Source organism: Prinia subflava, chromosome 15 (genome assembly GCF_021018805.1).
Source record: "Prinia subflava isolate CZ2003 ecotype Zambia chromosome 15, Cam_Psub_1.2, whole genome shotgun sequence".
Classification (NCBI taxonomy): domain Eukaryota; kingdom Metazoa; phylum Chordata; class Aves; order Passeriformes; family Cisticolidae; genus Prinia; species Prinia subflava.
The window spans coordinates 8,559,721-8,703,899 of NC_086261.1; the positions used below are offsets into that span (position 1 = coordinate 8,559,721).

General features: G+C 39.8%; 3 protein-coding genes and 1 long non-coding RNA gene across 8 annotated transcripts; 1 reads left to right on the forward strand and 3 right to left on the reverse strand.

Annotated features, from left to right (window-relative positions):
- The first annotated feature begins 1,787 nt into the window (after window positions 1-1,787).
- On the forward strand, window positions 1,788-35,385 carry IL16 (interleukin 16). Of its 4 annotated transcripts, none has more exons than XM_063412125.1 (21): window positions 1,788-1,840; window positions 5,914-6,319; window positions 13,907-14,038; window positions 14,704-14,836; window positions 16,406-16,499; window positions 17,048-17,175; window positions 19,355-19,465; window positions 19,855-19,969; window positions 20,167-20,240; window positions 20,331-20,547; window positions 21,594-21,711; window positions 22,878-23,010; window positions 23,731-23,818; window positions 24,549-25,024; window positions 26,461-26,602; window positions 27,860-28,943; window positions 29,458-29,641; window positions 29,837-29,938; window positions 30,626-30,878; window positions 31,768-31,893; window positions 32,142-35,385. In XM_063412125.1, the coding sequence occupies exons 2-21, from the start codon at window positions 6,024-6,026 to the stop codon at window positions 32,333-32,335; spliced, it is 4,200 nt and encodes a 1,399-aa protein (XP_063268195.1). In that variant the 5' UTR covers window positions 1,788-1,840; window positions 5,914-6,023; the 3' UTR covers window positions 32,336-35,385. The 4 variants fall into 4 exon arrangements, with proteins under 4 accessions (XP_063268195.1, XP_063268192.1, XP_063268193.1 ...); XM_063412122.1 differs by having other exon boundaries at window positions 1,791-1,840; window positions 13,902-14,038; XM_063412123.1 differs by having other exon boundaries at window positions 1,791-1,840; window positions 13,902-14,038; window positions 20,334-20,547.
- STARD5 (StAR related lipid transfer domain containing 5) lies at window positions 34,438-39,376 on the reverse strand. Its single transcript, XM_063412129.1, has 6 exons — window positions 39,220-39,376; window positions 38,917-38,966; window positions 38,682-38,814; window positions 37,532-37,649; window positions 36,425-36,518; window positions 34,438-35,900 (listed from the first exon to the last, which is right to left on the reverse strand). The coding sequence occupies exons 1-6, from the start codon at window positions 39,307-39,309 to the stop codon at window positions 35,753-35,755; spliced, it is 633 nt and encodes a 210-aa protein (XP_063268199.1). The 5' UTR covers window positions 39,310-39,376; the 3' UTR covers window positions 34,438-35,752.
- TMC3 (transmembrane channel like 3) lies at window positions 38,727-61,660 on the reverse strand. Of its 2 annotated transcripts, XM_063412128.1 has the most exons (24): window positions 60,911-61,660; window positions 59,473-59,616; window positions 58,099-58,174; window positions 55,493-55,574; window positions 55,056-55,162; window positions 54,010-54,108; window positions 53,775-53,917; window positions 52,181-52,328; window positions 50,867-50,910; window positions 50,563-50,710; window positions 49,685-49,794; window positions 49,453-49,531; window positions 48,711-48,944; window positions 47,013-47,141; window positions 46,292-46,359; window positions 45,923-46,051; window positions 44,968-45,078; window positions 44,473-44,598; window positions 43,061-43,139; window positions 42,821-42,863; window positions 41,919-42,216; window positions 39,393-41,209; window positions 38,917-38,966; window positions 38,727-38,814 (listed from the first exon to the last, which is right to left on the reverse strand). In XM_063412128.1, the coding sequence occupies exons 1-22, from the start codon at window positions 61,018-61,020 to the stop codon at window positions 40,369-40,371; spliced, it is 3,348 nt and encodes a 1,115-aa protein (XP_063268198.1). In that variant the 5' UTR covers window positions 61,021-61,660; the 3' UTR covers window positions 38,727-38,814; window positions 38,917-38,966; window positions 39,393-40,368. The 2 variants fall into 2 exon arrangements, with proteins under 2 accessions (XP_063268198.1, XP_063268196.1); XM_063412126.1 differs by having other exon boundaries at window positions 38,808-38,966.
- A 39,242-nt stretch (window positions 61,661-100,902) lies between these two features.
- LOC134558765 (uncharacterized) lies at window positions 100,903-110,712 on the reverse strand. Its single transcript, XR_010082403.1, has 3 exons — window positions 110,608-110,712; window positions 110,331-110,497; window positions 100,903-100,979 (listed from the first exon to the last, which is right to left on the reverse strand). It is a non-coding gene; the product is annotated as an uncharacterized LOC134558765 (long non-coding RNA).
- Between the last annotated feature and the right edge of the window lie 33,467 nt (window positions 110,713-144,179).

The window sequence follows — 144,179 nt, forward strand, 5'->3', positions numbered from 1 at the left end:
CAAAACTCCCAGTGGCTTGGGGACTACATTATTCAGCCCATAGTCAGGAAATGCAAAAGCATGTGACAATGGGAAGAAATAAAGCAACCCTTCCAGTGCTTTTGAGCTTCCAGCTCAATCAGCTTGGATCAGACGGTTGAGATTTTGTGTGAATGAGTTCTCTATTGCTAAACAAAAACATGTGTGTGTTGTAGTGAAAGACAGTAAAGTGGTAAACAGTCTGTGGCTTTGCTTCCTTGTTGATGTTTCTTTTTTACAGTACTAGCACTACATATAAAACCCAATTTTTTGTACAAGGCCACTGTCCTCTCTCTTCAAATACAGTGACAAACTCTTTCCCAAAATACAAAGTTAGCTTCCCATTTCTCCTCCTTTCCAGGAAAGCCACCTCATAACTGTTGATCACTACTCTGTGCCAAGACTTGGTTCTTCTGAGAGTTGGGTAATGTCCCATGTCATTTGTTAACCAGTGAGTCAGGTAGGAACTGTGTCCTTTAGAGATGGTTTCCTTTGGTGAATTAATATCCTAAAAACTTAGATGTTAGGAAAATAATGTCAAATTTTCTTGATAAATGTTTAAAATACAGAATGCCCACAATTACATTATCAAGGACAATTTTCCAGGATTCCTGTAGACGCTGCATAGAGCAGAGATTTCATCTTCCCTTTTTCTCCCAGTATGGGAATCATTCTCATGAGGCAGATGTTTGTCTTTACAGTCCATGTTCTACCTAGGACCCATAGGATCACTAAACATGAGCCCCTATCCGTGCAATATTTTAAACTTCTATAATTCCTCTCCCTCTTTTGCAAGGTTAGTGACCAAGCAGTAAAACCAGAACCTTTGACACACAGAACACAGAGGACAGCAGGTACCTAAGCACTGTCATGTTGACCATTTCCATGACCAGACAGGACCAGGTTTACACTTATATTTTTCTGAAAAGCATGACATTTATGGTTTGTGACAACACTCTAAAGAGCCTTGACTACTTCAATAAACTAGCATTAACTGTTTCAGATACAATGTTTTCTTTTATGAATTTTTTTCAAATTAAAAAACACCCTATGAATCTTATCACACAAATTCATTGAGAGCAAGCAGGTTTCTCCAGGAAGATTGTTATCTCTCTGTCTGAGCACAACTGAGGATCAACAGATGGGGACTGACATGATCTGTGTGATAAACAACAATTTTATGAGTCCTTAATCAGATGGGATCACAAAGTTACAGACTAGCCCATAAAGGGGAAAGTATTTAAGAACAGGTATGTTAAAGAGATTGTGTTCATGCTGAACGATACGGGGGTCTGGCATTCAAAAGTGGCACCTATTCTGTTTAGCTTCTGGAGCAGAATTTGTCTATGAAACTCATACTAGCTTGATGTTAAAATATACCTGAAAAATACAAGAAACATGCTTGCCATCTCAGCCTCCAACAGAAGACCTTCACTGGATCACCACAGGCTCTGCTGTTGCCTCAACTCCCCTCAGGAGGCTTTAACATGCCTGAATCCCATCAATCCTTGGGCCAGAGGGCAACGGGTGAAAACAAATGACACCAACTCCTTAAATGGTCCTGCCATCTCTGGGTAGCTGGGAGCCCACTGGAAAGAGTTTCCCCAATAATGCATCCCATTGCTTTTGTTTATCTAGCCTTGCTGACATTTTCTGCAATTAGGAAACAATAGCTCCGTTCCAATGTACTGAGCAGAATTACTGAAACTGAGTCACGTGGCACCAGGAGAGTGTGTTTTCAATTATTCACTCTGTCTTTTTTTGCCAGGCCTATGAAGAGGAACAGCCTTCTGCAGGAATCAGGTTTGTCTGCCTTGCTGTTGTAAGTTCCTCCTTTTGAATTTTTATTTTACCATTAGGGGTTTTTTTAATTATTGTTTTTTAATGCAACTCTCTGAGAGTTTCTTATTATTTATTAGAAAACTTCCAAATCTTTAGCTCTTCCTACTGTGGGGAAACCCTAGCCATCTGCAATAATTCAGTGCTAATAGTACTGCTCAGTAATGAATGTAAGTAAGATCACAAGATCTAGATTAAATTAGGATGCAAGATCTAGATTAAAAGAGGATGCTGCTAGCACTTGGTAATGTAAAACTCATCTTGCTCTTGCTAGTAAAGCCCTGTCTTTCCTATTGCCTGGTTAACAGCAGAGCATTCGCATTCAATCTGGGAGCTACACCAAATTATTTGTATCTTGTAAATGCTCGGTTTAATATCCAACCAAAAATTTGAACCAAATGGCCACAGCTCAGATCATGCATTTTGTTTGTAAAAGACAGACTGAGATTGGGCTTTTAGGATTTAAAGCTGGAAAAATAAAGCTTGGGGGGAAAAAAATGAAACAGAAGGAACATTTGGTTTGCATTACAAACCACAGACAGCTTCCATCAGGCAAACTGGAGGTATAAGAATGGCTAAAGAAAATGTCAAGCAGTGAGTGCACTGGAGAAAAAGATGAATGGTTTGGAGAATTGACTTTGAAGTAACTGTCCATGCCATCAATATCTTGAATTAAATTTGGTGGAAGATGGCAATGAATCATAAAGCTTCTCTGGCACTTGTGATATTGTATGCTGTGTAAAATAACATTTCGGGATATTTTTATTGGAAAACTCATAGATTATGTTTTTGGTACCTCCTATATTTCTGTCATTTATGCAACCCTGAATCAGCAGCTCTGGAAAAAATGTTACCTCAGTTAGGACTTGTGATCTAATACTCGAAGCAAGAGAAAGTATTTAACTGGAACTCTTCAGGTGTAGTGGGTTTATTTTCATGTCAGCCCCTGTCTCGCTGTGAGATTAGGTAAGTCATTCAGGGTTAAACTTGGTCTTTGAGTGGATGGAGCTCTCATGGGAGCAGGGGAGGAGGAAACAGCTGATGGAGCAGGGCAGAGTTCTCTCTGCATAAGATAAAATTCCTCAGGAGCATTACAAGGGAATGGGAAAGCAGAATGCACTTAGACCCGTGTTTCCTTCACTGTTTCAGCAGTTGCTTCTATGTGTCCCTGCACCCCAGATTTTTAGCAGGGCCAGAGAGGCACCTCTTGGACATTTAATACTGATGGCAGTTCTCCCTTAAGCTCAACAGCTTCAGGCAGAGCAAGAAAGGACTTCATTCTAGCATGCCAGTCTCCAGAGAGCTGCATTCTGACCATTAAGCTATCAAGTCCCCTGCGTATCCAAATGCTTAATAGCTTTTTAAAATTCTTCCTCTTTGAGAAAAGTAAGAGTGTGTTTAATGTTTGTGCAAAATTGAAATACTTGAATCAAAAGTGTTCTTTCTTTTCGTTTCCCCACATAGGCAGACAGATTTAGGTTTGAATGTGCATCTTGGGTACATTTGTGATGGTGTTACCAGTGTCTAATGGCAATTGCCAGTATCACAGAAGGAGCAGTGATCCCCATGGCAGATTTTCGAGTGATGTACATTCCATTCACCTCCAGCTCTGGTGCTTCCTACCCAAGTGCTGAGAGTAGAGACTTGCAGAAATTCCCTTCACCCCAGCCATCCTTTCTTTTTCAACTCCACATTCTGGTCTAAAGGGCCAGATTGCATTTTTACCTTCATTTAGACATACAGGAAACACAACATCATAGGCTTTAACAAGATTAATTTCCTGATACAATGGAGATGCTAACAGGGATTTCCAAGTTCAAAAATTTAGTTCATTCATATGATGGTAGACTAAAACTTTAGGCTTATCAAAACACTTAATAGTGCCTTTTTTAAAAGTAACAAACAAGATCTCCAAACCTTACATTCGTGTGCTCTGTGTCACAGGAAGAGAGGGTGGCTGTGCCTCTGGGCAGTTCTCAACACACCAAACTTGTCATTCATTACAGAGGCTACTCTGAAAAAAAGAGAAAAGTAGAATGTTCAGTGAATTGAAGGGAATGGAGAGTATGCAAGTCCAGTTTGACCCTGAAAGCTTCCCTCATGCCAATATCAGCGAGGCTGGGAGCCCAGTGACTGCCATTCCTCTGTTCCAAAACAGAGGGGTCAGACTCCCACAGGAGCAGAGAGGATCCCAAAGACACAGAGAGAGAGGCAGAAAACACACCAGCTTTGGGGATCTTGACATATTCGAGATGCTTTCTACCTTTGCCCTGAAATAGCATCTTGCTAGGAAATCTCAGGAGTTCCAGTGATCAGGTATGAGTTTCTGAAGTGTTAGGGATTTTGTTTTTGAAAAAGATTTGTAAGGGAGCAGAGCAATTATAGGACTGGTGTGATAGAAAATAAGTAATGATGGAAAGCTGTAGAAGCATTACCTATCAAAAACACCAGAAAAGACTGCACAAATAAACCTCCTTCTCCCTGGGACATCTCCACTGCACCTGAAAATTGTTTTGTTTTTACAAATTCAAGCAAATGCAGAATCATGCTGAACTGTGGATTTCTCCAGCAATGCCATATAGTTCCTTTAGGCAGCTGCTCAGTGGCATAGTGTTTATCATCTGCTTTTGTTTTTCCTCTTTAACTGTATAAGAAAAAAAAATCAAGAAAAACAATCCTGCAGCTTTATTACAATGCTGACTTGTATTTATTATCCAAATCTGGCTTGGTCTGAGTTGGTAGTCCTGTGTTTATTGTCGTGGCTGTAAGGAGCCTTTAGGAAATCTGCCTTCTTCCCTTCTGTATCATCAGTGGAACTTCAGGTACAAAGTGCATATACATCTACCTAATTTTGCATAGAAACAGGGGAAAAATAAACCCCCAAACCAAACACAACAACCCAGTTTAGAGCACAATGGACAAACTTTTTTTCTCAATAGGATGTCTGAGAAGTGCTTTTCAAATTACACTGATTTTCAGTTTTGTGTGTAACACCTACAATATCTTTGATTTATGCACATACTTCAGTTTCAACTGGTATTTTCTCTAGAATGGCAACATTGGTATCAGTTAGGTTCTGTGAGGAGAATAGAAAAGTTTGTGTAGTAAATATGATGATAAAACTTAGGTGAGAGAGTCAAAGTAATTAATTTAGATGTCCTCTTGTTGAATTTTCAGCACGGACACATACCTACCAAAGCATTTCCAGAAAGCTTTTTCTGAGAGAGTTGTAACAGCTCCCCTTTGTTATTTTAAAATGCTCATTACATTACTCATTATACAAAAGCTCCAAATTTTGCTATATTTTGATTTTATATATTTTTTCCAATTTATCTTCATTTTATATGCTGAATCATGTGCTGAAACAAACTATTTCTGTAATAGGACACTTTTTGATTGATGTACTGGAGCTGTATTCCTTTATAGAATTCAATCCCTAATCAGATATTCACATCTTAAGTGCTTCACTGGATCGCTCCGTTACTCTTAAATGCACAGTCTTAAGTGAGTTCTGGTTTGCAAAGGTGGAAGTTTTATGGCAGCCTGACATTCCTTACTCTCTCAAGGCTAAGATCTACTTTTGCTAAACCACTTACAACTCGGATGTGCCAGGCAGAGAACTTAGAGTTGACAATTTGATTAATCTTCTTTGAATTATAGTGGTTTCATGAATCAAACTTCAGAAGGAGCTTCTTTCCAAATATTATTAGGAGGATAGAATAATGCTTTTAAAGTATCTTCCTTTTCAATTTGGGATTTCAACATGCAAATTCAGCAGATGCCCAAAGCAAGCAGACAATGGCAGCATCACAAACATTTATTAAAGCACTCCACTCTGCTTGGGTAACATGGCAAGAGAATGAAAAGGTGAAGGAGGATCTAGGAGAGCTCTGCACAGAAGCAGAATTAGCAAGTCATGAGATATCACGTGGCTGTTCTCAGACTGAAAGGCTCTGTTGATTCGATTTATTCATTAGGGTTTTCCAGTAGCGTGGGTTATTAAGTAGGAGAAAGTGGGGTATATTACAACTTACTTTTATGTTTCCTTTCCTGGAGGACATTTAGCACCACAGAAGCAGAGAAAATTATTGAAAGTATCATGCCACATAAATGGGAGAATGATAGGAAAAAGAGCAGCAGCTCTCTGAAGATGGATCAAAAGAACAATGCTGGGAACAGGAAGTCAAGAAAGTTTCGCTCCATTTCGAGATCGCTTATACTCTGCAATTCCAAAACCAGTGATGATGGGTCAAGTCCCGATGAGAAATGCCCTGATTCCTTGGAGATCTCTACCAGCTGGGGTCAAGAGGATTTTGACTGTTGTCCCAGAACACAGCTGCCATACACATCAGAGGCAGAGGACAGCCCACCTGATCCTCCACGTGTGGTCACCAGCATTCTCCAGTCCAAAGCGGCAGCAAATGAGAACTGCAACAACACGAGAAGAAAGTTCCTCATCAAGGTAAGCAGCTCATGCTGTGTATTGTAATGTTTCCCACTGCAGTAGTTCCTAAATGGATTAATCAATATTTCTCAGGAATTTAGGGTTCTACTTGGCTTTTCAGAGCCTATGAGCCTGCTGTGTTCCTGCTCTGCATAAAAGGCACGAAAACCCCTGGTTTCCCTGCTGTGCTGTTGCACTCTGCTGATGCACAATCTGCTGAAATCAGTGCCTCTAGGCCACTATCAGTGTGCAGACAAGTACAGCTGGCGTGCTCTATCTGCAAGAGACCCTTCAGGTCAAAATATAAACCTGTCACTGCCACAAAGTGCACTTTAGTGTGATACTGTGATATCTCACAAGCCATGCGAGCATGAATTATATTAATACTGTGTCAGACACAGCAGAGTCAGTAGACAGATGCTCTTTCCCTCTGATTCAGGAAGGTAATGATGGCTCTAAAACCACCAGAGATGTCACATTTCCAAGAGATGTGAAAAGTCTAAGAATGTCATATTACAATTATTCTTTATTCAGCTATGTGAACCCTAACAACCTCAACAATTTTTCAGTCTGAGCAATGTATTTTAAATGGCTTTAGAAAGTTCTTTCAGTAGGATAGTGTAATTTTTCACCTTTCTCTCTACCTGTTGCTGTGAAGTGTAAAAGGGACCTCACTGCAAGGGTCATCCTGGCACCTCCTTTATTACATGCCCTTTATCTGTGCAAATATGTGCTTATGTGAAAGATTCTTTCACCTAAATAGTTTCCTTGTATATTCTATTTTATTTTATATGAAATAAAATTTTAAAAAAATGGCTAAAATTAGATATCTATGTCTAAACAGTGGCACAAGTGCAACTGAAAATCAGAATCTCCCCTCAGCCCTCTTAATGTCCACAGCATGCCTAGCATTGCAAAGGCTGCAGCAGGATGCATGCGAGGTGTTTCCACCCTTGGCCAAGTCCCAGCAGGAAGACAGAACCAAACCAACTTGCTATTGCATTCTGACAGAAAACAAGACCCAAGACCCCAAACTCACTCAGTCCCCTGCAAAACCATACCAACCCCTGCTTTTTGGAAACAGTCCATATGCACCCTGCTGATGTCTCTGTGAGGGAAGAAGGAGCTGGCCTCTGTGCACTCCTCCTCCATCTTCTCTCTTCCAAAGTTGAAGCACTTAGGTGTGTGTCATCTGCCACAGTCTATTTCCTTGCACATCTCCTAAGTGTGCAGGGCTCCAATAACTGCTGTAATCCGTATCCATATGCAACTACTCAATATGTTATTGCAGACTGTAAGTTTAGATTGTTTGCTTTTATAGCTGGCAATAGGGATCTGGGGAACAGAGTAAGTCCCACGATGCCTCTGGACATGTAAAATAGAACTGCTAAGGATATAAATCCACTCTTAGGCTGAAGCATCAGTGTCACTAAGAACATGTGTCGGATGCTGACATAAATTAGTCAGCAGCTCAGTCCCTCACAGCAGCATTTGGGTTGCTTAGTGCTGCTGTAGACTATGAGTACAATGAAATTCCCACTCCAGAGTTCTCAAAGCAATCTAAACCTCTTCAAATGCTACTTGCTAATCTTCCAGACCTTTCCGAGTCATGGATCAATGACTGATTCTAAAGTTGTATCTTGGCTTGCTAAGTAGGATAAACAGAGGTAACAGCCACACCAACCCTGTCCTGTGCTGCTGCTGCTGAGGCTTTTCCCCTAGAGTATGAAAGCAGTGATCTCCACCTTCTATGGAACAAGCCTGTCAGAACAATCTTCCTGTACCACATCTTACAAAGCTTAAGCTTTCTCTCCTTAAGAAGTCAAACAAGCATTTTTTCATGTCCCAGTGTAATTCTTTCTCCATCTAAATGTGACACTTCAGAAATTCATGATGTGTGACTCAAAGCTGAAGAATCCTTGTCTTTGTTCAAGAAAATTGATTCCATTCTTTCTGTGGTGTTCTTGAGGATATTCCACTATTATTCTGCTTCAAGCACCTCCAGCCCTAAGTGTGACTCTGAAGGTGTTAATAACTCCCACAGAACCGAACAACTTAATATTGCTGTCACAAGGAAGGAGAGAAGAATGCTTAAAAGTGCTGCATGATTTAATGATCCCTGTGCATTTCTTCTCCAGAGTAAGGGGGAACCTGTATCATCAGTATTCAAAATGGAAATTTCTTTTTTTCTGTTGAAAACCCTAAGTGCCTCTCTGAGCCATACTCTACTGACTGCATGGGATTCACCATAAGCAATAAACCATTAGTAAATCAGTGTTTCAGGACTAAAAACCAGAAGTGGTTTTTTTCCTTCTCTAATATTCTGTAAGCAATGAGAGCACATGAACAGTCTTTTAATTCATTTGGCTTCTGTTACCTACTATTCACTTGCAGTGACTGCTGCTTGCTGTGTCTAGAGTCCCAGGGTTACCCTGGCATCATTTGCTCACACATTTTCTGAGATGAGGTGTGCTTGGTCTGGTATGGTGGACTGCCAGCTGGTCTATGTATAAACAAGCAGATCTCCTTTACAGTTTGCTTCACACCAAGACAGCAATCTTCACATGGCCTGAAAGAAAAGAAACTAATGAAATGGTAAGCAATATCTATACCATGAGCACAGACACAGCAAACACTGGGGAAGATGTCTTTGCCTGCTCAGACTGAAATCACTCCAGCTGCTGAAGAACTGGGCAGGAATAGATGATAACTCCTTCAGAGAACAGCAGGCTCTGCTGAGTGTGAGGCTGCTGCAATTCTACTAATCCAAGAAGCATTCCATTATGCTTTCCCAAAACCCCAAAACCCTGGGAAGCACTGAGAGCTACCAGTGGGGCTGGTAGCAGGGCTCACATAGATCTAGAATAAACTAGAATAGAAAAGGGCTGACTTCTGATGAAATAAACATGGGAGCTAAGCTGAACTGACTGCATGGCTCTACTTGGTTCTAGAAACTTCTGCACCTTTCTTCCTTTGGTCCCTGACCCTCTGCTTGAAGGAGAGAAAAGGCAAAAGGTAATTTTTCTCCTTTGGTCATCAGCAGAATATAATTTTATTAACTAGTCTTGATGCAAACACCAGTTAGCTGGCCCTTTGGTACCAGGACAAGTGCTATGGCAACAGACTGTAATGTCTCAAACACAAGCCTACAGGCAGGATGGAAAACCAAGGCCAAGAGAGGAGACTGCATTTATTTAGATATTTATGTGTTCTCCACAGTTTTCATACTTCTCTCTTTCTGTCTTCCTAGCCTTCTTGCTTTTGCTGCACATCACCCAGGTCATCCTCAGAACAAGCTGGGAAAGGGGCTGTTCCATTAACACAGAGTGTGCTGCAAAATGCAGGCCAGCAAAGGCTCCCAGAAAAACACACCAAAGGGCAGATGATGGGTGGAAAGGTCCTTCTGTAACATCTGACGTGCTGAATTGTCAATCTAGGGCAAAGCTTGGTCTCATGCCCTGCTCCTCGCATCATCCTTGCTTTCCAGCTTCTGCCATTTTACTGGTTTCAAAGGGAATATGCTGCTGAATTACATCTACTATAAATATTTTTAAAAGACCAAGGCATTGGGCTAGGGTATGTCAGAGCCAGCAGACTGAGTTTATGCCAGAGAGACTCTGGCCCTTTCTCTGTTAGAACTGATGCAGAAAAGAAATTGCTCCTTGAAGAAAATCCCCAAAGATCATATCCTCTTGGAAATCCCTGCCATTGCACAGTCATAAGACCAGAAAAGCTAAATATTTTAATACATTATTGTACAGTTAGATATATTTCTTTTGCTTTTATTTTTTTCCTTTTTTTTTTTTAAACCAGCAGTCAATTAGCTCATTGTCATGCCCTTGGTTAGCTGAGTCCAAGACCTTACTTGAACTAGCCTTGTATAACATTTCAATTCAGACAATCTAACTACTGTGTCTTACTTCAAGAGTGCACAAAAGTTTTTCAGTTTTCTACAGATGCCATGGTTACTCTTATTTCTAAACAACATCTGGAATTAGATGTTTTGAGATGAGACTCTGGGCTAGAAATGTCCAATTGAAAGCACGAAGGAAAAAGGAATCTTTTAAATGACAGATAAAAAACATCGTCAGAAGCTTTGCATTTTGGATGACAAAAAAAAAAAGAACAGGAAGTGAGAGTTGGTCTGGATGTACAAATTGCTTTTCCAGAACTAAACACGAGAAAAGTTAATCTATTCTCACCTTTGGAAAATTCAAGAAGGCTCTTAAACTTCTTTAATTTTTATCTTTCAGCCAAGCAGACTCAGTTTAAATATAAATTTTGCTGTCAGTGAAACTTACAATGCAGATGAGTTTCCCCAGAGTTTTGAAGTGCTGGGAGACAAAGCAGAGAGTTTATTCACTGGCAGCAAATATATATTTAACTATGTGTTCTAATAATGAAGAGACAAGATTGACCTGGGATCCACCTGCCTCCACATCAAACCTGACAACTTTCTTTTAGCAAATTTTCAGTACTCACTGTATTCAGACCTATAAATCACCTTTCAAAACAAACAGGGCACTTTTAAAAAGAAAAGAATGCAAAAATAAATACTGTCTTTACTCTTGGAACCACCAGCAGTATTTCTGTGTATAAAATAATCACAGAGACAGGAAAAAAATATTAAAGAACTAAACCCAAAGCAAATTGACAGTGGGCACAAGAATTGGTCAAACGTTTATTTTTCTGAAGAACAGCTTTTGTTAATTTTCTGTCATGTTGCAATAACTTGGATATGAATATAATGATCTATATCCAGGATCCAAAAAATACAGATGTTGACAACATACAGATATTTGCCACATGTCCATAGACCAAAAAAAACTTTGGTTTTTTTTTAAAGTAATTCACCTAAATGAATTGCAGCAATGATTGAGACACAGAGCTAATTTGAAATGTAGCCCAACTGGGTAAGATGACTACATATCTAAACAAAAATTGTTCCCAAGTTTTTTCTGGAGTGTACAAGGGATTTAACCTCTACTTTTCTAGTGACTAAGTGCATGCAACTTACTGTTCTTGGAAAAATCTTCCTACCAGTTTGGATTAGATGACATTTCACATGGATGTCCCAATACAACCCAGAATTTCCAACCTGGCATGTGTCCCATTGTACAAAATACAATCCCTTCCCCAAAGGACATACATGGTGCTGCAATGAAAAACCTCAGAGCCAAACCCTCTGCTCTCTGTGATGTCCTGTCAAACTGGGCAGAGACACATCATTTTTGGACAATTAATTCTGCAAATATTTATAAACACTGCAGCTATATACTGTGAACAAGCTATAGCAAAGGTGTGACTCAGCTTTTAACTGAGATAAGTTGAGGACAGTCTGAAAAGGCCTATGAAAATCAATAAGAAAATGAAGCGTGGAGGACAGCTGTGCAAAGCTGTGTGTGTGTCTGACAGGTGTCTGTGAGAAGATGCATAAATCTTTCAGGGAGCATTTCACAAGAGTAGCAACTCTTAAGAAGAGAAGTTAGCATGTCCAAATTAGAATTCTGACTACAGGAAAGAGAAAGGAAATGACTTTTTTAAACACTGAGTTTTTAATACCATTATTCTTTCACAACAAACCCAATCCACAAGCAGCTGACATCTCAGAAATGTTCAGCCAAATGGCAGAATAATTTCCTACCTTTAATATCTATCTTGCATTTCTCGTATTTTACAAAAAGCACATCACTTTATTGAAAACCCTGTGAGTTTTAATGGATGTTCCATGTAGGCAGAATCTGACCTGAAATGTCACCATCATACCCAAAATAAAGGACAGTGCAAACAAATAAAAAAGAGAACTCACATCTTTTGCTACTCAAGATCTCAAATTTTAAGGCATCAGAATGTTAATCTTTATTTTGTTACCATGCTGAAATCTTCAAAGAACTGCCATAAGATTAAAAAAAAAAAAAAAAGAACATAATGTAATCCTGATTTCAAGTAAGTATTTCCCAAGATATTTATCTTGGGTGAAAAGTAAATATAAAAGCTCCAAAACTAATATTAGAGTTCAAGCCAACTGGTTTAAGATACAATTCTGTCCATGCTTATATCCTTACCAATATATTACTCACTAGAAGAATTCTTCATGAGCAAAAAAAGGCTTCATAAAGTTCAGACACTCCTCATTAAAGGCAGACAATCTGGAATGTAAGCAAACCCACAGAGTTAACGAGTCAGTCAATACAAGTAGAGCCCTTATCCATTACCTACTGAATTGAGCCTGCAGTGAGCCCAGGGCCCCAAGTTAAATATTTCATTCATTCACAGCCTTAGATTTACTCTGGCAGGTTTCAGAATGGGAGCCAGGCTTCGGCAGTCAGCCTGAAAGATAATGACCTTTATTGACATTGCTGTAAATTTGCATTTTGTGTTTGCTGTCAGTCAGGTATGATGTGATCCCTATTGATTTGTGGTGAAGGAGCACAATGATTCTCATCCTGGACTGGATGAACTCTGCCTAGGGCAGAAATGAAGCCCTGCTGATGGTGAAACTGGCTACAGAGCTTTCCTTGTGCTCTCTGAGGACTGCACATTACTGGAAATAATTTATGCCACTTTGACCAGGGGCCCTGGAAGCAACAGACAGTTGACCACTGTTATGTTTTGTGGCCTGTCCTAACATATGAAATTTGCCTCCCCTTCAGAAATCTATACCTCAGTCATACAAATCTCTTGGGAACAAGCCTGGATCCAGGATACACTGAGAGCCCTCTTCACTTTGTGGAGTATGGAGAGGCTGGCGAGGGCAGAGGAGGTGGGTTCAGTTGGGAGCAGAATGAGTGAATACTTGAATCAGGAGAAATACTAAGCAAATGGAAAAGAAATTGTGTGCTAACTTTCCAGCTTTCCTTGTCTGTTAGGTGTTCATATTTGTGCCACAGGAGTGTATTTCCTAGACAAATGTGTTGTGCTTCATGTGCTTAGTTGCTCCATTCTTTGCTTTCCATATATGTCTCAAGGCACTACTTCTCCTTCTGAATGGCCCTGTGTTAATGATTCATAGCTGCATTAAAGATATGCTTACAATTAGTCCTCCAGATGCAATGCAGACTACAGCAACTTCAACCAGTCTGGAGTGGACAAAGAATTTTCCACTGCTGCAGACCTCTCTGGTCCCCTGCCCCCACTTAACAAGTCAGCAGCAGGGGTGGAGCTTCTAGTGTTTTGTATACACTTATTTTACTTATTTTCCATACAGACCTCTTCTGTTTTCCAGAGCACTTAATTTTCTGGCATGTGTTTATTTTCCTCCCCGTCTTTTCTTACAATAGTTAGCATAGGCAAAGTTTACCCAGTTACTATGAAAAGTCTGTTATCTGTTCTCTTTCCCTCATGCAAAGGGACACTGTATTGTAATTCTTTCCTCTTGTAGCCAGAAGCCACTGAAGTCCCAAGGAAAATAACTTCTGTAAAACACTAACTCTGTAATACTATTGGGTTTTTTTCTCAAATGGACAGTGTTAAAGGCTCCTGTTCTCCTGGGAGGCAACCTGGTCCTAAGCCTTTCTTAAAAAGGCTCAGAATAAATGTAAGTAACTTTAAACAGCTTTGGTACATTTTCACTCATGCAAACTTTCATCTTCTGGATTAGGACAGCTGCATCTGCAGGCTGTGTTCAAAATCAGGGAACAGCAGCTCAGGAATCAAGCCCTCTAGGACTCCGAGGTGTGCGTCTTTCTGGAAAGGGTTAACAGGCAGCCACATTCCTGCTGAAGGCCCAGCAAACAGGTACAGTACACGTGGAGTTAGCAAGTTATTACAGAGACATTTGCTTGCACGGATTTTGCACAACCAGCTTTTTGTGACAAGCTCTGCTTTGAAGCTCAGTTCCACAGAAAAGAAGCGATGTCTGGGAATCACTCTTTACATTGCTTCTAGTCAGAGACACAGGTCAAGATTCTAGAAAAATAAAACTGCAACCGCTCAGGAGTCTAATGCTGCTCAAATACACCAAGAAATAAAGCCTGGAAGAACGAGGGAGTGTACAAACCATCAGTTTTCCAATGGTGATGCCTTGTTAAGGGGCAGTGTAGGGTGGCATCAGTCCCACAAGGCCACTGCGAGCAACTGGCAATAGGAACCAAGGTTCCTGGCAGGGAGTAAATGTAGGTTTTGATCAAATTTTGAGAGCAAGACGGTGAGAAGGGAGGAATATCTTGCCTGAATGTTAGCTGTGTGATCACCAGGCTGCCAGTGATCACCAGGACTAAGCAGAAGACAGCAGGAACAGGAAAAAAATTCCTAGCAGGGAATGGAGTGTATCACACATCCAGGCACCTCATGGCAGCCCAGGTCAAGGCAAAGGGAAAACATCAGTGAGACAGTGAGACATGGAACAGGGCCATATTATTCTGGGTGAAATAATATGCAAATGTTTCTTTTTTTCCTTTAAGGGATAGCTGCCTGAGCCCAAGGGATGAACTGTTAACACTAAATGTACAATCACTGAAAGACCTGTCTGGAAAGGAGGCTGAGTCTCTCATTCCCCCAACGACACAGCTGCTGAACCTCATGATGGCTCACAAAGTAAGCATGAGCAACTGTGGGGTGATTGGACACTGACTTTAGAGAGGAGGGGAATTTGTTCATCAGATGTTTGAAGAACATGGTTTTGCCTTTCCTGACAAAACCCAAAACCTCTTGTGGTCAGACTCTGGTGACTTTCAGCATAGCTTTTTCCCAGATAAATAGAGGCTATGGGGAGGCCAAGGCCCTGGGAAACTCTAGCAAGGGCTGTTCAAACCCTTCTTTTAGAAACACACAGCTTGCCAATGTTAATTTTCCATTTAGAAGTTGAAGAAAGGCAGAAATGGATTTAAGGGAAGATCCATGAATCCCAGGGAAGCCAGAGAGCAGTCCCTGTAACGAAGTAGTTCTGTGGATCTAGGATCTATGGTTAATGGCAAAGACTTTTCAAGCTAGCTAGCTGGGTAAGAGAAACACTGCAAAATAATTTTCAAAATTCATCTTTAAGGATCTAATCTGTATCTCTTATTCTGAAGAGTTCCCTAAGGGAATGAGACTGGAAAGCCCTAGCAGGATTTTGCTACTTGGCAATACCCCCACCTGCTGTCCAAGAGGAAAATTAGCATTCCTTAGGTCTCGTATCTCCAAACAGAACTCCTGAAATCAGGATTTTGAAACAAAGTGTTTGTCTTGGTTGGCTCCAGCTAGATTAGAACATACAGATCATACTCTGACTCTGCTCTTGTGGCTGTCTCAGCTTCTGCAGAATATCACTGAGGAAAAATTTGGCATTTTGTTTTGTTTATATCAATTTCCATACAGTGTCTGTATTTAGTAATGTCCTTCCTTTAACTGAGATTCCCTCAGGATCAAAATAATTGTGTCAGAACGGAACAGGATCAGAATCAGGGTGTGCAGGAACCATCCAGAAATTATTCCTAACATCAACTGTTATTCAGATGTGATCATGTATTTATTTTCCAACAGTTCTTTCTGCATTTAGAAAGCTGCATGTTGTACCTACAAGTTTTTAAATGCCAGAATTAGGGGCCATATTTTCAAAAGCAATGGGAGATTACAACTAGAGGGTCCTGATTTTTTTGAAAACTCTAAAACTGAGTCCTCAGAAGTCTTTAAATGCTCAGAGTGTTTTTTGACTAAAAAACATCCCCCTGAATCAGAAGTTAGACACCTATCCACCACTGCATAAATGAGCTTAAGAATTTTCCTCTTGAATTTAACACCTACCTAAGGTGCTTGAGTACCTGAAAAGTATGAGCTATCTCTAGAAATTAGATAAGCATGGCTATATCTCACCCATCCATCAAACTATTAATCTGTCTGGACTAACTGAGGATGTCCAATTAATTTTCTGTTCATTTTGTCTGAGGACCTGAATCTATTTCTATTTTGTAACTTCGTTATAATAATTTTTAGAGAAAACTTTTCAGCTTCATTCCTCTTTATCCTCCTATTTATTCTAAATAATTTTTTTTGCTCCATTTTTTTTTTTAAATTCAGACCGCAATCTATGGAAGCAAAATTAGAAGAAATTTGTTTTTTAAGAATAGATCACTTTGGAAATTTCTTGCGTAGCAATACGTTTTGTTTGTTGGGTTTTTGCTTTAGGAAATACCAACATGTAAGGAAAGGCCTTTGGAAATACAGAATGGTTTTCTGCACGGTAAGGCTGCATGCCAGCGGACTCGCAGTAACTCCACCAGTAAGTTGAAGAGCAATAATCTATTTTCTTGTAATACTCAGGGAGTGCAGATCACAGGCCCCCATTGTGTGGTGGTACTATGGTGCTAAAAAAAAATGTTGTCCAAATTTATTCTGGAGTCCTTAGCTAAGAATTGCTGATGTATATAATCACCATATAATCACCAGCTTCGGTATTCACAGCATCCTGCAGCCAGGTTGGGTGCATAAGGTTTGCATTTTATGGTCTGGGGGTTTTGTTTGTTTTTGTTTTTTGTTTGGTTTGGTTTTTTTTTTTTTGGGGGGGGGGTTGTTCGTTTGTTTTTTGTGGTGTTGTTTGTATATTTGTTTGTTATGGTGTACTCTAAATAGGCCAATACTTTTTTGGTAGGGAATGCTTGCTTTTTACTATATTTAACATTAATGGCTATCCCCAAAGTGACAACTGAAAACGTCGACCCCCTCACAAAGAGATTTACAAAGGGCAGAACACTTGTAAGTTCATTTAGCTAAGCTGCCTGTCCGGAGGTGTGCAGCCCCCGTGAGGTGACCGCCCTCTCTCCCCGGCAGGTGTGAGCCCGCCCTGGGCCGGGGCCGCGCCGGGCCCGGCGCCCCTCAGGGCCCGGCCGCCGCCCGCCCTCCAGGCCAGCCGGAAATCGCTGTCGCAGCAGCTGGACTGCCCTGCAGGGAGAGCCCCGGTGAGTGCTGCGGGGACACCCACAAACACACGGCGCTGTGCCCAGCGGGGCTCTCGGCATCACCGCTGTCCTGCCAGGACCCATCCGCCCTGCAGGCCGGGCCGGGGGTTGCGGGCACTCTGCCTCCTCTGCTTTCTGCCCCAGCATCTCCCCTGTGAGGGCGGGAAAGGCTCCTTGCCAGCAAACTCCCATTTCTCCAGGTTCTCCCGTTGCCCAGCAGGTTCTACGCTGTGTCTGAATTCCCAAGGGTGCTTTACACCACACGCCAGTGCCACCAGTCTCCCCAGCCATGGCCACAAGCGGGTGCGGACTCAGCGTGGCCCCCACCGAAAGAGACAGGTTTAAATACCCTGTTAAAGGAGCCTGGCTCCTGTGCTCTCCAGATGGACGCCAAGTGATGCATCAGGGCTGGGGTATTTATGGCCAAAGGTCCTCAGGCTCAGACCTGGAGGAGGAGATGGAGGCAAAGTGTGGGGAGACAGTACTAAAGGCAATCTTGCCTCTGATATATTGTAACTGTGTTAATTACCCAAGAGTGGGAACAGCCTTGCCCTCCCAGCTATGGATGTGATAAAAGAGTGATTTGCTGGTTGCAGCCGGTTGGAGTCTGCTGGCTGTGCTGTGAGGAGGAGGGGACAGGATTGTGTGAGGGACAGACAGGGTGAGACATTGTACAAGGGACAGACAGGGTTAGGTAGCTGTGCTAGGGACAGGAAGGAACCAGCTGGAACTGCTGAAGGAAGAGAGAAGAAAGAGCCAGAGCTGTGTGGAGTTGCCCATGGGAGGCTACATAGAGAAGGTATGAAAGACATTCAGATAACAAGGAGCTGATGCTTGAAGCCTTCTGAAATTTTACCAAAGCACTCTGAGTGTTGTGGCTGTCTCTACTACCACAGCAAAGCTCCTCACGCTCAGCTCCCACCTCCCTCCCTGCTGTTCCCTGCCTTTTCCTGGCCTATCACTCACCCAGAAGGACCCAAGGCTTTAACAGGAATTGGGAGGCTGCAAACCAGAGCACAAACCCCAACCAAACCTCACCCAAGCACACAGACACATCCTCAGGGGTTCACTGGGCTTCCTTCTCATCAAAGCTCCTGCATGGCAAGTGCTGCCTGTTTGAAGAGGCTCCTTGGCAGCATCCTGGCTTTGGGTATTGCTACCCACCACAAACAGAATTATAAAATACAGACAGAAAAAAAAAATACACGTCCTCACACAGAAGCAAAAGAAATTTGAAAATTTTCCATTTCAGGTTCAGAAGACCCATACTAGAATAAAGTCACCCTGGTCTGACAGATGAATGCTTATTGGAGAGTGTGCTTTTGGTGTTGCACACCTCTTTACCTCTTAATCCCATTCCCAGTCCCATGTTGAATAGATAATCTTGTTCTCATGTCAAAATTGAGACTCTCGCATATGCAGAAGCCAAAATTTTGGCTGATTTTCCACTTTTTGACACCTGTTAGTTTCACTTTGCTGCATTAAAAAAAAATCGAACTCTGTGTAATGAGTACAATTAACTCTGAGCCTGCTGAACTTCATGCACAGTTAGCTTTGGGTAATGACTTCTGTCAGTGCTTAAATTATCTTGTAATATGCAATTTCATGTTGAAATAGGAGGTTTTCATCAAACATTTCACTAAATATTTCATTAAAAGTTCATTAAAATGGGGCAAATCTCAAGAGGCTGAATTTAGGAAATCCAGCACAAATTCATATTTTGGGGGGAATGCTGAAAAGATATTTGGTAGGTGCCACTATAAAGTTTTTAGTCACAAGATGAAGGAAAGATTTTGAATGTCTTGATTCTAGTTCAGTTCTTGAAGGCAAAAATGATAATACTTGTTTATGTCCCATTATGACCACATATGGGGTTTTGGCATGAGAACTCAAGCCAGAGCACAGATATATTTTTCTACACCCCTGCATCACTTTAAGGACCAACATCCTATTTGTTCTCCAATTTAGTCCCTACAGGACTAATTCAGTCAGCAGCAATTTTCTGAATAACAAATGGCTTATGAAAATTAGAAATATTTTTTTAAGAAAAGAATTTTTAGTACCATCAGTTATATGGAAGAAAATTTCAAATCAACAAGTTGCTGCAATGTATGTTCAAGAATTTCTGCTTATGCATAAAGGAAAACTGTGGGTTTTGTTGTTTTTTTAATGTTCACAGGCAATTTCCAGGCCATCTAGATCCCTAAGTACAGCACAACTAGTGCACACATCCTGTGGCTCACAGGCTTCAGTAATTTCAAACATTGTATTGATGAAAGGACAAGGGAAGGTAAGACTGGCTCTGTTGATTTACCTTGAGTTTTACTTTGTCTCACAAATGTGATCTGCAAAGTGCAGAGAAGTGACTGCAGGTATTAACATTGCTAATTTTGGGCTGCCATTCATATCCAAGGAAAAATTTAAAAAAAAAAATTAGACACATTCCTATGTGCATATAATAGTGAATTAATTGATTGGAACAAACAAAAAGCAAAACATGAGGGGATTTTACTGAAATTCCCATTTACTTTTACTACAGGAATGGGATTGACTGTTTTTCCATGTATTATATTGCTCCACTAACAATACTGCCCATATAGGTAATGCAGAAGGAACTGCAAATGAACTATTATGAGAATTGAACATGGGTTCTCACACGCTTTTTTTTCCATAAATTAGGGTTTGGGCTTCAGTATTGTTGGTGGTAAAGACAGCATTTATGGACCAATAGGCATCTATGTCAAAACCATCTTCCCTGGTGGAGCTGCTGCTGCTGATGGAAGGCTACAAGAAGGTGAAAATACCTCTTCTCTCCCTTTTGCCACTTCCCAAAACATGACACTGTAGGACAGATTGAAGCTGAAATGAGCCATAAGTGTCTTTTACACCTGCGTCCATTTTTGCATTTACAAGAGTCCTTTTGAGTATGTTATCATGTAATTAATTGCACAATACAGTAATAGCAATATAATTTTTTCTCTTTCAAAACAGGTGATGAAATCCTGGAACTGAATGGAGAATCCATGCATGGATTAACACATTATGATGCTTTACAGAAATTCAAGGTTATGAACTCCCCTTCCAGAACAACCTCTGTTTTTAGACACAATGTGCATGTAAGCTCAACCCATCCACTCATTGTCTGATCTTTCTAGCAGGCCAAAAAGGGTCTCCTGACACTCACAGTCAGGACAAGCTTCAGCACACCTCATTCTGCTTCCAGCTGTCAGTCACCCCTCTTGTGCCAGTCACTGAGCTCCAGTACATGCATAACCAAGGAAAACAGCTCTTTCAGCTCAGAAAACGCAGCATTCTCATTAAATCCTTCAAAGCCCAATGACAGGGTCATAATGGAAGTTACCCTGAACAAAGGTGAGTGTTGACATTAACTGAGCACTGACTGACAAACAACTGTTCATTTGCTCTCTGAATGTCTTTCCTCACTAACCTGATTCTTTTCCTGAGTTAAGTTTTTTTAATACACTAAATTAGATTTTGGTGCCTGTCAGTGCTAACAAGTATCTATCAACAGCAGGATTTTGAACACCATCTGTCCTCAAGAGCCAATCATTGAGGTTTTTTTCTTTCAAGCATTAGAGTCACATTCATGTCCTTCACATGAAAAAGTAAAGCTCTTGTCAACAAATGCCTCTTATTAAACAGACTGTGCAACTCTTACCCATAATTATGCAAACAGCTAATTTCACTCTTGAAAAGGCTTAAAACCAAATAAAATAAGTATCTAGATCTTCTTGTAGTTCTTTCACCTGCTCTCCAACTGTCGTCACCTTCTATTTATAAACAACCACTGGCACAATGAAATAAACTTTTAAATATGGGAACATCAGAGTAACAAACAAAGCAAAGCCTCTGTGAGGTACCAGTAATTTACCAAAAAGACAGCATGGGATCTGACATCAGTGACTGTCCAGAGCAAAGAGGGTAAACTCAAAGAAGTCTTAAGCTGTATTATATAAAACAGAGGGAGGACTGAAATTATATAGCTAATAGTAGCCATATATCCTTAATTTTAGCTTGCTTTTCCTCTTAATTTTAGCTTGTTTTTCCTCTTAATTTTAGCTCCTTGATTTTTTTCTATTCTGTCTCCTTGTAAAGGCATTTGAATTCTTCTGTAATGATAGATATATTTCAAAATAAACCTGCATTCCATTGTGTCTAACACTTTAATCATGAGAGAGACAAAAGCCCTCATAACAGTCCCATAGCAAAACAATAGAAAGGTATAGGAAAATGCAGTGGAAGGAGCAACAAATATTAAATGTGCAACATTCATGAACATGAGAGTTTGGTTCTGATTTGTGCAGAAAAAAGAATCTAATTAATTTTTTAAAAGGTTCTTCAATGGTTTGCATTGAGTGTTTCTTATGTCTTTTTTTAATTATTACTGATTGTTTCAGAGCCAGGTGTTGGCCTTGGAATTGGGTTATGTAGCATCCCTTACTTCCAGTGTATTTCAGGGATCTTCATTCACACCCTCTCGCCAGGCTCGGTGGCACATATGGATGGGAGACTCAGGTAGGATGAGAAAGGCTGGCTGTCTTATGCCACAAGTTTCTCATTGATCTTTTCTATGGGTTTATTTTTGACCTATTTGGGCAGGAAGAAATATTGATTTCTGGGCATTTGGGGTTTAAAACACATGTGCTGTTCTCAGGGTTGTAGCATGTGTCTTCAGGATATGTGGGATTTCCAGAAATATGGCAAGCCAGTGAAATCACTGCCTCTTGCCCAAGCTGAGCTGACTTTAAAGGTCTTAGACAAGGTTGTAGCATTGCTACTGGAGGTGATTTCCAAAGGAGAAAGTATTTGGAAAAACCCAGACATACGGCATAACTTGGCTTGTTTGAGCACTAGATTTTTCTCTGATACAAGCTCCTCAAATTCTATCACTTCTTGCCCAATAGAAAAACAGATTTGCTCTTGTGATCTTTAGTGAAAGTAGAGAAATTCACTTTCAGAGATTTTTGACCAGCTAGTAGTGTTGAACGTATTGAGAAGTGAACAGAACACAGCAGTTTCAGTAAGTCTTTTTGATTTAAGATTAGGTGTTCTGTAATCCTCCTCTCTAATACTTTAGCTGAAAGAACTATAGTCTTAAATTATTTGAATATTTGCATGATACAAATCAGTGCCTTCAGTCAGGCTCCTAAGTGTGAGAACTAGAGCAGAGCAAGGCAATTTCAGTTTCCATGTGAGCCAAATTTGTGTTTCATCTAGAAATCCAGTTCAACAGATTTTGATAGTTTGTCATTAGAATTTTTCTTTTAACAAGTTATTCATATTTGTAGCAGAAACATAACATCCTTTCTGACCTTAAAAAGCACTAACATAATATAAAGATATGAAAAGTGTTAACTGGGAAGGAAGGAAGTTGTAGGTGGAAGCAGCAGGGGAGCTGCAGAGAGCAGAAAGAACACCAAGTGTGCACAGCTGAACATGCAGAAAGCTCAGAGTTTGCATGCAACATCAAAAACCCTTGATGGCACATCAAAACCCCTTGACATCCAACTCATTCCCATTCCATTTTCTCTAGCAGGACAGAAAGACAGATTTAATCTGTAATCAAATTAGAGGTCCATCTTATGAATTTGCTTTTTGTCTGTTTTCACATGGGTGAGACAAAGTCAGGAGAAAATCTCTTTTGTTTACTCCTCTCTTTTTTTTTTTAAATATCTGTCTAGGTGTGGAGATGAAATTCTTGAAATTAACGAAACTTCAGTACAAAATACAACACTTAATGAAGTTTATGCTGTGCTCAGCCATTGTGATCCTGGTGCAGTACAAATCATTATTAGCAGGCACCCTGAACCACAGGTAACACAGTCTGTATTCTTTCTGACTTTCAATACTGAAAACTAAGGGGGAGCAAGTACTGATCTAACACAGGTGGAAAAATGTTGACTACAAAGATGCTGATCTCTTTATGATCATCACTGCACACAAAAAAATCTGAGATATGCACTCAAGTAGAATCATTTAAGATTTGAAGGTCTCTGGTGACAGTTTTACATGAGGTTCTATGCAATGAATAAGAAAACCACAGAAATAACATTTAAAGAGTAACACAAAACATAGTTCTTATCTAAGAAAGAATTGACAATAATAAGTAAATAATTTGAAAGAGGGAACATACCTCCCCAAAAAGAAATAAATGTTTATACACTCATCTTTCAGTAATTAAAATTTAGGTCTTCTCCTGCCAGTATTTATAATTAAATTAATATTGAAGTACAATGTTTTACTCTTGCAAGGTTTTTCTACAAAATGCTTCCTAACACCAAATACTGTATAAATTATTATCAATTTTAAATTGTTACATAAACTATGCTGTGTTGAATTACCTTATACTGGTAAGTCCAGGACTCCACTTCTAGTGAAATCTGCAAAAGAATCTTTGAAAGGTCCAATTTTACCTAAACAGCCACTAAAAACAGCACATCCATAGATATATTTCATATATACTGGGATATATACAAATATAATGGTATGCAATTAACTCACCTCATGAGAGTGAAATGACATGATATTTCCTAGGTGTCTGAGCAACAGCTAAAAGAAGCTGTTGCACAAGCTATGGAAAGCAACAGATTTGGAAAGGAGAGACATCAATGGAGTACTGAAGGTAAGGGAATAAATGCATTCACTGACACATGGTAATTTTGACTTAAAAGATATCAAGGATGAGTACATGCTGTATCAGAATCCTTGAAAACAGTCAAGTAACCCAGAATAGAAAGAAAAAAAAAGAGGAGGAAACATCACAGGACAACCCTCCTAACTTGTCTCCAATGATAAGTTACCAGAGTGATGAGAACAGACCAAGTCTGTCTGATTAACAACAAAAAAAAATTTTATGGAAACTTCCTGTCACAGTTGCTCATCCTCTCCACAAATTCTGCTTACAGCTTTTCAAACACCTGTCTGTAGGTGACAGGACTATGACAGCAAGGAACTGCACAATGAGGGTGATGTCCTAGGGGTAAACCTTGTTAATCCCTTCTTTGTGAGGAAAGGATATGCAGTCATGGCTGGAGCTATTTGTCCAGCTCAGGTATGACATCCTCTCCCAGTATTGTATTGAATGATACTCCTTTGAGTGTGTTCTCAAGGACCAATAGGTAACAGTCATCTTCAGTAAAACTATAGTGCTGACATACCTATATAAAGGGAAAATGTTATTTGGGTGTTCAGGAGCTTGGCTGTTGACTCTTGACCCCACAAACCTTCAATGCATAAACCATACCTTTGCATCTGCCGAGGATGAGATGTAGCTGCAGATCTCATCAGCTGAATCTCAGCAGCGAGCACTTTGCATGTACTGAAGAGACATTTTGAACGTGTTCCTGGTGCAGGTGCTAAGAGGCTGGAAGCGAGCTGGCACGGGAGGCACCCCTGTGAGAGGCACATGGACAGGAGCGCGGGCTGCTGCAGCCGCAGGGCGCAGCGCCTCATGACCCGCTCCAGCAGCGACAGCAGCTACAACCCCCGGGCCTCGTGTGCCGCTGCTGCTGGGCACCAGCTCACGGACTTGACAGCAAGAGTACACAGTGTAGATGTACCAATCACCCAGCAACCTGGGCTGCTCTACTCATTCTCTGCCAATAATTCAGGGAGAAATTCCCCTCCGACCTGTAATGAAGGCGGTCGAGCCTTGCAAAACACTAAGAAGTCATCAGAGATCCTTGTTAGAAAACCTAAATCATCAAAGCCCAAACCTCCACCGAGGAAATACTTCAAGCAGGACTGCACATGTGATGATCAGGGTAATGCAGGCAGAAAAGAAAAGCTTGTATCAGAAGTGGCTGCATCGCCTTCTGCAGGTGTTCAGGTAAAGTAAAATTTACAGCATTTTTCTTGTGTCTGCATATTTGTGAGTCAGGGGAAGGAGGAAGGCAAAGTGGCTTTGCATGGCGGCAGGAGGAAGGGTAGGAAAGAAAGAGAAAATGTATATACCTGTGAGAATTGGGGGAAGATGAAGCTCTTCTGTTTTGAAAATAAGATGTGTATCTTAGTGAAGCCAGTTTAGTACAAAAGGTTATGTTAAAAGTAATGTCAAAAGGCAGAGAATTGTCTGAAGAAAGTCTTCCATACAGAGGTATCTGTGTTAAAATCCCAGTGAGAGCAGCTGCAAGAATGAATCTGAGTCCCTGCCCCTCCTCGTGAGCATGTGCCACTGCTGGTATCAAGCACAATCTGGTTCCAGGGTTATGCCCTAGGCTGGGACTGGAGGGGTTACACAGCCTCTGATGCCAGCTTGGAGTGGCTGACCTCAATTAACTGTGTCAGAGTTATATCATTTATGAAGTGGTCAAGAAACAATAATTTCTTCATTTCAGTAGTGGATTTTTAATGGAAGAAAGCACTAACATGTACAGCAGGGAATCTTGGGCTCAGATACACTTCTTGAGACCAGAAGGTATTAAATAAATCCATTAAAATTGTGCTGCACATATATTTGTTGATGAGCTATAGTATTTGAGAGCAGTGTACATTTGTACATTACTTAATTTCAGTTCCCTCTCTTATCTAAGACAACAGAGTTTCACTTTTGCATGAGCGTGAAGGATTGTGAGAGCTGCATGTTGAAACGAAATTGTGGTTTGTTTAAAACTGAAACCCCTTTTCCCCGGGTTTAGTAATAGGCCAGTAGAAATGAACTGTTCTCAATGCAATGCGAAGGGAAAAGAACCCAACTAACCCACAACCCCTCCCCAAACAGTTCCCAAGCTGCAAAGATCAATACAAAATGATATAGAACAAGCTGAAGTCCACATATAATGTTAATATCCAAGAAAATTTTAGTTAAGCATCTTAGGTAAGGTCCCTTTTACCATCCCATAAGTAGAAACTGCTGCTAGAAAATCAACTTTCAGAAGTAAAATTAGGGGAATAAGTTCTTGTTGAACTTATCACTCCCTGCAACTTCTTATTATTCATACCTAGTCATTCTAAATGACAATGAGAAAAAACTAAATCTTAAGGTCAATAAAATCCATGAAAAATCAAAGTCAGTTCAGGAAGACAACCTCCTCCATTAAGACAGTCTGTATATCTGTATATACCCAAGAGAGAAAGTTTCTTGTCAGAATGTATTTCATTACGAGAAGGTTTTATTAGTGCTTTGAAATTTTTTCAACCTTCATTTTTATATGGGGTTTCTAGTTTTTTTCAGATTCGTGTATTTTTCAGACTTTTTTTCAGATTCATATATAGTGTGGTTTGCATAATTGCATTCTGACACACTTCTCTTTCCTGTTTGTTCAGCAGGAAGTTGGAGAACCAATGCTAGGGGGACATCAAACTGATGTAACCCACGGTGTCTTCACCACTTCTCCTACAGCACATGATAAGGAGCACACAGCCGCTGCTCCAGAGGGCAGAGACCAAGAAAGAAAAGAAAAATTCGGTATGTTTAATTCTATGAACTCTTTTTTCCCCAGCTGAATGTATCGTACTTAGTTTGGATTCCAAAATGGGTACTGAGCTGACTTCACTTTCTCTTTAAATGTCGTCTTCAAACCATACCAGTAAATTTTGGGGTGAACAGATGAAATTTCAAATTATTGATTAATATCTGTAAAGAAAGGGAAAGTAGATAAAAGTCAGCATAAGAGATAATTTATTGTAATTTTTTAAAATTATTGATTAATCTTTGAAAAAAGAGAAATTAGATAAAAAGTAGCATAAGTGATAATTTATTGTAAAAAACGTTAATAAACAGGTACAATAATGCTGTATTGCTTCAGATGAAGCTGCTTAGTTATACTGAATATCTGTTATTAAAGCTTAGTTTTAGCATTTCTAAAGGATATTTTTATGCACAATTTCAAGGCTCTAGTGTTGCAATGGTACAAACCACAGATAAGTTACTTTTTTGCTGTGCTAGTTAGAATTAAGGAAAATTAGTGTTAACAGAGGAAGACAATCTCAAGAGGTCTCTTACAACATAAAGGTTTATATAATTCTGTAAGTTATGGCTCAGATTATTAAAAAAAGTAAAAATGTTGTCTTAAAAAAACCCTTCACACCGAAGCAGAAAACAGTGTGCAGCTGCACAAACAGAAGTTTACTGCTGTTCAGCTCCACCATGTCTAATATTAAAATGCTTAATTCCTCTGTGAAGTAAAAAATATTCCCATATTAGAATCAAGTTTGTACTTATCAGAAAAATCAGCTGGAAATACCTGAGGAAATTTAGGGAAGCATAAATATCGAAGATCTTTCTATTGTCTTTGTACTCTTTTTAGAGTAGGATATACTTACAATGTAGAAAATAAAAAATGTTTTTGAAAAGAATTTACTGAAACACCATCTTTTTCTCTCAGCTGTAAACAACATTGCAATTTTAACTTTCTCTTTTAGTTGTTATAGCCTGCATCAAGATTTCAGCACCCCAGAATTTCAGTATTTGTAAACCCTTTAAAAAAGTAATCTCATATTTAAGTGTGCAAGAGCCTTATTTTTCATTTAATTTCAGTGTCTGGATTCAGAACTTATAGAACAAGAGTTATGAATTTTTAGAAAGTTTAAACTTTTTAGAAACTTAAGAAAATCTATCAGAGGCTTGAATGAAATTCAAGCTCAATGAATTAATAATGATGCAGCGAGAAGGGATGGAGAAGCAGATGGATGGTTGTTTATAATCAATGTCTTTTTGTTACAGGGACTCCACTTTCATCAATACAAAGGCCTGTACTTAAAAGACAAGCACGGGTAGATTATAGTCTTGATACAACAGAAGACCCCTGGGTTAAAATTTCTGACTGCATAAAAAGCTTATTTAATCCTACCATGAGTGGAAACAATGTCCAGTTAGATTTGCAACCTGGCATAGACAAAAAAAAAGAGAATCAAAATCGAAGCAGCTCAGAGACAGTTCTGAAGAAATCGGAATCAGAATTAGTCAGTTCCAAAGTGCTAAAATCAGATGAAAATGACAGTGTGAAAAAGGGTCCTCCTGTGGCACCTAAGCCCACCTGGTTCCGCCAAAGTCTGAAAGGATTGAGGAAAGCAAATTCAGATCTAAAACCACAGGAAGATCAAAGTTCTCCCAACCATGACAGTATTTCCAGCAAAAAACTGCAATCGAGCCTATCACGTGTGTCTCCTGGAGGATCATCAATAAAACAAAGAATAAGCTCATTTGAATCCTTGAGTGCTCCACAGTCACCTGAAAAAACCCCCCGAAGGTTGAGCCTGAAACCATCAGTGCAGAAAGAACCTTCTCCTGCTGCAGCAGGGGCAGAGGCAGCTCCAGTCTGTTCAAACCAGCCCATCCTCCAACATCGTGAAAACAGCCACCAACAGCCAACCGTGCCCGTGGCCACACAGAGCCTGGACAGATCTTCCTCTCACAGGGAGGGCACTGCAGCCAGCTCAGAGAAAAGCAGCAAGGGCAGCACTGAAAATTCATCAAGTCTCTTAACTCCAGGAGCCGTTGCAAACTCCCATCTTGTGTCAGTAGCAAAAGCACACAGCCTAAGGTCACGCAGCTTCCCTCTTACTGCCGCCCAGGCTTGTGAGATAATGAAGCCGTGTGATGAGAAGTGTAGCAAAATCTATTCCATCAGCAGCCAGGTGTCATCTGCTTTAATGAAATCATTGCTTTGCCTTCCTCAGTCCCCAGCATCTTCTGGAAACAATGCATGGGAAACTCTGGACACAGTGTCTCAGTCCTCCACGGAGGATGGGGCTTCCAACTCGCCTCCGAGTGAGAATCATCACCTGGACACTGGGTTTTCTCTAAAGTAAGACACCATATTTAAAACTCAAATTTACAGATCAGCACTGGTGAGGAGCTGCACTGATTCACTGACAGACTAAAGTTCTAAGGTAGCAGCACACAGAAGTAAAGCACGGACTAAGTTAAGAACTTTTTAGAGCATGAAGGTTAAATGATTCATGACTGTTAATTTTGTTTTTAATTTGTATTATATACATATATGCATATTTCAAATATCCTCCTATTTAAGGAGCATTATTTCTCTCTCCATGATAAAGCAGATTTAAGTGTCAGTGTCTTTGCCTGAGGCAATGAGATTATTCTTTTATGCAATGGATTCTGCTTCCTTTAAGTTAGCACGATTAATTTCCATTTCCCTGTGAAATGGAAATATTAATTTTTAATAGTTGTCGGAGGTACTACCTGAATTACATGCTAATAAGATGAAAAGATGGCTGCTCCAAAATTGCCTTCTGCTTTAGTGGATATGTTCTCTCATAGCTCAATGTTTCTTTTTTGCTCTTGTCACAATGGGACAGCCTCTCAGAGCTGAGAGAATACACAGTGAGCCTGGCAGACAAGGGGAAGGAGGAAGACAAAGAGCAACAGGGCCCACCTCAAGCATCCGGTGTGCTGGGGCAGTCAGTCATCTCTCTGCTTTCCCCTGAGGAGCTAGCAAAGCTCATAGAGGAAGTCAAAGCCCTAGATGAAGAAACTTTAAAGGTAAACCTGCCTCTTTTTTTTTTTTTTTTTGTGCATGATTGTCAGAAAGCTTTAGAGTAAATGCGTCTGGTTAATCTTTGCAACTTAGTACTATGCTTATGCCTCTAAGTCTCATTATAAAATACACACCAGACTTTCCAATCATTGTGACATATCTTTTGGGAAGTTCTTGACTTTATTCCTTTCTCTGCCTAGGAATTTGATGATATTCATGTCACAGTTTTGCATAAAGAAGAAGATACTGGGCTTGGATTCAGCCTGGCAGGGGGCATTGATTTAGAAAACAAAGTGGTAACAGTAAGTAGCATCTTTAAAAAATACTCCCAAATCAACGTTCTATTTAAAAATACATACCTTACTGGTTTCTACTGCAGTTTTTGGCTTTTAGATAATCAAAGCAGGTAGCTGTATTGACAGGGTTGGAAGGACCATAGTGGGTGAAACCAGGTTCTTCTGCACAGAGCTGCCTCTCCAGGTGTCTGGCAGCAGGGTCCTGCTTCTTTGGGCATATCCTCCCCAACTGCTCTGCAGGCTGAGGCAGAACACACAGCCCTCGCAGGAAATAACCAACATCTCACCCATGTGCTTATAGAAGACCATGCAGGGTGGTCTGCAGGAATGGGGTGGGTGAAAACACGACAGGGGTCTGCAAGTTAGAAAGGAGTCTCACACATCCTTCCTCTCAAGAGCACAGCACAAGAGGGGCAGAAGTAGAATATGCAAGGTACAAAGCAGGCAGCATGGCTTTAGCCATCTCATACCAGGGCCAAACTGCTCCCCTGGCTGCTTGCAGAGGGATGGGCACAGGAAAAATTCTCCATGCAAATTCATTCAGTCCTCCATCCTGAAACGTGATAGAAGCAACTTGTTCCTGGCAAAGGATGAAAAATGCACATAGTGTAAAGTGTTAACTAAGGCATTTAGTGACTTGTCCTTTTTTCCTTTTCCCCTGTGTGTGTGTGTGGTGATTGGGCTCTTCAATAGGTTCACAAAGTATTTCCCAACGGACTGGCCTGTCAGGAAGGAACCATTCAGAAAGGAGATGAAGTGCTCTCCATTAATGGGAAGTGTCTGAAGGGTGTGACTCACAGTGACGCCTCAGCAATCCTGCGGCAGGCACGGCAACCCAGACAAGCCGTTGTTGTCACCAGAAGATCCAAAGATGGAGAAAAAAATCCCAATGTTTCAATCAGCTCTAGCACATCATCAGTAGCAAGTGATGCCTCACACGAGTCTGGTAAGTTTAGTGGCATTATCTTGCAGCCCCCACCTGTAAGTGTTTACTCATCACCTGAAATCCAGGTGTTCATAAAACTAGCCGTGGCTGCATAAATCTATGAACCCTAATTAAAGACAGCAGTTAATAAAACATTCCTGAAATAGACATTGAAATATTTGAAATAACTTTATTGAAAAGGGAAAGAATTAATGGATTTTTAAAATAAAAGAACTCCTTAAAAAACCCAAGCAAGTGTGATTCTCTATGTCAGTTTCTGCAGATGTACAAAGATGATTATTTTAGCAGCACATCTAATTGAAGGTATAATGACAACTCAGTGAACAGTGATTCTTTATTCTAATATAGTTACAAGACTTGTTCTCCATGAAAGAGAATTTCAGTTTGAACAAACAATGTACTATTGTTTGATATAGCAGGTGGCTACATCTGAAACACAGCAAGGTCAGAGTTTTGCAGAATATTTCACTTTCAGAATAGTTTTTTGTTTTGGTTTGGTTGTTTTTTTTTCTAAAGCAAGATGTGGAGATCTGTAGCTTTACTTCCCTACTGCAAATTAGCAGCCTTGTAGTCAATAACAACTTCATAACTAACATGAAGTCAAATATTTCCCTTAGATTTTGTTCAGTTTTTTCTCATGACAGATTTTTATAATTGCAGAAAATGTCTTATGTTTCCAGTATCCCATTAATTCAAACATAACTTTCTTTCCCCAGCTTCCCAGAGGGCCTTAAAATGACAAAATGAGAAATTAAAAGCTTTAGTTTTCTCTTTCATTTGGCAGTTTATAGGACCTTTGCAAACAATCCAAAAGTTAATTTTTTGTAGCAGATGTTGGAGCTTTTTAGACTGTGTGCTGTCCATGCGGTAACTTTCCATTTGTTTCCAGCCACTGGAGATACAATCTGCACTGTAACTCTAGAAAAAACACCTGCTGGTTTAGGATTCAGTCTGGAAGGAGGGAAAGGCTCTATTCAGGGAGACAAACCCATCATCATCAACAGGATATTTAAAGGTAAACACACTTAACATGTTCCCAACTCAGGCAGACTTGTGGAGTTCATAACTGACTGCTGATTTATAACTATGGAAATGTTATTTTTTCAAATGCAGCATTATATTGTTTGGTGCCAGTAATTTGTTGCCTGCTGGGACCAGGTGGTTTATAACAAACCTGCTGGTGATCCATTCACTAGTGAGTGAAAGATCCATTCAAGTTTCCTCCACAGAAAGAATTAAAGGAAATTCCTTTTCTGTCCCCAGGGACTGCACTGGAACAGAGCAGCCCTGTTCAGCCTGGGGATGAGCTCCTGCAAGTGCACACAACTGCCATGCAAGGACTCACTCGTTTTGAGGCGTGGAATGTGATCAAGGCATTACCTGATGGGCCCATCACTGCCATCATCAAGAGGAAGAATCACAGCTCTGTTACCAGCAAGTCATCCAAAACCTTGTAAGAGGAGGGATTAGACTACTGCCAATATTCCGACAAAGGATTTTATTACTTGCAGGCACTTGGCTGGCACAGCAAGATACTCAGAAAGCACCCATGAGGAGTACACTGGATCTTACTGCCAGTTACAGAGAAAGCTGCCTGGGATTAACCAAAATGATTCTTATTTCAGCCTTCAGAAACAGATGTTACAAAGCCTATAATTATAAAATAATGACTTTGTTAATAATATACTGGTTGTAATAAAATATGTGACAGCTATAGTTCTCTCCTGTTTTAAGCCATTAACTTAACAAGTATCAGAAGCAGATCCTGTGCTAAATTTTCAGTGCTTCTCTCCAATCCTGTTTCCTACCTTACCTTCCCAGCAACAAGAAATGTGTCCTCAAGCCTGCAACTAAACACTGCCTTAGAGAATCAGTAGGGCAGAGAAAGAGGCTGCAGTTTTGTGTGTCAAAACAACATTCCCTAGAAAATTTCAGCTTGCTTATTAAAAACAGAACATTCAGGACAGCCAAAACCTGTAAAAATGATTTTCTACTAGCAGCTAACAGAGCCATCTCAACTGCAGCAGGCAAACACAGGGTGGAAAGGAGTTCTCATACTCCAAGGGGGAGGCAGGAAGCTGAGGGTAATGTAGTGGAAGTTTTCCTAATCTTCCTCTGGCCAGAGGTCCCAAGAGGACTACAGCAGAAGAATAACAAGGCTGTTCAGAACAAAATCTTACCTTCTAACAACAATTTCTTCTTTTAAATGTCTGTGTTAATTTTGCAAGGGAAAGTACCAGCGGGAGTAATTGTGAATCCAAGTACTTTTGAACTGAAATGTTTATTCTGGAAAGGCTAAATAACTTTGAGATACATCCATACTTCAAACAGTGCTTCCTATATGCACTGTATGGAATTCCACCAGCAGCACAGGTACCCATGGCAAGATGGGCTCACTTGGTCTTCTCTGACCTGTTTCACTGAAGGGAGGGAGAGACGCAAGGGCAGGATGAAGTGTGACTCCCCAGCTGAGAGCCAGATGGCCGACCTGGTTACTGTCCTTGGCTGTTCACCTTCCCAGAGAGGGGAATTTTCTGAACCCTTCTTCGGTTACCTAATTTCACCAGGGCGAAGTTAAGGAGCTCAGGAGCTGTTTTCCATACACTTACTTAATACAATGCCTCAAAACCAGCAATTAAGAGAAAGGGAAGGAGGAGAGGCAGGAGAAGGTATAAATTAAATCCAGGCATTCAACTTGCTGTGGCCTTTTCTCACAAGACAACTGTAAATTAATCCTTGAAAGAATATTCTTGACAAGCCATCTGTCCCCACACTTCCAAACACCTATTCAGCTGAGCTCTTTTCCAAAAAATAACCTCTATCTCGAAACAAAAAATTTATTAGTTGGGTAGCAACCAAAATAAGAGAAAAATGTGAGAGCAAATCTTATACTTTTTTGAACTAGTACCTCCATAGAAGTCTTTGCCAAAACACGTCCAACTCTAATTTGGCAGGGCAGAAGGCTGAATGTGAAGGGCTCTTAATTCCTGGATAGAAGGTGTTGAGCACTCAGAAAAGGGGTTAAGTTATTCCAGTGAAGTGTCTCACTGCCTATATTGCTCAAAGCAATAAAAAACCCTTATAAAATAGCTAATAAGAAGCCATATTATCTGCAAAAATAATTTGCATTGCTTGTAGAAATGAGTGGCAATCTTAACTGCACTTCTTGAACTTTCTGCTAATTAAATTCAAGATAATCCTGGCAAGGTTTGCCAAGATATTGTAATTCATGCCTAACAACTTCAATACACCTACAAAAATATGTATAAGCCTCTGTATTATCAAGGCCCACATCTCTTCTCAGTGAACTTGTTATTCTTCCTAAGCATAGAAATCAGCAGCTGGAAATAAACACCAACCAAGGGCAAAGAACCTTGCGGGTGAGTGTTCTCACCAAAACACCTCTTCCCTAGGCAGTGAACATCATCAGGGAAGGCTTTTCCCCTCTCTCTGCCTTAAATTCAGAGAGATGCTGGAGCTCTAAGCAGCTCTTCAGCTTCCCTGATGGCAGAACAGGTATATGAGGATCCATTTCAAAGGATGATTTCAGGAAAAACAGTAAGATGTAGCACAAAAATATTTATTTCACCACACTCACACAAGTTTTTACATCTTTGTATACAAAGGAGACTGGACTAAAAACTGTTTCCTCAAAAAACTAGTCCACAGGGTGAGGTTTACAGTGGGAAACTTATTGTGCTAGTCCATGCCCTATACCAAAGATAAAAAAAATACAGGGACAGAAAGCAGAGCATATTAACCTTCCTAAATAATCGAGTCACCACAGTAAAATCAAAACCTGCATTTAAGTTCCTCACTCAGCAGTTATTTTTACTTTTGTAATTATATGTAACCCATAGTACTGACTGATGTTCCTGCAGCAACCAGCACCACAGGTATCTCTTAAAATGGACACACCTTGGCACACAAAATCAGGTGCTGATTTCCCAATGTAGTGTTGGGAGGCAAACCAGTCTTAGAAAAAAGCAACGTTCTTATGGCCTGTCAAGGCAAACCTAGGGAAAAGATTATTTACCCGTTAAAACCTCTCACCACAGGAAACCAAAACACATTCAAATACAGTTCAAAGTGGTCATTGCATGTGCCTTTTAAAAATGGCAAGTAAAGTGCTTAATCCTCTTTATTTATTGCCTCTATGTCGGTTCAGTTTGTTTCATGACACTGTGAAACCACTGGGTTTGTATCAGAGAGGGGAAAGGGAGTGTCTGTGTTAGCCCACACACCTCTGCATTGATTAGCACTGCTGGACCTTGACTTAAAAAAGCACTTAAGGCATATTTACCATCAATATTGATGTCTTCTGGAACAAACAACTAAAATCCTCTACATAATCCCATTTGTTTTGGCTTCCACAGTTTGCTGGCTGGACCCACTGAGGCATCTTAGCAGCTCTAGGGATCTTCTTTTGGGGGAGAAACATTTTTCCACAGGAATCTACAGGGAGCTTCAGAGACCAAACACTGAGCTGATCTGCACATGGCTGTGGTGCTAAGTGGATTTTAACAATGCTTCACCTCACAGACACTGACTAAGAGTGGGCAAGAACAGATCCAGTCCATCTTCTCCTGCAGACAGTCACCACTGCTGCCTCCAGGATTCTGCCAGCCTCTGAGGTGGTATTTTTCTAACCATTAAAGTGAAGAATCTCATATTACATAAGAATGCATTGTTCTGCATGCAGTCAGGTAGAAAATGCTGTTTTAAAAATATATTGTACTCAGTTCATTGTTTCACATCATCTTTCTTTTCTATCTTAGTGGATAGAAAAGCCCTGAGGCCAACTTTGTATTTTTTATCCACAAGCTGACAGGTTGCTTCCTAACCTCAGCTGATGATGTCAGCAACTCATCTTGTCATGCTTTTAATGCCTTAACAGCTTTGGTCAGGTTGCTGTAAAATCCAGATATGCTAGATGGAAAAAAGGAATCCACCACTGTCTGGGGAAGATAGCCACCAAGATCCGTCTGAAAGAAAGTGAGGAGCTCAGTCCTGTCAGGCTCCCTGCAAAGACAATGAAAGTGATTTTATAGCCTGTGGTTTAAGAGCATTAAGAACTTTTGAGTGACTGTTACTTGTATTAAAATACATACTTCCAAGAGCTTTTTTTTTTTTTAACAGACAAATTTCAATGAATGTAGCTACAAAATTAAAGTTTATCTCATCCCTAATTAGCTACATGGCTGTCTATAAAATATGGCAAATCAACCAGACATTCATTTACCAAAAATTAAGACCATACTTGTACGTTTTGCTGAATTTCTGAATTTCAAGAGGTCAGAGAGAATTGCACTATGATAACAGTTTCTGTAACATTGAAGACTTCCCTCTAGGAAATGAAGATAAACTAATTCATTGCACAAAACTGAGAACAAGAAGAGCACTCAGTCATAATGATTACTGGCAAGGCAGAAACGTACCATTGCCAAGAAGTTACAGGTCACATGCAGCCACATGCACATAAACACACCACACAATCGATAAGGAGTGCTTTAGAATTTTTAACATCCAAAGAGATTGTTTCTTACCCTGGAACAGGTATGCAGAAACAGCCACAAGGGTAATTAAAACCTCTCACGAAATTTGGTTGAGGAGGACACAGAGGGTGTTCCACATTGGTGGCTGAAAGGAAAAAGCATTGAAGTGTCATTCTTCAAGAAGACAAGAAAGAGTCCTTGGTACTCAAAGCTCCAGATGGGAAGCAAGCTCATTATTCAAAATGTATTTAGAAAGAATTGCAGTACAGCTTTTTCACTGTGAGGCTGACAAGTGGTTAGCAAAGGTTATTAAAAGAACCACTCTGGCCTTAGAATGGGGAAATCAAAATGTTTAATTTAGAAGCAGTTGTTACTGAGCTCTGAAGGAGGAAGCATCCACTCTTTGACACAGTTTCACCAAGCCCATGCTGTGTGAGTGCACTGCTTTTCCTGAGAGGTCATTTGGTCACTTCCAACAAATCCGTGCCACACAGATACATCACTTGGCTGCTGAAAAGCTGCACTCTAACAAGTACATAAATTCCTGACAAAGCTTTTCTGGACTGGATGGGAAAATGGGACACCTGAACAGTGGAGCAATAAAAGCTCTGACTTGCAACAGTTAAACAACAGAATAAAAGTAAAAAAACAAATAAACATCCTTCTATACAGTGGCAGATGCTTAAAAATCAGCTCTATTTGTTTTCAAAAAACCAATTATTTTCACATACAGGAGTGGTACATTTATTCAATGGTTTCACTGAAACCTGTCCAGAAAATGTTAAAATGGGATTTAGCCTAAATGAGACTCCTTTTAGCAAGTTCTATAAACTGTTAATAGAACAAAAATCACAGTCAAAATACCCTAGAATTTATCAGTAAACTACATACTTATTTAATCTCAAAAACATAGCAAGGGAAAAAAACATATCCATCCTTATCATTATCTGAGTATTAAGATGATTTATACACTCTGGGAACAACAATGTACAGAGATTACTATTTTCTCTTCTGATCAAGGTCAGGTCAACAACTACTGAACATCTTGTTACTTAGTTTTATGTTTATTTCTGATAGCTTTTGTTTTATAGTTGTTTCCAGCAGCCATTGGTTATCTCCAAATACAACATGAACCTGTTCAGAACTCAAGTTCCTTACCAGCAGACTGCATTGTCCCATCTTCGTATTGCTTCATTACTACGACATCCACAAATTCCCTTGGTGAAATAATCCTCATGCAAGCTGAAGGGGTTGTGGTTCTGCATATAGAGACAGTCTGGAAATCACAGAACAGAGTTGTGTCAGTTGATGCTTTCTAAAGTACAGCAGAAAAAACCCTGTATTTTCTGGCACTCTTTTAATTATACTTTCTAAACTCCATCAAGGAGTTGTTCTACATCCTCTGTTGAACAAAAGCATTACCATGATCAGTCAAGGACAGGAAAACACCAGAGGGACAAGGCATGTTCAGAGGGGACAGATACCACAAAGGATGCTGAAATGCAAATCTGGCACATCTGTGCTCCCAGGACAGTTAAAACCCTTGTCCTCCCAGGATGCTAGCAAAGATAACTTCTTTGTGTAGTACACACACAGGATACAACTTAATAACCCAGTTTGTTACCCCACACAAATATTAATTGTCCGATATGCTTTAAAAAAAAGGAATTAGACTGCACAAATGTGGCAGTAGAAACTGCTGCTCACACACTGCTGCTCATCAGTCTGCTCAAAGTGTAACATCTCCATTTTAATAATAGATGCAAACCACTGGGTGTGGAGCCAGCAAAGGCAGGGTGTGAAGTGCAGGGCAGAGTGTCACTGCTGCCATGGTGAGAGATGAGGCCTGAATTGATGGCTGATGATATGAATGCTTCTCTGCCTCCTCTTGGCTCACTCTGAGCTTGTTAAAAACAATCATGCTTAGCTTGATTTGCAGCACTAACAACATTGTGCAAGAATCTTTGTTATATATTTAATGTTATATACATATATACGTTATATATTTGTATATTTTAAGTACGCAGTATTGAGCCAAGAATGATTTTCCTTTCCTTTCAGAAAGATAAGCTATTATCTATATACATATATATGCTAATAAAATGTATAGAATTTGTGGAAAAGGATAAAGAAAAAAAGAATAAAAAATCTACAAAGGAAGAAAGGTTTCTTATCCCAGCATCGTTCAGCTGATCCAGCCAGAAACACAGCACAACTCAAGACTCGCTACCTCTGTGCACGTAACATCAGCTGTCTCATAAGGCCCAACGCTGCATAAATCTGCCAGAACGGTTTTTAAGGAACTTACATCACTGATGGCCTCGATGACCTCGAAGTCCTTCACGTTTTGGTCCCACTTGGTCCTGAGCCCGCCGGCCACGGGCTTTATGCACTCCCAGACATTCTGCGGGCTGGCGGGCAGGATGCCCTCTCCCTTGTACCTGCGGGGCACGAAACGAACCCGAACCGCGCTGCGCTACCCTGCCTGGCCCCGGCAGCCGCGGCAGCACGGCGGGCAGGACCCGGGAACGAGCCGTACTCACAGGTTGCCAGCGAACTCCGACGAGGGTCTCCAGGACACCGCCACCTCACCCTGCGGGACGGGAGGCGTTTAGCCCCGGGCCGGCTCCCGCCCGTCCCCGCCATGCCCCGACCCACCGTGCTGGGGCAGCCCCGCCAGCCCCCGACCCACCGTGCTGGGGCAGCCCCCGGACCCACCGTGCTGCGGCAGCCCCGCCAGCCCCCGACCCACCGTGCTGGGGCAGCCCCGCCAGCCCCCGACCCACCGTGCTGGGGCAGCCCCGCCAGCCCCCGACCCACCGTGCTGGGGCAGCCCCCGGACCCACCGTGCTGCGGCAGCCCCGCCAGCCCTCGGGGTCCCGCCGGTAGAGCTGCAGCTGCTCGGCCGCCGCCTCAGCGCGCCCCACGCAGTCCATGGCGGGCGGGCGGAGCCGCCGCAGCGCCGCTTTGAGCGCCCGCGCCGCGCCGCCCCTGGGCCGATGGCAGCACCGCCCCTCACCTGAGGGTGACGCCGGCCCGGCCCGGCCACGCCTCACGGGGCAGCGAACGCCGGGCTGGGGACGGGCAGAGCCCGGGCAGCGGGGATGGCACGGCGGGGATGGCACGGCGGGGATGTGGTAACGTGTGTGGGATCGCAGGCGGAGCGCTGCTTCCTCAGAGCTGGGGCCGCCCCGCGCTCGTCACTGGTGTCAGCCCAGTCCCAGTGACACGGAGAGAAACAAGCGAAAAAGCGACCAACCAACCTTCAGTATCCAAAGGAAGTGCGAAACTCCAGTGGTGTGTGAAAAACGGAATGGAATTTACGAACTACGAGTAATGAAATGAGTCTCTTTCAAAGGCCACGGATCGAAAGTTGACCACTGAGAATCTTACCAGTCTGGTCTGAGGTTCCCAGAAAACTAATAGAGGATCTAGGATTTAATCTAGAATGACTCACGTTGTCAAATAACTCTCCTGCCCATGTGATACACTAAATAAACTCACTATTCTCTCTAGTTAACTGTTTTTCCTAATTTGTTTGGGCCACAGCACATTCAAACAAGACACATCAAGATCTACTATTAGTAGGAACTCCGTTAGCAGGAGGCTGATTCTCTGCTGAATTTATTCAGGAAGAATCTTCAGTTCTGGCTGTATCAGATAAAAAGAGCCTCATCTGATGTATTTTTGTACTGGTTTAATTGAAGTGCCCCAAGTACATGGCTTTTGATTTTCCAGTAGGCAGAGATTTTGGGTTTTGACACCATAAGGAATAAATTGGAATAACCTTCTTCTCTAAAATTTGCAACACAAGAATTGTGATATCAAAGCAAGGTACAATAAAGAGTAAAACACAAGGCTTTTCCCACCTCGAGTGGCTGCATACATGATGCTTACAAAAACTATGTCCCAGTTACTCTGACAGACCTCAAACATCAACTAAAGCAGAACTGCACATACACCAGCTCAAAACACAAGGATGTTGGGGCACTTTCTCAGACATTTGAGCACACCAGTTCGCTTGGCTCAGACATACTTAGATCAACACTGTTTTTAGATTTCTTTTTGGTCAGTTTTGCCCCAGCTTTTGGATATTTGTCCTTGGTGTGAATGACCTGGATGTACTGGTCATTGCCGCTGTTCTGCGGGTCACTGCTGGATGCAATGGAAATGGAATCAGACTCTGTTGGAGATTGCTCCAGCTTTTGCTTTGATTTTGGTTTCACACGTGGCTCAGGATAGTTCAGATGTACCTTCTTGTAAGCATATGGAGGCCTGTCCAGGTCCAGCTCAAAACCATCATCCCAGGATTTGTAATGCACTCTGGCTAGATCTTTGCCCATTAGAACGTGGCCATCAGCACGATCCCCAATGTAAAACCGAGGTGCTGGGCGAAGGTCAGACAGTGAGCGAGGGCGATGGGATCTGTTAATGAATTCTCTCTCAAGTTCTTCTTCGTCCTCCTCATCCTCACTGGGAGGAGGGGAGTACATCTGGTGTGGTGTTCGAACCACGTATCTTCTGACATGGCGTGGATACAACTCAATAATGTCTCCTGATTCCTCCTTTCTGAAATGCCTTTGGAGTCGGGAGGTAGAACGGAGCGATTTTTTGCGGGACTCGTTTTCATTAACCAGAAAATACCTGGTAGCATATGGTCTACAGCCCAAAAATACAGGAGCCCCTGCCCCAAGGGCATCCGAATTTACCTGGCGAATGGCTTTTCTGAAGAGAGGGTCAGAGTGAACATCTTCAGTGTGCTTTTTGAAAGTGACTGGTGTGTAGGGCTTTGTTTTGCACAGCTCACTCGCACTCCTATGAACAACGCTTGGGTATCTTTAGGAAGGAAGAAAGAAAAAGAGAGGAGATTTTGATATACACACTTATCAGTTAATGGAATTGAAACATATAAAAGAATTCACTGCTCTGGTAGTCAAAGACTAGGTTGAAAAAGTGGAGATTATCATATCTCCACTGTTCCAAATTTTTAGAACCATTTTGAAAAACATACCCTAGAAATTAGGAGATATATTTGTTCTTCTCTAGGAAAAAGGCGACACAATTGTCCTCTCAAGTTATATTCCCTTTCTGTTTTCTTAATGTTCTGAGAATTGTTCTTTATCCACTTGGAAAAAAACCCAACAGATTAAAGCATCCATCTACTGATACGCCGGACTGGCTGTTTTCAACTAAAGCTGCACAAGCAGAGAGTTCCTGCACTCTGTATTTGTTTTGTTCATGGAGATGGTATCCTGCACAAACTATTTTAGTTATGTGGCTGAGGGCAAGTCTAGTATTTACCTTTGCTTGAGCTGTGTGTAAACTCCATCAGCTACACTGTTTCAAAGGATTTATAATTCCATCTCTGTTAAGGATGTGGTGTCACCAGCAACATCAATAATACTCATCAATAAATCTGCTTTTAAAAAATTCCTCTGCTGTCTTACAGCTCCAGACAGTCTGAAAACACTGCTCTTTTGTAAATAAACAAGTATTGCATGGAGCTCCTGGAATAAATAACATTTCAAAATCAAAGCAGTCTTACCTGTTTGTGATATGATCATTTCTTGGTTTCTGTACACTTGATACAGAGGGAGCCGGTGTTAAAGAGGTTGGAGTTGTGGGAGTTGCGTTGGCAGGTCTCACAACATCAGCTGATGGCACAGCTTGGGGCACAGACTGGGAAATGGTTTGTATTCTGGTGCCTTTGCTCACAGGAGATTCAAAGTTCAAGACGCTGCCATTCTTTCGGGGTGTTGAGGACCGAACAGAGGACTCCTGGCTGATAATATCAGTTTCCTGCTCTGGTCTTTTGTCATTGACATCCATATTTTGGATTCTGGCTAGAAAACAGAAATTATTATAGGAACTTTCCAGGTCTCTACATTTAGAAACTGCTGTGTAAATTCAGTGGCTCAAATTCCCCCTTCAGTCAGGGATCCAAGGCCAGCAGAACCCCTTGTGCTCAGAAAAGAGAAACTGGTGTCACACTGGGAGACTTGGTGGTAAAGGGGTAGATCTTCACACTACAATAACTAGCAGATGGAATATTGGGGATGCAGAAAAGACACTGAATGTTGCACTGTAGGATACCAAAATGGGCAGCAAGCCAATTTTTCTTCTGCCTGCCAGGCTCTGAATTGCATGCAAAGTCTGAGACAATTTGAATCACACAAGTGCATCCCAGATTCCTCTCTGTTGGTGATAAAAGCAGGAAAATACCCACTCCAAAGATTCCAGGTGAACTCAGGTTTAAACTACGCACAATGTCTTTCAGTGTTGCCAAGATTAAGTCAAATTTAGCTCAGAAACCATCTAAAAGGAGGATTCTACAGGAAATACAGTTTTAAAAATGTAGTTGCACTTCCCTCTATGTGTGAGAAATCAAAATGGGGTTAGGTCCAAATGCTTTATTAATAGTGGCACTTCTAAAGGTCACCAGCTTACCTACTGCCATCTGAACCACCTTTTTCTTATCTTCAGTTCTTTCCTAAAAGACATTCAGAAGAATGAAAATCTGTAAATTATTATGGATTAGAGAGCAAATCCCCTGCTTTATAAGGATGAAAAACAGAGGATTTATTTTACGTTGTGAAACATTAGATGTGACTTTAGAGATTTAATTAGGCTCATACTTTACTGAAGACCCCCCAAATTACATGTAAAAGTGCTTTTCACCATACTTACTGTTTGTATCTTCATTCTCAGTTGATTGTTGGTGAATTTTAATGATCTTGCAATACTTTGTAGGTAGTAGATTAGCATGCTAGAAGTGAAAGGGGGGTGATATGAGTCACTTCAGGCATTCGTGACAGTTTCTTTTTGAGGCTTTATAGGTCAAAGTGATGTACAAGTTCAGCTACTTCTCTATAGCATTTCCTTATACTGTAATAATGGATTACAGCCTTCTTTCAAGCAAACATAGACGAAAGAAAGAAATTACACTGAAAACAGATTTAACAGCACTTCTGATTTCACCTGGGTTTTTTTTTTCAGGTCTTTTCATTGTGTGTGTAACCTGTGATGCATTTGTAGATGATATTGTTTGTTTGTTTGTTTTAATTCCAGACAAGTCAATTTGACAGATACTGTTTTGTCTTTTTTTCCCAGTTCAAGGTTACAGAACAGAGACACCAGAGTTACAGCTGAGTTTGCACAACCATACCAATGTAATTTTCTTGGCTGGCTGAAATAACACGTTGTTTACCCTGGCACAGATGAGATCAGATCCTGGCAGATAATGGAGTGCACTGGCTTTCAGACAACGTCTTATAGCTAGACTTCATTCCACAAACAATTACGTGTGTGCTTAGCTGTCTGTTTGAAGCAGTGAATAGGAATACTTAAATTTGTAAATATTACATCGGGACCTTAGGGGAAAAAATTACAAATAGAAAGTGTTGCTTTGGTCTTTCTGATTTGAAAAGCCACCGGTGGGACAAACTCTGCCTTTGTCTGCAGTTTACACAGGGAAAAATGGTACAAAGGTACAAGCAAAACAAAATAGAACTTTTCAGGTAAGCAAAGTGAATTTCAAACAGCTCAAAATCAATATTATTTCCCAACTGTGAGCAATTATTTATAACCCAAGTAAGAAAAGACTTCCACTGGAGAGTCTGCAGCAAGTTATATTACATTAACACTTAAGAGCACACCCTCATAATTGATTTATCTTGTCGTAAATCAGGATGACTGAATAGCTGCTTTCAATGACACACTGAGCCCTGTTCACTGTCATAAACTGAACTAATGACCATGAAGAAATGGAAAATTTATTTCTGAGGAACTCTTAGGAGGGAAGGAGGTTCTTAAACTTCCTGGAGCTATCAGCATTGCAAGCCTTGACACAATGCAGTGAACTTGCTCTAACAAAATATCCCAGAATGTGAAATTCCTTTTGACAATCTTTTTAACATACTTTCATTCCTGTCTGGTCCATATAACACACATTTGGTGAGGTGTTGGAATTGTTTTTTCAGTTATGCTTAATGAAATACAACAATGCAGTTTGTTCCTCAGGATCTACATTTGACTCTCTAGAGATAAGGCCAGTATTAATACAATCAATTTAACCTGCCTACAAAAACCAAAGTACTTACAATAACAGTAGTAGTGCAGGGAGGACAACCACAGGACTGCTGATGTAGGTAATCACTGTGTTGAACCATGTGGGAAAATCATTTTGAATCGTTTCAGAAACAATATCATATATTTTTTCTTGACCACTATAGGAGGTGTGGGAGGGAAAAAAGGTATAATTAAGTTGTAAGGAATTCTGAGTATACTTGTTAAGCAGTGTTGCACAGAATAAAAACAGGCTTGGAGGGTTCTTGAATGGAGACACAAGACAGTGATGTTTGGGAGATTGCTCAGTGACACATTAGGTTATGTAGATATAAACTAACTAAATTATGTATATAAAGCAAAACTCAGAACTTTGACCTATTCTTCTTATTAAACCTTAAACTGTAAAATATTGGTAGCAGAAAAACATTGTCCTATCAACTTCTTTTGAATTTACATTTGTAATTTGTGTATTCTGAAACATGATAAGTTTGTGGTAAGAGGGGGAAATAAAACTCATTATACCTTACCTGAAGGGGCCGCAGCTTAAGGATGGCTTATACCGGGCAATAGCAAAAATTGTTGGTAACATGCACAAGAACAACATAAACAGCAGCATGGCCAAGTAGAAATTATTGGATCTGCAAAAAGGTGGAACATGTTTCAGATTATACTAATCAGAGAGAAACCAGAGGCAACATAAAAGGTGCAAGTCTGAATCTACCTATCCAGTTCAAGATCAACATGTCTAAAAGATTAAAATCATCCTGCTATAATTAGAAAGTCTGAACAGAGCTGGTTTAAACAGACTCTTAATGATCAAAATTCTATTTGCACTGCTTTCCAGATACCACTGCTGCAGCCAGAGAGTTGCTTACTGAACTCTGACAAAGGCCCTTACTGCCAAGTTGTGTTGGGGGAGAAAAAGAACAGCAGCAGAAGTCAATTCATCTTAAAAAAAATGTTAGAAATAACTGATTATTAAGAATTAAAGATGCCCAAAATTATTTCCATTTTGAATAAACGATTAAGATATTCATCACAATTGAAGAAAAATTGGGAATTCTGTTGTGCAATGCATCAGACAAAAGCAGATACTGCATAGCTTTTAAAGAGGGGAACATCAAGATATAGGACTAGCAACAGTTAACATATATAGGTTATTGTGCTCTGTCAGATTTGTATGGAAATAAAGTATTTATGTTAGAACATAATAGCTATCTAGGAATATTCCCTGACATACTTTTTTTTATGCACATATTTTTTCTTGCACATCTTCAAATATCCTGCTTCACAAACCCTCCAGTTTCTCAGTAACTGTGCCTTTTTTTTCTCAGACCTTTGCTATCAGTGTTAGTGTGAAATTTGATTGTCAACTTTTAGACCTAAAATAATCTGTAATTCTCTTCATATTGATGAAAGATATTTCCATTGCCTGCATTTCTTTTTTTTTTTTTCTTATGTTTGATTCTCATTTTGACTCACCGAGATGCTCTGAACACCTGCTGATGTGGTACATTGCACGTGAGCACAGCCCAGCTCCTCAGGTACATGAGGCCAATCAACTTGAGCACATTGAATGCTGGTAAGCAAGGTGAAAAGAAAGCTCCCATCCTGGAAAAATCATATCATGTCAGTGCTCTGTGTTGCCAGAAGCCATTTTAGCCAGAACAGACTAAAAAAACCCCAAACCCCACACCAGATAAACAGATTAATAGCTCACTATTAAGAGATGATCTCAATATAAAAGACAACACTGTCAATATCCTACTTTAATAGGTTTCATTTAAATCATCAGATTGACCTAGCAATCAGCCAACAAAGGACAAGAAAAAGCACATAAAGACTGCATACCAGATCATTCCTTGGTTGTAGACCAAATGCAATACGTTCTCTGCAATTTTGAATTCTCCATATTCTGGCTACAAGAAATACAGTGTAAGATGAATGTCTTAATCTTGTTTTCAGACCATTTATTCGACACATTTGACTGAATCAGTTTGCAGACAATCCATAGCCTGAAACATCCAGATCAAATACCAACTGCTGGCAATTGGAACCCAGCAAAAGCTACTCTGCAGCCAGGGATTAAATGAATTTATTCCTCTTTAGTTTACTTCACATCTTTGAGGACAGAGAACATTCCATAGCTTTTCATGTCAACAGCTTCTTGCTAACCAAGTATTACCCACAGTAATTTTTTAAAGGGCTGTGTGCTGTTGGTTACTGTTTCTTGCACCACTATCTATGTTAGGTAAAGATGTTATAGCTGCAGAAAAGAGGATGTGGGGAACAACTACGTGGCTTCTGTGTCACCTTAGACTGTGGGAACTGCTCTGTGATCTTATTTTGTGTAAACCAAAAAATTTTGCACCAGAGCCATGTGAGCAGGCTTGAGAAAAGCATTAATCTCAACATTTATCCTGTATCTCCAGTTTAAACTCAGTGTGCCTTTATAGATATGTGCTACCAAGAAATTATTCATCTGTGAAAGACTTTAGGGACATTTAGTACTGAGGGAAGGAGCCTGCCTATCTTCAACTTCGTAGCTTGATAAAATAAGGATTGTACTTACAAACTTGCTTTCTAGATCCCAGCACCAGCAATCACTCAAATATCGGACACACAGTCCACGGAAGAAATCAATTAGCAGGATGCTTGCGACTGTGAAAATCATGTCGATAATTGAAAGCTTGAGCATCTCCTGAAATGCACATTGTTCACACATACTGAGTCATCCTGAAAGCAAATGGACTGCATATGGCTCTTTTGCATTTGTACTTGTATTTTTGGCTCAAGCTTAGTATTCTGATAAAATATGAATCGAATGTATAAATAATTTCCTTTTAAAATTTTTCTGTATGACTTTTCCCTTACTTGTATTGTTCTGTTAAGGAGAATAAATATAATCAAGCTTCCAGGGTGCCTTTTATTGCTTTCAGCAATAAAATTCTGGTCATGATGGTATCAAACTTTCTTTTTAATGACTTTCTTTTTAATGTTCTAAAAATGAATCTAGCTAAACTAAATTGGGTTTTTTCCTATTGCACCCATTATTTTACTAAGATGACTCTTGTAATATGTATTTGCAAAGTGTTTCACAATAAGAAAAATCTTATTGTTCAGACAAACCCACAACCCAGTGGCATAGGATCATCAAGCCACAAAAAACAGTTGTTTAGTGATTACAAAAGAATGTAGTTATCCTATATTTAATTGAGCTTTAAAAATATACAATTAAAATAGGAAAAATTCAGTTCTATACATCTCTAGGCCATTCTGGGGAAAAAAGCAAACATTCAAACCCTCTGTTTTCTGTGAGATTGTGCAAAAGGGATATACAAGAATAGAAGGCAGGGTAATAAACCTTGGCAGGGTCTTTTCCTCCTGATGTTCAAACAAGACCTTTAATGTTCCTCATTCTGGAACAGGAAGCTCAGAAAATCAGAAGCACTCAAACATGGTTCTTAATCTAGTGGCCTAGACATGAGTGTGACACTGTCAGAGACCACGGTCTCAAATGGATCAGTGACATCTTATGCATTGTTGTCGTTCAAATTTCTTTGAATGTATTAGTGCCCATGTAAGTCACAAGTAATGTACCCCTCACATGTAGGGAAACAAAAGGTGTCATATGAAATCTGCAAATTTTCTGCACCCCAAATGTGGGAAGATGGCACTGCCATCCAATGTCCCCATTTCTACAAACTGATGGGATTTTGAAACCTTTTGTTGTTGTTATTTCTCTCTCTGAAAAGGTGAAGAGCACTTGATTGTCTAGAGATTTATTGAGGCAGAACAAATAGAAACTTCTGATATTGTACAAATGACCAAGAGCACAATCTCATGTTTCAATCTGCATCTCCATCTCTTGAGGCAGCAATCTGAATCTACACAGAGTGCATGATGCTGCTTACGTCTTTATAGTCTTTTTTCTCTGTAGGGGTTAGAAGGATGTACCCTGTTAAAATAGGATCCATATCACAGATCTATACAGATCTGCCTGTGCAGAGCTGAAGACAGAGACCAAAGCCTGGCAAAAAAACATTTGAGCAGCACTAAACATACTGTAGATACTGGACAAAACCCAAAGCTTGTATCTATGGCCATAGCACTTTGCATAGTCTTTACTCTTCCTACATCATCCTTAGCTAAATTCTGAAATTTATACAAAGAAAAGTTTTTAAATTAAACACAGCATAACATGATTTTAAATTTTTTGTCAAAAGTAGATTAAGTGGAGCAAGTTGATGACAACAAGACTGTTACATACTTGACCAACATATGTCTCCCAGCACTGATCCTGTGGGTTCTGGGTGTTAAAGGAAATTGTTTGGTTAACCAGTGAGTCTGAGACTGCCAGGCCTTGGGTGCGATGCTCTTCTGATGTGACAAAGCCATTTCTTGTAATTTGTACATTAGGAATGGTCAAATTGTCATCCTTAGAGAGAGTGTTGGTTGCTAAGGAGGTGGTAGAATTACTTGCATTGTTGTTCACATCAGAGTCCTGAAATAATAAATGTCCCAAAAGCTACTTTTTAATTGTACATAGGTGCAGATGTCTGCACCTTCTACAGCATTCACACACACAGACATTTCTTCATATATTTCCAGACAGCAGTTAGGCAACTGTTAAACAGCTCTCAATGGATAGAGTCAGATGGAACAGCAAAGGGTAGGACTTCAAGTTAATTTAGGTAGGCAGAAATATTTGACCTACAGTGATGAGGTTTGTTGGGATTTTTTTTAATAGTTCAACAGTGCACAGAAATCTATCTCCTTACATCAGCAATCAAATGGATACAGTTATCCTTAAAGACTAATTAAAAAGACTCTATAAGTAGCTGCAAATAAACATTCCTATCTAAACTTAACTCTACAATCCTATCAAACCATAAATATTTTAATCAACTTCAAACAAATTTTCATCTGACTTCATATACTTCATAATAAGCAGAATTCCGTCTATGAAGTCTAGTAGTTTTACACATCAGAAAATATCAAGTTAAACTTACAGTGACACTCATACTGTCCACTTTATCTAGGAGAGCAATGATTAAACTGTAGAGGTTTCCCAGGTATAGGACAAGAACCCTGAAAAGAAAATAAAATACAGGTTACTAGCATTGGTAACCTCTGGCTTCTCCTACATTCTCTGGTTTGGCTGTACTAAAACTTGATTCAGAACACAACTCTCCCTTCCTCCTTTTCTCTCCACACATTTTTTACACTTAATAATGCCCATACCTGGCAAGCTGGAAGCGAAGAGTGGTCCTTGGATGATACATCTCCAGAGCTGCCACAAGTTCAAAAGCAGAGGGTGCAATCATTGTGATCAGTGACACAACTACACTGACCTGTGAAACAGAAACATGCGGCAGTTTTGTAGCATTTGCTGAAGGATTTCTGTGGAATTATGAGAGCTGAATGAAATCCTGCTGAGGCACATGCTTTGGCAATTGCTTTTCTTGGAGGAGATGCTTTGAAAAGTTATTACTGACATTAGTAATAACAGTAGTTATGATCAAAAATTACAGATCTGGAATACCACTCTGCAGTCTTTACTCCAGATATTGTAGCTTCAAAGTTCTATTTTATTAATTGAAATTAAAAGTTGACATGTAGGAAATATGATGCTAGCATCTTTCTCTGAAATGGGTGAGTGGCTTCTTCATGCCTATTCACCTCCTACTCTCACTTATTCCTCTGAATGGAAATAGTCACAGAACATTCAGTATCTCCTGATACTGGATCAATCACTGTTATCAAAGTCAATTCCTTTCTAGTCCATCAACCCAGTGTTTATTCAGCTGAGTCCTGGGTGTAAAAGTAGATTTATAAGTGACAGGAGAGATTAAGCTTTGTGCTCACTAAATAGGGACCTGCTAGAACTGCAGTGCCTGTGAAATGAGCACCTGCACCCCCTCTGCCCAGTTCAGCTGCGCTAGCACCTGGCTGCAGAGCTGAGGGAGAAAATGCGCCAAGGCACCTCCAGCTCTGCCCACTAATTCCTCGTTTCTCCTGGCTCATTCTTGCTATTTACACCTCTATGCACAATATTGCTACAGAAAGCCCCCAGACAGCAATCCTGCTTCTAGCACAGAGGTGGCATAAAGACAGTGTACCTCATTTTTTTCCCAAAGAGTCAATTCCTTTTTGGTGCGCTCTAACCTTTGGGATCGATCCACGACAAAGTAGATGATGTAAATACTTCCCGCAAGGGAGAGAAGCACCAGGATGTTTGCAATAATTCTTAAGCTTATGGTCACTGCCCTGGGCAAAAAAGGAAGATACAACCAATACAGCAGGTTGTCTTATGACACCAGGGGTCATTTCAAACAGGGTTTAGATGTGCAAGACAAGCAGATTAACACCGGTATCTGCATTGAAACAGTGCTTTGAAAAGTATCTCTTATCTTATATACATACAAGTTTTTGCTTTTCTTCTTTTCCTGCTCTTCCAAGATAGCTTCCTTGAAAGAAACACAACATTACCATTTTAATAATGTTCAGCAAAAATAATGCTCATATATTTCACAGAAATTAAAGTATACTAATAAAAACCCATCACGTCCTGGAGGTGCAAGCAGATAAATACCACTGTTCTCATTGATTTGTAGCACTGGTATGTGGTATTAAAAAGTGATGGAGATTTCTGAGAAACAAATACACAATAATCAGATACTGGGGCACTTTCAGCCATGCATGTTTGAGATACAATAGAAGGGTCACACTTTCAAATTTTTTGGCAGGATGTGCCTTTAAAATCTGGATGTCACTCATATAATACAGTACTGTCAAAAGTTATCCTGGGTCATTGAAATAGCTAAATATCACAGCTTATTCATTTACTCTTGGCACAATTTGAAGTAATTTTTGTTAAATGATAATGGGAATACACCAGATTGGGGGAATAAATTACTTTTGATAAAACCACATATACTCTTAAATTCTAGATGCAAAACATCTGTATTTTTAACAGTTTTCTAATACTAAGAGACCTGTAAGGTGTCCCTCCCTTTGTTATGGAGAGATGAAATAAACCATAGAATCATAGAATATCTCAGGTTGGAAAGGACCCATAAAGACCATTGAGTCCAACTTCCTGATACTCAGAGGAATACTTAAAACTAAACCATTTGACTAAAAGCATCATCCAGATGCTTCTTGGACTCCAAAAGGCTTGATACCATGACCATTTCCCTGGGGAGCCTGATTAATAGCTGATAAAATAAAGAAGAAAGAACAATAAATTGTGCAGAAAGTTATAAACCAAAGAGATATAAAACTTATTATCATGTAAAATGCATCTTCTAAAATATGAGCTGTTGTACATGGATTCCCTGAGGCATAACACACTTCCTTTGCATATAAACAATTACACCTTCTATAAATTTGTTTATTTTCCTTCCAAATCAATTGTTAACACGAATTTGATTCCAATACTCAATGAAATTTCATCACTAGCAGATTTGTTTCTAGTTTTCTAACTTCTTGTCACACATACAAGTGCATTAAATAAAATTCTCCTGAGGAAGGACACGATGTCCCCTTGCTGGGATGTCAGCCTTGATGTGCCTTTAATACCACACAGATGTGACACTGGCCCTCCCCTAGGCAAACAGATCTGTAAATAAATACAAGAAACCAATAGGAAGTGCAAAGGGATGAGAGGAAGAACTTACATGGCATACAGATTAACAAGTAAATCAACTTGAAATAGTTGGAAGGTCAGTTGCTCACCCTGATGCTGTTAACTATGGCAGCAGCTTTGCTCTCTGCAGCCTCAGGGTTTCCTATTAAATAGTCCCAAGCACAGAACAGTCTCCAGCAGAAAGTGTAATTTTCATCAGAGGCACTTGCTAAACTCATTCTTGAGTTCTTTGCCATTCTGTAAAAAAATAACAGGTATTTAACTGCTTCTGGTGTGTGAAGATGGTAACAAAGGAAGTCACTGCTTTGGTTCATGGTTTTCAGATGTTTATACATTTAGAGCTACCAAAGGCTTGCAGAAATTAGTATCACTGTTGGCAGCTTTCTGAGGAATGTAAAACAGGGTGAGGTGCAGCTCATGAACTTGACTTTACATCTAAAGAGAAATGACTCACTGTGGAAGGGCATTTCAATATTTACAGTCTTTATAACTGACAAATAAAGCAAATAAATCTCACTAGAACCATGGGCTTACACCTATTTCAGTTTTACAACCTCTAGGTAGGATCCAGCTGGAATATATCATTACTAAGATCACTGTTACAGGAATTAAGTCTAGCTTAGCATAACTAGTGATTGTGCACAAGATCTGTTTGTTTGCTGTACAGTTTTAATCCTTAAAATATACATTATTGTCAAATAGAAACCCAGTGCCATTTTACAGACCTTGGGAAAATGAAGGAAAACCCCTCCTACTCCTGTCAGGTGAGCAAGGTGGCAGAATATTGCAAAACACAGGAAATGAAATGAAGATTAACAGCTTATGAAAGAAAGGGCATCTGAAAGGACAATGTTAAAGGGGAGCTGTATACAGCTAAGCAAAGAATCACTGACCTAAGCCAGAGGGAGAGGAGCTGATCATATCTAGAAATTGTAGATGTGTAGATTGGTATGAAATGTATCAGTGACCCTTGGCATAGACCAGCAGGTAGATTAAAAATAAATGAAAAGGGAAGGTTTGACCTCAAAACTGAGAGCCATTACAGACAGTACTGAAAACGTCCCTGGACTGCACTGTGCCAGATAAATGGGTATCCAGAAGGGAAGAGAAAGCACAGCAGGAGAGGATAGAGTGACCTTGCCCCTGCTGCAAGCATTGCAAATCCATGGATTTATGGTCAGCACAGGCAGTCTTGCTTTCTCTGCTAAATAACTCCTACTCCTGGCCCTTCCACAGCAAAGAAATTATGCTTGTATTCCAGTGGGATGCCACATACCCACTAAAGCAATGCAAATGATATTACACCTAGGATTGTAGTTTTATATTTGTATTTCAATAGAGAGGAATATTAATAATGCTGAAAGCATTACACTTTAAATATAAATTTCTGTCATAGCAATAGTTATAACAGAGGGGAAAGGACTTCCATGGATGTTGGGCCCTAAACTGCACAAACACAAGGCATGCAGATGACCTCCTTTTATAGGCTGGGAAATGGAAGGGTGGAGATTATCACAAGATAAAGTGCAATCTAGAGTTGAACTCAGTCTGGCTCCATCATACCAGCAGAGGTGAGCATGTTAATAGAACTACACAGAATAAATACAGAGGAAGTGGAGTAAATACCATTGCTGATTGCCTGAGCACACAAGTTTATGAACAGCTGTAAATGGGAGGTCTTACTTTTTTAGAAGAATGATGAAGCTGTAAGCAAACACAGCCATTCCAACAAGGAAGTAGGCAAGAGGCAGCCGGTATCCAGCTTTCCCAATCTTCCTGTCACGACCGTAATAGCCATAAAACAGAACAGAGTACTGGAGGTAGCCCTGCAAAGACCAGAGCCCGTCAGTAAGAGCAGTAACCACCAATTACAACAGGACAGCGACAACAAAATAATAATGAGAGGTTTGAGTCTTGCCCCCAGTGACCAGATGGTGTCCAGGTCCTGAGCAGAGGCAATGTGCTCCTTGGGAATGGTCTTGCTGACCGTGCTGCCGAACGGGGCCCCGGCCAGGAGCTGCAGAGAGAGAGCAGGACTCAGGAGATGGGGAAAAGAGAGAAGGTCTCAGAAGGTGGGACAGAGAGGGAAAGTCTCAGGAGCTGCATGAGCCCATCTGAGCCAGGGCTGCACAGTGGAACCCAGCAAGTAGCTGCTTGCTACTCCCAGGGTAGCAAGCACTGTGCCAGCACTGCGCCAGCTTTAAAAGCCAAGCTTTCAATGTGAGCGCTTTTAAATTAAATGGGACAGTGGTTGATCTCAAAATGATAGTTCAGGATTAAATTTACTTTGTCCTTAAAAATTAAAAAATGAACGTGATCACCTTTTTATTTCTAGTGTACTTTTTATTTGTTCGAGGGGTATTTACTTTTTTTTAATTTTGTGCAGTGAGAATAAAATCAGCTATTCCCATGTTTTCCGATAACATTATTAAAGCACAGGGTAGGTGATGCAAAATAATGTTTATGAATAATTTAACAAAGTTAACAAATTGCCTTACTCATATGCAAGAACTAAACAAAGTTGTGGCTGTTCAGAACTTGTAGGAAATGCTTTCTAGTGGACAATAATTCAGAGTCTGGAGAGGGATGCTCTGTTTTTCTCCCTGTAAATGACACTAATAGGACTTGAATCTACTCAGCACCCACTATGTCTTTTAAGAATGGGTTCTTTATTTTAGTAATCAGATAAAAACATATTCTCTAAAAGCATTAGTACCATCTTGACAAAATACCATCTCTAACACTAACAGAAAAAAGTCTGTTATCCTTTGGCAGAGAAAAACCTCTCAATGGGGAATTTATTTTAAAATAATTGTACACTGTAAAATAATGTGCACTGTAAAATAATTCCTTTTACAGTGTACATTTCAAACTGATGCATGACTTTAAGTGTGGTGTTTGTTCCATTGAGAAAGGAAAGTGCAACAATAAGCATTTCTCTGTTATTATGAACTGTGTTCTTACCTCTGGTAGGACTACAAATGCTCCTGTCATTATGGTAAGGACAATATTGATTCCAAACAGCCATCTCAGGAAGATGAAGTAAGAGGCAACTCCAGACCCAAAATGACCTTAAACCACAAAAAACAGTTACCTGACCTCCACAGTCTATAAAAGCTTCTATCATTTATCCATGATGTTTTAGAATGACAGGCCAAAGAGAAAACCTCTCTTATTGAATTTTCAAAAGTTACTCCTCAACTAAGGCCATCAATGAGAACTGTGCAGTTTCTGAGGCACCAAGAAAAGATGAAAAAGCAAAGTTTTAAATAAAGTTCACTGCTGAAAATATGCATTTAACTCCCTCCCTAATATTATATAATTCAGTACATTAAAAATACACCACAAGACTCAGCATTTTAGCAAGTGTTTTACTAATACCATGAAATCTTCATACTTACTCTCAATTTTCTTTATTCTCATTTCCCAAGGAATAAAGATTACCACAAAGTTATATGCAAGTCGAATAAACTTCCTCCAGAGCTGAGAAAAAAGCAGAGAAATATAACACCTCCACATGAAAAAATCATTTAAAAATTAAGTGCTGAGTATTTTGCTCATGTCTTATCTTTTATCACAAGAATTGTTACAAACATCGATGAATAAGGTCGTCTTAGGAGGGTAATGCCTCAGAAGGAATTCTCTTAGAGGAAAAATAAGCTTTCTTATTCAACAGCAGCAAATTTAACTGCTACATTCTCAGCTCTATATATTGCAGCCAACACCTGCAGAAATCCTGTGGTTATGTTTTGTAGTTTATTCAGCCTCCATTTTTGCATGGTCAGAGGATCTTCCTGTCCACACTGTACACGTGTGGGAGAAAAAGTAAAATCCACCTGTGCAAAGTGAGAGCAGTTTTTGAGTTGAGTTAGAGCTATAGCTTTACAGTATCAACAGGAAAAAAAATTGTACTCCAGGTATTATAAATATTCTTAGTACAGCTAGACTTTAAAATCCCACCTATATTTTAGGCATTTTTAATAGTAGTATCAATATTCTATCATGTAATTTCATTTCCTAAAATTGAAGAGGAGTAAATAACATTTTAATTACTGAAAATATCAGTCTATTTGGCCAAAGTTAATTAATATTTATGATGATATGGGCATTTAATTACATGAATGGGAAATATTTTAATTAAAAAAATTTTGGATGCTGGGAACAGCATGGCAATTGCTGGGATAGCAACTTTCAGTTGAAAACAGGGCTGAGGAAGGACTCAAACACCTTGTGCCAGCTGCACTACAGATTCATAAGGAATACCAATGTATCCACAGTGAAATAAAATTTTCTAAAATTATCATTTGATATCTATCATCTCTTTTCCTCCCTACTGCATATCTGAATGGATAATTTACACTCTTACAACCCACAGTATGGGCATCTGGCTTTAATTGGAAAAAAACAAAAACAAAACCAAAAACAACTACAAAGAAAGTGTAAAATAATTGAAATTAAAAAAGAAAATAGCTTTCAAGATAGTAAAAATGTATATTAACTTTCATTTTCATAAGTAATACTTTGAGTGGATTATCCAATTGTGAACACTATGTATTTTGCAAATTTAAAAAACTTATGTAAATACTTATACAACTAGTAGCTACATTTTGTTCTCAGCACATGTTCAACTACCGAGTTCTTAACTTTGATGATGTACTGCTTGTTTTGCTGTGCTACAATTTTTGTCTCCTTGGTCACCATGCTGTTTTCTAAAAAAAAATATGTGGGGAAAAAATCTCTTCCACTTAAACAAGTAAAAAAAACCCACACTAAAAAAAGGCAGCTCATTCTATTGCTGCTGCTGAATTTAGCCCTAGTGTAAAGGCTATAGTCCCTAATTTGTGCTAGGATAAAAGAATACAGATCCCCTACACATAATGACTGGTACTAATTAACTGCTGAATTACATCCCTGTGCTGAATGTCTTCAAGCAAATACAATAGAGGCAATTAGATTAGACACAAACTTTCACTCACTGTGAGCTCTAAGATAAAAGCTTTTGGTTTTGTATAGGAAGAATTATATATACAGGCACTCAGCCAATCTCTGATTTACTAACACTCTGATTTAGCACCTTTCTTTCTAGCTCAAGTCCTAGTTCCACTCATATCAAGGACAAAAAATGGTTTATTTTAACAGCATTTTTACTTCCACTGCATTTGCCACAAATGCAATGGCAGAACCAGGAAAACTTACTCTTCCTACATTGGAAAGTGTACATTGCTTCTGGGGGCCAGCATTTCCAAGCACCAGATACATGTGCAGCTCTTCACTTGTTCACATAAATAAAATGCATGGTGTTCTATTGGCCTAACCCTGCCTTTCTGAATGAGGTTGAATTAGTAATTAAAAGTCTACTTGTTATGATGACAAAAAAAATCTTGACTGCTTAGATGACTAAAGAAGTCTTCTCTTGGTTGCTTATTAAATATAATTTCCTGCTTATTATAAATTTCCAGAAACCCAGGCCAGTGTCTATTTTCAGTGGTGTAAATAGATTTGCTAAGATTTGATTCAAATTCTCTGAGTATTATGCAAGCAAAACCCTTTCTTTAATAATGTATTTAATGTGAGCTATTGTAGGATTGTCTTCCAAACTAAAAGCTAGACACATTTTTCATACCAAGATATTGAACTGTGGCCCCAGTTTGTTGAAATAGCTCTTCAGAGGATATTGCATCGTGTTTGTTATCCCATTCCCATCACCCCCTCTAGCAGGCATCAATATTTGTAGGCTGTCTGAAAAGAAAGCTTATACTGCATTAACAGAAGGATATTCATCACTCAACACATGAAATTAGTCTGCAAAAATGTAATTACTAAAATTACAACAGAAAAAAGAAAGAAAGGAAAAAAAAGAATAAAGAAGCTTTTAACTGCTATTTTCTCCCTCTGCAGTCCTGAGTTGAAGTATTAGGATTGCACAGCAAACACACACTTCTCTGAATCAGAACTGCAAATTGTTGGAAACAAGGAATTTGAGGGGTTTAAGACAAAGCAGCTGTACCTCTGCCCCAGCAGCCTGGTAGCCTCTGGTTCTCGTGAGCCTCCCTTCGTACTTGAGCACGATCTCCTTCGCCTGCCTGTGCAAGAGGGAAGAGGTTCAGCCTCTGCACTGACCCCATTGCTCACATCCCTTATTCTGCACAAACAGCAACTACCAGAGGGGTCAAATGCTCTGAAATACAGCCATGGGCTGTGCCACCATCAGCCCCTAATCCAGGCAATGCCTTATTTCTCTGACTGTTGAGGTTTTTACTGATACTTTAAAACCACTCAGACTTTTTTCTGAGAGAACTTGCCATTCAAGACTGCAGGGAGAGTTTTCTGTCCCTGTAATTTATTTCTCTGTCATTTTGTTTCTTTTTTTAATGGTAGAACCCAAATGAGTAAAATAGCAAGATCCCCTTTACAGTCTGGTAATCTCCTGTGGGTACTGACACCTCTTCTGCAGGTATGGAGTAGTGTGTTATGAGATGCAAAGAGGTGCATGTTCATCTGGTCATACACAGCCTTTAACCTCAGCAGAAGGTGAACTGGGACCACCAAGATCTGATCAAATGGAATGGGAAAGCAGGAAGTCACAGACTCTGCTTAAGAGAGAAAAAACTCTCTTTGCTTCCCAGATTGCACAAGGGCTCTTGGTAGGGTAGGGATTCCTCATGGCTGCATTGCCATCCGAGAACCATACAGGGGTTTGAGAGAAAATGCCAGGTGAAAAGAGAAAAAAAAAAAAAACAAACTAGTATCACACACACTCTAGATCCTGAGGTGAAAGACCTGACACAGTTTAGACAGGTGGCCCAAAGATTTACTCACATGCTCTTTCATTGGAAATCTGGAATTCTAATAATTGAAATCCTGAACTGTGAAACATGTTTTTACTACACCGACCACTCTTTTTAAACTTACAGGTGTCCAGTATTTACTGCATTTACAGTATGTTGCCTGAAGATATGACCAGCTTCTCTTCTCATACCATGTAATTACCTTAAAAAGGCAGGCTGGTTCTCCTTTTTGGGACACAGTGAAACAATTTAACTTAAAAAGATCTTATGGAGCATTACCAACAGTCTTCCTTTAGACCACTGAATAGCTGACAGCCTCTTTTAGTAGTTAACAGCCAAAGCATGATTTCTTGCTCTCTTTTGTGCTGTGGCTCTCTAAAGGGAGCCACAGGCAATGCACCAGAGACAACTTCACTTACAGACTGTCCACCCAGAGGCTGCTGCCTTCAGCCAGCCCTCAACTCCTCCCAAAACCTCCTCATGGAACACTTTCCTAGCAGCTCTAAATCCTTCCTGTGCTCAAACCCTTCCATCCTAGGCTGGAAGCACTGTCACAGTCAGCGAGCTGAAAAGCTCTGCACAGGCAGCTTTACCTGAGCGCCCTCAGCTTCTGCCTCATCGGCCACGGCCGGCAGCGGATGTTGGACATGATCTCCTTCTGGTACTGGATGTTCTGGAAGATCTGCTCTGGGTCGTGGCTCTCAGCCTTCTCTTCAGCAGTGTCATCATCCGAGTTGCTGGCAGCCAGCACACAGCCCACGAGAGGAGAGGGAGACAAGTTATTGCTGTTGCGATTCCCAGCGAAGCATTGCTCTGCACAGGATCCAACCTATTGGAGCACTTTAAGAACAGGGAGCTAGGGAACTCACATGACCTTATTGTTTTAAAGTTGATTAATAATTTGGATGGTTACTCCATCTCCAGGACATAACTCTTTCCCTCCCCACCACTTGCTGGTCAGTTATAAATTATCCCCACTCCTGACCATGAATCCCAGTCTCTCTCTCCAAGCATTTCCAGCTGTGCAGCTCGTACATCATGCTAGCAAGACTCTCTGTGTATTTTTCTGCAACAAAGTATTGTCTAAACATTTCCAGAAAGAGCAGACAACATTCATTTATTATTCATACTTATTATTTTCATTTCAATCATGATAAAACATTTTATTGTTAGAATGAGGGGAGCAGCTGATTCAGCCGTGGTCACTGTTCAATCCTATTCCCTGCTGAGGGGCACAGGGGTGTGGGACCCCACATTCCAAGAATTACTTGTCCCTGTGAAAAGATTCATGTGCTTTGATGCAGATTTCTGTGGATGATTATGAAATCATCTTTTCTGATGCTGTCATTGCATTCGCTAAGCTACCGCTCTTGCAATTCCCTGTTGGTCTATGAAACAGCAGCAATATTCATTCTTACAGAGGCTTAGGTCTAAAAACCTGTGGTGACTGTTTCTCCCTGAATAACAAAGGGATCTGAAGTACTGCAGCAATCACTAGCCAGGAAGTTTCCCAACTGTATTGCTATATACTTGTTGGGAAAGTTCCCTGCAATTTTGCTGAAAAGACAGCCTTTAAATCACTTAGAAAAAAATCATAACCTAAACCATGCCATGGAATAATATTTGGGAGACATACTTCATCAGACCACTAATCCATTGGTCTGCAGTCCTGTCCCTTCAGTCTCAGGGGACATTCGAGGGAAATTCATAATTATACAGGAAAAGAATAAGAGACTTCTTACCATGCTATACCCTGAACTCTTTGGAGTTACTTTGCTTTATGTACAGGGTTTTTGTTTCACTATGAAATATGACTTTGACAAAATAAAAATAAAAATAAATATATTTTTTTAAATGTTTGAAATACATCTTAAAATACAGAGAAGGATTTTTCTTATGCTCATTTCCATGCTACCACACTATTTACTCAAAGCAGACTGCCTTCTCCAGCCTGACACCCACTCTGTGTGCACGAAAGTGAAAAGATGCCGCCGCAGTGCCGGCTGAAGCAGGAGAGGGGAGATCCCTTACCTGTGGGGCGGCTCCTGGTAGCTGTAGATCCCCGCCTGCCGCTTGGCCGTGCGCGGTTTCTTGCAGGGCTTGGCCGCCCCTCGGGCAGGGGAGCGCGGCGCTGCTGCCATGGGGCAGGGGCGAGCTCGGAGCCGCCCGGGCAGCGCCTCAGCAGCAGCCAAATGTTATTAAACAGAGAGCAGCGAGTGCTGCGAGCCCTGTGGAGCACAGGATCGCTGCCTGGTGCTCCAGCCTGGAGAAACCCGGGCTGCCGGGCAGTGCCTTAAAGCCGCAGCACACGGCAGCCACCCCTCGCAGCCCCGATCCAGGTGGGAAGCGCAGTTCAAGGGTGGCCCAGCTGCAAGCCCGAATTCACAGCTGGATTTCCCTTCTTGTGGCTGAGGGACATCCCTGTGAGTGCCATCCCAGACACCGCACTGGCCCGCTCTGGGTGGTGTTTCCAACAAACTCTGTAGGTGCTGCTGATGTTCCTGCTTGCTGTGCTTGAGACAAGGTTCTTGCTTAGGAAAAGGAAGGTGGTTTGTGTGCTGGCCTTTAGTAACACAGAAACATGCAATGTCATTTTCCCCACAGGGCTTCCAATTTTAAAGGTGGAGCATCCCCTGACACCCTTTCTATGGTCAGCACCAACACAACCTCTCTGTCAGCATCTCCGTGATCCTGGGCTTGGTTGCCAGGATAGAACAAACTGCTCCAGGTTCTGCTGGGGCCAGGGAAGTGAATTTTCAGTGCTTTTCTCCACCATAGAGGTTACAGATATTCTGGTCCCATTCTTAAAACAAGAAGCAATCTTGTTTAATGTTAAAAAAATCTTAAAGCAAAATAGACCAAAAATACTAGATATAATAGTTCCCACAGCCATAATTTGATGCTCAGAAAGTGGGAGTGAAAGGAAGAGTTTGCAGAGAGTTTTTACTTGTTCCTAACTTGGTATTTTCTCTCCTTAATAGCTCTGCACAGAGTGCAGCAACAATTTTGATTGCATAAATCAATGGTTTGTTGTAGTTAACTTTTGTTTGCAGTGTCTGACAAAAAGAACATTTAGTTCTCTCTTCTAAATTTCCTGTAGAGAGTAGCACAGGCTGCTTTTTCTCTCTGTCCTGAATTAATCTAAAATATTGCCACTTGGTGAGAAGTTTTACCTTTTTACTTTCTATTGCCCTAGCCTTATTTAGTTAGTTAACTAAAGGGCTAAGTAGTCACAAGCCTGATCTTTTGTTACGCTATTGAAAGAGTAAGTCCATTTGGTGTAATTCACTTAATTTCTGAGGTGACAAGTAAGGACCAGATAAATATGATTCTGCATTTCCAAAATGTATCTCACAATAAAGCCCAGAGTTTTCTTGCTGGTCTGGGTTTGAAGCTTCCCTGGAAATCTGGAAGTTCCATTAGCACAAAGCAGAATAGTAAAGAAAAGCCCCTATTCAGAGTTCAGCTCTATTCTGCACCACAGAACCTGCCATATACATGACGATTAAAGCCTGCTAAAACCCTCTTGCTATGTGGGTTTTTCTGTGAACTGAACTCTGAGCATCTCTTGCACTCACCTCCTTCAGCCACAATCAAGACTGAAGCCTCTGGACTCCAGTTTTCAGCTCACCATGGATGGATCACAGAAAAAGTTTACTTTTTTCTGTACCGTGTTCTATTATTTTTTATTTGAAGTCTGTAAATCAAAGGCTGTTAGAGCTTTGACATATCAGTCTTTCTGTACCAGTCCTAAATCCTCAATTCCTATTTGGCTTCCAGTCCACATGATAAAGGAAACATCCCACTACCCTCTCTCTGTCAGACCATTCATCAAGTGAAAGCAAACAGCCAAAAGGAATGGATATCAGCCCAGAAACACATCTCCATTAGAAGTCTTATCACCTCTTCCCAGCTGGAAAAACAAAAGAACTATTCTGGATTCCAGGAACACCCTTTGGAGCTTTGATGCTCGGAGAACTATAAACACACCCACATCACCACTTTTTTTTGCGATGCCACAAGATAAATTTTTAATTATATCATTTAAAAGCAGGGATATGTTAGTTCAAATGTCCTGCCCTGGCTGTAGTGATTTTCCTTTGCATCTCAGCCAGTGCACAGCACTGGGGGCCAGGCTCTGCTACCCTAGCTCATGAGGATTGGTGCCTCTCTAGTCAGACTGCTCCACCACAGTCCATTAGCTCCCTGCTTATTCCAGCTAGGTGCACAAACATTAATCTCATGTTGCAGATAAACATTCACTAAGGAAATGCCCTAAAAGCCAGGTTTTGACACAATAACAGCTTGGATTCCCCAGAAGATATAAGCTAGATCTCCAAAATCTGCAGGAGAGAAACGCAGATCTCTCTCCTTCTGTACTACCATTCCTGCCTCATAATTTTCCTTGAGATTTTAGATGTCCTACCTTTCATCTGAAGGAACCACAGTGGAGAGATTAAAATCTATCATCTATAGTTCCTAGAGATTACTCTATTTCACAAATGAAAGAGTATCCTGTAATATCATGGCATTACAGCACTATCCAACCCATTAAAACACTAACATTACTGATTTACATGGATTTAATTGGCTGGTGTGTCTTACCATGTCAGCAAGGCAGACAAATTTTGTTCCCCTTCGTTAGAAGAAAGCTGAGAGTCTAAAAAAAACAAAGGGACAGTTTAAGCCTGACATTTATACAGCTCTAATAGTGCCAGTGCTTGAGGCACACACATCATGTGAAGTTACTACCAGACACTAAAAGCACAATGAGCAGCAAGAGACTTATGAATTCTGAGCCCATCTGACAGAAGGATGCAGGGAAAACAGAAAGCAGCCTTCAAGAGTTTAGCCCTGAAGCTGGCAACATCCTCTGTTGTCCATGATGCCTGCAATAACCTCTTTAAAGAATTCAAGTGTTAACTCAGATCACAAAGAGAGTTTTGGTTTTGCTTTTAAACTCAGGCAGCAGCTCAGCAACCAGAACATCCAGCTGCCCATTTCAATATGCTCTATTGAATCCAGAAACCTGCTTGGGTTTGTTTTAGTCTGAGTGAATACTACAGGGGTTATAGATTTGATTTCAGTTGCTATTAACAGGATGTAAAACAGGACATGAGCCTTTTACTGCAAAACTTTCAGCTCTCTCTGTGTAATAGGAAGACTCACATTTGATCCACAGGATCATTTTGCATTTTCAAACACTTACCCAGGAAAGAGCTGGGCTGGTGAACTCTGCCTACTGAAAATTCAAGGAAACAGTAGGCTTTATTCTTTCCCATATACTCTATTCCCTTAGAGGTAGAGTTTAAATTTTACCCATCATTCCAGCACTGCAGATCAACTTAGGACCTCTTCAAAATCTCCCTGCTTGGGAGATTCAGAACATCACTGATCTCAGTTTCAAGGTAAAAAATTAAGAGAGGGACAAGTTTGCCAGTCATCTTTGTAAGAAAAAGAGAATATTATCCCTCCAGATCCTTAAGGACATTAAAAAAAGGGGTGGGGGAAAGCATTTGGAAACACTGACCAAGAGAGTTTGTGTATCTTTAAGTGAACTAATTATCAGTGCTGAAAGCATTCACAGACCTCGGTGATAGGTAATGATGCTGTAGAGCATCCAAGTTTGTGTGAAAACATTGAAGCTCCTCGTAGCTAGAGGATCTTTACTTGTAGAGCTGAAGGAACTAAGATCAAAAGACTCCTCAGTTAGACTTCAAAGACAGACATTTAATTCTCAAATTGCAATCTCAGTTCACCTGTTCAGTCCCCAGAGGTCACACAGATATCCAGCTGGACGTAAGAGAAGTTATGGGATTTCCAGGGTAACAGTGCCAAAGCCATCCTTTTCACTTACTGAGAATAAAATTAGTCTACTGAGCTCTGGTAAATCATTCTCTCCCCCTAAGATTGTTTGGACAGTCTAATTTCATACAGTAGGTTCTGCTCTTCAATTTCAGCATGTTCATAACTCTTGCTGACATTTATCACACTTGGATCAAGGGGAATGCTCCCACTCTAGTTCAAGTTTCTTTGTGATTTCACATCCCACATAAAATTCCATCTTAAAAGCTCCTCCTGTGCAGTTAACTGATCTTACAGCATCATGAGATGACTATTTTTATTCTTGGATGAGTGTCAAGCCTATTAAAATATACATTTCTGTGACAGAACAACTCACAAGAGAATATATTGAAATCAGGAAATTTTCAGGAGTGTTTTAGAGACCAACGCTAAGACAGAGGCTAAGGAAGAAAACCAAGGGGAGCAAAGGGGCTGAAGACAAACAGAAACAGTCCCATGCCAAGCCAAGCACCCATGGAGAGGCAGAACAGGCATTAACAGCTTTCCCAGCCAGTTCAGCTGATGCCCTGGCTTGCTGCCCTGCCCTGGCCTGCCTGGCTCACTGCTCCTGGGATTTGTGGCTCTCTGCTTTCAGGTGGCAAAAATATAATTAGGCACCATCATAAAACTGAATTTTCCAGAAAAATACATAAGCTGCAGCTTCTTCTGCTATGAGGAAATCAGTATTTTGTGCAGCTTAGCCTACCCTGCAGTATGACGTGCATCCCAGACGTGTGCATTTCACCAGAGACTTTTCTGAAAGCACTGTAACCAAATTATTTTCCAGACTTACGTGAGTCGTTACAAGCCAGACCTAGGAGTCAGTGAAAATGAAGAACAACATTTTAGACTATTTAATAAATAAATTAAAAGAAAAAAAAAAAAAAAAGAAAAAAAGTAAAAAGAAGAAATTTCTCATTTTAGAAGAAGAGAGGAAGAGTTCCAGGAACTGACAATGGCAGAAAGTAACTGAATAGCCAGGACTTTCCAGAGTGATGATATTTGGGGAGACAACATTGCTAGTCAAAAGACTGGAAGAGATGGGCTGTATCTGGAGCAGACATCCATAAAAAAATCTATCACTATCTTCCTTGGGTTTTGTAACATCCACTCAATTTCCCAGCCTAAAATCACATCCCAGTTTTAGAGGGTTTGGCACTGGAATAGTAAGATTAGTTCACCTGCATTTATTGACTAACATCTTCACAAAGGAGATATTCATGAAAAATGGGCAAGGAAATTCAGATGAGCTTAATTCACTGCATAAGGAACGTTAGTAATTGTATTACAACCTAGGAGGTTGTTTAGGTACACAATACTTAACTCATTAGCAAGCAGCAATCATCATTTGTCCAAGGAAAAACCACGAACACAGCTACTCAAATTACTGTCTGCAAAGAGAGGAGCTTATTCCTCCTGCTCTCCAGGATATTGCATCAACACTGTACTTGGGAGAGCTGGGGGTACAAGGCTGTGGTTATATGAACACCTGAATTCAGCACCTAACACATTACTTAAAAAAATAGATCTAGGAATAGACCAAGACACTATGAAGGAGAAACTCTGAAAGTGTAACAAAACAAAAAAGAAAAGCTTTGGAGACTTCAAAATATTACACCCTTGCAGAAAACTATGTTTAATATTCTTCAAAGGCAGTGTGCTAGTGGCTAAATGCTGCAATAATTCAATGCAATAAAATTATTCATTTCCTCTTACCCTACCCCAAAGACACACCTCTAAAGCTAAAAAAAATGTTCAGACTGATGTTTATTAAAAGTAGGCAAAATGTTATTAATTTTATACAGTCTCAGAAGCACTGTGCTGCCTTCTGATCTTACTAAATATCAGTTGACCTTGAAAGTGCCTGAGTCATGGGCAGTTCAAGCTGCAACCTAAACAACCCTCCTAAATCTTACCCATTGTCACGTAGTCATTATCTGGACTTTGTACTTTCCTGCCACTGAGGGATTTTCACATAAATTATACAGGAAATGAAGCAAAATGCAATTACAGTCTCCAACAGCTCCAAGGCAGATAGATAGCAAAGGCATACAGCTCAGTTCAAGAGTCAGCTTTCAACAAATGTCACCTATTAGGAAGAATCTAAATGAAACATATATCACTAAGCCTCCCACTTCTAAATTATATCATTATCTCATCACTAGGATAAGCAGTTATAAGGTTACAGCGATTTCAAATAATCAGCTTTCAAACAGATTTCTCAAAGGGACTTTTCATCTTTGCTTTTACACATCACCATTTGGACTTTCACATATACTAGAAAATTCTATTATACTATATTAAATTGAGTTATCCCAATGAAAACATCTCTAGTAAGGTTAACCCAGACACTTAATAATCCATTAGCACCCTCGCTTTTTCAACATAACAAGTTTTCTCATAATAGCTTTTCAGTCTCAAAAGGAAAAGACACAGCCATAGAACTTCTGAGTGTTCGGAATTGATGGCATTCAGCTGAACAGTGGGCACACTGCAATGATGAATAAAATCATATTTTTTCCCCTGCCTTCAGTGGATGGTAACTCAGCCCCACAGGCTTTGCTGTAATCGTGCATAGCCCAGGTCCCAGGAGACCACATGGAACACTCACATCTTCAAGGGAGGATCCTTTCTTAACTTATTTTTTAAAATGATGATTTTGGACTTTTTTGTTGCTTGCATTTGGGGGGCTTTTATGTGTGCTACCCCCAGTGCAAAAGGATTATAAAAACACTGCAAACTGCAGTTTACAAACATTAGGTAAACACTAACAAAATCTTGATACGTATATTTCAAATAGCCCTTTTTTTCCCAGGATCTCCCCATGCAAATACCTTTATCTGCTGCTGAATTAATTATCACTGAGGTTATGGACATCAAGTGTTTGAGGCCAAAAGCTACAAGAAGAGCCTCAAATCATAAAGCAGTGAAGAGACTTTCTTAGTTACTGTGGTAATGATCCTCTTCCTGCCAGCACACATTAAACACATGCTGGTTTTTGTAAGTTCATCTATTGTGTTCACTGGTCTCATGGTACATTTTATTTCCTCTGTAGGTGGAATGTTTTGAGAAAGCTCTTTAATAGCCAGCATGGGCTTTGCTAAATTAACCCATCTAAGATTTGTGATGTGCTATGAAGATACATATGGGCAGCCTCTAAGGCTCAGCTCAAGCAAAACAGTTTAAATCTTAATAAGAAAATTATGACTCACAACATATCATTAATATTTAGCTTTTCATTATTATAGCACAACAAACTAAGTCTGATTTCTTTTTTTTGCACTCCCCTTTCTTGTATTTCGTACTTATGGTGTAATCATTAAGTTCTCATTACAATATTTAATTTTCACACTTTTAAAAAACACCATACTTTCTTCTCAAAGTTTTAAGATGTGCAGTTCTTTTCACAATTTAAAAATATTTTTAAGGTGATACCTAAATGCAGAAAATATATCAACAGAATTGGATAGTTTTTTAGGTTTAACTGAGTGCAATCTTTTTGCAACTTGTAAATCATCTTAGCTGTAACTAATACCGATATCTTTAATTGGGTAACTGGTCTTAATGCTTAAAGTATTAAACTAAACCGGCTCCAAGGTAGGAAGCTATTTAATTCAGCCTGTGCAGACCTTTAGATTTGTATTGTATTTCAAAGCACATAAAGGTGAACAAGAAAACAGAACTACTGAAAATATTGGTTTATGGTTTAATTAGTCCTTTCAGGATGTGTACTTGTTTTTAAATAGATAACATATCTATCAATAGGAAAGTAAAAGTTATGAAAGTGGTGACATCTGGGGAAAAAAAAAAAGAGAAACACAAAAAGAACATGAGTTAAAGTTCTTATAACTCTTACTTGTTATGAGCAAAAAGATTTTCCTTTGAGGCTCATTTCTATTATCACACAATGAATCTTCTGCCATCACAAACACAGATGTTGCCTTAAGTCTGCCCAAATGCCAAAAGCTCTTTGTCTTAATATCCACTCTGGAAGGGTTTCTATGTTAATGAGGATGTATTAGCAATTTATTTAGTGATGTTCCTGCATCTGCTGCTGGTCCTTAGCCCTTCCCTTCCGTGTGATCCAAGTCAAACATTGCACAGGGTGAGCCTGGAGGGAGGCAAAGCACACGAAGAGCTTTGCAGGCAGCACCCCTGGGGAACAGGGGAGGACTGCACCCTGCTCCTGTCTGTAACATCAGTGTGTGAGGAATTTGATGCATCCAGGTGTGATCAGCAGGATAAGAACTCCCTCACCCGAGTGTGACAGCAGCCCAAGAGTGCAGTCCTGATGCTGCAGCTAAACTGGATTTGCTGGCCTGAATTAAACGCCCTGGTAATTAATTTCACTATTAGATGCTGCTTGCAGACCAGGGCGGGGGCAAAAGCCATTCCCAGCTCTTATTGCACGTATAATAAATCACAGTGAGGCTGGGTGCTCCCAGGAGGGCTCCCAGGACCTGCATCACCCCTGTGTGCCGAGGATGCTGCAGCCCCGCAGCTCCCGGCTTTCCCTGCAGAGAGCCGAACGCTCCACCGCGTGGCCAAGCTGCTCCCTCCGAGTTAACCCGGGGACCTTTGGGAAAGCTGCTCTACCTCCAAGAAAATTTAAATTAACTCTAGGGAAAGAAGTAAAACATCGAAAAGAAGGTGTTTTCAGCTAAAAAAACCCCTCTAAAATAAATGCTCTGCATAAAGTTATCTGGTTTAATTGCAGAGCGTAGGATGGCCATGGGAAGCAGAGATGAACCTGAGAGCACTAAAGTCACAGGAAAATGATGTGAAAGCCTAGAAACAGTTAAATTCCCACTCAAAGTCCATATCAGAGTTTAAAAATCAAAGGCTGTTCTTTTCATTTGTTAATAATGTGCGAGTAATTAATTAGGAAAAAACCTCAACCTTATATATTATGCAAAATGCTTTTATTATCCTTCTTCCTCTCTGGTATATAAACTGCACACTTTTTCACTTAGGGTTGGGGTTTTTTCTCTTTACTTTTTAATATCAGAAGCATTAAGAATGAAATGGTTTTTACTTGAACATTTTAGCTTAATTCTTCAGTGAATTTTTAAGCACTACTTCTTCAGTGTAGCATAAATATTCAGTGCCACATTAAGTGCTTAATATCTGTGGGTGACTAGAAAAATAAATATTATTGTTATTGACATTTATCAACAAAAAAAAAATCAAAAAAGAAAGAATATTTAGGCTCCCATTTAGAGAAATAACATCGGCTGCTGAAAGGTCAAATTTTCATGAGTATTTAGATGTTTTTGGTACTAAAGAGAGGTATCTGATTCTAGTGAGTAATGTTTCCTAGAAATGTGACTCCACTGTCTAATTTTCATAAAACTAATTTCTTCTCATACTGATGAATAATAAAATCAATATTTTGGAAGTGTCAGAATATAAAACAAGCTTGGAACTCAGAACGTGTGATTTGTCACATTCATGGTCCTTTTTGAAGAAGGTAAATGAAACAGTTGAAACAGCACTGATATTTCAACTACCAGGGCATACTTCTGAAATTTACTTTCTCAGATTATTAGCATAACCCACTGTTTATTTATTGTGAAAATTCTCCTTGAAGTAAAATTAAGGGGTGGTGCATTCAATATTGAGTGCTCTGCTCCTCCTGCACACCCAAAGCAGAAAAATTCTGTAAAACATGAGTTTTTAAGTACCAAGTCCAGACATTTAAGTGTTCTGTTTAGGCACAAGAAACTAATCTGATTTTCTTGTAACCTGATTTGAAATTTGTAACATGACCTAAAATGAAGAAACCAGATCAATGAGATTAGGAACCTGTACTTCTCTGAGGGAAAAAAAAAGCCAACTGAATAAATCCACAGACATTCACAGAGACAAAACAACTGGAATCTCACATGAATGTACCTGAACAAGATTCTATCATTTGAGATTACATACACTGATTTCCTGGAACATTTAACATCAATGTCGTTTACTGTAGATTAATTAGAAATTAAGAATACCTGAAAGGGAAAGATTGAAGTCACTGGATCATAAATCTTCATTTTAGAAGGTAAAAATTCTCCAGCACCCATTCCTGATTGTCATATTCTCCCTGTGACCACTGCAGCACCTCGCAGGAAATTCTGTAGTGAAAAGAAAAGTCAAGGCATGAAAGCAATGCCTAAAGCATTTGTCCCCTGATTTGGGAAAATGTGTGCAAAGTACAACTTGACAAAAGTGGGAAATGTAGGAATGCAGCAACCAGACAGCAACAGGGAGGACTGGAGGGGAACAAGTTTCATCAGACCGAATGCTGGAACCCAGGGTGCTCTGATTCACCCAAACCAGTCTGAAAGGAATCCTGAGACACTGCTGGGATAAACAGGTGTTGTCTAAATGTCCAGTTCTCAGAATATGTAAAAGATTATTTAGCAATGAGTTTCACTGGTTGTTCATGGGCCATGTGTGTTTCTGCAAATAACATGAGTCAACAGGTTAGGAAAATTCTTGAGAGATTCCTAGGAACAGAAGTTATAGGGGAAATGTTGAGATGTCTAAAGATTTTCTTTTAGTTAAAAAAAAAAATTTGAAAATCTGTAGTAAAACATCAATAATTATTACAACTCAGGTAATTACACTTCGATTTAGCTTTCATCTCATCCCACACCTCAGATACAGTTAACACTGCTTAATCAATTTATGGTGCTTTTAACACAAACATAGGTTGTTTGGCTGTTTAATCCTTTTCATTGCAAGTTCATCTGTTGGGGATAATAGTCTTTGAGCATTTAAATGAGTGCTACAATAAACTGCAATTCCCTGATCAAACAGCAAGAAAAGTTTTTTGATTTTTTTTTTAAATCCTTTTCTGTGGACACATTTCTGAAGCACAGTTGAGAGAAAATCTTCAGTGGGGGACCAAAGCCAGAGAACTTTAGAAGGCAACAGAGGCTACAGCTTCTGCAGCTACTCAGCTCTTCACAAAGCCTTTTGCCATCACCTCTCATACATTTAGAGCACAGGCACTTGTCCTCACCAAGAAATCGTTTCCACTCTGCCCACCAGGCCAAGGAAACGAGGTCATTAAGAACCAAACCTGAGGAGTGGAATCCTCCCCTTGTCAAGGGGATGGTTAAACATGGCCAGCTCACCTTGGAATGGTGGTGGTGGGCCAGCTTGCCAGGGACCTGCAGGAACTCCCCCTAAGGAATTCAGAGAATTGTGTTCAGTGTGGTGAGCAGATTTCTGCCTGCTGGGTGAACAGCCTGTGATGCCTTTGTGTCCCAAACACTGCTGAATTGCCTGGAATATTTAATAGAACCTGCTGGGGCAAAAGGCTGACTGCAATGGGATAAGCATGGTCAAAAGGCATTAATAGTCCTTAGAGAAGCATCCATGAAGTGAACGGCCTGTACCTCCATCACTTGATCCTGTCAGGACAAATCAGATTGCTTAGTCTCTGCCTTTCTGGAAGCTGAATAAACAAAACCCTCAGGAAAATGATTGCTACTTCCAGTGAAATGAGCAGCCTTTCTTTCACTGATTTGCAGAGTAAAAAACTGCCAAGAGGACATAGAAAAGAAGACAGTCAAACAGTTATGAAAAAGGAAATACCATCCCCAAGTTGAATTTGGCTGGTTGAGTTGGCAGGATGGAATCAGTGAGGGTATAATCAGAGAGAACAGAATAACAGAAAGCATCTGAGTCGACAGGAGGAGGGAACAAATAGATTGTTCAGCCTTGCAGCCTATTAGTGCTGCTGTCAAACCCAGCCAACCCTTCCAAGGCTCCTTTGGGAAGTCGTGTGCTCTGCCAGGACACAGGAGATGGAGCTTCAGCATGAAAGGGACCTTCAGCTGCTCTGCAGCCAGTGCCCCAGCCTCTACATTCTGCTCTATAGTAAGTCTGTGATGATTAGGGAGGGGGAAAACGCCCAGGATTTGAATGTAAATGAGAAATCCCCTACCAGTATTTGCAGCCACTACTCGCTGGCACATGCTGTAGGACTCTGCCAACTGTGCCCCAGAAAAAAAATCCATTGAGACAAGGAAGCAAAGCCTAGAGATGATCCTCTCCCAGGCAGGCTGTGCTGCTGACAGCCCTGTCCCATGGCTCTCGGGGGTGACAGGCACGGTGTCCCCACGAGGTGGCTGCAGAGGCTGCGGCACCGCAGTCAGCGCGCAGAGCCCGCAGCCAGGGCTCAAAGGACCTCAGAGGCATGTGGCCACTGCAAGAAGTTCCTTCTTTCAAAAAAAAATGCAAATCCTTGTGGTATTTGTTAAAAATATCAATTTCTTTTTATATAAAAACCCCTGGTAATTTAATGATTTGCCTGATTTTATTTTTTTTCCCCCTTCCTGTCTGGCATTCCACACAATTCAAATCATCAGCATCACATCATTTTTTCTTTCTTCTTTTTTGAAATCAGTCTTTTTGGGGGAAGTTTTTTTAAGCCTCTACATCTCTGTTCTGCAATTAGGCTTTTTGTGTTAATTACAGTGATGGTCAAACCTTCCATCCTTCCCAAGCTTGGCTGCCATCCGCTGCTCACGGTGCCTGTTCACTGCACCACCCATTCCTTTTCATTTTGGATTTTTTGGTAACAGGCCATGCCATTTCCTAGCTTGACACCAGCTGTGGGTCTTAAGCTCCAATTCAGCCAAGGAACATATGCATAATTCTAAACACAAGCTTGGGCAGGAAAAGCTTGGCTGGTCACCCAGCCCTGGAAACGTTGCCCTGACAAGGAAGATCAACAGCACCTAAACAGAAATCTCAGCCAAGGACTCCCACTGCCCTGAGTGTGAGCAGCTGAAATCCAACTTCTACCTCATCTGTCTGAAACACTTTTAGCATGGGTAACACAAACACTTTAGGCCAGGGAGAGCTACATGCCCTTATGATAATTGTAATTTTCTGAGGTCTGAAGGACATAGTGCTGATTTTAGCCTGGAAACCTCTTCTGTAACAGATACTAAATGACAAGCAACCCAGAATCCCTTTTTTTAGCTTATATCTAATAACAGCCTTAGTTTGGAAAGTCCCACAGAGAAAACCTAGATATAATTTCCCCAAAATCCATCTCTATCCCACTCTTGGTTGAACCCTGGCTTGTTCTCAGGTTTCTCTGCCATTCAGAATTGCTAGACTTGTTCAAATCCATTAATTATGCCAATATTGGAACAAACTTTGGCTAAACAGTAAACCAAACCCTACCTTTTTCTACCCAGTCCAGCTTTAGGCATGATTATTTACAGATTTGCATCCCCTTTTTACCATGAACCCATTTTTCAGACCGATTCTTCCAGAGTTTAAACAAACAATTGATGCTAGCCTCAGCCACAACCTCAGCATAGGAGCCAACAACTTCTGCTATTGCCAATTTTAATTTTCATCTAGGTCAACAAAGATTCCTGTTTTATCCTTTAAATGTGCCCAACCATTAACCAATGGTCTTTGGTTCTTGGGCTGGAAAAGGATTGTTTTGTCTGACCACACTGTGAGGAGAACTTGCTAACAGTCCATATGAAGCTCAGAATTATATACTGATGCAGTAGAGAATCCGGATAATATGAAAGCTAAAACTTAAGACATCACCATCACACATATATTTAGTACATTTGGGGGTTTTACATCCTTTTTTTTTTTTTCTGTCCCAAGAGGGAACAAAATCATTCAGTGTCTGACAACCATGGACCTTGTTCATCAGGAAAAAAAAAGCTCTGGTCTAAATTTCAGCCATGAATAAACCTTCATGGCCTCATCTAAACCCAGTCCCTTAATTTGCATTATTACACTGTCTGCAAAGTATGTGAGTCACACAGATATCCCCTTTGGATAAGGCCACAAAGACTTTGTTCTAAGCCCTGAATGTGCACATTTAACCTTCTGAAATCAATTCACATCGCCAATACTCGCTGTTGTTTCATGCTTGTGGATTTGAGGCTTGGCTCTTATTGTAGAGTTGATTGATTAATTTCAACATTGCAAAAGCCTCATTTAGCCAAGGGGACATTTCTGGAGTTCAATTTTCTAACTGAAAACCAACCATAAGAGTACATTAAAATTATCTAATTTTGAACCTCTAAATCTTTTCATGAGAACTTGCATGTGGACATCTTTCAAATTTATTTTTTAAAAATACTTTGTTATTGTGTAACTGAAATTAGACATGTATATGATTTTCCCCCCATATTTCTTATTCTAGAATCTAGAAGGGATTCTCTTGTAGCTTACTTGCAATTTAAAACCTCTAAAAAGGGTGACAATTAAGACAGAGAATTAAGAGACACTAAAACAAGGTCCAGAACACACCATGTATAGATTAAGGTTCTAGAACAGGGCATAAATACATGAGACAAATGCTAAACCAGGAAAAACTGTTTATTTTAGAAAGATCCCATTACTGAAGCAGAAAGGACAGTTAATCACTTTGCTTCTGTTTCCCTGGGAAACTGTTCCATTAATGGCATTTCCCACCAAGAAAAGCTAGCACTTTATTAATATTTTATTTGAAATTAAATCAAATTATGATCATTCGAAGAAAGTAATATAATTGCAATTTAATTGCTTTTCCATTTTCCCTTCTAATTTAATTCAATATGTGATAAAGAGTGTGGAAATCAGAGGGGGTGGATTTTTATAGCTGTGAGAAAAGAGTGGGTAGATGTAAATATTTGTGGAAACTTTAAATCTTAAAAAACTAACATGAAAACATGGAAGACTTTCATGTGCAATTCAAAAATCAGCCTTTGAGGTGAAACAAAGTGCACTGCAACATTCTCAGATTTTTAAAGGTAGTTAGAATTTTTATCTAGGCTTGGGAACAAAGGAAGCTGCAAAAGAAAGATTTCTCAATAAACACACAGATATGAAGAAATTATAACAGCAGATGATGTATAAGAAAAGAGTTCCTTCCCCTGGTCCAATAATTACTATTTTTTCCCTTTCACTGAAGTTCTGCAATGGTTACTTAGAGTTTAAAACCACCTGCTAAGAAAGAATTTTATTCTAGATATGTACATATATATGTATGCACATACATATATATGCAAACATTATATATGTGTGTATATACATACATACATATACATCAATAAATAACAAGCATTTTCAGATAAGTGATGAACCCAAAACTTTTGGATTTTCCAAATATTTTCCAATTTTTTCCAATTCCAAAAATATTTTCCAAATATTTTACATTCTGAAGTAGCATTTCTTTTCCAAATAATGACACATGGATTTTAAATATTAGTAGTAAATTAATATTCAAATATATTATGAATATAAGGATTGCCTTTATATCCATTTGTTCTAAACCATAAACTCTCCTGCATGTATTTCATTTTTCTAAGTGTGACATTAATATTCATGTATCTGAATATAGTATAAAATTATGGAAATAACTGGAATATTAAGATTACTATGAAATTGTATGCATTCATACCACTTACATCTGCTGTCTGAAAGGGCTGTATCAGATATTCTGAGCAAACTAATCAAGTGCTGTAGGCTTTTCTAGTTATCTCTTTTTCCAGATATTACTGTAGTCATTACAAGTGACACAACAAACTAAGCACTGAACAAAAGACAACTCTTGGACTGAAAATAAATCTTGTCAAGCTGAAAAAAAAAATTGTGCATGGAGAGCAATTCCCTCTGAGGACAGAAATGTAAACTGAGTTCCAGACAACAGCAGTCTCAGGAATCTCAGGCTTGGGGGAATCCTGGAGGGCAGCAGTGTTATGGGTGAGGAGTGTGGGATGAACTCTGCAGCACTTATCTCCTCTTCAGGTTGTCTAAGAAAGCAACATCTGTCTCTTCCTCTGACATGGACAGCAGTGCCCCAGAGGTGGTTAACTCAAAGGATCCCAAAATTATCTGTACGTGAAAAAGAAATGCCCTCCATCCCTTATTTGGCTCATTAAGGAGAAAACCAGCCTAGCAGTTTTGAGAAAATCCAAGACAAATTTAAGCATCTGGTATTTTCCACTCATCTCTTCGTTTGGGCTTTCTTGGCATATGAGCTGTGTTTTTGGCTGATTTCCACTACAAGCAGAGAAGAGAAGAAGTCAAGAAGTGTCCTCACTTTCCCACCATTCATCCTCACTCTTTTCCAAAAAAACAGTGATAAGGCCAGAGTAATCTCTATGGGCATCCCAGGCATAGTGGGACATCTGACTTTCTTCTAAAAAATTTATACTATATGCAGTTGCAATAATTTTGACTTATTTTCTCCACACATCAAATTACTTGGTGAGTCTTGACAGTTCTTTTGGCAACTCCTTTTCTCGCTGCCTCCTCAGCTACAAAAGTCTGTTTTTCTTGTCAACCCTAGTTGCATTTGCAAAAAAAAAAAAAATAGCCAGGAAGAGGTTGCCAACAAATCAGCAGAAGAATAAAAATCTTCCCCCTTTCTCTACAAATATTTTCATGTATCTACATTCTGTACAAGTAACTGTATGTTCCCATGTTTAACCAGGAGTTGCACTCATTACTGAAAAAAAGAAAAATTTTGTGCTATTTATCTTCAAAATGATGGTTTGTGAGAGGCATTCAGCCTCTTAACGGAGCGTATTTGACTTCACTTTATCAGGAACATAAGTTGACAACAGCTGATGACCAAAATAAATAAAACCTGTTTCTTGCACATGAGGAATACAGGTCTTTCACACAATCCCATTAAACAGTTCAGCTTCAGTCAAGCAAGACTACAGTGAAATGTAGTTTGGGGTCTCATGTTTAACACCAGAAGAAGAAATCACAGCAATATAAATTACAGTTTGATCTCCAACACAGACAGTTTAATAGGCCATGATTTAGCAAAGCATTTAAGCAAATGTTTAAATCCCATTGATTTAAGTGGGATTTAAGTACATATTAAGTACTTAGTTGAATTGAGGCCATACTGTGAAGGGACTCTTAGAAAAAGGAAAGCACAGTAGGCTTTAAGGATCTTTATTTACAGCTCAGATGTTTAACTTTGCAAATTTGGCTTAGGAACCTGAATAATGCAAAAAGGAGCCAAGGACAGACTGCAAGAACATTTGGCTGCCCAGGGTCACTTCAGGATAATGCAACATACCAATATGGGATTTAGTTTCTAAAATGCTTTTATCCTGAAATTTACCACATATAATTTATAATTAAGCCGACTTGCCTTAATGTGTCATTCAGCACTTCATTGTCGATACAGATTTCTGATACTGCCAAATTTCTTGTGCTCTCATTTATTCTTTTCCCATTTTTCCCTCTCACTTTTAACCCCAGCCAGAAGGTTGCAGGGTGAGGAGGAGGCATATGGCATTTGCTGTTTGTCAATCAACTCTCACTGCAGAACCAGAAACATAAAAAGCTGAAAGCAACAAGTGTTTCATCCTAGAACATGAAAATGTGTTTCCCTAAGAGGGGATCAAAACAGATATTTCCCTTAAGGGAGCTCTGTTAAAATTATATAATTTCTCTCATAGCTGTATCAAAACTGTGCTGTGTCTATATGTACTTTGCTAAATATTGTAGCTGTAACAAAATATTGTTTTGACTATTGGGTAACTTTGAGTTATTTATCTTCTCTTCTTCACCCCAGATCTTATCTGACTCTTCTATTATCTAACTCTACTGACACTATTGCAGAAGACAGAACTATTCCTATTTATCTTGCAGAGTAGGAGTTTGCTTTTGGGGACATTAATAACTCTTGTTGTCAGTTCTTCTTTTTGGGAATCAGCTTATTTCCGGAGATGTCTGGGAAGCTTGGCTTTCTTGGTCTGATTACAACCAACAGGAAATAGAACATTATATCATGTCCAAACACTGCATTTTGTAGGGAACCAAATACTCAAGGTTTTATGGAATCACCTAATCATATATTAAAAAAGATTATTTTTGAGAGAAGTTCTTATGTAGCAGTGTACATGAGAGACTTATTAGGAATCTTCTTGGTACTGTTTATATGGCAAGTCCAAATAACAACATGATCAAATTTTAGACATCTAAAAAAATCTCTTTAATTTCACTTCTTAGGCTTGGCTTATTTCTAGTAAACATCTAGTTATATAGACAACACTGTAGAAATCAATAATATTCATAATTCCATAAATAAATAATAATGAAGAGCATTTTCTGTTAGTTAAGAGGGATGAGCAATGTTTTCAAGGCATTTAATTTGCTGTGGGGAAAGTATCCTAGCAAAACTAATCCCTGATTTATAAATTCAATTTTCAGGTTTGTGCTGAACAAGTTTGTGATAATGCTACAAGTAAATCTCACCCTTTCCTGACTCCTACCAGGTGGTAAATTTTCAGAAAAACATTTTTTATTCCAGAGAAGACACAGAGATCTGCTTACAGAACAGCCACTACAATCAAAGTACTTACAATACAGTGAGTACTTACTCACCCAGTTTGAAAACATTCAAGTGCAAGGCCAGTTTAACTACATGATAAACTGAATTTCTGTCACTGGATGCACTTTTCCCAGTAATTAAACACTGCTAAGGAAGTTGTATCGACCAGGGAAAATCCTGACCTTTGTGGGTGCCTGTGGAGAAGAGCACACAGAGCCCTCAGCACACAAACCATCAGCCCCCCCTGCTCTCACCTGGGTGAGTGCAAAATGCTCTAATTCCATCACACAGACTTGCTCTGGATTGCTCAGAACTGTGCTAATCCCAGCTTGAAACCCAGGACACAGCAGTCTCTGAGCTGAGGCCAAATGCATTTCTAATGATTAGCAGATAAATTAGGGAAATACTGAGCCTATTAAAATGAACATCCTCAGGAATGTAATTGGATAGTGAATTAAATCATTCCTTTCACACTGATTAAACCAATAAAACAGGATGATGGTTCGTGCTCTGAAAGTGTATTGCCTGACATTTCATCATGCAGGGTGTCAGAAAACAAAGGAGAACGAGTAACTAAGCTTTAGCAACAACACTCAGAACATTATGGCTGTTTAAAAAACAGTTGGTGTTTCCACTGTAAATACCTCAAAGTAAATTTTTACACTACCCAACATGTAAACACTTACAATGGAAAGAAGCTGAATTTTTCTTCATTCTCAATCATGACAAAACACATTGGTCTCATTTACCTCCTCGGCTGAATTAAATCTTTTTGATAGTAGTATAATGTGGCTACAAAAACCTACTTTAGTAAAGATTTAAGTAAACAACTAAAGAGGATTACTTTTTCAGGAAATACACTAGAGGTTTCCAATACTTTCTGTTTTCACTAGTAGTCTCTTCAAACAGTCTAAACTCCCAAGCAGTAGGAAGATAACAGCTTGTGTAGCACAGTAAAACAGTGGTTCTGTGCTGGCGGGGGAAAATTAACAATTTTTCAGTAAACTTTCTGTTTAGTATATTACTACATTGACCCAGTATCAGTTTTATTCCATATTTTTGTTGAAAGTTGTGTATCTTGACAAAGTAAATGCCAGAGGGACTGTTCTCATTCAAAAAATACAAGTAATATCCAATTTCAATTAACTGTGACGTAGGAATCTCAGGAAGTACCGTAGGTTTGAGAATCTCATGCCTGTAGAGTTAAATACTCTCAGCAGCCACACTCCAAATATCTTTGGGTTTTGTATGTTTGTTTAAATTACCATGTAAGAGCTTAATGGTTTAGGACAACTGGCAGTGTCTCTGTTCTAGAGGGTGAAATGTGGGACTGATGAGCTCTAACCAGGGCAGCTGCACTTGCTTTCAGTCCTGTGAAGAGGCTCAGTAAAAAAATATCTCAGGCACTGAGGTCTGCCCTGCATCGTGTGCTCTGCTCTCTGCAGAGCTGCCAGTGCTGCGAGTGGAGAACAGAAGCAGCATTTCAGAATGTGCCTTTTTTCAGGCCACAGGAGCCCTGAAGTGCTCGAGCTGCTGCTCCACGGGCGTGCTCCAGCCTTGGAAGGCATCCAGCACTCCCAATGGAGGGATCAGGAGAGATTAAATTCATCTGCTGCTTGAGTCAAGGATTCTGCTGCAGGGTAGAACCACGATTTTTGACCTCACCCTGGGAAGACGAGACTGTTCCTGGAGTTATTTTAACACAGAAAGGCTCCACTGCAGGTTTCAGAGCAGGCTGACTGCTCTCTGGCTTGTCTTGGGTTTGTGACCTCATCTGTAGCACCCAGGGCTCCTGGTGATGCCTTAGGTTTTAGCTTTCATATTTTCAGATTCTGTGCTGCCTAGGGGTGCAGTTCTGAGCCTCATGTTAAGTGCTATAAGTTCTCTTCACAGAGCAGGGAGACAAAACAAATCCTTTTCTACTGGGGACCAAGGACAACTTTCAGCCAACAGCACAAACAACGGTGGACTGAGAGGAGGAACAAGAAGGATGGAACCTCACAACCTGAAGCTGTAATTGGACAATTAAACCCCAATATGCAAATGGACCAAAATGTATAAAAATGTAATGTCTTGTGACCAGTCAGCCATTTTGTGACCATTCTCAGTCCATCTTGGGCGTAGCCCTGGTCAGGCTCCTGTCCTGCTCAAGGTGGATCCTGGAGGCCTTTCAATAATCACCTGCTTTATCCCCTAGCGCTGCCCAGCCTCTGTTTCAGGATTCCAAGGCATCACTAGCAGGTCACTGCCAGCAGCGGGGCACAAGGGGCAGAGCTCAGGGGCAGTGTCACCACCCCACCCTGGGCTGGGACTCACCAGAGGTGAGACCTTCAAGGGAATGTGCTGAGAACCCAGCCTGGCCTGGGAGACTGATCCAGGAATCATCCCAGATGAGAAGGGAATTTACTGAAGGAATTACCCAGATGAGACTGGAAGGCTCTAAGCAATGTAATATGTTGTTTACTTCTAGCATCCAGGGGAATATATTACCCCTCAGATAAAAACTAAACCCATAAAAAGGGAAAGTTATCTGGTAAAATCACCACAACAAACCAGAAAGGGTCACTGTATCTTCAAAAGCAAAGTTATTTTCAGGCCAAAAGAGAGACAGATTTTGAATTCTTAGCTATAAATATTCAAAATATTCCACGAAGCACTTTGAGAACCCCTTAGATATGGCCAAAAGCCCAGGCCTTAAAGTTATTCCTGTTTCTGTGACTTTGGCATCAGGTGTTTTTCTACAATTTTCCTAGAAACCTTTGCCTTGTCCTCCCCAGCTTAGGACCTTTGTAAGGTTACTGAGAAACAATGCCATAGACAACAGTTTTCCCTGTAACTTTCTTCCATTTTTATAGATTATGCTTTATGATTTGAATGTACTGAGGTAGACTAGAAAGGAAATTTCTTTCAATATCCTACAAGTTTTATACCAGAGCTATGATTCTATTACAGGCATTTCTGCTCATCTCAGTGCCAGTTGTAGCTTACTTGCACATGACAGAGTGTGTCCATCTGAATTCCTGCTGATAGTTACCTAAGAATGTAAAGCAAACTAATTTAAACCCACAATAATCTCTATAATTAGCTGGTTTTTTCTTTTTTGTATTTCCATAGTAGAGCAGCAAAAGACCAGGACTTCCCAGATAGTAAGAAGAATCAAGAACAGAAAATAAGATCAAATATCTTTGTTTTACCAACAATTTTTAGGCTCAGAGACCAGCAAGTCTGTGGAAAAGTCAATACACAGACTTGTGGGCACCATTATATAATTTCCTGTTTCTTTTCCAAGAATCCCATGATCATTTAATGTGGCACTTGCAGGAAATATATAAAAAGGAGTATTGAAGACAGAACTGCAGAAGTGTGATGACATCAATACAAATGCAAATATACACCATCCAGAGCTTATTCCAAGAATGTTATTAAAAATAATCAGCTCTATGAATTCTGGGAGCCCAGGATGGGTGTGCCAAAGTACCTCTTTGGAAGGCCATTGCCAGCAGAGTACAGAAGGCACAAAATCCAATAAATGAGGCCATTCTTTTGAAGAAATGCTGAGGTTGATACATCACCAATACCTGGAGAACCACCCAGATCCTAGGAGGCAGCAAGCAGCAGAAAGCAGGGTGGAAAACCCAGCTCAGGCTATTTTCATCAGGGTTTAATCTAGCACAGTTCAAATTGTATTAGTGTCAGCTGCTACTCTGAGATTTATTGAAAAGGAGTTTTAATGGCACCTTAAAACTGTATCCTTTGTTTGGAAGAGGAAAGGACTTGGGATTATTAATATTATGCCCAAATACACTTAAGACTCTAAAATAGGCTGTGGAAAGTAAATTTTATTAGAATCAAGTTTAGGCGACTTATTTTTAGTCTATGTCAAGTACTCAGAGGAGGGGAAGAGATCCCCCACCAAGTATTCAATTAGTAACAAGGATCTCACAATGCATTCCTGCTGCCTGGGACACTCATTACTCATAAAATACTGAGCTCTGAACACTGGCTGAAAACACTGCTACCCAGTGTGAAATAGGGCAGTGGGAGAGAATAGGGAATTATAATAATAATGACTTCTGAAAGTTATAAACCAATAAAAAGGAGTCTGAACACTGCAAGGCAGAAAGCAGGAGATGTTAGAGAAATGCCCACATGGGGAAGGCCTCAGGCTTTTTTCATGCCACCTATCCCAAAGAACTTGGAAATCCATAGGTTTTCTTTAGGATGTAGTATCCACATACCAAAATATTATAGGATGGATCAGGTACTGCTGTTCCCACCTCAGAGATTTTCAGAGGAAGGTGAGGGATTTGTGAAGGACAATTATAGGACAAAGAGGATGGTATCAAAACCTCTGCATAGGAGGAAGAATAGCCATTTCAGAACTTAACAATCCACTAGCAAATATACTCTAAACTCTTACTAGCTACTCCGACAGCCAGAGGTGTCTGCGGGATGCACATGTCCAAGAATTCCCCAAGGGCCCTCAGCTCAGCTGCTTTCCAAGAACCTCATTCTGCACCCCCTTGGAACAAATTTGTACTAACACCACACTGCCCTGGCACATCCCTTCAGCCCTCCCTGTAGTGTGTCACAGTGTGTATATGCTCAATCAAAGTAAATAATGTTGTTTCTCTTATACTCGATGATTTTCACCTGATAACTGGAGAGGGCTCTGGTCAGCAGGACTGGAAATGTATTTTCCCTTTGTCTCTGTCCGTGTTACGCCCCAATTCTGTATTTCTGCTGAAGGCAGTCAGGGACTCAAGATGGCAATAGAGAGCTGGAAAAGGCATACTTCAGCAAAGTGCTATAAATATCCCTTTTGTTGCTTAATGTGTTGTTAAACCGCTTACTAGAGAGGCCTTTAGTGTTAATCTGCCCCATCAGTCTCTCAAAAATTCCCATCTAAAATTATCAACAAGTAGTTTGGTCAGTGGAGAATGTTTATTTGCAGTTGCACAACTCTCAGTTTGCAGAATATTATCTGCTTAAAACATAAGCAAACAGCCACAGTCTAGGAAAGCCAGGACTGTGAAAATTAATTCATAACCTTATTTTGCAGTAAATTTAGTGTTAGAAGATTTAGCAACATTTAGCATACTTCGGGTATATCACGTGCCTTATGGGCAAATATTGTAATTTTTTTTTCAATGGCTATCAGTAAAAAATATTATTTTAGAAAGCAAATGTGTGTTTTTGTAAAGAAGAGGTTTCTAGTTCCCCAAGTGTGGAACCACCCTTCAACACAAACTGGATGCAAGGTTTGTGGCTTGGCTTTGAGGCTGCTGTGCAGAACTGCTGTGTGCTCCCTGCCAGCTGCTGCCTTCCATCCCAGAGGTGGCAGCCTGGAAATGATGAATGAACTAATTCATAGTCTGCAGCTGAGTGTCAGAGATATACCTAATATACATTACATATGTCTGCATATAAGGACACAAACTAAATTTGGGTTAGTAGCACCGAAGAGCCAAGGAATTGCACAATTCTCACCACTTTTTCCCACGTTAAATACCTCCAAAAAAAGGTAACATTTTTCTACGAGATTATCCTTAATTAGTCTTTGTTCCTTGAAGATCTTGTGAGAGTTTACCTCTTTCAGCCTAAGTGACTCTACTGGCCAGAGAACGTGCTGTGTGAAGGGCTGAGCCAGAGCTGATAAGGGTTTATCCCTTCACTTCTGTGGACTTCACATCAGGCCTCCAGCTCCTGCCAGGAGACAAAAAAATATGGGTTTTTTAAAAATAAAAAAGGCTAATTTATGCCTAAGCTCCTGTTTCTGATCAGAGTAAATGTTGAAAGCTTTAAAGCTTTAAAGCTGATTACAAATTAAAATATCTGTGTCCCCAAATGCTTGCCTAACTTCAAACAATTGGCTGCTGAGCTGGAGCTGCAGGGACAGGTGCTGAGAAGTGACACCAATTTCAACATCAGAAGAGGGCACTAGGGCTTAAGTTATATTCAGCATAATTCCAGACAAAGAGAGAGGGGGGGAAAAACCAGTGAAAAGTGTCAGAAATTTTCTTTTGTTATTCTACTGCTTCTCTCATAAAGTGAGAGAACAGGCAGGGCTGAGGCCCCTGGGACCAGGCTCTGTGGCAGCTCCAGCACAGCTCAGGGGGCAAGTTCTGTCACAAGTTCTGTCACAAGTTCTGTCACAAACACTCCCAGCAGAGCCCCCAGACCCCACCCTGCTCGGGTGAGCCTTTGCATGCTGCTCCTCTGCTGGGCCCTGTGCTGGCAGCAAAGGTGAAGCCACCAGGATGGCAGCTGGTGACAGGGACAAAGAGCTGCCCTTCCACCCTGCTGAGCACCAGCAAGGGGCAGGAGATGCCCCTCAAGAGATACAGAGAATTTTACACCGCAGCTTAAAGGTGATAAAAAAGCCACACAGCCCCCTACAAAAAGCCCTTTTGTGTCTTGTTCTCCTCATAGCCATGAAAGAGTAATTGCATTATGATTGCTACTGGCTGTTAAAGCTGGTGTGGTGTTTTGAAACAGCACAAAATGAATTTTCATTGCACAGGGCTTTGCCACAGATTGTGCATGTCCTGTGTTAAGGGCGTGCATTCAGTGGTGGTGTGCAAACCACACGACATGATGCAGTTTATATCAGCCAGCTCATCTGTTTTATCTCCCCCTGCTATCATTGCAGAGAGAATTACCTGGACAAAGAGAGCCCAAGGCTTCTCTTAAACAACTTCTGCATGAATATTTTTCTCCCCTTTGGCTCTAAAGAGGATTTAGGAAGAACTGCACCACATAGTAGTTAAAATGGACATGTGAATATTCACAATATATCAATAACTTCATATAAATCTGAATTGCAAGGCATACAGACAGCTGTACTAGCTGAATCCAAATTGTCTTGTGTGATAAAAGATAAACACAGGAGACTGTAATAGGAGAGTAATCAACATTTTCCCAGGTGTCCTCTCCCAAGTCCCAGCAATTTCTGGCTCAGGGACTTAAAGTCAGATGTTGTCTTTTTTAAATATCTCTGGGTAGATTTCTCATGTGTGCATTTCCTCCATCTTTCTTCAGATATGTAAGAAAGACCCAGAAGGAAATACAGTGAATTAATTTTCCTGACATTCGTTTCTGTAGTCACCAAAAAGACCAGGATTCATCCTTACCCTACACAGAAGTCAGCCCATGCAAGGCTGCTGAGGAAGGGCCTGCTGGCTAAGATTGGCTTAGAGACATGAGTATTGAGTCCATTCCTGACTGCTGAGCATGAAACCCCTGTGAATGTCCCTCCTGAAAGTCCAACCCACCTAAACCACCCGAATGGAACAGCTGGCTTTAAGCTTCCAGGACCTGGAGAAATCAGAGGCCAGAAACCCTTTCAGAGAAGAGAAAAAACCTTTAAAAAGGAGACCCTTGAACACAATCACTGTTTAAAAATACATTTACATCTTATTAAAATGGAAAAGTCAAGTACAGCACCAACATTGTGAAAGCAGGAGGACAGATATGGATGTGCTGCAGCCTTCAGAGCACAGACAACAGCTGCCCTAGCACCAGTGCAAGGACACTGTATTTTATCCTTCCTACTGGCCTTAACTGTAGCATATATTGAAAAATTGAAGGATTAATTTACTAGGAAATTTATGTCCTTAAAACATTTTCTGTCAATTCTGTAAAAGAATTATTGGATTCTATAGACTAACATACCTGAATAATGTACATGACTTTTCAATATAGCTTGCATTATGGTTAGCTTGCAATATATGTACATGTAAACAATGCCTGTATTTAAGAGGCATCTCAGAGTGAACAAAAAATTATGCATCAAGTATTTATATCTAGTGTAGACTCTTCTGTAAGCTGGAGGGAAAAAAAATTGGCTTATGCCTAGAAAAAAAGATATTCTGAACCCACTGAGAATAATTCAAATTGCATTTTATAAGAAGAAATTATGGGTACAAGAGACCATCTGTCTTTGGTTTTTTAAATGGTGCCTTTCAAAATGCAAGATCCCTAGGCTGTGTCTATTTTCTATTTAAAAATAATTATTGTGTTTTACTAAAAATTGAGTGAGGAAAAACTGAATTCCTCATGCTTCTTCTAAGATAGGGACAGAAGGGGACTGGCACGTTTGTGTGTAGATCAGGATCAACTTTATCAAAGGAATTATTAATTTGGGCAGAATGCAAAAAAAAAAAATTAATAATCAGAGAACAAAACATTTGGATTTCTGAAGCAGCCTATATTACAGCACCTCCCCACAGACTGACCCTAACAAAGCTTATCAGTGAGGTTCCCCAGTGTGTCTGAGGGTAGCAGGTCTCTGTAACTAAAGTCAAATCTTCTCAGGTGACTTGATATTGCTCTGGCCTTTCCCTTCAACCAAGACTTTCAAATCTTATTCTGCAGCTTTGAGATCACCCTGCCAACTCAGACAAGCATCTCTCCTGTTCCAGTGAGAAGGTGCTACCCCTTGTCTTCTCAAACCTCAGGAAAAGAGACACATCTGTAGCACAAATATCAGCACGAGAGGAATCCTCATGGGCTTGAGAGGAAAGGGCTGGAAATACTGAATTACAGGGAGGTGAAGCTGCTGTGCAATGGGCTTTCCCAGGAGACCTCGGCAGCCTCTGCTCTTCACCTGGTATAAACGTGTGTGGATGCTGGATATCAATTACAAATCAACAACAGAACATGCAGAATTTCTAAAATATTCGTTTGTTTTACGTGGAAGCCATTGTGAGACCTTTTTTTAACTCCTTGTACTTGAATTGTGACACCACTGAGGTTTTCTTGACTGCTATCCCAGACTGGCTATCACTTCTCTCCAAAATAATCTCCTTTTCTTTGTCTTTGCTTTTTAGTGAATAACCTAAAAATGCAGTCTATCAGAGAAACACAGTGTGGTCTTTCACATAGTCCATCCCATGCTTACAGTACATTGCCATATTTATCTAAGGACCAAAATAAGAGCCCAAATCTAGCCAGATTCTCCTTGTTGTCAGTGCTCTCACCTCAGAATTGTTCTTGTGAACACATCACTGCAATAAATTGTCTTACTGGGCAATTGGTTCTTCACAGTCACAGCCACAGCAGCAGAGGAGACTCTGATTGCACAGATTGAAGGTATGATCTCCCACAGAGATCTAAAAAGGCAGCAACACCCACCAGAAATTCACTACAGTTATGATTCAGGATCTTGCCACCAACGTCTTGGAATGTCTGGGTATTTTAGCAGAGACATTCCAGGGGGCATACACTGTCAAAAATATCCAAAGGATTTCCACTAGCCAAGAAAAAGGATAAAAATACTTAGGGAGGGTATATTCCTGACTGCAGTCAAAATTACTCCAGTGTAGTTCTTAAAATTTTGAAATTGGTCTTCCTCCTCCACCAGTGGAAGACTGGCCAGGAGAGAAGAATTCTTCATGGTGCTTTAGGAGAAATGGAAGCTGAACTTGAAATGAAGTTGCTAATTTATGGCTAATGGCTGCTAATGATAGCAGCAAAATTGTGTGTTTATTGCAAACATATAAAACTTTGAGGGCAGACATCTACAAAGGTGAGAGTCAATAGTGCCTTCATAAAGCTGGAAATTAAAAAGACAGAAATGAGTACTAACATTATGTTTAAAAGGGAAAAAAACAAAGTTATACTAATGCAGATGTAGAATAAAAAACACAGCAATTGAAAAAATAATTAGGATAAAAGTGTGGCAGTTTAGTGGGATTAATTTGCTCTTTGAAAGTCAATAATAAAAAAATCACAGCTTTGAAAAGGAAGGACAGGTTCACCAAAAGGCAAATGCTCATTACTTTTATTTTAAAAAGCATGCAAAATAATGAGGAAAAGTTTAAAGGTAGGAGTGTATTTTGGGGGAATATGTCATACCTTAGACATTAAATGGGAATAAAGACCACATGATTTCAAATTAAGACTTTTAGAGACATGAGATACATATTATATATCTCTTGGAAAAGGGACAGTGATTTTATAGATCTTCCTTTAAATTTAGACCTTTGGTATTTTCAAGTATTGAATATACCATCAGGAAAGGTTAGGAGCAATGTGCCAGCTTCACTGATATCATCCATTTCTATCTGATCAAGCCAGTAACAGATTGGACACAGATTGATCAGGATAAATTTGTCTGGAGTTCAGCTCTCCCTGGAAGAAAGCACTGTGTGAAGTTAAACATGGTTTCATGGTATTGGGAAAAAAACATGAAAACAGAAGAGAAAAACAGAGAAATGCTTTGAGACTGTCAGAATTTGTAAATGAAGCAAGTGATAAAAATGGTGCAGGAATTGTCCTAACACCAGGCACTGAACCTTTAGGGCACAGGGAGGACACTTTGTATGATTGCTGCAGGGTAGCTGGACATGCACCTATCATTATTCCCCAGGAAATCATCCCAGCCCTTAATAATGTCAGCAAAGAGGACATGAGGACAGGACATGCTCCTTTTGGTATGAGTCTCCCCTCAGAGCACAGTGGGGATTTGGACTGAGGGTTTAATTTAGTGCCAGCTCGCACACAGCTCTCCCTAATAACCACCCAAGTGACCAGAGCATCCCAGGGCGGTGCCTCTTTAATTATAAAAGATGCTTTTCCAAAGACAAAGGAACTACCACCACCCACCCATTCCAAAATCCAAACCAGACTAGAACCCTGGAGAATTTACAATAAAATAAAGCCATAACTCATTTTTAACAGATCAGTGCTCTATCTTTTCAAGCTTTGTGTAGCAGCATATCATTCAGTTCATCCTAATTTCGCTATTATACTACAGTTTACAGCACTGTACTTGTCTTTCTGAAAAGAGATCCCAAAAAGATTCAGAAAGGCTTCTCTTTACACAGTGTGCTTACTGTGCTTATTGATGTGAGTTGTAGAATAATCTGCATGACAGCTATCAAGATATCCTACAGCCAATTTATAATCTTCTGTTTTCAGGGTAGAGAGAGCAAACATTTTCATGAAAGAAAAAAACTTACTTGACTGTATGGATTTTTAACTTTGGGGATGACAACTTTCCTTTTTGAAATGAAGACAAATGCAGACCTCAAAAAAAGAAAGGGAGAGAAAAACCCTCACAACTTCTCTGTGGAAGATATTGAGAACTATCACATTACATTGCAGTCACAAGTGTGCAGACCTGTTCCTCATGCACAGCTACACAAAACAGCATTTGAGGTGACTGAATGGAAGAGTGCACAGGCTCACTCAGTGTGATCTTTCCTTTAACCACAAAATTTGCTGCTTGTAGCAACAGCTAAGAGAAATTTAAATTGTGGTTTTTACTGGAGTGCACCAACAACTCTGCCATAAGAAAAACTGATTACATAAAGCATTGCAGCATGGCAATATACATAATTAAGAAATTAAAAAGTAGTTAGGAAATCTCACTTAGACCTTGGTGGGATTAAGATAAACTTTTACAAATTGAGGAGCCAGCACTGAGACTGGAACAGTTTTCAGAGGGGAGGCAGTGTGTAGGATTAGGTTTTGTAAGGCAGTGCTCATCCCTAACTCAGGAAATGTTTTTGGTGAGCCTCATGGGGCAGAGACAGCTCCTTCCACCCTCAGGCCACAAGTTTCACACACTACTCACAATAACCATCAAGGACACTGTTGAAAAAGAAATTAAATAAAGAAAAGAAGCAGCTTTATTTTCCCACCTCATATATTCCTGCAGTAAGCCCCACAGTTCTGAAAACATGGAAGAAATGATAGTTTCCTACAGGATAAAACTTATGGGCTAAAATAATATAACACAGATAATGGCAGCTTACTCCTTAACTAAACCCTGCAGCCCCATGAGAGGCTGGCAACATCTGTGCGAGTTAAACATCGAAATTTGGATAAAATCACCATGTGCTCTGTCCCTAGAAAGAAAAGTCACATTTTGAGAAAGGCAGCTGCCCTTGCTGTACTGTGGTGGGTCTTTTTGATGCTGGTAAACAGAATGAAAAATACTCCAGCAATGCAAAACTCCTGAAGGTGCAAACAAACCACTGCCAGATGAAGCTGGTGTCGTCTGCGTGGCACCTGGGCTGGTGTTTGTAAGGAGATACTGTGAAAACACAAGTGAACTTGACCTTGCCCTTATCTTTGGACTTGCAAAATGATCTCTGCTGGAAACTTCCTCACATTTCCTTTCATGTGCCAGATCAAGAGTGAGACCAATCAGATAAAGCAGCGTGCCTTGAAGGCTTGACTCACAGCTGTCCAGACAGTTAACCTTAGCCATGGAAGAAAAAAAATAATCAAACAATCTGGTTTTTTCACAGCCCTACAACTGCTGCATCACATGATGTGACACTGATTTCCCTACAGTGTACCCTTTGAAGCTGACAAGTGTTAAGCTGTGATTAAAAATTCCAAGTGAATGCAGGTACCTGTCACTCAGATGGGTCCCTCAGCTGCACTGGTGACCACAGGAACACAACCAGGAATTCACCTGCCCATTCATGTAGGAGGAAGGTGCTGCAGAGACTTAACTAGGGGTGCATCAGGTAACTTCCTCAGCAGATACAGACTTGACTCACAATCAGCCTAAAAGAAAAGCAGTTAGTTATTATATCACCTTTAGGATCAAGGATTAGACAATAGAAAAAAACCCCACAACCACAAAAAAACAAACAACAAATAAAAACCAGACCAAAACAACCAAACCCACTAAAATCACCACAGGAAATTTAATTTTGCACACCTGCTCCCAAAACTCACCGGTCTACTGTGATTAGTTTTATTACCTGGTTTTATTACCAGGAAAATTGCTGGTTTATCAGCTAGTTTTCATTTCTCCATGAAAAACCCCCACCAAAACACGCTCATTGTAATAAACAAACAAGAAATGTAACTGGATAACTTCAGTACCTGCAGGGGAATTGTGGCTTTTGAAGTAACCTCATGTCAGACAAAAATGACAGCTCCTCCTAGACAGTATTTCTTTCAAAACAACACTACAGCTAATTGCAAATGCTTTGAATATGCACTTACAATTAAACAAATATCTTGTGTCTTGTTAGCAGGACACAAGATTGAGCTATTTTAGCTTCTTTGATGAATCACTCATTCCAAAACCTTTTTAGAGTAATGAATTCTTTTTAAGTAAAATGCAGCTGAACTGTAGAGGTTATTAAACTGTGTTAAACAGACATTCTAAACATTAAATACCAAGTGAACACACTAAGTAGAAACACTACAGATGATTTAAATCAAAAACCAAAAGCTAGGAAGTGAATAGAAAAATTCAAAACATTTTCAATAATAGTTACAGCAAATACTCAAAACAGTTGTTTAGTCTAGATTAAATCCTTATTTGGGACATATTAGACCAAAAATGCCTTCTGATGTTCATGTGCTGGCTTTCTTTCATGGAGGAACAGGAGGAATGTGGGAGAGGAACAATGACATTTTCCTCTCAAACATTTACTTGTATGAGTAATTTTACCACATGAAGACTCCTGTTGGGTTTGCCAGGACTGTTTGTGTGAGGAGTTCCTCATGGGCATGATTGTTCACAGGTTCTCAGCCATTAGAGGCTATTAACTCTCCTCCATGGTAATAACATTATTTACATATTTATTCTCAATGAACAGGCCCAGTCATTAAGAGGAGGTAAGGAAAATATTTCACTGGACTACATATTTCTCAAAAGTACAGTTATTTAAATTACAGGTTGTCAAAGCTGCTATTAAGTAAGGAGTTGACAAAAAGCAACTTGAAAGTCACTTCCTTTTTATTCAACCCCCTTTTTTTCCCCTGAAAATTGACCCAAAAGAAAGAGGGAAAAAATCCCTGACACAGGAAACATCTACAAATAGTGAACATCCCTCTGATTATGCTGCAGAAGCTTCAAGTGCAAAACAGTTGCCTTTCCCATACTGAAAATGTTACAAAACAGACTCCTTTCCCTTGTTTTGACTTACAGAATTCCACATGGATTTTGATGAAAACGGGAGCTAAACAGTATAACATGTTACTCTTAAATTTGTAGAAAAAAACCTGTGCTTCTCTCTGTCATAGCAATTTTCTTAAGCCTTTATAAATGCCCACAGTAATGTGGGCACAGGTTTCTGTCGAGAGGATCTCTGTGTAATGTGTGTGCAGTGTCCTGGTGAATTCCAGGATGCTTTTACAGCAGTGGAGGGAAAAAAAAAGCCCTGGTAATCACACAGACCTCAGGGCCCTCTAGACTGAGAGATTTCCCTTCCCCACACCTTTTTTCATTAAACTGGGACAAGTCAGTGTTGGCATTAGATGCCTCCTTGGATTCCAGAATCCCTGTGCAGTCACCACAGCTGTTCCTAAAGCAGGAGCAGGGGTGACCTGGCACTCCAGCAGAGAGGACAGGATGGATTCAGAGTTATCCTATCTGCACATCCACCTACTGTAACTTCTCTTGCCTTTGCCCATCCTGGTTTTTGCCACTGAAAGTGATGGTTGTCCCACCCAAGACACAGGGTTATACCCATTAAAGACCACACACAACAAGAAATTAATATCTTGTTAGAAACATGACACTGAAACAAGGGCATTATAATCACTGAAAGATTTAAGGGGACATGATTATAGTAATTTATCTCTTGATGTGATTACAGTAATTTGTATCTATTAAAATTAACACACATTTTAAATCTCCTGCCATGTTAACATTTTTAAGGAAATGATATGCTTCAATTTAATGATACAAAGTTCACCCCTAGCATGCTACTTATTTCTTTGCGATTTTGTTGCACAGCTATAACACAATCACAAAAAAACAACCACAAAACGATCAGATACAGAAGGATTAAGTTACCTCAATGTGATCAGAAGGAAATTGTGGGTATTTCTGGCAGTTTTAGTGAAGATTTTTTTTCAGTTGAAGGCTCTTCTGCATAAGTGACATAACTGTTCTCTTCCCTTGACTTCACCTGTCATAAACATTGCACTAAGGGGACAAATCAATATACCTTCAGTCCATACCAGCACTCCCTCAGTCAGATTTTGCTTGTATGTCATTCAGATACATCCACATTTCCAAACTGCGGGCAAGAGAGGATTTCTGATGAATAAATATATTGAGCAATTAAAATTAATGCCCATGGTGGACTCTTGCTAGGATAATAATAGACAGTAATAAGGAATGACAGACAGGCAATCCTCCCACTTTGTGTGTTCAGAGGAATTTCAAACCAAGAATCACCTCAGCATTAGGTACTGGATATGCTCTTGCTGTTTTACAGCTGAGGAGGGCAAGTGGCAGCAACAGAGGCATTTGGAAGGAGGAAGAAATAGTTACAGGGACAAAATAAGATTAAGCACAGCTTTTCAGACACTAAAGTGAAGCTCTCAAGAGGCTTCTTTTCCTTCTTCTCTTTCCTGTTTCCCTGTGACACGAGAGGTCTCCAAGTTGCCACATAACTATGCTAAAAAACTGAGAAAAGAGTGTTGGCCAAATCTTCAGTCTGTTCACTTTCACCACTAGCTGAGGTTCAGCTGTTAATTCTGTCCAAGCACTTTCTCCTGGATTTAAATTCTGATTCCTGCCTTTGGAGAAGGATGTGTAAGCAGTGGCAAGCACTTGGGTTAGATGAAGAGGGTAACAGAAGAAAATAACGAACAAACCCCAGAAGCAAGTAAGATGAAAAGGTCACAGACCAAACAGTGCCAAAGTAAAGTGAACTTGGCAGAGCAGAAAAGAGAGGGGAAGAAAAATAGCATCAAATTCAAATTATCCCATGTTAGCACAACCTAGAGCATTCCCTTCCTGCCTCAGTCTCTCAATCAAATGCTATTGACTTTCCCTAAATTCTAGCAGATTTCAGGCAGAGGAGAATCAAGTTCCAAGAAAACAAATCAAGTGTCAGAACCATGCTACCTGTTTCTCTCTCCTTTCCCTGTTAGGTCTTCCTGGGCAGGGCAGAATTCCATCAATTTCCCATTAATCACCATTTTAATGTTTTACATTTACAGCAGCGAGCCAGAGCTAGCAGCACTTTTCCTTGCATCCTAAACTGGCATAGTTTCAAAACGTTGTGCCATAACTTCACAAAACAGGCTGGGGACACACTAAATTTATATCTGCTGTTGGCAGCAGCTTATACCAGTGAGGCCCTGTGTCAGGATGCTAGAACAGCTTTTAGAAATCCAGGAGAATGCTGTGTACAGCACACCTTTCAGTAGCTGGTTTCAAGCAACCCATGTGTAGCACTGTTACACTGCTGTCTCATAAGAGACAAACAACTCAGCTGTGTTATAGGCTGGCTTAACATCAAGAATGTGTGTATTTTTAACTTAAATCTAAATCAACAGGAGTATTTGATTCCAAATACAGGATTTGAATAACTGTATGTAACTGCTAAAACCAACTACAGAAATTATGTGAGGACATGGAAGGATGAAAGGCCAGGAGTAAGTTCATATTAAAATTCACGACAAATTTCAGTTTAAAAAACAAAGTTTTTCATTTGTCAATTTGATAAAATACATGTTTAAAAACCCTCACTCTTACCAGATATTGGTTTTTATGGCTCACTTTGTACAGGTGACACAAAAGACATGTGGTTTATATAATTATTTTTGGAAGCTTTCAAGGGTTTCCTAAAATGCTTTATTAAATTGTTAAAAATCAGGTAAGCTCCTTTAGAAGAACGAGGAGATAACCCAGGTATTGATGAATTCCCAGGTGTTGGTTCAAGACCCAACACTTCCACTTTTCTTTGCAAAGAATGTCCATGTTGTTTTCTGTATTCCCAGCTGCCCAGCTTCCCCTAATTCATCTTAGAATTTTGTGCTATTCTGTTTACATTATGTATGAAGGTATTACTTCCTCCAAAGAAGAAAATTTGATTTCTTATGATGTATAAAGTAACAAGAAGAAAGTGGACCTAAACTAATAACAGAGAATTTAATCACAGTAGATCACACAAATATTACGGATTGTGTCTTACAAACATTTAAATTGAACTGAACTGAGAAAAGTGATAGAACAAAGTAACAGCACACTTGGAAATCAAAGCAAGAAATGCTATTTCATTATTTATTTGAACTCAGGCTATTGGATATAAGCAGCACACGTGAGATACTCCTCACTTTGTGCCTTCCCCCCAGAGCAGATGCTCCTGACAGAGCCTTGTGGCCGTCCAGAGCCCAACTTCTTGTGCTGGCAGCTGGCACCCAGCACAGCCACCCCCTTGCTGGAAATAACACACAACAAAAAGAGGGCCATGCAAGCTATAGACTAGCCCTGCTCCAACCTTTTGAAAGAAGAAAATGTTGCACTACCTTTGAAATTTAGATGAAAGGACATCCCTGTATGGTGAGAACTACCCCACCAGAGAAGCTGCTTTGCCTGGATTTCTGTTCTGTTCAGCTGTTGAAGGGCAGTGCTGTAGTATGGCACAGGATTTTAGTTGCCAAAATAAACAAGCACAAGCAGCCTGCAATACTGGGATAACTATTTTCTTTCCTTTTACTCTTTTCAACATTGATCACTGGTATTTCTCAAAATAGCAACACACAGCATAAAACAAGAAATTACCTCAAGCTTCATGTTTTTCAAGATGTCTTCCCTTGCAGCTCTCTCAACTCCTCTGTGCTGAATCACAAATTCATTATACTACCACCCTTTTCCACTCCCACCATGACACCAGACAATGCCAGCAGCCTCACCATGCCAGAGACTGTAAAAGGTTCATTCTGTCTCTGAAAGAGTGACTGAGCAAACAATGAAAAAGACAGAAAAAATTCTATGAACTTGCACTCACTTTCCCCCAAAAAGCCACATCAGAAGGAAGGAAGGAAGGAAGACAACTTGACTTGATATACTAAGGAATGCAGTTAAATTTAAATTAAAACCTGATTATTGTCATAATGCATTTGTATTTAGGAAACCCAGTGAGTCACTGAAGAGAAAGTCAAAAGAAATAAAGAATGGCCTACAATGGAATAGTGGAGGCAGAATTCTTTACTTGACTAGAAATGCAGATATCTCTGTGTAAAACTGTTGTACATTTTGTTTGATTGGGTTTTTCTTGGTTGTATTTGTTTTGTGTTTTAAATTTCAAAAGGCTGAACCTCATCAGTTGTATGGGAAAAGAAATTTCAGTGCCAATTATTTTCTGTAGCTTAATAAAATATACATTCTTAATAATTCAGGTATAATGTGTTTAATTTATTTTGAATATGTAATGAGGAAAACACAGACAAAAAAAGATTGTGCTTCTGCAGGTTGAAAGGAAATAAGCTAATGTTACTGTAACAGAATTTCTTGTTGTACACATTTCATCAACATTTCTAATCTATCTGCAACTTCCTGAGCAGGTGGAATGTGTTTGGAATAAGAGCAGTATTAACTTTGCAGTGCTATTTCTGTAGATGTGAAATTCAGACATTTTCTCTGGTAATTTGCACGTGTCTGTATCACCAGCGATGCCACTAACATCTTGACTAAACCAATGATATATTTGTCAGAGATTGTGTTAATATCATCTTTTATTAAAATAGTATCAGGTAGTCATTTATTCATTCATTTGGGAATTATTTAAATGTTCTATTTAGTTGGGGTTTTTTTTAAGGAGCCTACAGACATTTATATGATATTTAAAAAATTAAATAATAAAGAAGCAGCTTGGACATTTATATAATAAATTTCTCTTCTAGGTGAGGCTGACCAATATTTTTCCCTGTCACTGCAAGTGAGAAATAGGAGCTCAAAGCAGAACTCAGTCTCCAGAAAGATGAGTTATGAGATGACCAAGTACTAAAAGTCCGGAGGTGAAAAGTAAGTGGCATGACAACTTCTGGGATGTATATAAAATATACAGAAAGGGTTAAATAGCATTGGAATTTCTAGTTTCTGCGATAAGAAACAACCATCATGACCTAATTTTTACCCAAAAAATGGACTTTTTTGATGGAATCATGAGCAGTTGTCATGGTTTTCTTACTTCCTACCTTTATACTAATGAACATATTACAATACCCCAACATATTATGTTTTCTTATCTATTATAAACTCCCTAGATTTTGTTGGAAGAGGCAGAGAAAAATCGTGTCACAAGAAAGAGTGAAGAGGACTGGAAAAAGATCTCATTCTTGTTCCAAGTAGCAGAAGTGTTTTGTGAGCCAAGGATGTCATTCACATTGAGACAGACCATGCTTACCTAAAATACTGCAAAGTTGGTGGTGATTTAGTGCTTCTAGCCTCTCCAGAGATAGCCTAGCTCAGCAACATGCTGCCTGAAAAGAAATCCACTGCCTGGGTTGGAGATGTTTTATTGAAGCTTCACTAAACCCACACAGCAGCCAAGCCTCCAGAAAGTCTCTCTTCACTGCAGACCTTCAGGATGAATATTTGGGTAGATGAGGACACCATGGCCCAGCCATTACAATCTGGGAAGGAGGAGACAACAGAAAGATTCACGAGGTGGAAAAGCAGCAGCTCAGTGCTGCTCAAACCTTGGCACAGAACTCTTGATGTCAGGTGTGAGGATTGCAGTCAGGAAAAGCACCGAGAGGGAGCTGCAACAGAAGGTGCAATGACAGTGGTCAAATACCATCATTTCACTTGATGGAAGCTGTCAAATATTCCTCTCTAAAATCACACAACACTGCATCCCTCACCTGTGTGGTTGACTGTGCATCCTGTCCTACCTGTGTGACTCCAGGCTTACATATTTTTGTGTCAAAAATCCTTGTGTTTTAAACCAGCAGTCAATGGTCTACCAGATGGAGACTAGAATTTTAACATAAACACTGTGTGCAGTTTTTCTCACTGCAATATAAGACATGAGGCTGTTGGAGAGTGTCCAAAGGACTGTAAGGAAGGTGGTGAAGGGTGTGGAGGTGAAGCCATGTGAGGAGAAGCTGAGAGCACTTGATCTGTACAGCCTGGACAAGAGGAGCCTGAGGGGAGCCCTCACTGCAGTTACAGCTTCCTTGGGAGGAGAGGATGGACAGACACTGATCTCTGCTCTCAGGTGACCAGGGACAGGACCCAAGGGAATGGCCTGAAGCTGTGTCAGGGGAGGCTTAGGTTGGGTATGAGAAAAATATTCTTCACCCAGAGGGTGGTTGGGCACTGAACAGGCTCCCCAGGGCAGTGGTCACAGCACCAGCCTGACAGAGTTTCAGAAGTGTTAGGACAATGAAATTGTCTCTGAAATTCTATGATGATAAAGATTAAATCCAGCAGCCTCTGCAGTGAAGACACACAGCAGAAACTAAGTAATAAAGCCCTAAACTTGTCCTCCTTTTCTTTTATTGTCAATGTTTTTTAGGGCATTTTGTCCACCTGCTTGAAAAAAATCTCCACTATCAACGAATGTATTACAGTTCAAGAATAGTTACTCTTTAGCTGAAGTCTCATTAATGTTATATAATTACAATACAATCCTCTGATTTCCATTGCCCCGAAAAAAGGACAATAAAAAGCACGCAGCAAGTTAATGAAACAAACTTATCAAAAAAAAAAAAAAAAGATAAGCAGAGATTCACAAGTTTAATTTAGAAGTTAAATAATATTATCTCCTGCTTGGCAATGATTCTTCTCTACCTTTTTAATAAAAAGCAGAAGTGTTATAGAATATATATGGAAAAAATCATCAGTGCCAGATGAAAAGGGTTCAGGGTAAGTAGCACTCCCAGCTTAGCAAATTGTAAAGGCCCAGAGTTGTTTGAAGCTGAGACCCCACAGACAACAAGCTGCTTTCAAGTGCCAGCATTAACCCATCTCCTCCTGCCCTGGCTGCCCTTTCTGGGGCTATTTCTATAAATGTAACAAGATACTGGATTGCCAAGATCACCAGTCAGAACGCTTCAGGTCCTGACAGCTACAAACAGAACCATTGGGCCACAAACTTTCATCATTTCAGATATTTTGACCATGAAGTCATGGTCAGCATCACCCTGGGAGTCCTATTTATAGCTCTTGTGCTCTGCTGTAAGGTCTTGAATTAAAGGTAAAAGATTACTTCAGTTCTTTTATACACAGTAGAAAAGTTGTTGAAATAAAGTCAGTTCAGCTGAATTTTTAGAGCAAAGGAAATCAGGCATTCAGAGTGCTGCCTTTTAACAGTGAAAGGAGCTTTTATTCTTTTTATAAATATCATATTTTATATGAGGTTTATAAATATACTTGGCAAAGAAGTTCCATCCAAATGTTAGCAATTTCATATCTTTCATTTAAAGGGTATTGACCCAGTTGATTTTTAATTAATTGCAGGCTTTTTTCCCATTAGCTTATCGATTGAGGAGCCTGCAGTGCATTCCTGACTACATTATAAATTACAGCCATGCTTCCAGGGTACATTTGGTTGCAGTTAATTCCAATTGTCTACATTTTTCACATTGTAAGAGCTACCTGCTCTACATCTTGCCAAACCATATCTCTTACAGTCAAGAACTACAGGTCCTTTGTTTTTGTAGATCTGCTTCTATTAGTAATAAATCCAATTTTCTGCTTATTCAGATTTAAGAATGCAACAGTGAAAACCAAAAATGCCTTCATTCTCATGCTCACAAAAAAGGCCTCAGCCAAGGCTAATGAAACCTTCTGGAGGTTTGCCATTGATTTCAGAGAGCTTTGGATCAGTCCCCCAGCTGAGTAGGTTGTTGCAAAAGTAGACTTGAAGAAAATACCTTAAAAAAAGCCCCACACCTTCAAATCATTATTTAAAAATAAAAAATCCTTTACTGGAAGCTCAATAAACCTAGCGACACTATAAAAATTAAAACATTAGATAAAATAAAAGCAAAGTGCCTAGGAAAGAGGTAAATTCCAATTGTGTTCAAAATGTGGAGGCATTAGAAAACAGCATTTGTATAAGCTTGTTTTTCAGTAAAGGTAATTTCTCTTACTAAAACCCCAACTAAACAAAACTTGTGTTTAAATAGCACTTACCTGAATTCACAGTAGTGGAGTTCAGTAAAATGCATGGAAGTTCACATGTAATCCACAACCTGGATCATCTTTGGTGCCTATACAAAAGAGAAAGCAACCCAAAAAACCAAAACCAGTAAGAAATTAAATAAAAGGAAAAGTAATTTAGTCTAGATTGTGGCAGGAGAGAGCAGTATCACACCCTAAACTTTGTTGAAGGACTAAGCCAAGAGCAGCTCTCATTGCAGAGTAGAGCCATTTCTTTTTCTGTTCCAGAAGGTGAAGTTCTGAATGTTGGGTGCAGGCACAGATGTGTGTCCCCTCTGTCAAGCTCATTCTCAGCAGCCCATAATTCCATTTTAATCATTTAGAAATGAGCGGCTTTCCCCAAAATGCATCTCCTTGGCACTACAAACTCAACATCCTGAAAATGAAAGGAATTCTTAAGTACCTAAATTACTGACATGTTCAAGTCATTGCCAAGAGGAAACATCTCTTAGAACACTGGAATTATGATCCATTCTGGCAAACACTGAAGCATTGCATTTCCACCAAAACTGGGGAGGCTTCTGAGGCCAGTCACGTTTTAGAGGTCCATCTTCTCTCTCTTGATCTTCACAGCAGGATTTCTACTAAAAACCCTCCTATGGGGGAGAAAATGATGTCTTGCTTTTGTGGAAAGGTTTTCCAACAAATGAGATAGAATTAAACTAAAGAGGATAAACCCATTCCAGCTGAAAAAAGCCTGCCTCAGAGAGGGTTTCTGTGCCAGCACAGGCTCAACCAGTTGCTAGAACAGAACACAGTTCAACACCAGAAAGTTGTTTTACATTTCTTTCAGAGTCTGTGCCAACAGAGCAGTATCAATTTAAAGGCTCAGCTGCTTTTCTTCCTGGGCAGCACAGCTACATCCATGAACACTGCTCAGCCTGGGCACCACTGCATGAGCAGGGACAGGCTCCCCCACGTGCAAATTCCTTTTGAACTCACAAAGTTGCCCTTGCACCATGAGCACAGTCAGGCCCATTTGCTGCCCACTGCTGCCAAGCAAACACACACAGCACAACCAGAAAAATTATATCTGCTCACACAAATCTGCCTGACAGGGATCAAACTCCCCATCAAACCTGCTTTGACACAGCCCTGCCAGCAAACATCTGTAGCAGAGACATGGCCTAAAAGTCACTGCTTTAAAGGGAAAGGCCACCAGCTGAGCCTTGCCTTGTCTTTGATCTTTTTGAATGTTTATATCAAAGCAATCCAAAGGGCCTCAGCTGAAGGGGGTTTTGCTGCACTGAAAAGGCAAAAACAGAAACACAAGAGGAGGTGGGAGATGAAGTACACACACAGCACCCCAAACCCCCCAGAAATAAAGGGGTATTAAATAAAGGCAGTGTTAACTTTATTGTGGGTGCCTGTAACTGGCTATCTATGGACCAACCATGCTGCTTGTATAAGACTCAAAATGTCTGAATGCATCTGGCCAGGGATTATATGTCCATATGTGCAAGCAAATCATTAATTAAGTAACTTATTTTTCTTCTGCCACTCATCAAATTTCTTTCAGAATGGTATCAGTTAAAATGTTTTCACAGATGGTGGCTTCCAACAGCAAAGACTAAATACCACGTACTGCAGGCAGACAGTGTAAAACTACCACGACACTGCCTTATTTCAATCCGTGCACCTAATTGTTTCAAGCCCTTGAAGAATGTTACTGTTTAAACCATAATTTATGAATGGTCTCAGAGTAATCAGTGGGTGCAGCCAGCACAAAGCCATTGATCAGGCTGGATCCATCCCCCCTGTTTGGACAGAGGCTGACACGCTGTGTGATGAGCTGCTGGGCAGGTTCTGTTCCCAAGTGGAAATTCCACCCACTCATGTCTGCTCCTTTTCCAGTGCACCAGCTGACATCAAAGATCTGCTGAGACATGTTCTCACACAGCCTAAAGCAACCTGAAAAAAAGGATTCTTGATATCTGTGAGTGTACACTCATTATCACACAGCAATTTCTGTTTACCTAGAGACTCTTGGCTCTTTGTCCAAGGCAAGCCAGGCAGCTCCCTCAAGGACTGGTGACCTTGACACACATTAATTTGACAAAGCTACCATGCCTGCTGTTATTCCCTGGAGGAAACAGATAGTACTGACCAGAGTTCCTCAGGGCATGGGCCGTGTCTCAGTAGAGTCCTTGGAAAACAAAACATTACCACCACCAAAAGAGTGAAAAAGGGACTTTTGGAAAATCAAAGACCATACTGAAGGGGTGTTTTCTCCTTCACAACACAGAGAGGGACGAGACAAACTCCAACTATCTCCCCAGGGGAGTAGAAACTCATAATCTTTTAAAGCAAATACCTAGAAAACCAGAAATCCCCAAAGGAGTTCTCTTGTACACATTTATTAGCAAGACTAATCTTGGCTCCTTAACTCCCTGATTATGCTTTCGAAGAACAAGGAAGAGGGTTTTATTTTTCTTGGCAGCCCCACTGAAAACTGCCAAGATGAGGAACAAGTAAGAAAGGCCATTTCAATATCTAAGCAAATGGCAGAAGCAGACTACCAAAAAGTAAAACAGACATGATCTAAAATGAAATGTGCTGGACAGAATTAAGTTCTCATAGCAAGGTAAAAAAGAAGGTTGGTCCATATTCAGCTCACAACCTTTTTGCTTCTGTTACATCCCATGTTGCCTTCCATCTTTGCACCTCAACAGTCTAACACTGTCCCTGTCCCTGCTGTTCCCATTCAGCCCTGCCGGCCTCTGAGGCACAGACACACACGAGGACATCTCACACACAAACACCTCCAGGAAAACAGAGCTGAGGGTCTCCTCTGCACTGCCAGCCACTCCCCTTGCTCTGATCTATTGCCTCATGTTTGCCCCCAAAACCACTTTGGAGAAAGTGACTTTGAGATGTGGATTCATCATCAGAGAAACCAAACCAGGCTTATAAAGTCCTACACACCTGAGCTTTGATAAATTACTAGAGGCTAACTTAACCCATGCCTGAGAGTAAAATGCCCTTAGATAGCTCATAACTGATTATTTTTGTAATGAACTTTTTTATTTACAGCATCCCTACTGAAATCCTTGATGTTACACTCCTGTGCACAAACAGCAATTTTTTTTTAATTTACTGCTTTGACACAGACAAGCTGAATATCAGTGAACAGCATTAAAGCAGCCTTCTCAGCTGAGTAACAGGTATTAAGATGAAATCACAGTTGCATGGGTTTGGTTTACAAATATCCTTCTCTGGGTGAGGAGAAGGACAAATTTGGTTTGGTTTCAACTGACATCAACTGCAAGGATTGCAAACATAGTGTGTTAGGTCAAATATACAATTACTCACTAGAAAGTGCTTCTTGTGTGCTTGAAAATTAGTCTAATGAACTGTCTCAGTGGCAATGGCCTTATTTGTGCATGCAGAGCATGACAAAGGATACAGGTCAACTGCCTGGTGTTGAAAGAGAGCCTCAAAAAAGGCTGGAGGTGCAGATTGTTTAGAGATGGGTTACAGCAACGTAGCTTGTGCTGGTCAATCACAAAAACATAAACTATATTAATTCACTTTAATATAGTAACTGCACGATTTGCTCTAAAATATTTATCAGCTGGTTTTCCCTCATCCACAAGAACAAACATTTAAGCAGATCACATTGGTTTAACTGAATGGATTTCATGCAATGTTTTAGTGAGATTCATGCTTCTGGGCAAGGTGCTCCTGTTTGTAACTGTGACCCAAAGACAGTATGATTCAGCATTCCCTTATAAAGTTAATTAATTGGCTTTCATTCTAATTTGTCGTTTTATCAGAGACAGACAAATAAAACAACAGGGTGAAAAGAAAGAAAACACAAAGGAGGGGAAGAAAGGAAACCTCTTCCAGAGAATAAAGCACAATTTATGGGTTTTTTTCTTAACCAAATATGATTAATCCATGTCCAGTAGAGCTGGAAAGTCAACATACAGCATTTTTATCATCAGTGATACATGCCTCACTTCTCCAAAGGATGATTAAATGGGTGTAAAAACCCACTGGGATATTTTCAGTGTGACATTTCTGCCATGACTTTAGCCAAAACACAATCAGCTCTCAGGAAACATGCCACTTCCTAACTCAAAGGCTTCAGAAGGACTCAGTGGCAGTCCAGATAGAGCAGGAATTTCAGTGATATTTTGATCATGTACTTTGCTCCATTGGGTTTTCATTCCCTAGGATGTATCATGAGAGAAAAGTGCCAAAGTTGCAGGGGCTGTAAATGAAGGAGCAGCTTTGCAAACACAGAATGCTTTGGGCCTTCCCTTGCACACTCCCTGCACTGCTGACCAGGGGAATTTTCAGTGAGAGGAAAATGCAAGTGGCTGAATCGAGTGAGATCCTCCTCACTGCAGAGGAGGGGGAAAATAGCATTACCAAGGCCAAGGCAGCTGAAGCAGAGGGATTTCAGCTCATTATACTTGTATTATTATCTTCTTAAATAATTCCCAGAGAAGTGGAAAATCAGGGAAAAATATGACAGGCAAAGCCTGACTGCTGCTCAGAAATCCAAAAGCCAGTTTAAGCACATCTGACCTATCTGGCACAGGTTTTGTGGCCACTGGTATCAATAAATTACCTTAATGCCAAGTGTGTATTTTTTTCAGGAGGGGATTAATTACTTGAGTCAGATGATGCTTCCGTTAATAAAACCTATAGTCCATAAGATGATTAATTATTGTGACTAATATCAACAAGCTTGAGAGCCTATGTGTCAAAGACAAACCAATCATTCCTTCCTTTGCTCTTTAATGCATTTATGGTCTTGTGCAGAGGAGGAGGAAAACAGTCAGTAAAGAAGAAAGCTATAAATAGTAATGGGCAAGCAACTATAGCAATTTAATTTTTTACCATGGTGAAATAAGAGTTAAAGCAGTTAATACTAGAATTAACCCATATGTTAAAAAAAAAAAAAGAGCAGGGAGAAAGAAAAAAAAAAGGCTTCTCAATCTCTTTATCATGAACAAGCTGACCTTTGGGGAAAAAAACCTGGGTCTCTTGGAATGGGACCAGCCTGGATTTCTACTAAAAGACTGGCAGTGATGTCTTTTGTGGTAAACCATTGGGATTAAAAAAAACAAAGCAAAATTATATTCATGCTTCTTAAAGTCAAGCCTTTGCAAAACTCCTGTAAGAACACAGAACATGGTTGGTTGTGTAGCAGCAACCCGTTAGTGGTGTGAGGCTCTTTTCACAGTCCCTGCCTCATCATTCTATACATTCCTAAAAACAATTAACTAGCACAAGGATTTGTAAGCCTAGAGCAGAAAACACTACAGCAAAACACTCAGAGAGTTTAGTCAGGAAGAGTTTAGGACATTTGAACTAGAAGCATGTTGATAGGGTGGTGTGTGCAGCTGAAAACCTTACCCACAACTCAGCACAGGAGTGCTTTGTGCACTGCCCAGGGCTGAAAAATCACAATGGCATCCACCTCCAGAGCAGAATTTTTCCACAAAGAGATCTGAAAACACTCCCCCAAAGAGGGTCTGAGCCCTGACATGACAGAAATCTCACCACTACTCGAGGACAATTTATAGTTGGCAGGACAATGTCTTTACAAGAAAATGTTAAAATAGATGCTGCTGGACTGGGTTTTGCTGTAAAAGCAAGGGAACTTGACCACCAATTTAAAAGTGTATTCACAATTGCTATTTGATATTTACAGAGAACCTTTAACCAGTTCCAAACAAATTAATCCTACACAGAACAAAGAGCTCCTATATCAGCTTCACAGAGGCATATGACATGTTCTCATCATGCACATGAACAAACAGGAAAGAACGGATTTATTGTGAACTGGGGTTTTTGCTATAAATTAAAAGGCTGTTCCCTTTTATATGTCATGTGTATTTAATTTCACTCCATAGGGTAATCCACTGAGAATTCAGAGAGTGCCAAGATCTACTTTCCCCATTCCTTTTATTTCCTTAGGCAAATATCTAGAATTAGAGACAGAGAAAAGATGAAAAAAAAGGAAGGCCAAGGGAAATACTGAGGTCCAAGAAAGAAAGTAAGACCAGTCTAAACAAGGATTTTTCCTGGTCTGTGCAAGCAGCACTGATTATTTATAACAGGCAAAGGCATCTGTCTTTGATTACGATTCCGTGTATACTGAGGATGGTGGTGAGCTCAGTGTGTGCCAGAGAAGACTGTCATCCTGCAGTTTGAAATTCTAGTGAGAAAAACTAATCTCTCTCTCAGGGAGAGCCTCCTACCTTTGACTGAAGGGCAAACGGAAAGAGCTTTTGTGCCAGGAAAAACAAAACTGCAAGCTATTACAGAATGTAAGGAAATCAGATTTAATTCACAATCAAAGATAGAGTCAAAGCACACAAATTTTACAGAAATGTCCTTTGAAGTGTAACTGTTCAAAGGTATTTCAACCAGTTTACATTTAAAATTGAGGAATCCATATGATGGAAAAGATCAGCTTTCCTTTCTACAAACCTTTATGGGGGAGGCTAGAAACAGCCTTTGGTTTTGTGTTATTTGAGAAGCATATGCACAGTGGCCTCAGGGAATAAGAGCAGCCCAAAAAGGCACTAGGTAAGTACAGCACGAGGATACCCACAGGACACACATAAATCTGAGAGAGGCACTCTACCATCTCTCAACTCATGACAAGCTGCTCCAGTCTAACCATCTATTAAACTGGCATGTAAAACATTAGACCTGCTGAATCTGTGTATTATAGTGTCTTTCAGTGAAAATAGAAACAGCTGGACATCTCCAGCCAAGCCAGTCCACAGGAGGAGGGAGGCCAGAAGCACCTCCCAGGCTGAGGGGGCCTCACCTCAGACAGGGACAGGGACAGGGGTGCTGTCCCAGTGCTGTCCCTCTTGAAAGGGTGGAAATCACAACTACAATGACAGCCATAAAAACCATCAAGACATGTGACACTTTGCAGCCTGAGCCAGTGCTCTGAGCATTTGTTTCATGTTCTAGGGCTGAGAGAAGCAGCTGCCAATTAGTCATTCTTGTCCTTCAGGACACCCCATCCCTACCTGAGATCAAATGAGCAAAATGCCAAAGTCTTCAGGGCTTCCCTCTTCCCTTTGCCAGGTACATCAGCAGCAAGAGCTGCTTGTTCTCCTACTCCTTTAGAGCTAGATCTTAGGTCTCAGTTACAATCAGAAACTCTTTCCTGTCTTTTAAAAAAGCCACCAGCCACCCTAACTGTGCTACCAATAGTGCCAAAAAGGACATCTGCTGATTTGATGGACAAGCCATGGTTAAGAGTCATCTGAAATCTGTACAGTTTGTCAGGAGGCAAGGAGCTGACAGAATTTTGTTGACACATTTCCTCAAAGTAATGTGCAGTCTTAGAGATTTGATTTTGAAATAGTCTGCATTTGAAAGTTGCCAAGTGATAAGATGTCACTTACACTGAAACTACATCTTATTAGTTTCTCATCAGCTTGAACAAACTAGAAGGAAGGAGTCTAGATAATTTGTAATTATGGTGGCAGGGTAATTATGGAAGTTTAGCCACTGGAGTAGAATGCTCTCAAAGAAAAGCTGTTTTGTTGATTGATTGGCTACATCTGGTAACATATATAAAAACTATAAAATCACATTAAATTATTTTTCTTGTAGTAGCTAGTCTTTTAAAGCTTCTCATTTAACACACTCCATTAAAAGATGGAACATAAATCCCAGATAAAATAACAGAACTCCAGTCAGTAATCACCATTGGATTTCTTCAAATAATAGAGCTTGGGGCCTGAGCCTAGAGTGTTGATGTGACTGGGATTTTTGCCATTTCAGTGCCACTGGAAAGAGATCAGACTTGGGGTTGGTTAGTTACACTAACAATGATAATGAATGATAATTTCTATCAGGCAGCCTGGGTTAGCAGGGAAGGCTGTCACATTCTTTTATGTACCTGACATTGTGCTGAGAAATTACTATCTCTGAACAAGCTGACTGAGGGCAAGTATGATAAAAGAAAATGTCAAACTGAATCCAAACTATTTTCTTATTCTCCCACTTCACCTCCCTCTTTTAGAGTGTGATTAACCCCTTTGATTCTATTTTCAGACCACGGCATTTCCTAGTCCAAACACCCCTGCCATTTCTCAAACCACTCCCATAATTTTCAACTCTGAAAATGGAGAAAGAAACTGCTTGGCAGATTCACAAGGGACAGGGCATAAATACTGAAGCCAGTATTTATTTATTTATTGTCAGTGATTTTAGTGATGGATGCAACACACCCAGTAACCCAAATTTATCAGGAAAGGCTATTCAGCATTTTATGACTACTGGGTTTCTCTAAGTGCCTTAAGAATAAGGCCACAAAATTCCCAAGGGCATTAAAGTATTTTATGGAATGTCCAGTGGCTGTATGCATTGAGTTTGCTTTGCACATTTTCAAAATTTGACTTCATGTTACCTTCTTCATTGATTTCTGTGTGAGAGGAGAAATCAAGTGAAGCATCTGTTTCCTTCTTCAGGACAAAGTCCCAGCAGGAGGAATACAGCATCCATTTTTTGGAAGGCCTTAGCTGAAGGGTTTTTATTCTTTGGGTATATAAAAAGATCATTTCTCAGAGGGCACAGATGAAATTTTAAAACCAGCAGCACTGACTTCTCAGACAACAATGAACATTCTCAGATACCCCAGGCATTCAGTGTCTCTTACAGACTTACCTTTGCAAAGCCAGGTACAAATGGAGCTTCCAGGTCTAAAACCTGCAGCTGGACAACTTTGAGGTTAAATGTCAGTGTCTAGAGAAAGCAAAAGGCTTAACAGTGGTGGAGCACCTCACTCAACACCCAAGTACAATGATAAGGCTACACAAAAAAATAAAAAGGAATAACACTAATCAACATTATCAGGTGCTCTCCCATTTGACAAAGAGCAGGCAGGGAAAATTTCTCACACCTGTATTCTTACCTTGCTAATTACTTGATTCATTTTGTCCCTTTGTAATCTCTGATACTCAGAATTATTTTAGGCTTAGTAGTGTGGTGAGGCAAACATCACAAAAACTTGAAGTTACCAGCTGATATTTGGAAGGATGGGTTAAATGCCCAAACCTTTCAGCCACATCTGGGAATCAGCCCTGGGTCTCTAGAGAAAATGGATTTGTGGCCTCTGTGGACCCAGATGTCTTTCACAGTACCCCACCACATCCAAATACCTGCAGTCTTTGGAAAGCAAGAGCTCAAAGAGTTAACCACTAAGAACATTCTTGGTCAGGGTAGCAACAAGAGCAAAGGAAACATGTTGAGAGTTGTAGGGGGCATCCCCAGGCTCAGGCTCAGTGAGCTGCTGCTGCCCAGGTGCACAAAGAGAGGCTTTTAGTTTTATTTAGGCACTCAGACTCTACCACTCCACTTTCTGCTCGCCCACAACTGCACATCCTTCAGTGATGTGCTAAGGGATTTGTTACCTGCTGTGTGTACAAAAGCAGCCCCTGGGCCCCAGAGAGGCTGAAGGTCACTCCATGCTCAGCCAGGCTCTGGAGGCTGGGATGTGACAGGAATTGCAGCCTCTGCTCCCCTTCTGCCCCTGCCCATCAGTGCTCAGCACCAGTGAGCACAGAGCAAACCTGGTGACCTGGAATAAAGGAAGAAACAGAGACACCAACATCAGAGACCATGCCAGGAGATAAAGGTGTTTCCAGTCACCACCAGAGAAGCCATGAGCTCCCATTTGCTCTCTGTTACCTGGAGGTTCTCTGTGGTGGCTGTGGCACCAGTGGAGAGTCTGACACCGTCCCATTCACTCCTTACCACATGTGAACCCACTCTGGAAAGCTTACACCTGGCAAGACAGGTGTATTAGATGACAATTTTGCCTCTCAATAAATTAGATGTCCCCTCCACACTTCCCCCACTGGGGTTTTTCTCTCTCTGGAATTGCTTGAGTGAAATCTCTCCTTAAATGCTTAAGTATGTTCTTAAATGCAAATGCATGGAGATACTCCATGGGCAAATGTGAAATAAATGTGAATCTGATTCAAAACTAATATTCATTGTTACTTACAAGAACTTACAAAAATCCCAGATGTTTATATGATCATCTATTTTTATATGTTTAAATAAGCAGGCATTTCATCAGACACAACCAGAATTAACTCACTGCTCTGAGGTGATGCTTTTGATCACTGTAGCTTTAAGGAGTGTTTGCATTTCTGCTCAACTGAACACTTAAGAAAAACTGAAAAAAAATGTTGCTTGCTATGCCAGTCTCACTAGAATGGGATCTACAGTGATAAAATTTCCATTATGTTCAAAGTCATCAGCAATCAGTCAATGGGACAGAAGAACTGGGAACTGCACTTTTAAACAACATATCTAGGTTATTTCTTTTTGTCTTTAATGCAGACTTGGTGCAAGAGAGGCAAGAAGGGAAGTGTGGTTTCATCATCACAGACAAACCTGGCTTGGAACTGCAGAAATACAAAATAAACATCTGGTCAATCAATTTTAAACTAAATAATCCTATGTCTTTTAAAAATTAATAACAGCACTAAAATATTGTTCATGTCTGATTTTACTGTAACATTCAAAATTGGGTGAATTATTCTAAAATTGGGTGAATATTTGTGCATGACTCATAAAAGCCCTGCAAATCACAGGCAGCTCCGGAAAGGGTGACATAGCTACACCAGCATTTTGCCTCTGCCATAATGAGCTTTAATTATGTAATTATTTCACACTTCAAGTGATTTGCACATGTTGTTCGTGATCCTAGAAGCCATAAGTAGTAACATATGAGAAATGATAAGGCTCTGTCCCCAAAGCTAGATGTCTGCAAGTAGCAGGAACAACAGAAAATCCTTAGAAATCTTGTCAGAGCTGAAACATCATTTTCCTGCAAGATCATAACAACTCTTACCCTGTTCAATCTCGCACTTTTTGGATATTCTCTTTAAACAGGATGCACCCCTGCTGAGGCCTGAGCTAGATTAGCTCTCCACACTCAGACTGAACTGCTCAAATTTAAATTTGTGTTACTGAAAGCTGGAAGTGTATAGGCAGCAGAACATAATTTGGGGTTTAACAACAAATAGGAAACAAGGAGATGCTTTTCATTGCATTAGGCATATTAAAGACTGGAGATTTACTGCACATACAAACTCTCTGGAAATGATCAGTTGTTCCACTTAGGTTAAAAAAACCCTGCAATTGTCTTTGCAAAACAAATCATTAGATTTGCATACAATCATACTGTGTAGCCACATGAAAATAAATTATATTTTCTGCTTGCATTTCTATTGCAGATTTAATTGATGTAACAGTGCAGAAAACTGAGACAAAATTTTATTTCTTCTGCCTTTTAATTACCATCTGCTAACATAAGATTACATTTCTTAAAGTGACTGGGTCTACCTGCCAGCTGAATTTTTCGCCTGATTTCCTCAAGCTCTGGCAGCTGCCTTCGTTATTGGTGAAAATGGCATGGCAAAGCTAGCATGAAAAATGAGGCTAAGCACCTGTCACTTCATTTTTCTGCAAAGAAACAAAGAAAACACATGAAGCTCTCTGCTCTGCACCATCTATACTCAGCAACAATTTGCTGCAAATAGAATAAAGCATCATCTTGTTCTTGCACAGAGAAAGAAGCATGACATATAAAAGCACCTCCAGCAACCTACATATTTATGATAATCAGAAAAGATAAATCTCTGAATAAACAGTGCAAGGAAATAAAACAAAGAAAGTGTGCTTCTATAAATAGAACCATTCCCTAAATACCTACTGTTTGGTGATAAGAGCTTTACTATTGAACTTCACCTAACAAGCTGCAGAGTCAAGCCTCCTATTATTTCCTTCTACAGCACAAAGAGCCTCCCATTACAGCATGAATCAGCCAGGTACTAAGCACATTAAGCCCATGAGTAATCTCACTGCAATCACAAGTGTTTGGATGCTTCAATATTTTCTAGAATTGAGCCCTTGATCCCGGTGAAAGATGGCTAAGGCGTGATGGGTTTGGAGCCAATGCCTGCTGGAAAAGGTAAGCATTACATCAGAACCAGCTGTTTGAACATCCTTTGAAACCTGTCAGCTTTTATGAGTGGGAGAACTCACCTGAAAAGAACCCAAGAATGGAAACTATGGAGGAGGGCAAAGCAAAAGGCATTAAAAAGCACATTGTACCAGCTTGTTTCTACTGATTTTTCTGCTTCATCACAAAATAAGTGTGGTTATGTCAGCTGCTCTTTCCCAAAAGCAAAATAACCCTTTTAGGATGCCTGGAGCAGTGCTGACCTAGTTAAACTAAAACCAGGGCTGGATCCCCTATTTCCCCCAAGCTCAGAGTGAACATTTTGGCTAATTTGTACCAGGTCTTATCTGCACCCTCCCCAGAGTACAGAGCTACAGCAGGAGCTCTGATTGCCTGAGAGGAAAAGGAGTGAATCTGTGAGATAATTCCTTTAAACCAGTGCAAAACTAAGGCGAAGGGGTATGGGTAGATTCTCCTGTGACTGAGTCACAGCCTGGTTTTTCCAACATGTGGAATATCTAGAGTCAACTGCCACCTTGAAGAAATTTTACCTCCACTAAAATACACCAATTGTGAGCTGTGATGGCTCTTAAGAAATGCACTGCACAACCAAAAGGAGCAAGTAACTACAGAATGGACTGAAGTAATGGGAATTTTCTGGCCAAAACTTACCTCTGTGGTCTAACAATACCAGAAACTCAATTGTGACACAAGATGTTGCTGATTTTGCTTGAAGATAATTTTCTGCCAGGCAGGATTCAGAGAACAGCACTGCCTACTTTGCACAGTGACAGTTAAATCTTGCAAATCAAATCAAATCTATAGATTTGATGTTTCTGCAATTGTGTTTTCTATTGTGTTTTTCTCCCATCCATTTTCTTATTTTCTGCCAAATTTTGAGGGAGCATCTGTAAATGATTTTGCTGAAGTGTGGCAGGAACTATGAACAATCTTGATTTTACAAATGGTCCAGAAGCTGCCTAAAGGAAAGGCCTCAAGTTATCAGATGCTGAAGTTTGTTTATACAAGGTCACCAAAAATCTGTGATACAAATATAAGCTAATCCTTTTATAGAATTCTCTAAGTATTTTTCCAATCAGAAAGACCCTCATTGCTCTCATTTTAAACTTTATTTCAGTCTCTTCTTTTTTCCTCCTTAGCAGAGGCATGTAAAACAAAGCTTTATTTTATGGAGACATTTATCTTTGCTCCATGAAGTTACTATAGTCATCCTCTAATCCAAAAGATCCATGAGAAGCCAAATCACCAACTTTAAACAAAAGTTTGAAGCTATATCTAAAAAGTGTCCAAAATACTCACTCTGTGAGATTCAGTTTTTACACAAAACCGAAGTTGTCCTGTTTTCCTCTGGGAATGAATATGCACATGTCCAAAAATTGAATTTCTTTCCTTCTGCTTTGCCAAAAGAAAGGCTTTTAGAAGGAAACACCATGAAGAGATCTGAAATTTCAGTCATCCTGGAATGAACAGAAGAGTTTATGGGGTAAATATATACTCTATTTCATCCATATTTATGGAATGATAATTAAATTTTTTGCATGACAATCTTTGCTGAAATTCATTTGAGCATCTAGTGGGAAGTGTGAGGAGTCTTATTGGTCTATTTCTTTTTAAAGACACTTCTAAATTTTGTGAGACTGGGACTGAAATATCACACCAATTACTAGTGAATTTCCAAAGAAATCCTTAGCAGTGCATTTTAGCACTTACAGTGAGGACTCCAGATCAGGGTCAGATAATAGCAATGCTACGTGGGCTGTTGCTATCTTCACTTTTATTGCCACCTCTTATAATCAGTGTGTTAAAATACACATTCTAATGCTTGCAACAAAAAGAAAAATTACTTCTGTTAGCAAAGTGCCAGGCTGCAGTGATCTCACCCAAGGCAATGATGTATAGAGCTGTGTCATGCAGGGACCTTGGCCATCACACCTTCCTGATGATAAAGGGCAGGATTTGGTCACTGCTTGGTGTCAAAAATTGGCAATACAGATGTTTCAGGCAACAAGATCGGGAGTTCAGTAGGTGGCAGCCTTCCCCTGGAGTTGGTGTGGAACCAAGGCACCCCGTGCTGTTAACCCCGGAGATGTTCTGGGAGGAAGGAGATGCTAAAGAGAGAATTTTACCACACAAGGTCAAAGATCCCAAAGCCTCTTTCCACAATATCAGTGGCAATCGAGCTCCCTGTTCAAGCTGCCTTTCTGGGGGGTCTCAGCCCATCAGATTTCCTCTTGTCACACCAGCAGGGTCGGGAATTGTGTGGTTTGTGTTGCAAATGGGCAAAAAGCTGATTTTTCTGGGGCACCTGCAGCTTAGGTTGTTCAAACCAGGACAACACCAGCACATTGCTCCCAGAGCATGTCACCAAAGCTCCAAGGCTCACTAGATTAAAGCTTTAATGTAAAGAAATATTTGTCACAGCTATTCCTCATGACTAAACACATACCTGGGTGGATTTAACTTTTCCCTTTTGGCCGTACTCGCATTAGTTTTAATTATGAAAGGAAAATAAAATCAATATATTTATAAAAAGCCCTACCCAAACCTCTGAAAAAAAACCAGTCTACATTATTTTAAAGATGTGGTAAATAAAAAGCCTGCTTTTAAGAAAGAAATACTAAAACATTTCAACTTGTGCCACCAATATTGAAGCATGCAATTAGAAATGCACATAGATTTTTAAGGTGCTCTTCTTACACATTAAATAAATTGTGCACCATGGGCTAAATAACCACCTATAGGCTCTGCCATTCTTATAACCAATTTCAATATGGCAGCTTTTATCTGTAGACACATTCAGAATCCCTGAGTCTTCATGTATAAAGCAATAAACTTAGTGAACAGTCATTTAAACCTTGATTCCTAAAGAAAAGTTAGTAGAAGAAAAACAATATATATGTATATATAATGTGTACTTAATTTGAAGGAAAAATATTCACGTTTTCTTTGTGCTACCTTACTTGAAGGTAAGCAAGTGCCTGTCTGTGGCATTAAGAGTGTTTAAGAATTTGATGTCAGAAGACTCTGACTGTGGTTATCTTTAAGACAAAGAAAAAATCACCAGAATTCATCATTTCATGAGGCAGATCCTTTGAAAAACAAATAGTCATGTTTCTGAACTCATAAAAGACAATTTCTGTCATCTAGCCTTGTGAACTACCATATACCACAAGCCAAATATCCTCTCTCAATTATTTCTCGATCAGGCCCATAATTTCAGACTGGGTTATGGAAACTTCTTCAAAAGGATACTCAGACTTTATTGAGGGAAAATATTCATCCCCCTATTTAGGATAGTCTGTTGGTACCCCTGACATGAATTCCAGTCTTAACTACACCCCTCTTTATGCCACAGAAGCCAATCTCCAACTTCTTGTCCACATTTCCACCCTGTTCCTTTTGCTAGGCCTTCATTATCCACTGCTAAACCATTTATTTTAAATGTACTGTACCCTAATGCTGGCTGGGGTTTACTGCACAACTACAAGGCTCCAAAAATAGCAGATGCACTCTTCTCAATTACACAGAGCATTATTTCACACAACAGTCTTAAAAGCTCAGTAAAGAGATAGTGTGAGCAAAGGTGAATTTTTGTATATTTGGTCCTTTGACTAGATCTGTGGTTTAATAAATGAAAGAGCTTAAGATACACCCAGTACCAAAGGCTATTGAAGGACTGACCCAACACAGTGTAGTATCTTACAGAGCTCTTCCTTTCCCAACCCTAATATTAACCAAAGTTTTTTGCATTTCTTGACTCTTTCCTGACTATGTTCACATTTTCATAGAGATGCAGCTGATATTCTGAGCTAGCAATGCACAGATAATGGAAAGTCAAAGTTTTGCCTTCCCCAGAGAATGGCCAGAGCATCCTTTGACTCACTTTCTGAAAGACAGGGAAGTCAACACTTGTTACTTTGAGGTATATTGGAAGATTTCCTTGTCTGAATTTCAGAGGATACATCACCACTTTTTCTAAGTAAGCTCCTAAATTGCAAAACCTGACCTAAAGCATTTCACTGAGGGACAAGGAGAATACTGAGGAATGTTCTGACAAATACCAGGTGCAGTCATTTTGGTTACATAGGAAATGTTCTCATATATTTGCAGAATGTGCTGAAAATGCAGTGTGAATATCAAAAAGCTGAGCAGGTCTTTCAAGTCATTTGCTGTCCATATGCAACATCATTATCTAATATCAATCCTGTCTCTCCCAAAGAAATCAATATTAGGCTGTGTGCTAAGTTCATATTTTATTAACTACTCCATAGAGCAGAAAGTGCATGTGCTCAGTTAAGCTCCCCCACTGACTGTCATTTAAAGGTGATGAAATCTTTTAGATCCAAAACCTTCCCCAACATGCTACAATTTTACACCAACTACAACAAAGTTATTGATGAAAAGGATAGGGGGAAAAGGCAAGATAGCATCGTCTCAGATTACCTGGGCAATTTCAAACATCTGTCCTGTTTTCATAACACGTATGTGGAAAGGGAGAAGAAATCAGGACTCATTTATGCACTACACCAGTTATCTGCACTACAGCCCTCTGCTGTAAAAGAATAAACTGTTTGAGGCATCACAGCTACAAAACTTTGGCAAACTGCATTTAGCAGGCTGCTGGGAGGTCTGTGCAAACAATAATAATTTGTGTCAGGACTTATGTTAAGGGTCATTGTGACTTCTTAGAGTAATGAGGCTAAACAGTGTGACTTTCTTATTAGTAGATAATATATTCACAATATTTAATAACTAGTTATATTGTGGTCCTATGACAAATTCATGACTGGGTATGAAACATCCCACAATTGTCTACTATTTCCAGCCAGCTCATTTATATTAAAGGAACTTTGGGAACTAAACTTCTGCTGTAACTCAATTTTATGGCATGATACACTGCATATTAAGGTTTATATCAAAAGTTTGCAGGAAGCTGTAGACAGATGCTCATGACTCTGCAAATCAGAATGAGATTACCTTCTAAACCCAGCTCTTTTCAGAAGTTTAGTGAAGGTCAGCAAAGACCAAGCAAATCCACTTGGCAATTTTGGGACAGGACTCTTCCTGTCTCCAAAAAGATCCATTTGCTTTTTCTTGATATCTTCCTTATGACATATTTTCCTACTGTCATAGCTTCTTTTTGCCATGTCTTTTTTCCAACTACTTCTGACCATGAACCATTTGATAACACATTGACATCTGCTTTTTATCTAAAAGTCAGTTATTCAGTCTCATGGGACACAAGAAACCTCAGACTGCAGCCTACATGTAGTCAAATAGAGATGAGTGACCAGAAGAGCACTGGTTATTTATACTCTGTCCTTCCCAAACCCTTCCAACAGTCAGCTTTTGATGATGTCCTCAAAGAGCAAAATCTATATTTGAAGTTTTTTTCTGCTTTTAGGTTTTATATACCTTTGCCATTCTTCACTGCTTAAGGCTCTGCACTTTCAACACCCTTTTTTTTTTTTTTTTTTCCCCTCAGTTTCTATGCTTGCTTCAGGCTGGCCCATCAATTTTATGCAACTGATGTAAATTTATTTATGGTCCTCAATTCCAATCTGGTCTACATCAGGATTGTCTGCAGGCAACTAAGGAAGTTCAGGAATGTGGGGAAAGTGAATCTGTCAGTATATTGTCTTTTTCTGTAGAGGAGTTCAAAAGTAGAAAGTTTTCTCTGATTCTGCTACTAGTGTCTTCAGCTAAGAGCTCGGTTTTACTACTTCACTAAACATCACAAGACTCAGACTTTACCAAGAAAGCCACAAAGACTTTAACAAAGAAAACCAGGATAAAATCCCATGATGGGAAAATCTACTTTCCTTTGCAGTGATGGATACTGCAGGTTGGGAGAAATGAGAAAATATTCTGGGTGAGAGACGTGAAATGATCTGGGAATGGCCGCTCAACCCAAGATCATCTCCGCAGACTCCCATATTTTTATCACCTCCCCTCACCCCAATCCCTACCAGAAGTTTACCACTATTTCCATATTTTCATTATGGTTCTTGCTCAGACCAGAATTAGTTTTGTCTGAAATGATCTTTATACCCCCCTTTCTTGATATTTTTCCTTCCTTCACACAGTTTAATCATGTCTTGATTAAGCACCTCTGTAGGAGCTCTATCATCAGCCAGATGCTATCAAAAGATTTTTACCTTTCCATCCTTATATTATATCTCCCATTCGTTTTTCAATCACAATAACACAAATTCCTGCAATGCAAAATATCATTTAGCACCATGTTTCACCATGGAATATGTAGAAGCTTTACTATTCTACTACTGGCTCTTGCAGGAGGTTAAACCTTTTCCCTACACTTTTTAAGTCTCTTCTATCAGAACTGCTCTGTATTTTTACTACTTCTGCTTTTAATTTACAGCTGTCTTCTCTCACTCAAGTGCAACCTTTGCCTTGCTTGCTATCTATATGCAAGTCACTTTTCACAGTTCTGTAAAGCATTATCTCATTATTCTGTCTCTCACTGTTGAGCATTTTCAGACCCTCCGTGTGAAAGATGAGATATAAAAATAAATTGAATTGGAATACATGATGCTAAGTCCTGAACTTAAACAGACTACACCCACAGTGCATATATAATTTGACAGCTACAGGCTATGCTTTCATGGCGTACATCAAAAGGATTAATGCAAGGGAATTAAAGTTCCAACCATCCTGGGTAGTCTGACCTAAACATCAGGCTCATGGCCGTGTGACCCCGGGTTGCTATTAAACAATCTGCCAGAGAGGAATTGGGGTGATTACAGCAATGACTGCTGTGTGCCAGAGCCAAACTCCCAAATTCACCTGGAAACATTCCTGTCTCCTCTTCCTGATATCCAGGTAGCATCCAGCCTTCATTAACACAACATGAGAAGGCATTTGCAAGCTCACAGACTTCTGCCAGACAAAACCAAACCAACAACAAAAACCCCAAGCAAAAGCAGGATGATTTAGAGCACTTCTAAACAGGAAACCTGTGTAGTATGGAGCTTTGAGTGTTGGCCTTGATAAAACTGGACAAATATTTTCATCCTAAGGAGGAACAGCAAAAATGAAAATACTGAGGATGTAGGTTGATACAAGGAAGAGGAAAAGCTTCATCCAGCTGTGTGGGTCTTATAAAATTCAGAGCATTTTTGCTTTCCATTGGTATTTCAACTCACATAAAATAAGAGGGACAGAGATATAAGAAACTTCATGCATCAAATCCTGTAAATATGATTATTTTGACATTAGAAGAACACAAAGTATTACATCCCATATCAATGTATGCAGATTTAAGATTTATACTTGTTTCACTTTGTGGCAAAACAATACGAGAACACACCAGAGAATCACTAGAAGTCATTCCAATTACTCTAACTTCAGTTAACTCTGGTGCAAGAGCTCTGACTTTGAAACTCACTTTAATCCCCAAAATAAGGTAGTATTAAAGTGATATGAAGAATAAATAATGAATTGACTTGGATTTTTTATTTACAAATATATAAATCACTATGATCTAATTCCATCTAGTAAAACCTTAATCTGAAATGGCTCATGTGGCTTTTGTTTAAATAAAATAATTAAAATTATTAAAAATCTTCAGATTTTAAATTGTAGACATGTAAGACACTCAGATTCTAGGCCTGTTTGAAAATTCAGTTCCACAGGACAGCTTTTCCTGCACTGACTGCAATAGGATTTAAACTTTCATGCCTGCTTATTAATCTGCTAAAAGATCAAGCCCTAAGAGAGGCATTAATTTTTCACTATAGGGAAAATTATTTTTTACTGCAGTGAAGCTCAAAACTGTAACTATATAAGGACTTTTTATTTTTAAACACTGAAAAAAACAGTACTAAAAAAGCCTTTGCATGTTCCTTCATAGTGCTGAAGCGCACAGTGTATTTCCCAAAAACAAACATCTCTCTGAGCCTAATGGGATGTCACATGTGATGTGGTCCTTCATCATTTCATGTCAATTAAAATGGTTGGAAGTTATTTCATTTTCAGAATTTATATTGTAAAATATAGATATTTTTACACATAAGAAACACCTGTTTTCACCACTTTTTTCCTACTCAACACGAGTTATGTTTATTGTGGGTTATTTTCTCCCTCTAGACAACAGTGACATAACATTGGTAAAGCTGCCTAATAATGTAGGAAGAATTTAGCCAAGAGCAACAGCCATTGTGAAGTGAATTCAATCCTTTCAACAAACCTCGACTAAAAGTAATTTTACTCAGGTAAAACTTGATATTTTACCTCAAGCCTTCATTTAGAAGTTAGTTACCCACCAGTACACAGATTTTAAATCCTCGTGGCATATATTGAACAAAACAAAATAGAATAAATGTTTTTAAAGAGAAACAAAGGAAGATTATGTACAAGCCGGCAAGTAGAAACGTTATAGGAATATTTATTGTAATTATCAGCCAACTTTACATTTTAATGATCTAAGTTTAAATTAGGGAGGAGCATAAAACACGGGCTATAAAGAAGCAATTCCATTTATCCCACTAATAAGTTGCAACCTGTTTCCGTTTTATGAGCGTGCACATAAATGCATTCAGTTAACATGAATTATGTATGCATGCCTGAATGTTCATGAACCATTTCTAACAGCTCTAGGTTATTGCCAATCTGATATCCTGAGAGTAAGTTATCCTCAAGGATGTATGGAAGTGGCAAACTCAGCCCTGTGCCCTGTTTGTCTGTTTCTGCTTGGGAGTGCTGAGGAGAAGGGATTTTAAATTTCAATTCTGGTGCTGCAGATGGGTGGCCTTTAACTCAGGGGTTGCTGTAAGAGAGTCCTGATGCCTCTGAGAAGCTGGTCCTGCCTGCTGGATTTACAGAGCTGTCTGCCAGTTTCCCACAGAGAGATGAAAGAATCCGGGGACATTTCAGCAAGGATAGATGGTCTGGGAAAGGGGCATGGTAAAAAAGCACCGTGCTGCTTGGAAAAATTATGTTAAATTATGCTTGGGGTTTGTAAATAATGAAGCACAACCAGAACTATTCAGCTTCTAGACACAATCTATTATTATTACCATCATCATTTTAGAGTTCTGGTTTGCTTATTCTGGAACCTGAGTGCTGAAAAAAGATCACTGAAATCACTGTTCAAGAAAATTTATGAATATTCCTCTCCCTCTACAATGAATTGGCAGATTACCTGAGTCTCAGTTTATGCTGCTTTCACCTTTCTCTCATCCACAGAGCTGCTCTGTCCTGCAAGCAGCAGACTGACAAAATGTGCTCACAGGTAGTACAAACCAGAGGAATACTATTGAACAACAATATTACTAACAGAAGACAAGGAAAAGAAAAGAAAGAAAGATTCTTGAACCCAATATGCAAATTATCACAGGCCAAAACAGGAATATAAAAGAGCAGTCAGGAATTTAAGCTATGTAAAGGATTGTTTGTTTGACTGGTGTGAGGGTATGATGAAAAGGACAACAGACAAGCAGAATTTTAGAAAGAAAATCCAGATGCAGACTGGGCAAATGTGGGATGCAGCACAAAGAAAATCCTAGACAGAGCTTTTGAGTCTGGGTACCAGCTGAAAACAATCTCTTGTTGTTTGATCCTCCTATGCTCAAGGAAAAGGTACTTGGCATGTCTTTTTAAATAAACAGGATTAGATGAAAGACATTTGTCTCCAACATCAAGTTCTCCTTCTAACTGGAACAAACTTGTGAGACTAAATGCTTGACTAACTCAAAACCAGTGACAATGTTTTTTGAAAAGCCTTCCAGTGTTTTCATTAACATCATATGCACCATGGCAGTGAGGTGGCCTGCATTTTAGCAGTTCAAAAAATAAAATTTCATGTTACAGTTTTACCAATAAGCTGTAAAAACACCCATTCTGAAAGTCGCTGTGAAGTTTGATAACCCATTACACTAAGTAACATTTCTGGGGGCTAATCTGTACTGATGACTCAAGACATACAATCTCTTTCCTACAAACCTGATTTCTGGCACTGGAAATAACAGCACAGCTGTGAGATATGCTGACTCCAGTATTTAACATCAAGAACTTTGAACACAAGATCTCAGTTGTAATCAAGCAGCTATATATGTTTAATGTAATTCTGTCACTGTGAAGCACAAGCTCTCCTTTCTTTGAAGAACTTGCATGAAGGACAGATCCAGAGCCATATTCTAAGGAACAGCCTGTGATACTTCTGCATAAAATGAGTAGTACAACCAAAATTCTGAATTTATGAATCACATAACATGAATAAAAGAACACATACTTAATATCACAGACTTTTCCTGAGAGGCCAACAAACTACCAGAATATGCTGGTGGCTCCATTTTACAGCCCAGATGATTTTCTTCAGTTGTTATTTTCAACCACTGCAACATGCCTACAAATGAAGTATAAGAATTAATATCAAGAACAGTCATGGCCTTAGAGAAGATTTGGGTCTAGGCATTCTCAGACAAAACACGTGACTAAGTCATTACAATATTAAGTCATTCAGCAATACTGAATGTTATCAGTTTATGAGGGCGAGACAGAAACTGCCTGGCTGAGTAATAGCAAAGGTTCACTTAATTAATTTCCAATCTCCAGCCAGGCCCATGATCAGATACTCTGGAGGAAAGGGTGACTATGCTGGCAATTTTACTGTCATGTTAAACCTCATTTGTGTGCCAAATAAAAGCCCAGGGAGTGTCCATGGCCACACAGAATCCACCTCCCCTGCTGGTCAGCCCAGGTCCTGGTTACACCTCCCAGTGGCTGAGCTGGGCTGGACTCCCAGCAGCTGCACACGTTCCTTCCTTTTTCTCAGCTTCATCTTTCTGCTTGATTTTGTTGACTCCATGGAAATGGAGCCAACTTTTCTGCCAGTTTTAAAGGATTTCGCCTTGAAATAAACAGAAAAATGCCCATCTATAATAGCTGCTAATTTAGTTCCTAATCTGTGTTATGCCAGACAGGAAGTTTCTTTGGCTGACTTTGAGGGAAACAGTAAGAAGCACAGAAATGAGAAAGGGCAAGATTTATCTAGGAGGTGGCAGCAGCTAAACTCTTCAGCTAATGCAGCTGCTGACATTTCCAGCCATTCAGAGCATTCCTCCCTAGGGAGAATAAAGCTAAAAGAAACTACTTAGTATGAAACTACTGGATGTCCATTAAAAGTCATTCTAGTGGTGAAGATGAAGAGGCTCATTGGCAAAATACTCTTTGTATAAATCTAAAAACAACATTAAAAGCCATCCAAAAAGCAGGCAGTTAAATAGATTCTCTCACACTGAGAACCAGCAGTACAGGAGACTAAAATGGATTCTAGGAAAAAAAATTACTTTTGATTCAAACCACTGATAAAGAGATTTCCCAGTCAATGTCTGTGTAATGCTGAAGAGAATGATTTTTTGCACAAAGCCCTAAGAGGTCCTAGAAAATATGATTCAAAGAACAGTTTTAGAAGTAAAATTCAAAGAAATTTTTAGGGATGGCAGATTACTTTCTTCTATTAACACATCTTACAAAGGATAACAGAAATAAAAAATAGCTCTGTTCTAATGAAGTATGGGAGTTAAAGGTTCTATCTATTCAAACACTATGGAAATTATGGAATCTGGGCTGGTAGTAACATCTGATGCTAATAAACTTTAAAAATTAATGGAGCCTTGATGATTTAAACTGATGATGATTTCCTCAAAATATCTTTAAAATAACCAACCTATGAAACAGGATTGGCAGTTTTAGGAAAAGCAACTTTCCAAGGTACCTGCCTATGATGGTATCCAACTCCAATAAATGAGAATACACCAACCATCTCTGAACATGAGTCTCCCATGGAACATTCAGTAGTAATTCCATAGCCCTATTCCCTTATGCACAAAATGTTTCTGCACAGTAACCCTCCAGGATACAAATCAAAGCCAGCACTTCAGTGCTTCAGGCTTTTTACAAAACAGCAACAATTCCTGCTCCCAGAACTCCAAACTTGCTGGCTTACCTATATATTAGTCCTGTTTCTAGTGGATAGCTCTGGGAATGGGTGAAGACCATGAAATAGGAATGGAAAATGGCTCCACAGAACTACTGTTTTACCTCCATAAGTAGATACCTTGGTCAAGTCTATAATTTATGTTCCCTCTAGACACTGAAGTCACAAGCAAGGCAATGCATTCCCTGATTTAACCTGATTTTCTAAGGGCATGGGTTTAAGTGCTGCTCACTGACCTCCCTCCTCATCCGAGTTCACTGCCCATAATGAGGTTTTGTGAACTTCACTGTTAGATTTAACACTTTTGTTTCACATTCATCTTATCTGTTCACCACCTCCACAGCTGGACAGAAAGTCAAGACATTTAACCCTTTATAAAAGCTGGCAAGATTGATAAATCTTTTACCTTATTATATAAGCCTGAAATGAAAAGCTTAAAGAGACAAAAAACTTAAGTGGGAATCTTTGTCAACTTCTGTGAATGCCATTTAAGAAAACTGAACAGAAAATAGATGTACATGGAGAAGGCGGTTAAGGAAAACATTTCAATTCATTTTCAGCAAATCTGGTTTTCTGCTTTGCTGTTGAAATGAAAGCAGAAGTGGCAACAACTCCATGCCTACGCTTGTTATTGCCTACTCAAGAATCAAGTGCTCTTTCACTCAAGACTTGATTGTTGGAAAGAAAATAAACTGTCAACCGGTGAGACTTGCTATCAAGCTGGAAAGTGAGAAAGGCTTGCTTGCTGCTGCTAGTCTTGGGATTTCATCAAAATGGCTTTTAGAAGCACATTCTTTTGCTGTAATCCTTGAAGAAGCTCTCTTAGAGGAATAGCCTGCAAGGAGATCAGAGGGAAAGAGCCCCCCCACCCAGGCCTGTTTTCCTTAGTGTCCTTGCCCCTGTAATTGAGACAACGTGGTCCAACAGAGAAAAAAAATGGGATTCAAGGGGCTTCAGTTCTTCTCTTAGTTCTGTTAGTGCCTTGTTTTTACACATAGGAAAGCCATTTAATCTTTCTCTACTTCAGTTTTCCCATCTGTAAGACACGACCGATATTCAGCTTTTAATGACACACTAGGAGGTCTCAGATGATGTCTATTTACTCAAGCTAACTTGCAACAAATTAATTTGGCATTTGATCAAACCTCATGTTCTCTGTTCTCTGACAAACAGCCTTCTATGAGTGTAACCCCCCTCCACTCTCTGGGCAGCAGTTGCTCTCTTTGTGCTGCTCACAACCCAAACTCCAAGCTAAAAATCAGTTTGCATGAAAAATGTTAAACAAAAGCTTCTTGGTCTGCTACTGGCTGTCACACAGGTGTGAAAGTCTTCTGGGAGTAACCCTAGGAACAGCTCCAGAATGCATACAGCATCCCACTGTGTCACCACTCAGTTCTGGCTCTCTAAGCAGCACTTCAGCAGGAGATTGCAAATATTGCTAATCTAAAGAAGACAGAGCAATGGGGATTGGAGCAGAAACTATTTTAAGTGATGTGACTAATAAGTCCAAAAAGATAGTAGCAGTTTCATTAGATTTCATTTATTAGTTGCTTGTGGAACAGCTTTCAATGAGACCTATACACCAGGGTCTACATATTAGTTAATAATATTTCAAGGTCATACTTACCCTAAAAAGATGTCTTCTAGATAATTAAAGGTAATTGACCCAGGTCAGTATTCTTATTAAACAGCAGCAGTGAAGTACCAAAAGATGATTTTCATAGACCAGATTAAAATATACATAATATGGGCCAGTGTCAATATAACCTGAATGGGAGAAGACAATGCAGGACAGCAAACTGGAAAAAAAAAGAGTCATAATTTTACCACTAAATTTAGCCCAAAAGACTGGTGTTTATTCACATGAGTAAATAATACTGTACATGAAAGAGTAATATATGCAGAAGTTAGAATTTTTAAGGCTAAATTGCATCCAGTTTACACAGTAGACACTTAGTGCAGGCCTTTACTGTACGGTTTAGCAAGAAGAAGCCCACATGGCATGTTAGCCAAAGATTGATTTAGCCCATGTAGTCCTGGTGCCCTGTCTTTGTCAGATGCTTAAGGAAAGGTTATGAACACAAGACAAGCATAGCGTATGTCCTGCCAATTGTCAGCAAACCTGCAGTTTTGAAATTTCTTGAGCTGGAGCCTGCCCCTATATCAGTATCTTTAATGGCTCTTTACGAACTAATTTTTCCCTGAGTTTATCTAACCATTTTAAGAACCTATTTCTACTTTGGCATCTTCAGTGTCCTGTAGCAAGAACTTCCACAATTTAACTGGGTGTTGCCTGATCACTTCACTTGTTTTTTGTCAAGTGAAAATAAATAATCACTCTCTTCACTCACTTCATGCCCCTCCTAACCTTATGTAGCTCCAGCATATCTTGCCTCCCCCTTATTAATCACCTTTTCTCAAAACTGGAGAAAGCCAGGTCACTGAATGCTCCCTTGCACAGAAGCCATCACATCCCTCTGATCATGTTGTTTCCTTTTGTACATCCACAACTTGCATCATATTCTTGAGCTGGAACAGCTGGAATTGCACAAAGTATTCAAAAATGAGGTTGCACCCTGTATTTTATTCTAAATGTGGAAGATATTAAGGACATAATTTATAACCCTTAATGCATTTATAGCATGCCCCAATTCCTCCTATTCAACAGTCACAGTATGTCTCTGTTCTTCATGTTTTGTCCTCAGCCCAGCTCTGTGCTTTCCATCATCCCTTCACCTATGCTCTGTCAGCATCACATCTTTATTCTTATCCTCAGTTTCTTCTGACCTTATCCTTCAGAGATGCTTCTCAAGTACGAGGCAGCAAATTCCCTGACCCATATCCCTGAAAATCTGGAGGATTTATGGTGCTTCCCCCTGTATCCAAGCTTTGTGCACTACCCAGACTTACATGCTGCATAGTATCTATTGCTATAGTCTGCCCATCTGCCTTAGCAGCTCAAACCAGAATTCTAGCTTCAGACACATTCCCTGCACACTTTTCAGATATTTTAAGGTAACTTTTTATATATAAAAATATGTAAAAAAGGCATTTTTCCTATAGAAGTAACGCTAAGTAAGACATACTTGCTCAGGTGCAATCCCAAACACAGTTACATAAAGCAGGCATCACAAACTGTGGGTCTGGTCCTGTGCACTTCTCACAGCCACATGGACAAAGAAAAGTTACCTTCAGGGCAGGCTCAGCTCATGCAGGGGGCAAATTATCCTTCAGAGATGCTTGTACCTCATTGACTATATTGAGAATCTAGGACATGTGTGATCCTAAAATTAACATTTCAGTTAAGTGAGATGACTCTGGAATTTTCTAGGACAAAACAACTTGGGGTTATATGAAAACAGAGCAGCAGTTAAGAATCCAGCCTAGACTGCCTTCACCCCAATATCCTAAACCTTACAGGCAATAACTTAGGTTTTAAACCCACTTTTTTCCAGGTAGATTTTATATAGTTAAAGGCAGACCATACAACAACTGTGGCCTGTGCCAAGCAAAATTCCCAGGGTGTTTGCTTCTGTTGGGAATAATGGCCAAAGGGGGCAATTCACTGAAACTTCAGCTATTGGGTTTCCTGCTTTCCCCATAAACTTTTACAAACGGGATTTCAAAAGGGTCTAGTTCACATCCAAATGTTTCTTCATGGCAAAGATTTCTTTTCAGCAACACACAGCTGGAGGTCCAAGAATAAGCAGCAAAGCCACAGCATCTGCAAACTCTCTCCTCCTTTTCCTGAATGCTTCCTACATTTGAATTGCATTTCTTGTCTTGGTTTCTCAGCCTTCTAGTGTTACTTTAATGCAATTGCCTAGTTAGTAGAACACTTCTTGCCCTCCCTTTCCTTGGAGCAGCCTCATGCTTCAGATTGACACAATAAAACCAAACCTCAAGAATCTTTCACACAAATGGCACACAGACCAATTGGCTCTGGGTGCTGCTTGCTGCATTTTTATTTTCATTTTTTCATCATGACTGTAAAGCAAAATGAACTGAAGGGAGTGAAACCACAGACACTAATGTACATGTAAGACTTCAGCTGAAGTCTCCAAAAAAGCAAGAGTACCCACCCACTTCCTCAGAGGAACCTAATCTTTCACCCACATCTCCATAATCCCACAATAGCAGAGAAAGGATTTGCTTGCAGAATTTCATCTATGGATCTGCAGTATCAGGTTTTGTATGAGGGTGAGACTCCACAGAAAAATTAGGACAAACTGTTTATATCCCACCTGTAAACAGGGAATGACAGCAAAAGAATTAAAAATACCCACCTAAACTAGTCAAAGCAGGAGTCAAGGAGCTTAGTCTTGTAATACTCCATTTTTGAGCACAACAGCATTCATCTTGAAATCAAAAATAGTGATTCAAATTGTAGTGATAATATGGAATGCTTCCAGGCAAATGTTACATGAGAATATTTACTTTCCCTGTATTTCAGATAAGGATGAACAACTTTCTTTTTCCCTCAGTTCTCTAGAACTACTTTATCCATCTGCTACTTGTTGATATTTCTTGCAATTATCATGGGCAACACTTGGTTTACTCAAGAATGACTACTACACACCCCAAAACTTAATTCATTGAAAAAAACCCTAAACCTTTATCCAGAATCATCTCCCAAATCCATTTAGGTAATTTTTTATTCTACTATCACTTTTTGCCAAGGAAAATTGGTACTAGAAAGGTGTATGAAAAAGAGGCTGTTATTCACTTTACACATGGAGTGAGCAATTGCAGCACAAACTCAACCCTTACACCTGCCCTATGAACACTCTTCCTTCAGTGCTTCTCCCACTGCCCCCATTGCTGTGACAACAAATGGTGGTTCTTCCAACAGGTGCAAGTGTTTGCAAGAATTTAATTCAAATTATCATATCATATTGCAGATGAAAAAGCAAGAATGGCAGCATTGCTGGAAAGCATCACCCAAAACTATTATATATATATATATATGAATGCTGCTGTGTCATCAGACACAGGAGAAGTTTTTTTCATTCATTTAAGCAGACACTTTTTGCTGTGCTAATTAAACCACCACCACAGTGGTATTACTTTAGAATAACAAATGTGGTCAGAAGAGAGACATGAAAGTGTGACTCCAGATTTTCTCTGCATTAGTCAGAATGGTGAATGCACAGACCAAATGCCAGAGAAACAAAATGCTACAAGCTGACAATAAAGGCTGAATCTAGGATGCCTCTGAACGGGCCATCACTGCTTTGTTGTGGAGCTTGTGTGAGCTCATCAGACCTGTGGCCTTTCCAATCAAGCCAGAAGTGCCTCAGTGTGTTGGACAGGTAGCCTGAGTGCTGCAGAGATGCAGGGAAGGAGAACTTGTTGAAGGCATTGAGATATAAGATCCCCATAATTAATGTATGATCCTCACAAATAACAGAAAAGACAAAATTGTCTCTAGGTAAAAGTATTGTCTGTGGCCTTACTGCAAATAACAGTAAAATAATAATTTTACAGAATAATTGTCAGCACATATTCTTCCTCATGTATGTGCTCTCACCTCTTGGACTCTGGCCTTCACACTGAGCAAGATGATCCCAAGGCTGAGCAAAAATAAAAATAGGAATGTTTTGCCCTTTTGTGAAGTTGGTGGGGGTTTTCCTCTTTTTCTCACACTTAACAAGTAAATAAATAATAACAGAAACAAATCCAAAATCTCTTTCATTCCAGTTTGAGCAATTCAGATGAGACTTGCAGAGCAGGCTATTTTTATGGATCTTTCTTCCTATGCTATGCCCTTACTGAGTCTAAATGCTTTCCTCACTCAGTTTTTCAAAGACTAGAGAACTCTCCTCTTTACTATTTCCCAAGCCTCCGTGTCCCATTACACCAAAACCTTAGGAAGACAGTTTGGCAGAATTTTTGCCAGTCTAGCTTTTGAAAAAAAAAAAAAAAAATTCTTCCTGTTTGCCACTTTGGAAAGGGGTGAAAGAAGAGAGCCAGGGATGGCATTTGAGGAGATGGCTGCTCACGTGGCTGTCACATAAACAGTTCCTTCCTTTGTTTATGGACCTGCCCCAGCCCCAGGATTACTGGCCAGATTTGGACATGCCTTGACAGGTCTCTGCATTCGTGCTGCTCAGCATTAGTCTCACTTCCCCCAAAACAGGGCAAGCGAGCTCATTTCCCCATAGTCCCAGACCCTTCTGGGAGGAGGATAAAGATCTGGGCTGAAACACAAACCCTGACACAGAGCCTGATGTGCTGCTCTCAAACTCAGCCCTCTCTTATCACCACTCATTGCTAAACAAAGGCTGGATTCTTCTTGACTGAAAGCAAAAATAGATTGTCAGCTCCTTTCCCCATCAATACTGAATCCAATATCTAAAAGTAGGTTTGAAAGAGCTTCTCAAAGAGAACTAATGAAAATTATGGGATTTTCTAAACAATCTATTAATTTTCTCTCTTTGTATTAAGAGGCTGTTTCAGAAGTGATGATGGCTGAATTCCAAAACCCTGCACTGGAAGAAATATGAGAAGAACACAAGAGGAGAGCTCTGTGAAAAGATTTTTCAGCTGGGAAGGTAAAAGTGTCCATTTACCAAACAGACCAAGCCTGCAGATGCAAGAAGCCTTGCTAAAATAATTGAAAATGCAAGCTGGGGGCAGAGCTCTGCACACACGCCCTGTGCAGTGATTCCAGGCACAGCAATAACTGGAGTCAGAGGAGGCACTCGTGGAGACAGGGCTGCTCCTGCAGCCAGATATTCATCCTGACCTCAGCAGGAAAGCATGTGTTTGCAGAGCTGCCTTGGGCTGCACAAAGTTAAACTCTTTATTAAATTTTCTAGTTGGCAGTAGTCAGCAACAACTTTCCAGCGTGCTAAAAAGTTTATTTTTGAAATCCAGATTTATACAGTGGAGTGCAGCACGTGTTTTCGGAATCAATGCTTTCCCCCTCCTTCCCTGTGGAGATCAGGGCTGCAATTTTTCCAGAGATGTTTAAGATTAAGAGTCTAGCCCCCCTTCCAGAAATTCCAAATTTTAACTGGCTATGATTCCTGCAGTGTAACCGTTCAGTACTACAGGCATTGTTTATAATCTTAACTTTTGGTTTAGATCAGTTTATGATTAAGTGGGAGGTGCTACTTCAGAAATGAAGGTACAAGCCAAGATTTGAGGTTAAACAGACTTAAATGCAGGCTGCTATAAATAATTAATTTTACCTTGTTTTTCTAATCATGCAAATTTGATCTTATTTGGAAGTGACCAGAACTTTTACCATGACTTTTCCACCTTCAAAGCAGCTCTTTTCCAAACACTTGAAACCCCCAAACTTTTAAACTATCATGAAATATCAAATTCAAAAAACACCGCTAATAACTGGGTAGTCACCTTACTAACTGGGTCAACTAAAAGCATAAGCTAACTGTTAGCAACATATAAAACCCATGGAATGCATGGCTTTATAAAATACAGATTGAACTTTTGAAAGCTCAGATTTAACTAGCTATTGGCTAACTGTAACACACTGGTTATCAATAAAGCCAATTTGTGTCACAATATTGATGCCATACACATGCAAGTTAACACAAAATCTGGCAACAGTGTATTTTAAAAATCATTGCCATGCAGTTTTTAAACAAGTTGAATTAAAATTAAATCTCAGAAAACATGTCAGCACCTATAAACATAGACAAATTGACCTCTCAACCACCCCCTGCACTCATTCTTGCCAAAAGAAAATTACACACAAAAAATGAAATCACTCTCAAACCTATCTGCCAAGCCCACAAGGGGAATTCAGATCACATTTTCTATCTATAAATGTCCATTTTAGCCACCAAAGCAGGAGTTCCAAATATAGAACATTTAATGCCAGTGTCAACTCTTAAAATCAACTCCATAATTTAAGACCTCTGTCACTCCTCAGCTCAATTACATATTGCAACCAAATCCACTTTCAGCTGAAACCCTGTGCATCACCGACTCCCTTTTTTAGGCACAGAGTCTTACTACTGAACAAACAGGGAGGACCATTGCTGGAGGAGAATGAGGCACCTACAGCAAGCTGCAGATTTAGTTCCACACTTTAATTTTGCAAGACAAAAGCGTTGTCTTGAAACACACAGCTTCTGTTTGCAGTTCAATCAGTCCTGACATGACAAAATATATTGACAAGGTTTTCAAGAAAACACTTTCCGTGGCTGCGCCCTACTGGGTTATGTAACACAGTGACACACTGTGAAGAGCTATAAACTTTACAACCTTTGAGGCTGGATGCTTTTCTGCCAAGCACAACAGCAGCAACACCAGCGTGCCAGGGAACAGAGAGAATTATCCCTGCTGCTTGCACGGTGTCTCTCCGGGACTGTGAATCTCCTCCGAGCCTCCCCTCCTCTCCATCACAGGGAATGTGATTAGTGTGATGTGCAATCCTGTACCTGACAGCTTAAACCTCACTTTCATTGTGCTCCAGCCCCTCAGGGCGAGTTTATGGCTAACCTGTGTAAGAGACAGCTCCCCTCTCATAGGAAAATTACTTGATGCAATACTCAGACACGTTGAGAAATAACTGAAGGGTGAGACCCCTGAGAAGACACTTCATCACCCTCCCAAGCACCATGGAAAGAACAATTTACTGGTTTCTTGAACAGTGCTAATACATTTCCTGCTCAGAATAAAACAAATCAGAGGCCCAGCAGCTTCTTTTCAATCAGGACATCCTTTAGATTGCATCAAAAAAAAAAATAGAAAAGAGCAAAAGTTCAGGTATAAACGATTAGCCACATTAAATCAGTTCAACAGCTGGAATTTGTTTCTGGTTGCATAATTGATGCAAATGGGAGACACTACCAAGCTGCTGAGAGAGCAATTTCAAGAGTCTTCAACCTGAAGCAACGAATTACAAATTTTCAACCTCCCTCCACATATTTCAACTACACATGTTTCAACAGTTTTAACTTGGTGGAGTTATAATTCCAGAGAAATTATTATTTCAAAAAAGAGAAAATTGAGTACAATTAAATTTCTACTGAATTAGGTGGAATTGTAACAGCAAGTTATGGGAAAGAAGAGAAAAAGGGTTTATATAGCAAAATTTTCTCTTTTTATAACAATGCAACACTTGTGTAGCTACAATGGAATGCTACTCCCACTAGATCTCAACTGCACTTCTGCAAACTAGCACATGCAGATAGACAAAATAAGAAGTGTTCTTGGATGGAAAGCAGCTTTTCAGTTGAAGAAACTGTGGTTGTTCATAAAACTAAACGTCAATGTAAAAAGGTTTCTGTAGTACAAACACATGCAGCTGAACTTACTGTGCTCAAATTTCAGTTTTACACACACGACAAAAGGAGAATCAAGTAAATCAGGACATTTTTATGAAAAGAGGAGCATTAGTGGTGCATACAAAGACTAGCATTTGGAATTAGCCTAAATATGCCAAAGTGTCAATGACAGTGGAACCAGTCACAGAGAATCTCTTATGCTTGTAAGGAAATATAAGGGGTTCCTAGCATTTAATTTGCAATGCAAGCTGATTTCAGAGTATTCCACTTTAGCTTATGAAAAATAATGCAAGAAACCACTGCACTAACAGTTATATTCCTCTTTTGTGTCCTTATCACTTCCTAAAAATTATTTGAAGACACATAAAACGTATTTCAAGAATGAATATGATGAAACTGGAGATGGGATCCCCTGCCACACCAAAAGTGCTTGGAAGTTCTTTTAAGAGTAAAACATCCTTCAAATGGAAGGAGAACTACCTGGGAGGTTCATGTACTTACAAAGATATTGCATCACTAGGAGGATACTGGACTTGTTGCCAGTCCAGGCACAGCTGGGTGTCCTGATATTCTCATTGCCACCAGGTCTTCACTGATCTTGAACATAGATACCAACTAAACCAAATTCAGACCCTCCCTCTTGCTCCAGGTCTCAGCAGAAACAGTCACAAGTCAAAAAAGCAAAAGAGGCCTATCAAAAGTTTACATGGAGAGTGTATGTCCTGATTAAAACAAAGTAATTGACATTAAAGGTAAGATTTAAGTCTCACTATAAGGACAGCCAGCACCTCAAAATGGAAAGAGATAATTATCTAGCAAATAACAATGCACTGAATACCAAACAAGAAAAGAACAATAAAATGGAAAATGGAAAGCCTTTCAAAATACGTAACACCATTATCTTAAAACCTTTTCTGCCTGGGAGTTGGCTGTGGATTGAACTTTGAGGAACACCCTGGGATTCACAGCTCATTCAGCTTTTTTTGCCCTTCACTGTACCTGAGGACCAGGAATGATTTATTTGCAGTGCCTTGGCTTGAGATCATCCATCTGCAAGCAGTGCTGCCACACAACTGCCAGCACCGTCCAACTCTTCAGACAAGGAAGGTTTTTCCCATGCAGTACATCTCCTTTTTACCAATAATTTATCAAAATTTATATTAAAAAGCACACACGTGCACCGAGCAGACAGATTGCAATTAAGCTAGGGGGTACAGATAAGGGCAATAAGCAATTAAAGATAGAAAGTATCCAAGCACCAGGTTTCATATTTTCCCCCGAAAAAAGGGGATTTGTGGAAAACAAAACACATAAACCATTAGTGAAATGCATGTCATTGCTGCCCATTTATCTCTTTATGAGTAACTGTTTGAGGAGGTACAAATACCACAATATTTAGGCACATTTTCTTCTTTGGCACAGGTGGCTGCTGGAAAATAGTCAAGTCATGAAATGCTCCAAGTTCTGCTTTCTGGTGGTTTAATCCTTTAATTTTTCGCTTACTCTTTATATATGCTTTAAAACCAAATTAATCCAACAATTTTGAACTAACGCATCTATGAAACAAACTGCAGAGCTGGCTCACATAAACTTCTCCAATTATCCCTATGAAATTAGCTGTTGAATTTCTCATCATCTTTAAAACACATTTTTCTCTGAAAAGATGCAGCTCCCTACTTAAAGGCAGTTCTTGGAAACTCTGATTTTTGTTGGTGTGCACATAGGCAAACCCAGCAGAGCCCGCCAGACCTGGCAATCTGCTTCTTCCAGAGCAGTTTTGGGATGAGGACAAACAGTGGGAAGGGCAGATGGCAAATGATGCAGCAGAGGCAGAGCTGAGCAGAGGCACACACCTCACCAGTGACACACCAAACCATCAGAACCCTGAACCCTGTCACAAAGAGGTGTGACCCAAACATTTCATGTTCAGGGGTGGGACAGTGCTACTCTGGAAGCCCAGAGCAGGGAAGTGTGGAGCTCAGGCCCAAGTGCAGAAGCACTGCTTGGAAAACAAGCTGTAAACTTCCTTCAAATTGTTCAAGCTTCTTCCAACTGCCAAATTCGACTGAAAGTTTTCCAAGGAGACACTTTCCAATGTTGTCACTATCAGAGACCAACTTCCTTAATGCTTAAATAGGGTGATGATGAGCAGGCTACAACATCTGAGAAAGGATTAGATGGGCCAGTCTTGCGTGACTAGTCACAAAATTTCCTTTAATTCAGTGCCAAAACCAAGAGAATCTGAGGACCAGTGCAGCCAGAAATATCACAAGAAATAACATTTCCAGAAGGAAAATAGACCTACTACTTCTCATTAAAAATGAACATACACAAAAAAGAAGTATTGCAGCAATATTTCCTAAAAGAGCACCTAAGACTGCAGACCCATTTGCTTTTAATGATTTCATCTCTTTGGTCCTCTGGGACTTCCAGACATATTGACAAACTAAACTGGTCTAACTGCTCTGGCATCTTGGCATGTAATCATTTAAAACAGAGACACTTCCTGACTTGTGCAAAATTGAAACATTTGTTTGAGAATAATTAGTGCCTTAGCCCAACAATGCTTGGCAGATTTTTCTCATTAGTTGAGAAAAATGATTGAGGCAGGCAGACAAGCAAGCAGACTTTGTCAGGCATTCTGTGAAAATAATTTGGACCACACACTTGGCTGCAGAGCCAGATAACGTATGTCGTTCCTTGCTATCTTAACAGGTAGAATTAAAAAAAAATACAACAAGAAACAACCATCTGGCACATGAAAACTGAATTGAGAGGACTTTTCAGATCTTCTAGTGCAGCTCTTCCATGTTCTCCGTGCAAGCCACAATGATCAAGTCATCCAGTGTTAGGACCCAGCAAATCACTTGTTTTCTTTTCTATTTCCTATTGTACAGTCAGAACCAGAGCTGAAAATATTCCTTGTGAGTCACAGGCTGTGCAGGTCCCAGAACAATATTTGCAGAGTATTCATGCTGGGATAGCCAACTGTGCTTTCCTTCTCCAGGGATGTTTTAACGTGCAGAGCATGCTCAAGGCAAACTGGGATCAAGGAAATATCAAATCACCACATGTTTTAGTAGGCTGTACAACTTCCAGACATGTTTCCTTTCTGAGGTCCTTCCAGAAATCAGACTACTAGCAAACAAAGACAAAGCTCAAGATGCCAGGTAACTTAACTGTACCAAACCAAATTTCACAGGATTCATTCTATAAATGTAACTATTTGCTAGTTCAAGTTAAACATTCATATATCAATACAACTAAATTAGGCACAGGATAGAAATAAAAGCTTTTTGTCATCCAGATATATCAAGAACTTCTAAAGCGTATTTTTCACTATTTCAGTGAGAAGCAAATTTCAGGTTTCAACATGAGTTTACAAAACAAATCAGCTGGTCAAACCATCAGATGTAAATTGAAATAGTGCAATGTATAAATCTCAAATTATGAAATAATTACATTTGCTAGCAACATTTACATATTTCCCATGTCTGCCTGCAGCCTTTAAGTAGCCATTTGGCCTATTATGCTTAGATAACCACCTGGAACTCCTTCCTGGGAAAGTTCCCAAGTCTAGACACTAAAAATCACATATGTTTCCAATTATAAGAAACTATTCCTATAAGGGCGACATAAATCTCCTGCATCAACAATCAGTTGCCAATTATATCACATTCCACAATACGCCTTATTACTATAACTAATTTATGGAATGCTTAGCCTAGAAAAATCAATAAAGTTAGGAGAAAAGGAAAAGTAAAAATATCAGACCTTGACATCAGGGTGAACATTTGAACCTAAACGTTAGCTTTGTACGGAAAAAAGCTGCAATGAACTGGATCAACAGAACTATAAATTGTACAATATAAAAAGCTTCATTGTGCAGAGAGAGTTGGCTGTTATCCACAGTATCCATCACACTCATTCCTGCAGCATGCATCAAGATTCTTTAAAAAACATTTAACAAGAAATTGGTAGGGTTTTTGCCTTGCTATGTTACATAACCACTACACAGGAGGCCAGAACTACAGTAAGGATTTTTGACCAATGTAACAAAATCCAGTGAGATCTGTCCTGCTTTCTGTCAGTCACTTTTAAATACTTTTACCATGGTTGTAAACAGCAACTAAAAAAAAAATCAAAAATCAGCTGATTTTTAGTAACTCATAGAACACAAAGAGGATTCAAAATGTGATTAGTGGGAAAACAGCCTTTACAAAAAGCAAACTGCATACAGGAAAAAAACCATTTTATACATAATCTATATACATATAGAAAGAGAGATATCACACATTACAGGACTAGTAAAAACACTTGTAATTCACCTAAAATATTAGAGCCTTTGTGTTTCCCACTGAGTGGATTGACTCATTTGCTTTCTATAACCAAGAAGTATCATCTTAATGTTTATGGATATCACTATATTAATGTAAGCACCATTGAATTCTTTATGAAGAATTGTGATTTTTTTTCAGTAAAAAATAGTGTAGTTTCAGTTTTTACATTGTGAATTTGTTCTGAAAATGAATATTTCCCTCAGTTATGGTGAAGAGCATCCCCATAAATAAAAAGCAATGAAAGGATTGAAGTCTTTGTTTCCAGGGCTAGTGACTCCTGAAGATTACAGCTCCTCTTTCCAGGCAAATCATTCAGCCTTTTCAGATTATAGGTTATCAAATATATTAGTTTGTTCTGTTGGCAGTATCTTACATAGAAAGCATTAATTGCTAGCAACAGAAAAACTCTGCTCTTTTTCTACTTGTCCTTGTTTTGTTCTCCCTATCATGTAAAGTTGGTCAAGATTTTTTTTGTAGTCTATCAATTTTGAAAGGAAAATCTCAGGTCCTGCCCTGATTTTGTCACTACTATTAATTTCAGCACAAAGTCCAACTTAGACTTAGTCTAAACAGGAACAAGAGCTTCAAGTCCCTCCTTTGCTATATTCAGACTATTTTGGTCCAGACTTGTGTGTATTCTACTGGAATGTTCCCCTTTGCACAAATAACCAATATGCAGTAATGGAAAAATAGATCTAACTGCATGAACCATGGAGGGCAATCTTTTGAAATCTAAATCAGACAAATCTCGTGTTCCTCTTGACCCCTGCTGCTGGAATACCTCAGCATCTTCTGTTGTCAGCACTTGCATAAAAATAAGAGAACAAAGAGAGCAAAACTCTACAAAGCTGTCTTCTGAAATTACCAGAGAAAAGTTTAGTATGTGATTGCATTTATTTAAGTTCAACAAATTCCTGGCATTCTGATGACTGAAAAATATTCTAGGGAAAATTATGCTTGTCAAATTGCTAAAAGTATTTCTTTTCCTAAGTACCATAAATTGCAATGAAAGTTGGTCAGAATCTTAATTTCAGCAACAGTTGAGAATCAGAAATACTTCTGATAAATGGAAAATATTTAACATTAAGGCTGAAGTCTTTCTCCTTCACACTCATTAGAAGTTCCTTGGAACACAGGAGTCACCTCAATAATATGTTTCAATAGGAATTATCTGTCATGAGACTTAAATTTATAATAACAAGGAATATTATCTTCCTTTATAGGATTTTCCCCAAGTTAATATATTCAGCAAAGCAATAGTGTGGAAAAAAAAGGGAATTTTTGGACAGGAGTTTCAAGGTCAGTCTTTTTTTCTCAGTATTTGAGGTCTTTAAATCTTCAAAGCATGGAGATGTCAGCACATATATTTGATTTGAGAGGTCCATCAGTAGTAAAATATGGAGAGTAGTTATCTCCTTTCACACCTCGGAAGTGATCTACATTCCAAAGAATTCTGAGCAGCTCACATGTTTGTGAGACCACAATAACAAAGCTCTCAGGTACATTGTGCAACCATTAACGCAGGAACAGTGCACATTCAATTCTGTCCTTTATTCTTCCTCTTGAAATGGAATTATCCTCTAGGTTAATGTATTTGGTTGTATAAACAGCTCATTCAAGGTTTAGCAAACAACAACAACAACAACTTAGAAAATCATAGATGCAAATGTATTGTTTTAAAGAAATTAAAGCTTTCCCCCAAACAAAAGATGGTTTTAAAACCCACAGTTTTTTAGTATTATTGTCAGATTAAACTCAATATAATTACAAACCAAACAATTATTAGAATGCTAATTTCATGGACAGTATATTAATTAATCTCTTTTCTCATTTCTTAATTATTCACCTTATAACACCAAGTTACATTACTGCTTACCTTCAAGCAATTCCTGAAAACAACATTGTTTGAGGCAGAGGAACTTTGAAGTGTTTTTAATGAGATCTTCAAAGAGTAAAAACTTGGCACTGTACTAAAAAAGAAAATTCATGCTTAACCTGAAAAAAAAAATTGGATTAAGATTAATCATTCAAAAGCAAAACACACTTGCTTTATATGTTTTAAGAACTTCATATACTAGATAGTTTTGCTTTAATGGCCTCACTTCTGTGAACAGCATAAAACTTTATATATTTTAAGTCACTCCAACTGACCTTTTTAAGATTTGTGTTCTAAAGGAAATCCCCTAAACATCCAAGGAAGTCCCTTTTTTTGACAAGTGGCCCAGTATTTCAGAATTTTTTTCCATACATATGTAGGGCTTAGTACTAATACAAAATCACTAATGGCTAAATCCCATTGACTTCCAGTTAAATACATAATATAATAATACTTCCTACTTACCAGGGTTACTTTTGAAAGTATACAGATATCCAAAAATACAGATCAGCCACTGCATTTCCAAGAGTATATAATGGTTTAGACCATGTTTCCTACACTCCTATGGAAACTATGGATACCTGGTTAGGTCCTTTTGAAAATGCTGGAAAGTGTCTGCAAGTAGGAGTTTAAATCCTGATCCTTCCTATCCATGAGTGCTTGACTTTACATGCATTACTCTTTGAGCAGCGTCACTCATTTTTTATCATTTAAATTTTTAAGCCTGCAGTTGAGATATCTGCATACGCTGTACTAGAGCTGTACTAGCTAGGTGCAGTTGATTATTTTTTAACAATATGAGGAATTAGGTTATGACTTAAAAATAAAGCAGCAAAAATCTCAAAAAACTTTCATTGACTTGACAGAAAGAACTGCAGTTGGGAGACTGTGAGGAGGTGGTTGTTTTGATTTTCCAAGCCCACAGAAATGCAATATTTAGTAGCAGCATGTGACAATTGCATTGGCAGCATTTCCAGAAACCACAGACGTGCCCGTGCCCCACCCACTGTGCCAAACACGACACTCAGCACTCCAACACCAGGTGGGGAAAAAGGACATCAAGACACGGAGAAATCAGGATTGATCCGCTGCCCACTGCAGGCAGCCAGGGTTTTATCACTGCACTACAAGCAGCAAAACCATTAATTGGGTTACCTGCAAGACAGAGCATGAGAGCTCTTAAAAAGAAAGGCAGGATAAAATAAAAAACAGCACTGATGTGTCAGTAACCATAATACAATCAGGGATAATTTGTGACCTAATTGAGAAACAGAGGCAGGGACATAAATTTCCCCAGTGCTGTATGAAACATTAGATGCATGCCCTAAAAAAGATGATGAGATTTGTGTCTCTAATTTGGCCTGAAGTGCACAAACTGTCCTATCCTCAAATATTTCTGCAAGTACATTTTTCAAGTCCTCAGCAAAGGAAGGAGTGCAGATTATGTGGCTTGGGATGAAATGAGCCATTCATCAATAAATGCAGCAGCAGTAATAAGCAGTGAAATTAGCTGGGATGGGACATGACTAGCAAATTGAAAAAAGAGAGGAAAAGGCAGAAGAGATGATGCTAAGGATACACAGTTAACATGAGGCAAAATGAATGATAAGCAGGGAGAGGCACAGAGTGTGAAGAAGGGAAGTGTCACTCAGCAGGAGTGACACACTAACACACATTGCCAGGCTGGATGGACTCAGGACTCAGACAAGGCACGAGGAGCAGCTGCATGTGTGTGGTACAGACAGACCTGAGAGAATCAAATGCTTATTACATCCCAGTGTGAGCAGGGGTGCACAGATGACTGATTCCTAAACTAGGAATATGGTCTGCTAAGAGAAGAAACTGAAATGCTGTAGGAACCTTATGCTCATATAGTTGCAGATGCTGTTTTAATCTAAAAAATAATGCAACACCCTAAATTCTCAATGAGAAAGAAATTACCTCCCAAACTTCTCAGAAATTAGGCTGGGGAAGCAAGAAGATATTCACATTTCTGGTTAGACATAGATCCCTCAAGACAAGAGTGGTAGTGAAACATGGAGAAGCTCATTTTTCCTAGAGCTGAATCCTCACTGAAGAAAAACACATCACATGTACCTCAGAGAGCTGCCTTCACCAAGAAAGGAAAATAACCCACCAAAATCCCACTTTTTGCAAAAAAGTAAAAGTCTAATAAAAAGCATTAAGCCAAGCTCTTCTAGTTTTCCACTCTCAAGTAAACCTCCACAGCCTGGCTACTAAAACTCACCTGAGGCAATCCTGGATCTCTTCTGCAATGCTCAGCAAGCCAGTGGAACCCTTAATGACTCACAGGATGTGTTTGTAGGGCACTGTGAGGAAAATTGAAAAAGGGAAAATCAGAGAGAAAAAATGGATTTTGCTAAGTTTAACTTTGATATCAAAACAGAAACGTATATTTTAATCACCAATGAGAAGTACAAATCTGAGAGAACAGCAAGCAAATGATTGTTTACAGCATAGTGTGCCTTTACAATGCCCTTTTCAATTGTTTTCATTGCAGTGAGGAAAATCCCACAGGCTCCAGTGGAGGACAGGTTCACCTCTCACTTTACTATAAATAGGAAAAAAAAAAAAAGTCACTTGTTACAAGCACCCAGTAGTCTGAGAAAAAAGACAGACAAAGAGCAGGGGCACAGATAAGCCAATCTGAAAAACCTCCCAGAACAAGGCAGCAGGTTTCACCTCTCCACTTCCAGAGGATGTCTAAGTCATCCTACCTTCCAACTGAGGAACCTGCCACTTCCACGGGATCAGCCAGACCCTGAGGACGTGCTGTGTGTTATTCACAGTGCTCAGACTGGAAAGCTCCTGGGAGCTGACATGAGCACCATGTCTGAGAGATCCTGCGAGCCTTGATGCTGACTGCAGGATTTTCCTGCACAGAGCACTCAGCACTGGCACATGAGCCCAGCCGGGTGGAAAAGCAAAGACACAGAGCCAAGGACCCCACTCAGAAGTGCTTTGTCAGGGCTCAGATGTGAACCCCTGCAGCTCTGGGGCAGGGCTGCAAACATCTGCCAGGCACAACGAGCACTGCTGGGAGGCAGCTCCTTTAAACTGCTCCTACAGCAAAAAATAGTTTCCAGACAAGCTTTGACTTTCTAGGAGAACTCCCCAAGGGTGGAGAAGCCACCACATGATATTTCATGGAATTAGATCAGCAATTTGCTGGTCCTTGTATGGCAATTTAGACAGGAGGATATGGAAAGAGAAAACACTTCAGTATGTGGGCAATACCTCAACCAGCTAGAAATACATTAAACCAGCTTTTATTTAGCTCTATTCTTACACCAGAATGAGACCTGGCCTGTATTTAGTTGAGTGTAAGATGGTTTACAGGATTTTTTCCTTCTACACTTGTATGGGACAGGGAGACTGAACTGGAGACATGTCAGATACGAAAGCAGCACCCTTTAGATAGGATGCACCATTATTCACCAGAATTTGTGAATGTTTTGAAGCTGAGGATGTGCCTGGTAAGAATTCTGGACATCTGGTTATGTCTGAGTCCAACATCACTGAGGTCTGAGCCACTGGGATTTTCACAAAGCAGCTGCAAAATATTGCCTGGCTGCCCTCCAGCTACTGAGCCTCTGAGGACCGTGTCTGGCAGGACAGACCAGGCAATGTGCCTCACAAAAATGTGCTGTAATTATGAGAAATCACTCACAAGGTAACAGCATAAGAGAAACAGGGGCAGACAGGCAGGACAGTGAGTTTCAGACCATATGAAGACATTAATCAGGGTAAGGAATGAGCTTCAGGGTCAGCACAGACAAAATACCAAAGCAGGAGGATCATAGCA

What these genes read in the sequence shown, in the direction of transcription:
- STARD5 (XM_063412129.1), bottom strand. Translation starts at nt 39,309, where the DNA reads ATGGACTGCGTGGGGCGCGCTGAGGCGGCGGCCGAGCAGCTGCAGCTC. An exon ending in GGCGGGGCTGCCGCAGCACG is followed by an intron (nt 38,967 to 39,219) that starts GTGGGTCCGGGG and finishes CCCGTCCCGCAG; the next exon opens with GGTGAGGTGGCGGTGTCCTG. An exon ending in TGGGACAATGCAGTCTGCTG is followed by an intron (nt 36,519 to 37,531) that starts GTAAGGAACTTG and finishes TTTTCCTTTCAG; the next exon opens with CCACCAATGTGGAACACCCT.
- IL16 (XM_063412122.1), top strand. Translation starts at nt 1,791, where the DNA reads ATGAAGAGGAACAGCCTTCTGCAGGAATCAGGTTTGTCTGCCTTGCTG. An exon ending in TGATGAAAGGACAAGGGAAG is followed by an intron (nt 19,466 to 19,854) that starts GTAAGACTGGCT and finishes TCCATAAATTAG; the next exon opens with GGTTTGGGCTTCAGTATTGT. An exon ending in GGAAGTTACCCTGAACAAAG is followed by an intron (nt 20,548 to 21,593) that starts GTGAGTGTTGAC and finishes TGATTGTTTCAG; the next exon opens with AGCCAGGTGTTGGCCTTGGA.
- TMC3 (XM_063412128.1), bottom strand. Translation starts at nt 61,020, where the DNA reads ATGGCAGCAGCGCCGCGCTCCCCTGCCCGAGGGGCGGCCAAGCCCTGC. An exon ending in CTTCGCTTCCAGCTTGCCAG is followed by an intron (nt 49,532 to 49,684) that starts GTATGGGCATTA and finishes TTTTCTTTTCAG; the next exon opens with GGTTCTTGTCCTATACCTGG. An exon ending in TTAAGCTGCGGCCCCTTCAG is followed by an intron (nt 44,599 to 44,967) that starts GTAAGGTATAAT and finishes CACCTCCTATAG; the next exon opens with TGGTCAAGAAAAAATATATG.